At 32.3% G+C, this 144179-nt stretch overlaps 4 protein-coding genes across 13 annotated transcripts in view; 3 read left to right on the forward strand and 1 right to left on the reverse strand.

Annotated features, from left to right (window-relative positions):
- The first annotated feature begins 33323 nt into the window (after positions 1–33323).
- On the forward strand, positions 33324–66730 carry LOC139482853 (vezatin-like). The gene is made up of 13 exons (XM_071266896.1): positions 33324–33485; positions 34790–34915; positions 35696–35779; positions 37208–37353; positions 37862–38155; positions 38594–38743; positions 39190–39346; positions 39868–39940; positions 42624–42855; positions 43380–43564; positions 60235–60329; positions 61525–61605; positions 65580–66730. Exons 1-13 carry the CDS (start codon positions 33450–33452, stop codon positions 66573–66575), a joined length of 2655 nt encoding a protein of 884 aa, XP_071122997.1. The 5' UTR covers positions 33324–33449; the 3' UTR covers positions 66576–66730.
- A 3568-nt stretch (positions 66731–70298) lies between these two features.
- On the reverse strand, positions 70299–82266 carry LOC139482864 (centrosomal protein of 83 kDa-like). Of its 3 annotated transcripts, XM_071266906.1 has the most exons (13): positions 82150–82266; positions 81356–81544; positions 80160–80310; positions 79661–79885; positions 78908–79156; positions 78105–78351; positions 77483–77627; positions 76774–76923; positions 75737–76100; positions 74642–74742; positions 74024–74219; positions 73606–73641; positions 70299–71698 (listed from the first exon to the last, which is right to left on the reverse strand). In XM_071266906.1, the coding sequence occupies exons 2-12, from the start codon at positions 81535–81537 to the stop codon at positions 73630–73632; spliced, it is 2022 nt and encodes a 673-aa protein (XP_071123007.1). In that variant the 5' UTR covers positions 81538–81544; positions 82150–82266; the 3' UTR covers positions 70299–71698; positions 73606–73629. The 3 variants fall into 3 exon arrangements, with proteins under 3 accessions (XP_071123007.1, XP_071123001.1, XP_071123014.1); XM_071266900.1 differs by lacking the exon at positions 73606–73641; XM_071266913.1 differs by lacking the exons at positions 73606–73641; positions 74024–74219 and having other exon boundaries at positions 71539–71698.
- Positions 82267–86824: 4558 nt separating this feature from the next.
- Positions 86825–90719, forward strand: LOC139516313 (uncharacterized). The gene is made up of 5 exons (XM_071306392.1): positions 86825–86891; positions 87149–88197; positions 88696–88912; positions 89256–89512; positions 90483–90719. The coding sequence occupies exons 1-5, from the start codon at positions 86825–86827 to the stop codon at positions 90717–90719; spliced, it is 1827 nt and encodes a 608-aa protein (XP_071162493.1).
- A 3684-nt stretch (positions 90720–94403) lies between these two features.
- LOC139482890 (putative receptor-type tyrosine-protein phosphatase mosPTP-1) overlaps positions 94404–144179 on the forward strand; it is a 51320-nt gene continuing 1544 nt past the window's right edge. The window contains exons 1-29 of one of the 8 annotated variants that reach the window (XM_071266923.1): positions 94417–94493; positions 97452–97536; positions 108300–108647; positions 110712–110835; positions 111404–111585; positions 112064–112245; positions 112774–112888; positions 113489–113689; positions 113997–114092; positions 114645–114817; positions 115420–115579; positions 116298–116318; positions 117218–117283; positions 119700–119814; positions 120146–120252; positions 121098–121195; positions 121799–121892; positions 123556–123641; positions 125835–125969; positions 126492–126626; positions 127220–127368; positions 127561–127696; positions 130797–130943; positions 132209–132379; positions 132927–133058; positions 135024–135158; positions 136249–136394; positions 136968–137103; positions 138840–144179. The exon at positions 138840–144179 is cut by the window's right edge and continues 1544 nt beyond it. In XM_071266923.1, coding sequence (XP_071123024.1) covers positions 97485–97536; positions 108300–108647; positions 110712–110835; positions 111404–111585; positions 112064–112245; positions 112774–112888; positions 113489–113689; positions 113997–114092; positions 114645–114817; positions 115420–115579; positions 116298–116318; positions 117218–117283; positions 119700–119814; positions 120146–120252; positions 121098–121195; positions 121799–121892; positions 123556–123641; positions 125835–125969; positions 126492–126626; positions 127220–127368; positions 127561–127696; positions 130797–130943; positions 132209–132379; positions 132927–133058; positions 135024–135158; positions 136249–136394; positions 136968–137103; positions 138840–139070 — 3873 coding nt within the window. In that variant the 5' untranslated portion in view covers positions 94417–94493; positions 97452–97484 and the 3' untranslated portion in view covers positions 139071–144179. Of the gene's footprint in view, positions 94494–97451; positions 97537–108299; positions 108648–110711; positions 110836–111403; positions 111586–112063; positions 112246–112773; positions 112889–113488; positions 113690–113996; positions 114093–114644; positions 114818–115419; positions 115580–116297; positions 116319–117217; positions 117284–119699; positions 119815–120145; positions 120253–121097; positions 121196–121798; positions 121893–123555; positions 123642–125834; positions 125970–126491; positions 126627–127219; positions 127369–127560; positions 127697–130796; positions 130944–132208; positions 132380–132926; positions 133059–135023; positions 135159–136248; positions 136395–136967; positions 137104–138839 lie in introns of all 8 variants that reach the window. The other 7 variants (XM_071266930.1, XM_071266932.1, XM_071266937.1 and 4 more) reach the window with 7 other exon arrangements.

Here is a 144179-nt window from a genome sequence, read left to right on the forward strand (position 1 = left end):
AAGTAACTTAAAACTCATTATTTTAAGAAAGTGAAACGCTAAGACACTAATAATATCTTTAGAAGGTACCCATTATAAAGTTGAAAAGTTAGATATGGCTTCAAGTGGCCATGATAGCTCTAAATTGTCTTCTTTCAAAGATAGTCTTCTTGAACTACTGTTCCAATTAAAACCAAACTTGCAATATGTGACCCTTCGAATGTTCGCTACTTTGGTGCTAATTGAAATCCAAAACTGGCTGTCCAGAAAGTATGAATTCTTATTATAGACGGTACTTTCTAAGTGGTGCTTCTTTTGTCCTGTTTGTCCGAGTTTTTTGTTTTCGTACATTTCGATATACAGTTTTCTTTGTAATATATTATTGTAATCATTAATTTGTTATATCAAATTGTAAAAAGTAAATTAGCATGTCCCTAAAAGTCTTCTGTAATTTTGCTTTAATTTAGCAAATAAAATATGTTTAAACTAAACTACCACTGCTCACTTACTTATTATAGAATTTAAACTGTGGGGTCACCAAAGGTTCTTAACGCCTTTTAAAAATAAGAAAAAAATAATCGAAAAACTAATCAGGAATAACCTTTATATAAAAAAGAAGATGTGGTATGATTGCCAATGAGACAACTATCCACAAAAAACCAAAATGACACCGACATGAACAACTATAGGTCACCGTACGGTCTTCAACAATGAGCAAAGCCCATACCGCATAGTCAGCTATAAAAGGCCCCGATAAGACAATGTAAAACAATTCAAACGAGAAAACTAACGGCCTTATTTATGTAGAAAAATGAAAACAAATATGTAACACATAAACAAACGACAACCACTAAATTACAGGCTCCTGACTTGGGATAGGCACATACATAAATAATGTGGCGGGGTTAAACATGTTAGCGGGATCCCAACCCTCCCCCTAACCTGGGACAGTGGTATAACAGTACAACATAAGAACGAACTATAAAAACCAGTTGAAAAAGGATATAAATCAAAACATCGTGTTATTCCTGATTAATTTTTCGAATGACTTTATTTAGGTGTTGAGAACCTTTGGTGACCACACAGTTTAAGTGTCTTTAACATTACATCCCAGCTCCTTTGTTCTACCAGGGGTGATCTGAGCCGGATCACCCCTACCAGATCACCCCAGTTTGAGTGTCTTTGTTATGCATTTTCTGTAACATTTTGGCGGGAATGTCAAATCCACTATAAAACTTATAATTATTTATACGGAAAAGACTATCTATCAAAATTCACGTAGAAAAAATACAGTGTATATGCTGGGATTCGAACCTTTAGCATATCAAACCACGACACATACCACTACACCAGGATGACTGGTACGAACTAATGGTAGTTTGACATACTTAAAGGAAGCAAGATCTTTTTATAAGTGGGGCGAGTTGTCAGACCTTCATCCAGTTGGGTTTAAACCTTTTTTATAAGTGATTTTTTAGACTGATTGTTCAATTTGATTTTACACTTTTTCGGGTGCGAGTCGGTAAACAAGAGTGGGGCGATTTTTTTGTAAAGTGGCGATATAGTGTGGGCCGATTGGCAAGTGGGGCGAATTGACATTGTTTGATATCTACTCATCGTGTTTGGGGGTCATAAAGGGTATACATTATATAGTAATATGTAAAGTATATTGTAATGGTTGTGTGGCGTTCTAAACTAGATTTTATGAATTGTAAATGGTTTTTCGTCTAATCTAAAACAGCTGGGATGTAAAATAGTTATCCCACTCGGGGTGATCTTACACTGACACACCGCGTCCTTGTGGGATAACTATTAATGTATATAGTGAACAGTGGTCGTTATAGACAAACGTTCACATAATCTGTACCAGTCAATGAGATAATTTAGGTCGTCAATCAATGGCCACAGCCACACTGTTTTGAATATGAATCTAATATACTTTTTTCAAAGTTGCATGATTTTAGGGGGGGAACAACTTTTTTTTTGCTGTATATTAACTGTCTAAATTATTGACTTTTCATAAGAATTTGGTTCAAATATTCGCACCTAATGTCATTTAAAAAAGTTGAGTCAACGCATTTGTTTAAGTTAAATCAGTTTGAATAATACAAATCAGTCGAAACATGTTTAACCTACAAAATTCTTTAAGTACCTCAATTAGCGGCATTTTGTACAAGGTTATAGTTTTCTTTCTGATATTGTTTGACATCTCATCCATCTCTTATTTTTTTTTATTTGGTATTTACTTTGCGTCATAGATCGAATGTATTCGTTCAGTGTATGTTCACTCGGTTGTGTTAATATGTGGTTTGATTGAGTCAAACCATTTCATTTGATATTCTATGTTGTGTCCTTTTATGTTGTGATGTTTCAGTAAGGGTGAAGGTTGCTTCCTATTAAAATGTTTAAACCCTCGACATAATTCATAGACGGTTCCAGGGGGTGGGAGCTGAGGGGCCCGGGCCCCCCTTTCATTGGAAAAAAATTGGTTGATTATATAGGGAATCACTGAAGCGTGACTGGAGCGGGTCCTCCCTAAGGTGAGTCAGTGCCCCCTCCTTTACAAAAAGTTCTGGGTCCGCTATTTGTTAGCACATGTATCAAGTCGGGAACCTTTTCACCGGTTGTCGTTTGTTAATATGGTTCATAAATGTTTCTCGTTTCTCGTTGTCTTTTTGGTTTTTTTTTTTTTTTTTAAATAGATTAGACCTTTGGTTATCCTGTTTGATTGTTTTTACACTTGTCATTTTTGGAGTCTTTTTTAGTTTGCTGTTCGTTGTGAGCCAAGCCCAATGTTGAAGCCCGTATTTGAACCATAATACTTTAGTTTTGCAAATTATGACTTGGGTTGAGAGTTGTCTCATTGGCACTCATATTATAGACCACCATCCAACACTATAGATTCCATAAAAAGCTTAAACACTTCGCTTCACGGCTAATACATTCGAACAAACTACCAAACTTTGTACTCACTAGAGTTTTCAACATGGCAAATATAAAATTCAAAACAGAGGAATACAGCAACTCACAAGTAAGAAAATCAAACTATAAGTATAGGCATCAATGACAAGTTTATAGAAACAATTGATGAAAACGTTTATATAAGCAGCAGAAAAACCAACACCTCAACACGTCAAGATAACATATCAGACTTACTTAGACCTAGTAATACCAACTAACTCGCCAAGCATTGAAAAAAATATCAGCCCAAGATGGAATACACCTTATCGCTAATCCCGGCTGACCCGTCCGCTTGAACTTTTGACGTCAACAACAATCACTTTTCCATTGTTGCGTCAGATGTTTTGTTTTATGACGTCAAAATTTTACGGGAACCTGTGTGATTTCCAGCAATGGCGGACAAATAGCGATAAGGTGTATGAGTGAACATAGCAAAGTCACCACTGACATGTAAAGTAAAAACAAGCAGTATTTATAAAAAGGGCAATATGAATAGAATATTCAAACGTATTTGAAAAGAGTTGATCAGTTTCATGCAAAATTTAAAAAGAAACGAATACCATTTAAGAATTGTTGAGTGATTTTAAAGGCAATAATAATAAATATTCGAACTAAAATGAAAACAACCACATTGAATTTACTTTTGATCCACAGAAAGATTAAAACCAATATTAGAAAAAAAAAACACAGATTTTACAATATACAAAATCTGGTCATAATTAAGCTCTTATTAGTAAAAAACGGTAAAATCTAAACTGAAAGAATCACGTCAAAGCTATATTTCACAATTACTGAAAGTCGACGTAAAGGGACAAAGAGATTTGAAATATGTTGAATAAAAAAAGATACTGATGTGGAAAAGCATCACAATACGAAGGAGGCTCTGTCACTGACAATTGAATATCAGTGATGACGACTGCATCTTTAAGAAGACAGAAAAAAGATTGCAAGCACGGCTTCAGTCCAAAAAGCTGATAAGAATCTCAATTAGTAACAACAAATGAAGATATAACCAATAATCTGGACAACAAAGAACAATTAAGTTGGTATGTAAATATTAAACTTGAGCAAAGCGTTCGATGTAGTACCACACATGTGCTTTTTCAGAAGCGAGACCATTACGAGATAAAAGTCAAACTACTTGAGTGGATTAAGGCTAGGCTCACACAACGTCAAACGTGTGTAGTAGTTGAAAGTTAAACATTAAGAAACGCGTTTGTGAAATCAAAGAACAGTTCTAAGTGAATTGATGTCCCCTTTGTACATATAAAGGGTATTGGAGATGAAATAATGTTTTCATTGATGACATAAATGAGTGACATAAAGACCATACCAAAGTGCTAGTAGTTGACTTGGCATCAAATGCAAGATGAAACTTATTGCGTTAAAATGTTATGTATTAAGAATTTCCATTAAGAAAAAGTCTACAATTCATAATTACCATATGCACAGCCATATTTTGACAGATGCAGACCAAAACCTACATTTAGGAGCTATTAGATATAAGCAGTTATGGTATATATAAGTGCCAATGAGACAACTCTCCATTCAAGTCACAATGAGTAAAATGTAAACCATTATAATTCAAAACGGAGCTTCGGCTCACTCAGAACAGCAAGCTATAAAAGGCCACAATAATGACAAGTGTAAAACCATTCAAACAGAAAAACCAACGGTCTAATCTATATAAAAAACGAGAAAGGGGGTTTAGGCATTTCAACATCACTACATAGAAGGACACATTATAAAATATCAATTGAAATCGCCTAACTCAATCAAAAGACGTATTAAGATGATTATTAACAAAAACAAGTAAACATACACTTCACGATCTGTGACACAATGTGTATACAAAACTTATAAAAGAGAAAGGAAGTGAGATTTAAAACAAACCAGGAAAACAACTAAAACCTTGGACAAACTGCCGTTAAATGAAAGAACGTAAGCAAGTAAAAATACCAAATTTTGTTGTAAAGAGAACATGGAGTACGCAATACAATGTGCAAATTTATTTTTCTTCCCTCGACGGGATTCAAACTTATGCTACTGGGATATCGTGGCACCAAATCGCATTGCACTATGACCGACGCGCTAGACCACTCGACCACCTAGGCTATTAATAAAAAAAGAGCTTTTGGTGGCCGGGTGTTACCTTTCCTCGTCAGTTTTAATTTAGCGTCGTAACACAGTACATGATATATAAGGCATGAAGATGGAATTGTTACAGATCAGCTGAATTATCTATTGTAAAGGATCCTACAAATTAATGTTAGATGCAGTCACAGAAAACATTATATTATAAGTACGTCTGAACCAGTGACGACTCTACAACAGATTTATATATATATTTAATTTCTAATTATAGAACCAAATCATAGTTCCGAGAAATGGTCTTTTATGCAGCAGGGATGGTTTAAACCACAATCGTGACCTAGTTTAAAGTAATTATGTGAACAATTGTTAAAAAAATTAAGTAGAAACAAGGAAGTATGTTTACCTGAATGGTCACCGATATATTTTAAAGTCATATACACCACTTATAGTTTTGATAATGGATAATTTATGTAGGTATGAGAATATGCACGGCATTAAGAAAAAAACCTACTGGGAAATCTATGGAATGAAATGTTTTCCTTACAAAGGAAAGCGGAAATATTCCCCTTGTATTAATCAAATGTTTGATGGTGGCATAGTTTTGAAAAATGACGTGTTTGGACTTTCTATTAGACAGTTTGAACGAGAATTCAAAAACTGCCTAGAACGAAGAAGAAAAAATGAACAAACTATTATCAACATTCGATTTCCAGTTAAAACAAGCAATGAGTATATAGAATACTTGGAAACCTTTAACGGTAAGTTAAGAAAAAGAATTATCCGGTTATTTTTTCTCAATTTAAACAAAAACTATTATTCAATTGCATTTACTTTTATTTGGGACAAACGTTACTAGCGCCATTACCAGTGTTATATGAATAGCGGAACTTAAATAATGTTTGGGTAATGAGATCCTTTTTCATTAATTGTCTCTCTAAATAGATTACTAAAACTCTGTAGTTTCATGTGTGGTAAATGTTTTTTGTTTATAATGATGATGAACACATTGAACGCGTGTCAGATATGGTTTTTGTGTCATCTTATGTTTTTCTTGAATAAGCATTATCATATTAGTCGTAATAAAACTGTGGATAAAAGTTTGATGTATAGTCTCTTTTTTGTATTTAACTCAAATATAAGTTAGTTTTTAAACGACACATACATATTATATGCTTTTTAAAAACGGGATAGCATCTAAATTTTGTTGGTGATGTTGTTTGTAAAGTCGTAGATTCAGATAGGCATGGTAATCTTTTGAATCAACTTATACTTGAATGACTGTTTATGTCGTCTTTACAATAAATCGTTGGATGCGCAGTGGTTGGTACTCTCGTATGGCAACACATTGTTTATCCATAAGTTGTTATTGATTTTAAACTAGACTTCGAGTACACTTACATGTATATCGGTGTACTTTTGTTTTTATATTAGATATTGTGTTGTGTTTAGAGCAGATCTGTTGAGTCATTTGCCACTGACTTTTACTTTTTTTTTAATAACGTGCTGTTACACCACTGTCCTAGGTACTCCTAGGTAAAAGGGATCGTGGAGCACTTACAAATGTTTAACCCTCATACATTTGTATGTACCTGTACCAGGTCAGGTGTCTGTAAAAATGAAAACAACAGGTTATAAATTTCATTCGTCCGAAACGTTTTTCTGGATTAAACTTCATCAGGAATGCCAAAATCCGAATATTTGAAATTTTAGGATGACTAAAACAGAAACAGTTGAAGAGCTATATACTAAGTTTCTTTATACTTTCAAATTTTTTAAACAATTTAAGAAAGGTTTGAAATAAATCATGTCAGTACCGAAGCACTGACAACTAAGCTGTTGATATCCTCGGGAACTGATAGTCCACCAGCGATGTGATGTAAAATGCAAATACAAATTATAAATGTCATCCGTCCGAAGCACTTTTCTGGTCTAGCCTTCACCTGGAACGCTCAAAGCCGAATATTTGAAAGTCAAGCATTTTATAGCGGACTATACTGAACGAATTTTCTTATTGTTGATGGTCTTACGATATCGGAGACTGTAGTTTATTACTTTAATATCATATTTACTCTGGAGGAAAGTTGTCTTATGCATTTCATACCACATCTCTTCCTTTTTATAATTTAATGTGATCACCAAAATAATTTCCTTGTTAATACTTCAGTTTCACTATTACATTCAAACATTTTAAAAAGTGCACCGTTATCCTAGACTTTTATCCTGAAGATAAAATAAATTGTTTTCAAATACTACTCTTAACATATATATTAGTTTTTAACAAAAGTTTGGTAACGAAATACTTCAGATTATGAGAAAATCTAAACATTGTCTTCCTTAGTCATATTTTCAGCTATCACTGAAATAAATCCATCTGCATTTTACCAATCTGATTAATAAAGACAGTAATAGTATACTGCTGTTTAAAAGTCATAAATCGATTTAAAGAAAAAAAAAAATCCGTGTTACAAAAACTAAAACCGATCGCGAGCAGAAACACATTTCACTATGAGAGGATAACAACGGAACAACAGAAACACTGAAATGCAACATACACAAACGCCAACATATATATATCGTCGCTGGGCTTCTAAAATGTCGTATACGACATTTTTGGTTAAAAACACTTTTTGACACCAATGGTCTGGGCGGGAGGAAATCTTTGGTATAACAAAATAGCATACAGTTAGACCAATCAAAATGTGTGAAATAAGACATATTACAAAATTGCCAAAGTCAGTTGTTTGTAAAGTTTGCTTCCAAAATGTTGTATGAAAATTTGAAAATCGTTGTAGAATGGCTTTGGGAAAAAATAATTGTACATTTCTTTATTTCTGTGAAAATAATTTAAGCTCTTGGATAATACAGAAATGTCAAAGTTTTTATTGCACTGCTATTTACAAAAATGTTCAAGTTCACATACGACATTTTGGAAGCATGCATTTTGCCAAAATTTTCAAAGCCTGTTTGTGAGATATTTTTTTCTTGAAAAATTTGTAATTTACAACATTTTAGAAGCCCAGCGACGATATATATATATATATATACAACTCGTCTAAACATCAACCCAACAATGTTAGATCTGTAAATTTGCTTTCGCAAATTTTTGGTTCTTCCCTCGCCGGGATTCGAACCCATGCTACTGTGATATCGTGACACCAAATCGCCTGCACTGCAGCCGTCCCGCTAGACCACACGACCACCTGGGCTCTCAAAAAAGAGCTTTCGCTGGCCGTGTGTTACCTTTCCTCGTCAGTTTTAATCTAGCGGCGTACTACAGTACATGATATATAAGGCATGAAGATGTTATTGTTACAGATCAGCTAAATTATCTATAGTAAAGGATCCTACAAATTAATGTAATATACAGTCACAGAAAATAATTATATTTATAAGTACGTCTGAGTCAGTGACAACTCTACAACAGATGTATCCATCGGATCGCCATCAATGATGGTGATACATGGCTGTGTACATAATGTATATACAACTCGTCTAAACATCAACCCAACAATGTTAGATCTGTAAATTTGCTTTCGCAAATTTTTGGTTCTTCCCTCGCCGGGATTCGAACCCATGCTACTGTGATATCGTGACACCAAATCGCCTGCACTGCAGCCGTCCCGCTAGACCACACGACCACCTGGGCTCTCAAAAAAGAGCTTTCGCTGGCCCAGGTGGTCGTGTGGTCTAGTTCGGTTGAGTCGAACTAAATCTACGGTCCCAAGGTTAACAAAAGCATTCAAAATTCATTTTTTTTATCTCGAACTAATACACATATGTCAAAACATGACCTCCGGGATTTAAATGGATTGAAGAGTTAATCTGACATTACACGTGTAATTAAATTTCCGGTCATTGACCACTGTATTGATTTATGACATGCTATTTCCATGAGTGTTTACCTAAGATTACAAGGCCGTAGCTAGGCATCTTATTTTAGTGAGGCAAAATAATTGAGCCGAGCGAAGCGAGGCGAAAAATTTTTTTTGGAGGGTATGAAATGAATGGTGCAAAATCCTGCATTCTAGGCATTTTTAGAGAGTTTGATAATGTTTTGAATTTGGACACTTTTTATATAAATTTTTCATATTTTTAGACTTTTACTAACACCAAATTTTTAACAACTTTATTTCAATTTATATGTAAGATAATCATCTAAATATCACTGATTTGAGTCTGCTGCCAGAACATAGAACAAACATCGATTCAGTAGTCTAAGAGTTTGCCAAATTTTTCTATTGCCGGTTCAGTCAAATCGTTTCAGAATCATAATTTGGTCTGCTGATATCCTTATCGCGATGAACATGGAGCATGGCAAGACCGCACAATCTCTCGCCACTCATGCATGCTCTCTTCTAAGTTTTCAGTCGTTTCAGGGCAGTCTGTGTTTCTAAAGGTAGCACATTATCATCAACACAATGATCAATGTCTTCTTCCAATTCCTTCTCCATCAACAATTCGTAAGCAGCATCGGTAGTCACAGTTTTGTTTGCAAAAAAGAATTAAGCTTTCCTGTAAGCACCATCATACAGTCGCAGTTACAAAAAATTAAACTCGCTTTTATGCTGACAAAGAGTAGACAAACTAGGGATAGAATGAGATAAGGTACAGGTATATGATTATATCTATAGAGTAAGTATATCTGATATTGGTACAGGGGAAATTGGAATTGAGTTTTTTTACGTTTACATGTAGGTCCGTAATTTCCAATTATTCCTGGAAATAGCTTGGTGGTATTTTAGTTCCAGAATCTATAAATTTAGGGGTTAGGGGTTGGGGGTGTCCGATTCCGAAACCCTGAATATAAAGACACGAAATTCCGTAGTCCCAAATAAGTAAAGACAAAATCCTGTGTTAAAGGTTCTACCATTCCTCAATAATATCAAATAGGAATATGGGATATTCTTTCAATTTTTAAGGTTAAAGAAACATGGAAAAAAACTAATCCATGCATGTTTCATATTATTTATATTTTATTTATCTGTAAAGAGAAAGATTAAAGTTCGTGAAATGAATACGCAGACAGGACTGCCCCTTTGCGATGCCCAGTACTTGATTTGTCAAAAGTTGGTGAAACGGAGAAATGAATACGCAGACAAGACTGCCCTCTTCTGAAGACCAGTACTTGATTTGTCAGTCTACTTATCGTTTTTGGATCGTACTAATGAAGTTATATGCAATACTCATACTCTGTTCACAAAAATAGTTTACTAGAATTATTCCTTCTTTACCTTCAGTGTCGCTTTTCCTTTTTCTGCAAGGGCCTGTTTTTAATTAGAGATCCATGATGATTATCGTTACTAGGTTAATGTAATTGAGAAACATCACCCGTTGAGATGCTGAGTTATATCCAGGAAGAGTAGTTTCAAAGGAATGATGACAAGTTATAGAAATCAAGGTTGAGACAGAACAACAGATGACTATTATATTTATATTTATGTATAAAAAAAATTAATCAGTGTCGAAATTTTAGTGAGGCAATTGCCTCACTTGCCTCAATGGTAGCTACGGCCTTGGATTATCTTTTATAGAATTTTTATAAATAATTAGTGATACATTGTTAATGTTCATGAAAAAGTATTTAAAATGTTTACAGAACAATTAATTTGTGATTTACACTAATGAGCTTGGATGTGTATAAAGTGAGGATTATGGCTTCCGTTGATGATCACCTAAAAACTACTCAAACGGCGTCTTTGATCTTGTTATATCTTCTTTTGAAAAGAAAGAGTGAGATAAAACAAAATGAATAGAAATCAAAATTTTCTTAAATCTTTTGTATCCGAGAATAAACAATTTTGTCAGCTATAACCGACCTGAATAACGAAACTATCGATTGGAATTTACACTCTTGGAAAAGCCATAGGATTTTTTTCTAATTGAAACAATAATGTCATTATAATAATAAAAGACTGTGACATACAAATACATCGATCTGATTCTAGAATATCGATCCCCTTGCCATATTCACCCGGATTTATTTTAGCTTTACCAAGCTAAGCAAGAGTTGTGTCCCTTAGATTGTCGAACTTCCGGTGTTCGTTTGAGTCGAACTACGTGTATCTCGAAATATTTCTCTGGTCCGGCTGACTTCGACATAACGAGAGTCGACTGTATTTAGTTTGCTTAAATCATAGTATTTGATCGTATATGACTAGCCAACTAACAAGGAGTTTAGTTGTTTGTTCTGATTAAAATCCTGGCAAGTTTGATTAAGGACTCATTTGAATGTCTTTCTGTAATTGTGTATTTGTGTATTTTATATTTGTCACGTGATCCTATGCCAAGTTTCATACTTTTATTCTGAAATTAGCCTTATTACGATATTTCACCTTTATATTCTCAACCTGGACTTCCATTTTATTGTCCAACTTTTATCTTCAGTGTTCAGAATATCAGGTTGTTAGTTGCTAAGAAATTGTTCCGAGTAGGTTTTTATATTGCACGAGCTTGCACTAGTAAAACAGTTTATAGTCTTAAACGGTGATTTTGATCTTAAGAACATCTACAAAATATAACCGATGAATATCAAGTTAAGTCAATTGTCAGACTAATCGACTGCCTTCAGTTCAGTACTGTTCAGTCAATGTTGTTGGATTCAGTTCAGCACTGTTCCGTAAATGTTCAGTAATTTGCTGTTTAAATATACAGTTAAAACACTTAATTGCTTAACATAGACTAATTAAGAAATAATTCATGGGGGCTTGAATATATCGTGATTTTATCACGGGTTGACCCTTGATGACAAATATTTTACCCTGAGGATAGCGTCACCATTAACGCGTCACGAACCCCCTATGAAATTTACTACCCCACTACGGATCCATAGGGGTCACCACGGGACGGCGCTAAACAAATCACGACGTGATATTTTACCAGCGTTGCGATAAATTCATATTTTAACACGGGAGTGTACTCAAACCGTTTGAGGGACGTCATGTTAGAATCTCAGATATAAATGCTGCACAGAGATACCAGGCTACAATATACCATGAGGCAATTAAAATGAAGACTTAAAAATACGTGCTAGGAGGCAACTATATGTATATGACCATGCGGCATTCAACAAAAATCATACCCGTGACAAAGCGGGCTACAAAAAGGTCCAACGATGAAAAATGTGAAACACTTCAAGAGAGAAAACTAGCAGTCTAATTTATAACAAAACCAATTTCGAAAAACAAAAATGACAGACATGAACCAATCACAATAACTATACTTGAACTGCGCTTCATTCTAAAAATGTTCACACGGTCAACACTTTTACGTCCCTATGAAATGACATAAAAAATCATTCAATACTAATAATTACTGTTCTTTCGCTATGATCATGAGGACATGATTGCTATCAAGTTTTTATTTTTTTTAACTTAAATAAAATAATAACTGTGCACTTCAAGTTATTGTGGAAACGTGTGTCATCATGTATGTTCTAATTCGTGCAATTCATCTGAAATGAAGAATGACGCGAGATTGCTGCTAGCCAATCAAAATAACGTTTAATAATGAACCATACAGCTAATGTAATTATTTGCAGATGACCATTGTCTTTGTACAAAATTTAAGACTTGTGTGAATAAGATAAAATTGTTCTTATATATGACCACGGTCATCATAATGTAAAATCAATCTGAACCCAAACCATAATATGTTGAAAGAAATCCATTGTGTTGTCCCCTAATTTAATACTAGTTATCAGAATGTATTAATTCCTGTCAATATGGAAGTACATGAACAATAAAAGTATTACTAACCTTTGTGCAACCATATTTCACTTCTCTGGCAAAGATGGTGAAGGTAGACATATCGAAACAAGACAAATGACTCATGTTACTGACAACTCTGATAAGCTATTTATGTAACAGAGAAGCTTGTTTTGCTCTTCGAATTATCGCTTTACTGCCATTGGTGAAATCGACGAGACACAACAAACTCCCGGTATAGAGATTCCTCAAAACAAAATAAGAACAGTATATATGGTATAATTTAAACATGTCACTGTCCTAAACGGAAAGTAAAATAGCAAAAATACCGAACTCCAGGAAAAATTTAAAGCAGAAAATCTTTTATCAAATGGCAAAATCAAAAGCTCAAACATATCAAACTGTGATAGCCTCTTTATTTTCATCTTCGCTAGCCAAGGGTAACGATCCACTCCCGTTCTCTGAAGAGAACGGGAGTGGATCGTAACCCTTGGCTAGCGAAGATGCTTTATTTTGTTTATATTGTAATTGTAAAATAAGGATGTATAATTATGTTAATATTGAATAAAACTTTAAAACATGGAAACGGAAAACGAATGTCATATACCTACAATTCATATCTTTTAAAAAAGAGAATATCTCCACTCAATATAATAATTAAGCGTTTTTTCTGATTCGCAAAAGTCTTAAACATTTCTTTCTCAGCTTAATTATGAACACAAACACAATCCTAAGCACTGTCTTCCATCTAAACATGTTTTGAAATTAGAAACTGTAAAAAATGTAAAATCACAAAAATACTGAACTCCGAGGAAAATTCAAAACGGGGAGTCCCTTATCAAATGGCAAAATCAAATGACAAAACACATCAAACGAATGGACAACAACTGTCATATTCCTGACTTGGTACAGGCATTTTAAAATGTAGAAAATGGTGGATTGAACCTGGTTTTATAGCGCTAAAACTCTCACTTGTATTACAGTCGCATCAAATTCCATTATATTTACAACGATGCGTGGACAAAATAGACATAATAGGTAAAAGAGTCAAAATATGGGTACATCAGTCAACACTGTGTCACAATCTCAAAACAAACAAATATTTAACAAAAAAGCACAAAAAGCATCTATGAAATTTAAAAATCACATGCATTGTGAAGGTGCGCAATCAATAATTTTAGGATTTAAACACCATATACACAGTTAACATGCAGTAAGGTTATTAAGGAATGTATTTTGTATTTTGCAGACGTGTTTAAAAAAACGAATTTTATAGATGCAATGTCGATACCACCAATTTGATCGAAACGAAAACTCGGGTCGATCTAACCAATATTACTTGATTTCATTCTTCGGATATATAGAAAAGTATAACAAAAATACCAAACTCCCAGGCACATATAAAATATGAAAGTCTATAAAAACGGACAACATTAAACGATATCAATCAACAACATTGACCATATAACTTTTATCTTATAAGTGTGAAAAACAATTAAAAGTTTTGAAAGATATTTCAACAGTTCATTTTGATGTAAAGCTGTCGGCTATAAACATGTGATTTATTTCTATCTCTTCGCCTTTTAAACTCACACTAAGCTATTAAAAAAAAAATGCTAGTCAAAATATTCAAATAAATATCTTTGAATTTTAAAATAGTTATATTGTGAACTATTATACATTACTTTTAAAGTCCCTATATTGATGCTAAAATTTAAACTCGCGACTTTTTGTATATGTTACAGTAAATAGGTGAAATTAGGAATTACATGTAATTACTAAAATTTAGGAATTACAGGTAATTCCCGATGCACTTAGTTAATACAAGTAATTCCTGAAACGGCCCAGTTATTACCAGTAATTACTAATTTTAAACTGAATTTTTACACCTATTTACTGACTGCAAAAACAATGTTGTACTACGGTCAGATGATCAAAAGTTATGTTAATACTAACTAGAAGTGAGTTAGTACTCTTAAAATATTGAATGGTTGATTTGTATTAAAAATATCTTGAATAAATATGGACTTTCAAATATTTGGTTAAATCAGAGTCACTTTTTGACCAATTTCAGCAGACATGGAAATCAGAAATGGAAAATTCTCCCAACGCATTATGTTTTAACTTTTTAAAACAAACCTTGAGTTTGAAGAATATTTAGACTTATTACCTTATAAAGATAAGATAACGTTATGTAGGATAAGAACTGGAATGAACTGTTATGTGCATTAGCTTCGACATATAAAAAAAGATAAACGATATAGTAAAATTATAATTCACTGTTAGCAGCCAATCTGGTTCTTTTCTGTTAAATTAGCTGAGAAACAAGGTTGATGAGTTGTGCACTTGCGAGAGAATATTTGGACCTCATTGAATACGTATTCTTGTGACTCCTCCAATTCAACCCCTACCTGGAGATGGGTTATCGATGTATTAAGCTATTAAAATTGTAAAGGTTTTGCAGAACAAATAGTATCGTCTACTTTTGCTGATAATCGCAGGCTCAACAAAAAAGAGGAAAATTTATTAAAATTTTCCTCTTGACTAGTACTATAAGAAGCTTCTGTCAAAATCGGGTAAAAATCCAGGATGGCTTATAATATCTAAGTTTTAAAAACTTTAACTGCAGAGTGTATGTAATGTTAACTTGGAAAAACTAGTTCATTTATCATGTTTATAAGTAAAATAGGGAAAAAAAGGATTTTTTTTTACAAACTTTACTTTCGGATATTATCTTATATTCATAAACATTTAGCTTCTGTCCAAGTTTGGTAGAAATCCAGGATATTTGGAGAAAGTTATTTTAAAGTTTTAAACCACAGTGAATGATTGAGATTTAGTTTAACAAAATTATAAAAATTAATTTTGGATTGATATCATTGTCTTGCATGCATATATTTACGGAGTTTCAAGACCTATAAAACAACCATTTGCCAGTTTCAATTCACAAACACTAGAGTATGCACTTTTGATGTGCCTTATATTCCTACATCCTAAAGTAAGCTCCCTTAAAATCCCTACCCCTTTACTTTTTTTATTTGATATCTTGAATTATGTTTTTTAATTTTAAATCAAAAACACCAAGTTAGTAAATAGCTGTAAAAATGACAAAAAAAATCAGTAATTACCAGTAATCACTGAAACAACTATTAAATACATGTAATTACTAAATTGGCTAGTAATTACAGGTATTTACTGAAATGTTTAGTAATTACGTGTAATTCCTAATTTCACCTATTTACTGTAACATATATACACTGGATATTATGGTGGAGGATACTGTACGTTCATATTTTACAAACGATTTAATGTGTTTTATTGAACAGATACTTTTAATATAATTTATCGGTCTCAACCGAGTGCTCCTAAATAGAAAAGAATTCCTAAACAGAAGGGAATTACGAAAGAAGGAGAAGCTGGCTAAAAAAACTAAACCTTATATAACATGAAACGTATAGAGCCTGTAATTCAGTGGTTGTCATTTGTTTGTGTGTTACATATTTGTTTTTCGTTCATTTTTTTTTTACATAAATAAGGCCGTTAGTTTTCTCGTTTAAATTGTTTCACATTGTCTTATCGGGGCCTTTTATAGCTGACAATGCGGTATGGGCTTTGCTCATTGTTGAAGGCCGTACGGTGACCTATAGTTGTTAATGTCTGTGTCATTTTGGTCTTTTGTGGATAGTTGTCTCATTGGCAATCATACCACATCTTCTTTTTTTTTTATAGTATCTATAAAAACATAAATTGCAACTGCATTTAAAAAATATCGCGTAAACTAGTTCCGGACTGAACTTATTGATTCAAATTTATATTTAACACTACAGTGAAAGAAAGTCGATTTCATTGATTTCTATTTATATAACAAATGACAATAAGTTAAAATAACTACGTACTGAAAAGTCGCTACAAAAGCAAAATATAATATGAATAATAGTATATCATAAGCAAGCTGTTATGGTGTCAAATTCATTTTATTTTTATATAACTGAATATCATAGATATGGAGAGATATATTCCAAAAACAATCTGTATATTGGCTTTGTTCTTTGTCATCATATCCTGTCTCAAATTATATTATTCTGTGAATGTTGATAGCTTTAAACAGATTTTGAGAAAAAGTGAAAATGAATCTAGAGGAAAACTATTAAAATGTAGCTCTATTGACAATCTTTGTATTATCAAGTCATCGAAAAAAATTATGGAAAATCATATCTTAGGAGTTTTGGAGAATAATTTTGCACAACTAAGAGTTTTATCAAACCAAAATACGAAAAACGATTCAACCAGGCAGAGAAAAGACATCCCATGGTTAAGCAAAGTAGACTTGGAACAGATAACAAGGTCTTGGTTTACGTCGCCAATAGTTGTAATAAAATACAAATTGATATTCTTTTGGAACGAAAAAGCTGGGTGCACATACTGGAAAAAACTCCTTCAAGTTATACAAGGACTGAAAAATAATGAGGTGCACCATCCTGATTTTAATGGTCTTAGTTATCTTATCAATTACAAAGATAATGAAATAACAGATATGATGTTTGATGACTCATGGACGAAAGCAGTTTTTGTGAGGGAACCGAGAGAGAGAATATTGTCATGTTATCTAGAAAAAGGATTAAACAATGCTCATATGATGAATCATTGTGCACAAACAGTAAAATCATTTATAGAATTTTTAAATCTAACAAAGACCTGCAAAGACCCCCATTGGTTTTCGCAAGTAAGGGCTCCGAAGTATTTTTATAAGAATATGATGATTGGTAAAATGCCTGATATTTTAACCTTTACTGAAAAACTTTTAATAAAAATTGGAGCTTGGAATGAAAGTGTTAAAGATTGGATATATTCAGAAGACCGTAAAAATAAAACAAGGTATCATGCGAGAAAAGCCGAAGATCAGTTGTTTCAATATTACAATGATACCAAAATTCAAGATATAATTTTTGAAAAGTATGCAGATGATTATGACGTGTTTAACTTTGAAAAGAAATACTTTGTCTTTGACAAAAATATTCAAAAATAACTAGATGTTCAACAACATCATCTCTACAGAAACAAATTAAATATTCCAGTTTTGCATTTTATTATTCTTTTAGAAACATGAATGTTTGTATTGAATTTTAAATTCTGTGGCAACTTTACCATCTGTAAACACGAAATCACATAAAAAATATAACAGGATTTACGTTAATTTACATTTTGAATATATACTGGTAGTTTATTCTTTAGAGTCTAAGTGTAACAATAAGGGATTACTTATTGTAATCAAGAGAGGTAATATGCTGTCAACGGTTTATGATATCTTATGACATGCGCACGCCCGAGCATTCTTGTCTTCTGTTTTAATAAATTCACAAAGTATGTTCTTCTATTTCATGGATGATATCGAAACAATTGTATGAAGGAATACATTCACATCCTTAATGAGTGCCAATAATTTAATTTAGATATGGAGAACGGATTATTTTTTTCCAATGGAAAAATTCATAAGAAATATAGAGACTTGGTTTGTAAAAGATTATTTTCATGTTTCGTCCTTAATATGCATGTAGTATTTTTCATTGTAATCACAAATCAATTAATCATAAAATAAATGTTGAAATAAGATGAGATATTTTTGAAAACGTTTAGCATATGCCAACCCAAAGATTATCTACGTACCTTATGTTTGCAATGTTTCTGAAACCACGTCTTAAAATAAAATGTTCACTTCCGTTTAATTTAATCGGGAAAATAATAAAATGGAAATTCCATCAAAGGTTTATGTGTCAACAAAATCCCAAAGAGACAAATCTTAAAACTTTATAAAAATAAAAGAAAACAAAGAGCTTATTAAAACTAACAGAAATAGAATTTCAGTTTAAACAGTTTTAAAATCTACAAAGTTTAGAAAAAAAGTCCATCATATCGCTCTCTTAGTCAATACCATTGTCCTGTGGGCAGTCCATCATATCGCTCCCTTAGTCAATACCACTTTCCTGTAGGCAGTCAATCATATCGCTCCCTTAGACAATACCACTGTCCTTTGGGCAGTCCATCATATCGCTCCCTTAGTCAATACCACTTTCCTGTGGGTAGTCCATCATATCGCTCTCTCACTCAATACCACTGTCCTGTGAGCAGTCCATCATATCGCTCCTTTAGTCAATACCACTGTCCTGTGAGCAGTCCATCATATCGCTCTCCTAGTCACTACCACTGTCCTGTGGGCAGTCCATCATATCGCTCTCTTAGTCAATACCACTGCCCTGTGGGCAGTCCATCATATCACGATGACGACCAGTTTTTCAACTACTATTATTTATAAAAAAGAAGATATGGTATAATTGTCAATGAGACAACTCTCCACAAGAGACCAAAATGACACAGAAATCAACAACTACATGTAAAGGTCACCGTATGGCCTTCAACAATAAGCAAAGTCCATACCGCATAGTCAGCTATAAAAGGTCCCAAAATGACAATGTAAAACACCTTACGTAATTATTAGGATTAAGATGTTTGAATTTTATCACAACTTTATGTGTTACAATTTGTGGGCGCATTTTCAAGTCGTTCATCATTCTTATGGGAACCAACTGAGCTCCTGTCTCTGTCTTTATTGTTTATTTATATACAGTACACTTCATCATATGACAACCTTTTTTTTTTTTTAGATTTCGAAGGAAACAAACTTTAAAGCTAGCTGGTTAGGCATTCAATATCATGATCCGAAAAATAGAAGCAGGCTTTTAATGAATAATTCAAAAGATGATTATTTCGTTGATCGAATTTATCTAATCGAAATAACAAATAAAAAATATTACAAATTGAAACAGTTAGTATAATGTAAGGAAATGTGGTATGTGATAAGACACTCATACACATGAAACCATATATGTCGAGGATGCGGTAATAAGTAAACCAATACCATAAAGTAATTTATTAAAAAAAAAAAAACAGCATGACAATTGAGAAACCATTCAGAAGAGAAAGCCGACGGCTTTATTTATATGCTAAACAGCAACAAACAAAAAATCGAATACGAGAGAGCATACAGAACGTGTCGGGATTGATTTTAATCATTTTTATGAGATATCATCAGCATACGACTCATCAAATTAATACTAAGCATAAGCAGATATATCACGTGTCAAGTAAAAGATAGCTGATATATTTTTCCGTGAAGGGAAATATTCAGAAAATTGTGATTAAAACCGGTGTATTGTCTAAAATATTGATAACTTCTATGGATTATGTTTTACTTTGCGATATTTTTAAATGATGCAATAATCTCGGAATAAAAGAAAGAAAGGGAACAGTAGTGGAAGTGATTCGAATGGTTATCCGAATAAATACTACATTTAGTAGACTATGAACAAAGTGGCAGTATCTCAGTAAGTCAAACAAACAAAAAATCGAATACGAGAGAGCATACAGAATGTGTCGGGACATATTTGTGAAATATCAGCCTTCGACTAATATGGAGAGTAGCGTAACAATACAACATAGAGGATTGGGACATTTTTATAAAATATCAGCCTACGATTTGACATAGCGGCTCGGGACATACTTATGAAATAGCAGCCTACGATACAACATAGAGGATCGGGACATATTTGTGAAATATCAGCCTACGATACAACATAGAGGATCGGGACATATTTGTAAAATGTCAGCCTACGATACAACATAGAGGATCGGGACATATTTGTGAAATATCAACCTACGACTAAAGCTAGGTTCACACTGCCGATCAGATCGACTCGATGATCCCGATTGTACAAATTTCCACGACCAAGCTCAACCAAATTCTTGATCGGGCCTGTTTACGACTTCTACCAGACCGCCATCCGACTGTACACGACCTTACCGCGACCATTCACGACTCCTTAATAACTCCATCAGGACTCAATCTCGACAACAAAATGAATACTTATTCGATAATTCCGATCAATTCACGATCTTTACTCAACTAGCTAGACCAAATAAACTATTCACGAGCTCAGCCTGATCTCGACCAGACCAGATCGACCTGATCGTATATGGGTCGTAGGGATAATCGAGAATTGGTCGGGTATGCACAATTTTAGTATAAAAAGTCCGATTTTTTTTTATTCCACACCGCTTCGGAGTGGGCATTAAGTGTTACCCTTGTTCGTCCGTAGGTTCATGCGTACGTCCCAACAATATTAGTTTCCGTTTTCTAATTTTATTTTGGCTCAACCACATTTTGTGAAACACCTTATTATACACAATGCTTATTACAATAAAACACAGTTCAAATGCGCATTTAGGTGGCCGTTCTTGAGTAATGACCCTTTATAATGTTATATATGCTAGCTGTGGCATTATCAGTGTCCCATGGACAAATTCTCCGAATATTTTATATTCTATAGAAGGTCCGAGCAAAATCATACATTTAAAATATCTAGATAGAAATAAAGCAATTGGTTTTATTACATTAAATACCTCACCTTCATAAATTTAGATATCAGTCCACTCGCTGCATTATTCAACCGGAAACCAGTCAGAAAAAGAACCATGACCCCGTGACAACCTCTCCCACCTGACAAATGTCCGTCCTAAACCTTCATCATTTTTTCCGGTTCATCAACGCATGCTGCACGCATTTGTGGAGGAGGAAAAGGTTTATTTTTTGCAAACAAGTTGTTTATTTAATTTTAATTTTAATTGATATTTTTGTTTATATATAGTATATTTAGATAAATTTATCATCATTTTATCTGAATATTATGGATAAAATTCAAGCTTCGGCTACCCAAGAGGTAAGTGACAGTCAAATACATACTTCCAATAGTAATTCGTTGCCCCCTTGGCGTTCGACCACCATTCTGATGACTTTTTGGGATAGAAGTTTGCAATTTATTCCAGGCGTTTCAGGTGTTGGTATGGAACAGGACTCAGAACCTGTTCCTGTCAGGACTATGCCGTTCACTCCTGGTGCTAGTCAGTTGAGGCTATCTAGGCCTAGCAGGGTATCACATACCGTAACTAGGCCTGCAGAGATACCAACGTCTCCTGTGTCTTGCACGACAAGCAGGCAGGAGACTCTACCAGCTGGCATCAGGAGCGACCCCTTTTCTTGGACTAGGTGGCCCATGAATTTTGCCTACCCTCCCATGCCTATGGGTATGCCCAACTTGCCGCCTTATCCCCAGCCCTTTAATCCGTATTCGGCTCAATCAGTTTGGTCTGGCCAGGGTTTGGTGGTAGACCCTCTTCAGAGTCATCCTCTTTTAAGGATGAGATGAGGAGTCTTACCACCTCCATACACAAGATTCAAGCTACTGTTAATGCTAAGTTCTTGGAGTTTGGTAACAGGCTTGGTCTTATGGAGTCTAGGGGTCTGTCTCAGGATCCTGCACCGGACCCTCCCAGACCTCCTAGACAGTTGTTGGAAGATGATTCGGTGTCTTTGGTTCCTAGAAGTCAGGAAGGTAACTTTTTGGATGACCAAGGTGGTATTTCAGATGTTGATAGTGTAGTAAGCACAGAGGGAGATGCTTTCATTCCTAAGGAGCCTTTCTCAGGCAACTCGGATTGCCTTAGGAGTCTGGTCTACTCGATTCGCAGGGATATGTCAGATATGCCCATGTCGTCTCCATCTAGGGTTTCTTCTACTGCTTCGGATTTAATGGCTTGCTCAGGTATAGTCAAGCCAGAGTCTAAGGAGTATTATTCTTTCCCAGAGTCGGGGCACTTTACAACTGCTTTGTCTTTTGTAAACTCTTCTCTGGCTGAGAATCTTGCTAACACTAGCAAAACTGGTTGTAGTAAGTTCTCTGGTTTCGGACCTGCCTCTTACCCAGAGAGATGTAGATCTAAGGACTTTGAGATCCATGGATCTTCCTTGGGTATGTCGGCTCCTACTTGTGATAGGGCTTTTTCTAGTGTACTTGGTTCGAAACCTTTGGATGACTCTTATGTCAAGTCAGAGAATAATCTGAGGTGTTTGACTTTTGTTCTTGAGGCAGCTGAGCACTTTTTGTCAGCAGCTGGGTCTCTTTTAAAGGACAAAGGGGAGGAATTTTCAAACTTGAGGTCTATGCTGCTTCAGGTAGACAAGAGTCTTGGAATGTCTCAATTCCTTCTTCTTGGTACTGTGGCCAACTTTACTCTTGCTAAGAGACAGGAGATCCTTGATAAAAATCGACTGTCTCTGAAGCGCTTCAGCATAGACTTGTCAGTTCTCCTTTGTCTAAGGACAAGTTGTTCTCTGTTTCCTTAGAGCAGTTACAGGAGGAGGTGAATAAGGCCCCTCCTGTGGTCAAGGGGGATGTGAAGGTCACTGATTGGAAAAGATTTGTCAAGACTACTCAGGTCAACAATCCTTCTTCTCATCAACCCAAGGCTTCTACCTCTTCTTCTTCACAGCCTACGAAGAGACCAGCTTTTTCTTGTCGTAACTATTCTAGTGGGAAGAAAACTAAAAAGTTGTAAAGGGAAAGAAGCAGGGTAAGTGATGTGTTGTCCCCTCCGTTGAATCATTCCCCACTGGAAGATGAAAACTATACTTCTCCTCTTCGTCATCTTCCAGTGGGGGGCAGGCTGTCCCACTTTCTAGATCAATGGGCTCTGATAACTTCAGACAAGTGGGTACTTTGAATTTTACGGAGGGGATTGGAACTTCAGTTTCTGGAACAGCCTCCTCTTTCTCCTCCTGTCCTCCAATCTGTCAGTGACAAAGGATTCTCAAAAGAATCAGTTGTTACAAGATGAAGTGATCATTCTTATTCAGAAGGGTGTGTTGGAGGAGGTCAATCCTCCTTTTCGTCTAGGGTTTTATCCCCGATTGTTCTTGGTTCCCGTGAGACCAGTTCTAGATCTTTCTGTTCTCAATCAGTATCTAGTGGTCCCACATTCCAAAATGGAGACCAACAGGTCTATCAGGTAGACTGTTCATCTAGGAACTTGGACAACCTCTCTAGATTTGATGGATGCCTATTTTCACATCCCAATTTCTCACAAGTTTCATCATTTCCTGAGACTGGTTTGGGCAGACAAGGTTTACAGTTTAAAGGCTATGCCCTTTGGCCTGGCTATCGCACCCCTAGTTTTTACCAGGATTTTTCAGACGGTGGTGTCTTATCTTCATACTGAGGCAGTACTCATTCACTCCTACCTAGACGATTCTCTTATCAAGAATCATTGTCGATCTCTTTTGGAGGAAAACACCAATTTGTCTATCCTTTAACTCCAGAGACTGGGTTTTTTTCATTTCATGGGAAAAATCAGAGATAATTCCCAGTCAGAGTTTCAATTTCCTGGGAGAACGTTTTCGGCCAGATTTGGGTCTAGTGCTTCCTCTAGAAGAGAATGTAATCAAGGTACGTCAGTTAGTCGATACTCTGACTCAGTTTTCATCTGTCCCAGCTCGTCAATTGCTTCAGCTGGTGAGTTTCTTGATTTCGATCATGGACGTCATTCCACTAGGACGTCTACACATTCGTCCAATCCAGTAGTATCTGTCGGAGTTTTGGCACCCAATTTCTCAGTTGTGGGAGGCACCTGTTCCAATTCTTCCTCGGTTGTTACCTCATCTTCAATGGTGGCTTCAGGAAAAACATCTTCGGAAGGGAGTTTTGTTGGATCCTCAAGACCCCAGCCTAACTGTGTTCACAGATGCAAGTCTGATGGATTGGGGAGCTTTATCTGAAGGGCAGGATAGCATCAGACCTTTGGTCAGGTGCTCAGTTGGAGGAACACATCAATCTGCTAGAGATGAGAGCTGTGTTCCTTTCTCTCCGTCAGGTTCAGGCTGTGATTCAGGGTCAGTCACTACTGGTTGCCACTGACAACTCCACAGTAGTGGCTTATCTTCAGAATCAAGGGGTGGCCCATTCCTTTTCTTCATCTTTTTGAAGAAAAGGGTTATTCTCCTTCTACTATAAAGGGATATAGATCTGCCATAGCCAGAACAATATCACTTTCAGGAGGCTCTGATTTTGGTGACAATGAGTTTTTGTCTTTGTTGATAAAAAAAACATTTGCCTTAATAGACCTCGTCAAAGGCGTGTGGTTCCTTTTTGGGACTTAGGTTTAGTTTTGAAGGTTTTTCAATTCCCGCCTTTTGAACCTTTACATTCAGCCTCCTTGAAATTTTTATCTTATAAATGTTGTTTTCTTATAGCTTTGGCTACTGGTAGCAGAAGGAGTGAGATACATGCCTTGGCAATTTCTGAGTCTTGTCTCCGCTTTGCAGCTGATAAGTCTTCAGTTACTCTTCTCACTGATCCATCTGTTTGAGCAAAGAACCAGTTACCTGATAAAGGTTCTGGTTTTATTACTATTCCTGCGTTACCTCCCACAGCGGATAATCAGGTTTTGTGTCCAGTGAGAGCCTTGCTTGTTTACCTAGCTTCTTCAGCTAAATTAAGATCTGCTGGTTCTTCTAGGTTGTTCATTCCTATTAAAAAAAGAATTTCTGACATTTCTGCTAAAACCATTTCTACCTCGATTTGCAATACTGTTATTTTGGCTTATAAGTCTGCGTCTTTTGCAGTTTTAGTTAAACATCAAGTTAAAGCACACGAAATAAGAGCTTTAGCCTCTTCTTTGAACATTTTTAATTCCTCCTCTATGTCGAATATCATGTCAGCTGGTTTTTGGAGGTCTGATAGTGCCTTTTATAACCATTTTTTACGGTCCATGCCTCTTCATTGTGACAACACACAGGTTTCAGGTGGGAGAGGTTGTCACGGGGTCATGGTTCTTTTTCTTGCTGGTTTCCGGTTGACACTGCAGCGAGTGGACTGATATCTAAATTTATGAAGGTGAGTATTTAATTTACAAAACTAAATTTTAATACTAAAAATTGATATTTGTGAGCGAGATGGTAAGAGCTCAGAGAGACAGGTGAATAGCTGTAACGGAGCTTGAAGAGTGCATAGAAGACGAACAAGATGATGTAGACAGCAACGGGCGCCGAGAAATCTATGTTAGGAAGATCACTGTGTGGGCAGTATGAGAGACTAGCACTACTCAACAAAGAGGAACCAATGCTTATAAAAACTTCCTAATAGTGGACACTGATATGTTATGGTAGTTTTATTGCTGTTTTTTGGAATAGACACCACAAAATGAGATTTGTCACTGGATTAGTACTTATGTTTACCACCCCCTTTTCCTTGCTTTTTTACAAATAACGCATACTGCTTGTGTCATATATGTTCATAAGTATGTAATCAGTATTTTTTTTATAGATTTGATATCCAGTAGTTGAACGGTTAAAGATATTTATTTCGTTTTGCAGTCTGGTGATACCTTTTCTGAAACTGTTTACAACTTTACATATATCTATAAAAAGATCAAGGGTACATTTCTTTCGAACAAAAGGTGGGTTCCCAACCCAGAGTAAAAGTGTGTGTGTGTGGGGGGGGGTTCTAACTATATGCTCCCATTCAAATACATTGATCGTCCAAAAAAATGGGAAAATCCGGCGTTCCACAATTGCAGGATTTTCTTCCCTTCTGGAACACCTTAATTGATCCCTGGTTTTGTTGGGTTACGTTATGCTAAGTTTTTATGTTTCTATGTTATTGGGACTGCTGTTTGTCTTCTCGTCGGTTTTTGTTTTTCGCTATGGCTGTGTCGGTTTGTTTTTGACCTTTGAGTTTGATTGTGCCTTTGGTGTCTTTTGTGTCTCTTTTAAAATGTTACCTCTCTTTGCAAGAGTAAAGACACGTACAGTACATGAAGGAATATTTGTACAGTTAAAAATAATATTGCCAATGTATTTTTGCGGAAGCAGAGTTATGAGAGTTTATCATATCTGCACACACTTTCAGAGAATCGTGTAGCAGTCATATGTTCTCGTGTATAGCGGGTAGAGATCGAAGAGTGGTCGAATGTGATCGCGAAGGGATCGGGTATTGGTTGAGTTGGTCTGGAATAAAATAAATATAGAAGTCGCAGTGATCTGGAAGCGATCGGACATTAGTCGAGCAAAGGTCGAAATGATCGAGTACTGATCGGTAATTTTTTTGTATTTCGACCAAACTCGATCTTTTCCCGATCAATTCGACCGCTACTCGACGAATTCTCGATCCCTTCTCGAGTGACTTGCTTCTCGATCCTTACTCGAATGTTTTTGACATGTTAAAAACTCTCTGGTAGAAAGCCAGATCGATGACGAGCAAGGTAGACAATACCGAACATTCTTGTCGATTGAGTCAGACCAGTCTCCCGGTCACGTAATTTGTCTTGATCGGGCTTGATGAAGTTGATCTGATCGGCAGTGTGAACCTAGCTTAACATGGAGAGTAGTGTAATAACACAACATAGAGGATCTGCGTCATACCTTGATATTGACAGATGTAGAAGAGGGGCGAAAGATACCAGAGGAACAGTCCACTCATAAATCGAAAATAAACTGACAATGTAATGGCTAAAAATGAAAAAAAGACAAACAGACAAATAACAGTACACAAGAAACAACATAGAAAACTAAAGACTGAGCAACACGAGCCCCGCCAAAAACTGGGGTCGATCTCAGGTGCTCCGGAAGGGTACTAAGCAGATCCTGCCACACTATGGATGAGTGTTACGCTCTAAGTACGCAAAAGGTCTTACATAGGCTATGCCTGTTGCCCAATCCAATTCAATTTATTTGAATAAAATATTGTTTAAACTAAGTACGCAAAAAAAGAACCATATATTGCAAGAACGTTTAGTTTGTGACCTGTCGAGAGGCAGAATGTCTGCCACTGTCAAAACATAACCTTATTTTCAAGAGACTGTGCAAACTGAACGCCCCGCTTGTGTTTTTGTCAGATTATGTTTTATAAAGGGTAGCTCTTTACAAGAATGCTACTTATAAGGTAAGGTTTCGAAAGTGTTATGGACACTGCCATGACTTGTTCCTAACTGATAATCTTTGCTACATGTGACTCGCAGTATGTATCATCTGTTGAAGTCACACTACTTGTTAACTGCAGTCTTCCTCTTTTAGAAGTAATGTCTTTTTGTGAGTAGCAGTGGCCTACTTTTAGGACACACCAAATTAATTTCTAGTTCTTCTAACTCTTTCATTTGAAAAAGGGTAACTTTTTTGTTATTTTTGGTAAGCGAAAGAATGTTTCACTAGCGATTAATATTACTTTTTAAATATTTATAAAAAATCTATGAAAAGAATTGTAAGCAAGCAAGCGATTGTTAGAAAAGATCATAGATTCGGTGCTTGAGATTTTATAATTCACATATCCTAGTCTCTACCTTACCCTACTTTGTTTCCCAATTTGTTCTCTATCGCCCACTTCAATCTTTTCACACCCCTTCAAGTAAAAAATAGTTAACCTTTTGTAAATCCTTCATCTTCATGTAGTCTGATCAAATAAATACGATCCTGCAGAACATAACAAAATGCAACAGCTTCGACAAAGCACGCAGCCATGTTTAAGTCGAGTTATAATTGATACATTGTATGTTGTTTCAATAAACATACACTTTCAATTACCATTCTAATGATCCCGTACGATACTTCATATATATACACTTTACCAAGGATTTTTATAGTTAACTATACAAATATTGACTTTACAAACTTAACAAAAGGGATATTTCAACACATTTCACTAAATCCTTCCTTTGCAGTAGAATTTAATGACAATCAAATGTGTCTATATACAATTCGTCTAAATATCAGTCCAATAATGTCTGATCTGTAATTTGCGTAAGCAAATATTTTGTTCTTTCCTGACTGGGATTCGAACTCATCTAACATTACCAAATTGAATCTAAAATTGTTGGACTGTTATTTAGACAAATTATAAATACAGAATGTGTTTTTAGTCTTGTGATGAATTTAGTAGTGTCAACCCTGTGATTATGACCCGTATATATAGCAAAATCCTAAATACACCGTTAAACTTTGGTGGTGCGCCTGTCAGATACGGAACGTACAGATAAGATAATAGGTAACAGAATATACTGTTGGTATTGGTATCGGATTCGACCCGGAACTTGTTAATTATTGGCAACATTAATTATGTGGAAAACAAAAGGGTTTGGAGTGGTGTAATTTTCAATCTAAAACATTGTCCTATATTAGCTATATATAAAGTTGAATTCTTTGATTTGTCGTTTTTACCCGATGACGGCTGACATCGGGTAAAAACGACAAATCAAATAATTCAACTTTATATATAGCTAATATAGGACAATGGTGTAGATTAAAAATTACACCACTCCAAACCCTTTTGTTTTCCACATAATTAATGTTATTTTAGTAACTATAGATACAAGTCTGCCAGTAAATGTGCACCATGAGCCTTTTTGTAGCTGAAATGCGATATCGCTTTTACTCTTTTTGTTTTTTGACGTACGTGGACCTATATATTTTTTTTTAAATTTCTATGATATACGGTATCTGGCGGAGAGAAGTTTCATTTGTAATTATACTATAACTTCTTATTTTCGTATAGTTGTTAACATCTGAGCCTATAGCGGACAGTTGTCTCATTGGCAGTCATACCACATCTTTTATTTTTTACAATTAGCACTTAAAGAAAACAGATTGTTAGTAGAAATGCCAATCATATCCAAATATAACTCTTCATTAATATCTAAAGTAATTCCAAATCCATCATGTAATATGATACACTAAAATCTACATACTTTAATACAATAAAAAATAAGTAATAATTTTCCATTAATGTTTCTTTATTAATTTGACAATAAAAAAAAAAGTGAAAAAAAAACCAATGCAAATCTCCTCTTTGATAACAATTCATGCTTCGTGCAATCTAATCATTGTTATCAAAAACACAACAATGTTTAACACAGCAACAATTGAAGCTATTATATTGATAATTCTGTCTAAAGCTCTTGCTACGTCTCGCCATGCAATATTATCGTAGTTATTGCGAAGCGCTGCCGAGTCATCCTTATTGTCATTATTTTTCAAATCTCCTTTTGTTTGATTTATTTGGTCAACATTGCACATACATGCAAGAGATGGATGGCCTTCTGTGGATGTTTTTGACGAAGTCGTCGTTTTTGGGGAAATCTTGACTTTGCCATGGCAACGAAGAAACAATCTAGCAATGTTTTTGTATGCCACTGGAACGACTTTGTTGCCTTCATAATGATAGTACCCAAGTGTTTTTATTATTCCCAAAACAGTCAAACTACTATAAATGAGCTGAACAAACACAAATACATTAAACAAAGACACGGTGTCCGTAGATGGAAGTTTGTCCAAAACAGTTGTTAAGAAAACAATGTATGTTAACAGGAGACTAACACAGAAAGACAATCGCTCACCTGATGCTATTGGTATCAAGAATGATAAACTATTTACTGTACATATAATAATAGATGGGTAAACTAAATTAAGAACCAGAAAGTACGGTTTCCGAGTTAAATTTAAAACATAAATGATGTTCATGGAAATAGGACCAAATGAAATGTCATTATAAACTGAAGATGATAATTTCCATTCAGAATTTTCAATAGTGTAAATATTTAACATTGTAGTTAATGAAGTTCTCGGAATAACGGTGCTGTAGAAGTTGAGAGTAACGAACGAAAAATCGCATGTGTGTTTATCGAACGGATAATAGGTAATGTCCGTAGAACAACTTGTCTGCAGGACTGTTAGCAACGTTGTCTGGGCTGTTCCATTTTGCAAAAAGGATACAAATGCGGAATCACTATCAAACGAACTGCTGAACTGAAAGATTGAAGTTTGTTCCACCATATTTCGAATATAAATCTTTGGAACCCATACTTCATGTACATTTAGTTGTGTCTTAGTAATCTCACTGAATTCAGAATTATTCCATCTCGCACCAATTTGTTCATCGTCCCATGATAATGAAAATGTTCCAGCAAACGTCAAAATTCCGGTTAAAACATCAAAATCGATTACTGAGTTCAAGTAAAGATCAATATTTACTGTAACTGGTTCACTAAGATTGATTCTGGGGTGTAAACGTCTGGAGTAATTCGACAATAGATATTCATTCAAACGTTTCACGTCAGAATATAAAACAGCGTCAACAGGAATAACTATGAGCAGGATAAGCAGTGCTTTCATATTTCTTGTTCGACGACCCAACTGTCCAGATTTACATATATGGTTTTGTATATGGCAGATCGGAAAACCAATTCATTTATGAAATGAAAATAATAAATCACTTTGTAGAATGGATATCAACTGTAACGGGATAAACTAAAATCAATTTACAATTGTCTATCTTGTTAATCAAATATCTGAGCAGAAATACATTTTTTTTTAATTTTAAAAGCCCAGATTGATGTTTATCCCTACTATTGTTTTAATTCATATTATTGCTTATTCCCTACGGTCAACTTAGGAAAATTCTCAATAACGGAACAAATTTAAAGATAAATAATTAATTTGAAATTGAAAGAAATATAGCAAAATTTTGAAATATTAAAGGCTATTGATACAGTATAATAAACAAACATAATACGTTTGAAAGGCATGACACAGAGTATAGGTTTGTAGCTAAATGTAGAGAATTTGTATAAAACATTGATAAATACCCGATATTGCAGTTGAAGTAATTTTTCTTGAATAAGGCTTAAAACTGCGTCAGTCAGTATACATGTATGTGTAGCATTTAAAAAGAATAGGAGAAAGGGAAAACCTGTATAATAATGATGAAAATAATAATTTATATATGTTTGATAAATGCATGTGGATATTACTTTTTGTTGGAGGTCATACCGTAAACACGTTTCAAACATCAACAAATATTAAAAAAAGAAAATGTGGCATGATTGCCAATGAGACAACTCTTCACAAGAGATCAAAATGACACAGAAATTAACAACTATAGGTCACCGTACGGCCTTCAACAATAAGCAAAGCCCATATCGCATAGTCAGCTATAAAAGGTCCCGAAATGACAATGTAAAACAATTCAAACGAGAAAACTAACGGCCCTATTTATATAAAAAAAAATGAACGAAAAACAAATATGTAGCACATAAACAAATGACAACCACTGAATTACAGGCTCTCTGGTGGCTATTGGAGGTTGTCTCATGTACATTCATACGAATTCTTATTTTTATAAGATTTTGTAAATTATAAAGCAGTTGATTAATGTTTTAAATTCAATTACCACATATATATAACGTCTCGGTACCCAAATTGCACCGAATACCCAAATTGCCGACTTATTTTAAAAGTAAAAGTAGTAGCGGAAATCTTACATGTTTTCTTAGAGATGAAACAATTTGTATTTTTATCATTTGACATTATACACGTTTTTCAACATAAGTATTGAATATGCACAAAACGTTCACGGTATACATCAACATATGAAAACTGCAAAAGGCCAAATATACGGAAACATCGACATACGACGTCTACTAAAAGTTCATATTTTTAAAATTAACAAATAAAATATGTTACAAGCCTCAATTTCGTAAGAAATGAAAAGTACGCATAGATATATAAATATATAAAGAAATTACACAAATTATCCGTAATTCGAATTATAATCCTGGTACCTTTGATAACTATTTTAAGGCTGCGAATTTAAGCATTGATGCAATTTGGGTATTCCTTATTTCAGAATCATGAGTTGTTTGGAGGTCTAATCAAACCATTTTTTTTTATGATTCAGTATAAATTCAAAATTAAATTGGTGGAACCATAAAGTGGACAATGATAAATTCACAAAAAAATCAACAACATAGAATTGGAACTTTTGTCTGATTAATAAATAAACGTGGGTGAAAAAACTGTCAAAATTGTTGCAATTTGGGTACTCTCACGTTACACTTTTTTTTGTAAAATTCTAAGCTTTTAACTTGTATACATTATTGTTTTGGGGCCATCATAAGCCAGCTACTGTGTTCAGGATTATATTGCTGTGTTGAAGACCCATTGGTGGCTTAGGGATGTTTTCTGCTTTTTTTTCTCGGATTAATGTCATCTTAGTCTTTGACACATTTCTTATTTCCATTCTCAATTTTATTGCTCTATGATATAACTTTGTAATGATAGCTAATATATATAAAACATTCAAAAGGACAAGGTATGGGGTGGGTTAAAACAAGTTAGCGAAATCCCAATTCTCATCCTTACCGGCCTTGGACAGTGGTGTAGCAGTACAACATAAGAACGAACTACACATCAGAGATTACTCGATCGCAGTTATTGACAGCAATAAAAATTTATCGAAGAATGACGGAAGTTAGGGCAATATCAGTTTACATTGCCGATCTGACATCTGCATGTTACAGTCATCAAAAATTTTCAAAATACAACCAACATTATCCACCCATTGTGTATAGTATCCGATACGACCCTCAATTCAATATGTAACACGAAAAAATAAGTAAATTTCAGACAAACCATTCACAACTAGCATGTACGCAATACAAGATACAACTATTTCACATGAAAAAATAATTGTCATTTGTGGTATTCCATAACTGGAAGGATTTCCTTGCAATAGAAGAAGGAGAAGAAGATTATTTTAACAAATTTTGTATATTGAGTTTTTAACTTAATTCATCCTTGATCCTCCCTATTTCAATCTACTAGAACTGCATATTCACACCGCTAGCTAAAGTGTCCCTTCGAAGGAGGATTTTATTAGTAAATCGAAGTTAAATTGAAGTAGTGGTGTCGTTCCCCGTTACCTTTTTGTCCAAGGATTGCAAACCGTAGTTTTTCTTTTTTTTTTTCACATTGCAATAGTTGTTGTAGGTACGATCGCTGAAATGGACGAAGAATCAGACGAGGATGTTTATTTTGCGGTATTTTTAATTTACGGTGGTTTGTTTAGAAATCAGTGGTCCAAACACAAAATCAAATAATTTGCTATAAATAATATAAAAAAAAGTGGATATTTGCCTGTCCAAAATTGATGCATTGCCATGATCGCTATGTTGCTTTTGGAGCCAACTGACAGCCTTGGGTCCATATAAATCTGTCCTCAATTTGTATTTTCATTGGTAAAAATTTTGACAAAAATGTCCATTTTGATCGAAATTTTTACCAATGAGTAAAGTATTAATCATAATGCAAAGATGATTATGTAAAGAAACAAGTTAAAAGTGAGAGGTTATCTAAAAAAATGTGTCTTATTTTATAAGTTCATATACAATGTATAAAGGGGGGGGGCCTTTTTCGGGACGTCAGTATTGGGTGTTTTTAAGCTAAGGATTTCAGGATTGATCATTTCCGGATACAGGAATTCTTTTTTGAATTTCGGGACGTTGGGATTTAACTTTCTTTAAACTTCAGGACCTTGGGATTTCATGTTTTTAATCCTGGATTTCGGGATCGGGACCCGTCCAACCCCTCCTCATGTATGAGGCCAAACATAAAACAAATTTTGACAGATAGATATAAATAGGCTTTTTTTTTGCAAAGAGAAATTGAAATGTAAGATTTTTTTTTAGTAATCATGACTTTTATGAAGGTGGAGAAAGGTGGAGGGATCTGGCTAGGATGAAATTTGAAAAAAATCAGAATGAGCAACTTGGCAAATAAAACAGGCAGGATGACTATATATGTAAAAAAAAGTCAGGATAAACCATTAGAAATAAGGAAGGACTGAATGGAGTGAAAAATAAAAAAGTCAGGACAAAGATGTCAACTAAAAAAAGTGCAGGACAAAATTTATCATCTTTGCCCCATAAAAGTCAAATAGTAGCTCCCTTAAGGTGGTACCTAACACTACAGGGAGATAACTCTGTAAAATCAGCTAAACGTTTTAATTACGTTGTGTTGTTAAGGGAAAATTAAGCTTCTCAATGATCAAAATAAGTGTATGTCAAACTGCTATAAAACCAGTGTAATTTTTCTGATAAAACGGTTGGTTCAAAATTTTTGAAATTTTTATATTTTTGTAAAAGGGTCAAAGTAAATACTTTGTCAAAATTTTAAGAAAATTAAACGAGCCAAATTAATTTTAGTTAAAGTGTTGGGTACCACCTTAAAAATAAAGTTTTTGTGTTTGGTTGTTTGACCAATTTTTGTATAAGGTTTTAGGTTAGAGCATTGGTATCATGATGACACTACAAATTTTAAAGTAAGTACATTTTTTTTTATGTAGAATTCTCCATTGATGAAACATCTGGAAGAAGCTGGGATTGATATTAAGGATGAGACTGTTATTCAATCCAACAAACCAGATACTGTAAAAAAAGAAAATACTTCTAAGATTCATTTTAGCACACAAGTAAGTACATGTAAAATCATTGTAGTTTAAATCATATAACTTGTAATTCATTGATGACCTTCATTAGTTTTGCTAATATGGCTTAGGGTATTATTAATTCGAAGTGGTCAGCGGCTGATTCATGGGGTGTAGAGAACTCTAGTGTCATTAATAGCTAAGTTGACTGAATAAATAAGCAATGTTGCTGTCCACCTGATTGTCTTTTTCTGACTTTTATGTTGATAAGCGAGACATATTCTCTGTGTCAACAGTTTATTTATTTTTGTTTTAGGAAATAATAGCTCCTTTCTTTTAAAAAAATCCAGTATCATCACTTATTACAGGGTTTGACAGACGTAATTTAATTACAAAAATTATTTAGCAGTTATATACATGTAGACTGAAATAGATTGAAATTAAGTTATTCTTCATATGTTTTCATGTTAGTGACCACCGGAAACACAAAGAAGAAGTTTTAATAGATATAGGAAGATGTGGTATGAGTGCCAATGAGACAACTCTCCATCCAAGTCCAGTTTAGATGAAAAATTCCAGTTTTTGTCAATATTTCGATGGCATATTACTTGTAGATTAATTATTACCTATATAAAATTGAGAAAGGAAACGGGAATGTGTCAAAGCGACAACAACCCGACCATAGAGCAGACAACAGCCTATGTATATGTACATGTGTACATCAATGATAAAAGGTATGCTCAGAAGGATTTTAAAATTTTAAGAAAATGAAGGAAGACCAAGTGCAGACCTCTTTGTCTTATTTTGATATATTTTATATTTTAGTTGCAATGCTGGTTCTCTTACGTGTATTGTTTTATCATTAGTGTTTTGGGAATAAATATCTTAAAAGAAGAGAAAACTAACTTGGTAAGTTTTTTATCATTATTTGTAACATGTACTTAAGATCGTACCATATCAATGTTTTTATTGCTGTTCACATATTAGTTAAACATTTGAGAATTTATTATTGTAAACAAAAATATTTCTTTACAAAAAATAGAGATGAACTACTAAGTTTACTTTGCAGTTTAGCTCAAATGTGTCTGGGACATATATGTTCAAATCTATAAAACTTATTTCCCAGAAACATATGATGGTATTCTTTACTACTTATACATGAACATGTATGTAGTGATTGTTGATAACCTAATTGATTTCCGTTAATTGACCTAAATTTCAGTGAATTTGACCAAAATGTCATGCTTTAGTTTCTTTGATGCTATTATTTTCCTTATTTCTTGAGGAAATGACTTTTATATGTCAATGAATATCATTATCATGGTGACCTCTTTGTCATGTTTGATTTACATGCAGGTCAATATATACTTAAAAATGATATTCAATCTTGCAACATTTTTAGAATAGTATGATATGGAAAAAAGATATTTGATTTTGTTCAGTTCAATCATTTATGAAAGTGAAATAACAAAGTAATAATTCCCTTTTAGCAGCCAATTTTGTTCAATTTGGTCAAAATAAGAAAAGTCTTACTAAAGAAAAATATCTGATGAATAATTCACTTGATATCCACTTGAAAGTGAATAATTCAAATTCATTTGAATTGATATTCCTGTGACCTTCAATTTAACCCATTAGCTAGTGATTGGTTATGCATGTATAAGTCTAATCTGAGATTGCTCTGACTTCCAACAGCTGTTTTCAAATTCAACCTGGGGCCATGTTTATAACGGATAATATGACCGTCTGGAGTCTCCAGAGGTCATCTTAATCGTTAATTAGAGGGGGTGTAGTCTAAAATACACATGAAATTTTGATATATATATTATGGATTAAATATATTGTTGACTGTTTATTTCAGACTAATCTGCATTTGTATATATGTTTTAGTATGTTATAAATCAAATATGAGAATTTGAGTCAAATTGTCGAACATAAATTTTGATAGCTAATGCCCCTTTACTAGATACCCAGGGACTGCGTTGTGCATTGCCAATGTCGCAATTTGCGATTTTTTAATTTTTCTTGCGACATAATATGGCTGCTGGCAATGTTTCTGGCGCCAACATATTCCTATATGTAAAAATTTCCAATTCTTAACAATATCGATCTTGATTTAAATTGGTAGAAGTTAGAAAAATAAATTGTATGAAATTTTACCTGGCGACAAGTTAATGACTTTGGTATCATACCTGGCTGAAGTTTCTAAATTTATTTGTTTATTTCACCAATAATTTGAAGTCTTAATCTTTCATATGTTTTATGACTGAAGTATAAAAATAACAAAACTATTTAAGGAAAAGAAAGAAGTTAAAAATTGTTATCATTACATTTCAGGAGAATTTATACAAAGAAAAATTACTTTTGTTGGCTGTAAAGTCAAAAGCATTTGAACAAGATGACCAACAGTTTTTAGAAAATTTTAAAGAAAAATATGAAGAAAAGAAACAACCAAACATGGATCTTTTTATCAAATCAAAGATGTAAGTATGTAGAGATATTGTGAATTTTGAGATATGACTTTGCAGTTTTATTGCAGGGTTTTACAGGATAACCCGCTATGGTGGAAACATCTTTGTAATTATCCTTTTGAAAGTTGTGAACTTTATCCATTCCAAAAGTTTATTGCCTTGTGGTCACAGATGATAAAGAGTCAAATTCTCCCATGTGTTTTAAAGAGTAAACCTCGTTCAAACAGTTCTATTGCCCTGTCATCACATTTGATAAAGATTCAAATTCTCTCGTGTGTTTTAAAGGATAAACTTTGGTTAACATGGTTAAGGGAGATAACTATTCAAATCAGAAATACGATAGTAATAGTCAGTTTTCATGTGAAACAGAATTATAACATTCTATGTTACTTTGAAATGTATTTATGAAAAGGGTTTAATGAAACATACTACTGATTTTTTTTTTAAAGCTTTGTCCCTTAACCTAAATTTACTTCCTTAAAAGATAAATAAATGCATTTTTTTTTTATATATTTTACAGGTTAACAATGATTGCTTTGCCATGTCTGCTGGCCTATCTGTTTAGTAGAGTTGTCTACCCTGATCTTCCATGGAAGTACAAGACATTAACAGATTTTTCAGCCATTTGTTCTTTACTGTATATCATTGCTAATATAGTGAAATATTTTTTATTGATATATCAAAGATGGAAGCTTGAACATATGTATGATGTAGTAGTGAATTGTATTCAGACGGGTGAAACTATGGTGAAATACACTCAGAAATCACTCAGATTGATTCAGGAGTCAGAACTGGTTTCCAGGGGATTTACTTTGTAAGCGAAAACATTTTGTATCAGTAATATCTAACTAAACTTATTCCTTATCAAGCAACAGTAAAGCTAGCATAAATTTATGTTGGCTAACTTTTAAATCTATCTATTGTTACTTTAGATATTTAGTCCTTATACGAATTTATGCAACCTCAATTGCTATTTACAGCTCATGATGAAATTGTCTTAAAAACTAACAAATTATCATGGCCATGGGATCTTTTATAATTAACTGGTTTAAATGAATGATATGTACTCAGAAAAAGAAAATAAATCTGAATGAGACATACATTTGACAGATAGTTCCAATCTGACACTTACACAACCCAAAACCAACAACCCATTCAGATTCCTCATATTTGTTTTCTAGAATAATCATGACCTCAGTTTCCACTACTGCCATCCACCATCCCATCTTTATTTTATTTTTAATATTTATAGAGTGAGTCAAAAGAGTCCTTTATCTAGATTAGAACAAAATTCTTTACATCATACTCAAAGACAGTGCTCACAGCTAAGATCAGAATTGTTTCACTCTGCCAGAAATTGTTTCTTGGTTCTCAAGTCAGCAGCAACAAATCTTGTCACTAGGTAAGTGTCAAAGGAGTTTAGATAATCAGTAATGAATATCTCCAAATGTACACATGAATGCAACAGAAAAAAAACAATCCTGCAGATTTTTTTATTTTTGTTGAAATCATTTGTCAAGAACCATTTACAATTTTGAGGATAACTTATTTCTTTGTGTAATTATGTTGTTGTTATCAACATGATCAAATTGACTTAAAATTTGTATTTTGTTGAATCTTTCAATTTATGATTTCTTTCCATCAAGGGTTACCCATCAATATTGGATATCCAAATATATTAATGATACTATAGTAATACACTTACCAACAGTCTAGATAAGCTTCAAACAGCTTAAAAGAGAAGAATATAAAAAATACTCTGGACATTAAATTTTATGATTGTGCAAAATACCTGAATAGACTAATTTTGTGCCTGATTTTGTGATGACTATGTTTTTGTTCATACAGCTGCCCTTTAGATGCCAGCATAGATAATGTAATGAACTACTTATGTCATATACCTATAGAAGAGTTTGGTCAGTGTTTACAGATCACTGGTGATACAGACGAGTCTACAAAACAATTATATACTTTAACTGATGGTTTCTCTGTGGCATCACTTAAGGTAATATTAACTCTATGTTACCTGATTGATTTTCTTTGGCGTCAATCAAGGTTTTTAACGCTTGCACACTTTAACTGATTTTATGTGGCATTTCATCAAAGAAATTTATGTCAGAAATTCCTTAGGCATCAACAGAGTCAAAAAGTGTAAAAAGACATGATAAAGGAGAAAAGGGTTTTATATAGAACTCCTTAATGGTCCTCTCAGTGAATTTAAACAACTGTTTCTGTTCACCTTACTTATGGTTAGCATTATGCAATATTCAAACATTTAATCGTACTGAAGGAGATACCTAAGTTTCAAACGACTATCTTATTTTATAAACTTGAAGTTACAGACAAAATGTATCGTTTTAATCATGCTTATACTGGAATATTGTTTTAGTTGTCAAGTAAGATGGGGTCTTAAACAACATGGTAAAAATTTGCATGAGGAATAATTTATCTATGATAAAATAATTTCTTATAAATGACATTTTTTTTGTTTTGTTTTATTTAAATCATCTGTTTTATGTTTTACAGGGATTAAAGCATTTGTTCCATTTGCAACAATCTGAATTTCTGAGAAGACTAACACTGACCTTTATTGAGAGTGGTAAGATAGTTATTGTGTTGTTTGACAGTGTCTAAACAAGCGAAAAAAGAATCACTTGTGTCATCTGGTATTGTCTGCATTGTCCATGTCACACTTTATGTCCATCTGAATCTCATTAGAAATACCTGCATAGAATTCAACCAAACTTGCAAAGATTATTCTACAAGAAAATTTTACTGTGGATTCATTTATTTTTCGTGGTTACCATTTTTCGTGGACTGAGGAAATCTTGCAATTTTGTGGATATTTGATTTCGTGGTTTTGCTGAAGTCTGCATAGGACCTTAATATAAAAAAAATTTGTCATTCGTTGATTATTTATATTCCTGGTTCAACTGTATCCACGAAACCCACGAAAATTGGTATCCACAAAACCCACGAAAATTGGTATCCACAAATAATATTGAATCCACAGTATCAGAGTTACTATGGGGGTTTTGCATACCAACACACAGACCTCACAATTTCTGCTTGTACCCGTTTGTTTATCTGTAACACCTAGAAAAAGGCTTGATAGAATTCAACCAATCATGTACAGATACTTCTACAGGGCATGTAGTTGTGCTCTTGTTTTATCATTTTTAAATAAGAGATATGTTGGTACTTATCTCCAAAACATGGACTTAGCTTTTCTGCTTATACAGTATTATTCCCAGTATTTTTAAAAACACAGGTAGTACCCTTGGAATTTGGATTAGAAATAGGATTGTAACCTTTAAAATAAAGCACTTCTATTGTAGGACATTTTATATAAAATATATTTACCTAGCATCATGTTAACAAATGTTGCACCTTGGTATCATGATGCTTTAATGCCTCATTAAGTGCATTGTGATAATATTTGGTGACATAAAGAGGACACATATTTTCTTGAAGACTCACAAAATTTTTTAATTTGGCAATTACTAGAGAATGCAAAACAAGAGGCTGTCACAACGACAGCAAACCAGATTTATTAATATTTATTTGTGTCCTGGCAATATCACAAGAACCATTACTGATGAATGGTGAAAGTGAAAATCATCAATATCAAATTTGACCTCCATTTTGTCATCAGTATCAACATCTTAAAATTTGAAAAGCTTAGATTGAATGGTTCATGAGTAAATGCAACAACGTGAATTGAAACGCCATTTCACAATCTTTCAAGAACCATAACTCCTGAACGGTAAAAGTCAAAATCGTCATTATTGAACTTGACCTCTAATTTGCCATCAGTAACAACATATAAGAATTCAAAAGCTTTGGTTGAATGGTTCATGAGAAAATGCACGGACATGACTGGAAACACCATTTTTCAATCTTTCAAGAACCATAACTCCTGAACGGTAAAAGTCAAAATCGTCATTATTGAACTTGACCTCCATTTTGTCATCAGTAACAACATATTAAAATTTGGGAAGCTTAGATAGAACAGTTCATGCGTAAATGCACGGACACGACTGGAAACTCCATTTTTCAATCTTTCAAGAACCATAACTCCTGAACGGTAAAAGTCAAAATTGCCATTATTGAACTTGACCTTCATTTAGTAGCAACCCCATCACTGCAACGTTATCGATGGAAATACTGCAATTTTTCATGTGTAATCCACTTTTTTTGATTTTTTCTCGAAATCCATAAATAATTTATCAGACAACCCTAAGACTGTTAAAAACGTAATTAAAATATCTTTTCATTGATATATGTTTCACCTCTATAAACTTAATATTTCTTTTATTTCTATTGTGTTAAACTTTGGAATTGTGGTAGAAATCGGCGATTGTTGACAAACGTTTTCGTTCCGTCATTCCGTGATGTCTTGTTATTTTGATTTAGTTGTCAGTAACAACATATTAAAATTTTAAAAGATTTAGTTGAACAGTTCATGAGTTAATGCACGGACAACATTTGATTGCCGCCCGCCCGCCTGCCCGGCCGCCCGCCCGCCCGACCGACCGACCGACCGCCCGCCCGCCGTACATCCCCAAATCAATAACCGACATTTTTGTCACAAAAATCCGGTTAACAAAATGAGATAAAAAAGTAAAACATTTGTTTTCCAAAGTGTTGGTGGTACCTATATTTGACAATACTACACATTGCATATACATATTCAATATGGGAACAACTATAACATTAAGACATTGCAATAGGTTAAAACGACAAAACCATTCATCTTTTACTTTTGAAGAGTTATTGAAAGATTTCTTTTTTGGCAAACACTCAGCTGCTTTTCCAACAAATGATCTTAGATTGAGTAGAACCTAAAATATGTTTACATTTATCAAATACATCTAAAATATTTTTAAATGTAAAAATGTCTTTGGAATTTGATGTCATGCTTCTACCAGGTTACTTTATAATGTGTGATATATTTTTTCACCTGTCTTGCTCTACTTCCTTTTTGAAAGATATATATATAGAAATAAGAAGATGCCATCTTGTTACCAATGATACAACTATCCATCTACATGTAAGATCAAAATACAAGGATGTAAACAACTGCAAGGCACTTCAACAATGAGCAAATCATGCTGTGTAATAAGCTATTAAAGGCACAAGATGTGAAACAATTTAAAAAAGGAAACCAACAGTAGAATTTATAAAAAAATAATTGAAAAACAATTTTTGTATTTTGACTTTACCTGAATCTTAACTTTTCGGTAAACATGAATTTGAATTCTATTTTTTTTTTATTTCAGACACTTCCCTTTTAAACACAAGACCTGAAATAAGTAATATAATCAGTAATGTGACTAGTACACTACAAAACAATACTGATCAATTACAAAGATCATACAACATTCATTCTTGTTGTGCAATCAGCCAGGAAACCCAGTCTGTTAGAGCTCCAGCATCACAAACGTCTGCCACCAGTGATGTATACATAGCAGTACACAGTCTGGATCTTCATCTGCAGGCAGCTTTACTCAGGTTTGTCTGATAGTTTACCCTGCCCCTCTCCCTGCTAAATATTGCATTCACTTTGTCCATATGCCCTATAGTTTTACCATGGCAAATGGAATCATTTTAACACACTTTAGAATTATTGCATCTAAGCAAACTGAAATACCTAGAAAAAAGTTTTTGGAATTTTTTCTTCATTCCCATTAAAAAAATCCATATAATTAAAATAGTAACTTAGAATTCTTGGATTACTTATTCTGAGAATATTTTTTATTCAACAATATCAGAGATTACTGTATACATAATGTTGGTAGCTAATGGTTCAAAAATGTATCATACTTGTTTCAACATCTATTCCGTGCCATTTTTAAAAGCATTAATTTTTGAATTCACAGGTATTTATTTAAAAAGCATATAACAGTGAGGGTTGATTTTTTGTTGACAAAAGTCATTAACAAGGGAATTCAAAGAAAGAGGTGGTATATCAACAAAAGGCAACCCAACAACAAAAATACTCAAAAGCAATTATTTTTTTTATGTTGCTTTTTCAGGATAAGATCTTTATCGACCATAATGGAACATCAGTTAGAAAGAGCAGAAGATTCATCAAATGAATTTGACCAATCAGGTGACAGCTTATTACAACAGATCAAACAGGAACTACTGGCTTGCAAAGGATGCTGGGAAGAGGGGTTAAGCAGAGTTGAAAATTTATTAAAATCTAAAGAAGAACCTGGTAAGTTGTACAATATTGGGGGGAACATGCTGACTTTCACCTTATATTTGCATTGGTAATATTGATTCTCAAATCAAAAGAAAAGGAATCTATAATCTGCTTAATTTTGGGTAAATGAGCTTTTATTGGCTATTGAAGTCTTATATGAAAAGAAAAATTTGTGTTATGGGGCAAAATATTTTACACTGTATTGAAGGAAAAAAACAAGGAGTTCAAACATCTAACACAAATTCTTAAACCTCACCTAACTACATCCTTAAAAGTATTTAATTTTTATTGTCATCACTTGATTTCTGTTTTCAATTGTTTTCATCACCATTGAGTGTTTAAGAAAAAGTCCTTTTTAGCTCACCTGGCCCGAAGGGCCAAGTGAGCTTTTCTCATCACTTGGCGTCCGTCGTCCGGCGTCCGTCGTCTGTCGTCCGTCGTATGCTTCGTCGTCGTCGTCGTCGTCGTCCGTCGTTAGCTTTTACAAAAATCTTCTCCTCTGCAACTACTGGGCCAATTTTTACCAAACTTGGCCACAATCATTATTAGAGTATGTAGTTTAAAAATTGTGTCCGGTGACCCGGCCAACCAACCAAGATGGCCGCCATGGCTAAAAATAGAACATAGGGGTAAAATGCAGTTTTTGGCTTATAACTCAAAAACCAAAGCATTTAGAGCAAATCTGACATGGGGTAAAATTGTTAATCAGGTCAAGATCTATCTGCCCTGAAATTTTGAGATGAATCAGACAACCCGTTGATAGGTTGCTGCCCCTGAATTGGTAATTTTAAGGAAATTTTTAGACAAACCGAACAACCCATTGTTGGGTTGCTGCCACTTTTTATTTTTTAAAAAGATGTGCAGTTTGTGGTTATCATCTTTGATATTTATCAAGATAAAGATAAACTGTAAACAGCAAAAATGTCCAGATAGTAAGATCTATAATAAAGTTGAATGACCAAAATGGTCAATTGATCTCTTAAGCTCAGTTTAACCAATTTGTTCATTATATTTGTTAAAATTTAAAAAATCTTCTCCTCTGAACATACTGGGCCTTGTATTTCTAAACTGTAACTGAATGTTCCTTAGAGTAACTGGCTTATATAAAATTGTATCTGAAGCTTTGATTTATTAACATTGTCTTTTAAAATACAAATTTCAAGTAGTTTTGTAAAGACGCAATGTGAATACATTTACAATTTTCAGTAGCTTTAATGACAGCTTGTTATATATCTTCAATGATAACTATTTTCATGACTCGAAAAAAATCTAGATGTATAATGGGGAATCAATTTTGATGAAATTGAAATCTGCCACTTCGATTGAATATTTTTTTTTATAGGTAAACCAGATTTATATGCTTTCATTCATCAGTGTTTTGAACCATATGTTTAAGTTTATTACTTTTGAAAAATAATTGGTATTTATCAAAGAATATGTATTTTCAGTAACAGCCAACTTATTTCCAGCTGTTCTAACTTCTATTCAATTTTTGTGTATTAGATAATGGAAATTGATCTGTTTACAAAATAACATGGTGTGAACTTCATGTCATATGTGGGTCTCATTGGAGTCTAAGTATGTCACGGGATAGCCGTTTTCGTAAGCATGACACATGAAAGTGAAAATGGGAAATGAAGTCTAGCGGAACACGGGAAATTCCAAAAAAAAATAGAATTGCTTACGTACATAGTGTAAGAGGAATATGGAAATCTGACGAAACAGTAAGCGGGATCCAGAATCAGAACCCCCACCCAAGGAGACCCCCTCATATCGCATTTACTTCTTATGCTTGAATTGGTTGCATCTTTGGTTGTAATGACTTCTTTTCAGTATAGTTATTCCTGTGACAGATACTTATAGAAAAATATTTCAGTTGATTACATGTATTAACTTTTTTGCACTGATTACTGGTAAAAGATTATCACAATGTATTTTCCATTTGAGGATTCTAGATTAAGGATTTTAATTTAATTTATTATTTTAATTCTATTAATTATCATGTAATTCATTGAAAAGTCATTTTGTTTGATGCTTGAAAGAATTTGATAATACTTAGGGCACAGATATTTCAAATTTGTTTAATAATAACAGACACTCAGCAGAGAAGAAGTAGGATAGGATGGTAGTTAAAATAATTTTATTTTGAAAAAGATTTTATAAAGACAATAAAGAATTATTCTGGATTTTAATAGTACTTACTATTGCTGTTCACAAAATGTGTAAGGGTAGGCATACAGATTTAAATACGAAGGCAGGAAACAGAACTATATTTTGTTTTTGCCTTGGAGAAGTAACTGCATTTTTTTAGTTTTATAGAATTGTAAATGAGTTCATAAAATGTACTATTAAAATTAAACACCTTGTGATCTTATATTAACATGAGAATCTCACAGAGTAAACATTTTAAACAAATATATTTATTTGCAACAATTTATTGATTTCATGTAAAATAACTCCAGTATTTCTTATAATGTGGAAATTAAAAGAATGTCTCAGTATATAATTATTTGAGAATTATCTTCTGTATATTTAATAATAAATAATTAACATCCAGTGTACACGTCTATAGTTAAGGTGGTACCTAACACTACAGGGAGATAACTCTGTAAAGTCAGCTAAAGGTTTTAATTATGTTGTGTTGTAAAGGGAATATTAAGCTTCTCAGTGATCAAAATTGGTGTTTGTCAAACTGCTATAACCAGTGTAATTTTTCTGATAAAATGGTTGATTCAAAATTTTTGAAATTTTTATATTTTTGTTAAAGGGTCAAAGTAAATACTTTGTCAAAATTTTATGAAAATTAAACGAGCCAATTTAATTTTAGTGAAAGTGTTGGGTACCACCTTAATTTTCATGAGGTGGTGTCAACGTGTAATGTTCCATCCTATAGGGAAGACCACATGACTAAGATACTGTCAGACATGTTGAAATGTTCAATTTTATAAATCAAATTATTCAGTTGAGATCTTATCCAATCATAAGACTTCTACAATTTCTATTCTTCTCAGTTTTCTTCCAATATATTCTTCATCTATGTCATTGCCAGAACTTAAACTTTGTTTTAAAAATTTCTCTAAGATTTTGGCTCATTACTATATAGATAAAAAAGTTTGAGGCGCAGCCAATTATCATAGAAAGTTTTAAAATTTCGATAAGGATTTTCAGATTTTTCAAACTGAAGTCACTTTGTCCCCATATGATATTCAGTATATAATTCATTGGTTCACTGTAGGGTGTAGACCCTAGTACCATGATGGCTAAACGTTCAACCAATTCTACATCTTCATAACAGTCCAAATCTTTAAGAAAGTAATCTAACAGATCTTGTAACATGGATTTATTAAATCCATTGCAATATAAAATGATGGATTGTCTTAAAAACAGTTGTTTGTTATTATGAAGAGCTTTATCTGAATTCAGGATCTTCCCATATACATATGACAATACCTCTCTGTAATAGCTTGGCTTGATTTTGTCTCTCAGGGGATCCAAAAGAGTACACTTCTCTGTAATAGACATGAATTCATGTGTTAACTCTCTCCAGTATTGTGGTAAATCCATCAATCCAGTAACACATGATTCGTCACTTTCGATACTCATATTCTGTTGTATCTTTGCTTTCTCAACAAGTTTATAAGCGATGCCTGTCAGGCACGAGAAGGATTTTATCTCTACTTCTTTACCAACTCTGTACAAAGCCATATTATCCTTATCCACATCTGATCTGAAAGTGTGGAACAAGGAAGCATTTTAAGTAAAGTCGTGGAATTTCTGACAGCAGAAAAACAATCATCACACATACAATCAGTGTGCACGATTTCTTTTCAGATTTTGAAGCAGTAGCATGTCCACGAATATATTTTCTACGGCATAGTATTACTATAATGTAACATGTAGATGCTAGCATAGCCATTACTGCAATGGTTAAAATGATCGTGAAGAGGATAGGATAATATGTTAGTACATACTTTTGAATCGTTTCCTTGGGTTTCAACATCAAACAGGTGCCTTCGGGCCCCTCACTTAGACTGACAACCAGTATCCTAGGAATGTTTAAAACAAAGGAAAATATAAAGCACATGCCACACACTATCATTGATCCTATTACAGTCATCTTTGTCCTGCTCCATATTGGACATGCCACTGCAAGAAGTTTCTGTACTCCAAGGAACATGGTTAGCAATATAGATATGAGATGGAATGTATCTGCGAGATTGGTCAGGTAGTAATGTAACAGGCAGTAGGGAAACTGAAGATAAACAAGCTCTTTGGTTTCCACTATTGACATCGATGGCCCATATATATCTTTTAAGTCTGCTGTTCCAGGTATGCCGACCTGTTCATACTTTGTTGCAAACAAAGGCTCTAATCCATAAGTGCATAATGCTGTGAAGCCGTCTGCCAGAGCAAGTCCCTGCATGATAACTGTTGAAGGTGTTTTTATCTTCTTATCAAATAAAGCCACAAAAACAATAATGTTCATCACGATAGATAGGTATGCACTTGTTGGACCTGCCACCATGTTCATCCAAAATGGACTTCTAGCATATAGTGTGAACAACATTTTGATTAGAAGTTCCTGTTCTTTAGATTTTTAGCAAAATGACACAAGCTATATATACTCAACAAAGAAGTTGGTAAATAATTGATACATCTCCAATTAAGTTAATTAAAATTATACAAATATCAAAAAACTATTTCATAAATGTAAATTAAAGCATTTTGGGGATTTTTACATTTAAATAATTAATGTAATATTGAAGTGTAGCCAAAAATGCTGTGAATATTAAAAATAAAATGTGTTTCATCAAAGATGTTGGTAAATAATTGATACATCTCCAATTAATGTAATTAAAATTATACAAATATCAAAACACAAATTTTCCATTATAATTCTATGCTATTGATCATATTGGGTAGTTAGTGTGATCTGTGTTGTTTTTCATCCCATATGGGATTCAGTTCTGGAACCCATCTGATAAACCAAACACAACATATAGGTTCGTGATATAACATTCAGCATTAATAATTGGAGCAGGTGTACTCCATTTGATGAGTAAGAAAACATTAAGATCAAGTTATAAAAGATTAGTAGACCATATAATCATGACGTGGGGAAAGGCTTTTTTATTGCTTTGACACCTGCGTCATAAAATATTTACAGTAAAACCTGGCCAAACAGAATCCTGCTTAAAACGAAAAGTTCAGAAAACCTGTATAAACCAAACATTTTCTAACACACCGTCATATCAAATTGTATGCCGCATAATGCGTTGTGATCCTGATAAAACCGTAAATCAGCCAAAACCGAACAAAATCTTACGCCCCGAAGAGGTTCGGTTTAAACAGGTTTCGCTGTAATAGATTAATCCAAACATATCTCTTTTAGCCCCCCTCCTTTTAATGTTCCATGTAATCATGGTTCCATGTAATCATGGTTCCATGTAATCATGCGATCTCTCCTTGCAGGATACTTTAATTTGTTTTCAATGTTTATGTGTGAGTTTTTTACTTCTAAACAAAGAAGTCCCAACCAGGTCCTGAACCGTCTTGAGTTATTAATAGTTCAGAGGTTAGTGATGAAACCTTGGAAATATATTCAAGGCTTGAATTAATGACCAAAGAAAAGGTTTGGGCTTAGTAATCCACAGTTTAATTATTAATTTCTATTAGATGCAAACATATTCTCGCTGCATTGAAGACCTGTTGGTGACCTTCTGCTGTTGTCTGTTCTATGGTCGGGTTGTTGTCTCTTTGACACATTCGAATTATCATTCCCCATTTCCATTCTCAATTTTATATAATTGACAAAATATAGGCCAAATACAAATATCAGCAAAACTGTGGTACTTGAACTTGTGCATAATATTGACAGAGACAAAATATTATATTAATAGAATAAAAAGTTTTCAACAAAATGTACCAAAAGGGAATAGTTATACACATGACTTATAATAGTTGATTTCCATTTCTATCAGAGACCAGCTTACTAAATAATACCTGTTTATTTGTACATTGTTACATTGAATTAAATTTTATCAGCTTATTTTGACATTGTTATTTTATTTTGATGTATGGTACATGTACTACCTCCAATAGATCATTTACAGTAGTGTTCAATTCATGCAGAAATTGATTTTTGAAAGCTGCTAGTATTCAACCTGAGTATGTTATATGTTTCAAATGTATGTATAAGCAACCCAAGAAAAAAACTATGAGCTTCACCCACAGAATTATAATAATTAATCCTATTTTTTTTTATATATTGCTTGTGTACTTTGCCCACAGAACTAATTAACCCTAATTTTTTTTACATATTGTTTGTGTAAAATTTTCAAAAACCCGAATTCAATACTAATTTATTGTTTCATATTTCTATTAAATATTTATACTTAAAAAATAAATGTGAAATTCTTTTTCAAATAAATAAAACATTACTTGCGGCAAATATAATAAAAAAATAATAAAAATTGAACGCAAAAAGTGATTCATCACTTGCTTTAATTTTCAAATAAATTTTCAAAAACCCAAATGCAATACTTATTTATTGATTCATATTTCTATTAAATATTTATACTTACAAAATAAATGTGAAATTCTTTTTCAAATAAATAAAACATTACTGGCGGCAAATATAATAAAAACATAATAAAAGTTGAACGCAAAAAGTGATTCATCGCTTGCTCTAATTTTCAAATAAATTTTCAAAAACCCAAATTCAATACTAATTTATTGTTTCATATTTCTATTAAATATTTATACTTACAAAATAAATGTAAAATTCTTTTTCAAATAAATAAAACATTACTTTGTGTTCTATTTATTTGAAAAAGAATTTCACATTTATGTTGTAAGTATGAATATAATTTTTTTTTTAACAACATAATAATTTTATTCATCAAATATTGATTGTTACATAAACCATAAAGATTCCAACCTTTTCTTGACATACCCTGTTTCAATCCACTGACTACCCAGGGAATAATCAGCTGATTAAATTAATTGACATACATTTTGTTTACAAAACACTATAAATTATAATAACAATATTCATTGAAAAAAAAATTTGTATCAATTTTTTTCTGGCAATTTTGGCTATCTGAAAACTACAATAGATAGAGAGTAATCTAAATTATAAAATTTTCAGCAGGAGAAGATCTACTGAGGCCTAAATCATTATAGAAGTTAAAAGAAAGAAAATTTTTACCCATTTGTATACGAATGCAAAAAAAATTATTGCATCGTATAATGGTATCATGTTGTTGTGTTCTGCATCGTCGTTATCTGCAGACGCATGGTTTCCGGATAATAACTTTAGTATTAGTGAATAGAAATCAATAAAATTTTAACACAATGTTTATAACCACAAAAGGAAGGTTAGGATTGATTTTGGGGGTTATGGTCCCAATAGTTTTGGAATTAGGGGCAAAAAAGGGGGGCCAAAATAAGCATTTTTGTAGTTTTCAAACAATAACTTGTGTTTAAGTGTATAAATCTCTCTGAAATTTTACCACACATCTCCATACCATGAAGGGATAGTTAGTATTGATTTTGGGGGTTATGTTCCAAATAGTTTAGGCATAAGAGGCCAAAAAGTGGGCCCAAAATAAGCATACTTGTCAATAACTTGTGTTTAAGTGTATGAATCGCTCTGAAATTATACCACAAGTTTCCATATCACGGAGGGATAGTTAGTATTGATTTTGGGGGTTATGGTCCCAACAGTTTAGGAATAAGGGACCAAAAAAGGGGCCCAAAATAAGCATTTTTGTAGTTTTCAAAGAATAACTTGTGTTAAAGTGTATGAATCTCTCTGAAATTATACCACAAGTTTCAATTCCATGAAGGGATAGTTAGTATCGACTTGGGGGGGGGGGGGGGGGGTGTTATGGATCAAAATGTTTTGGAGTTAGGGGCAAAAAAGGAGAAAAACTAGGTTTTTCTGGACAATGGACAATTAAGACAATTTAAAAGCAGTGTAAGGGTCGAGGTAAGTCAAAAACATTTAACGTACAATGTTGGATATGTTCAGATTTACCGCCCTTACACTACCTGTTAATTATGTATAACAAAATGTCAGGTTTTGGACTAATTGCAAAAAAAGGGGGGTGGTAAAGTTTTCATTTTTTTTTTTCCAAATTTCTCAAATTCTAAATTTTTGAAAAGTTTGAAGAAGACAATATTGTGCAATAGATTTGTAAGATCTTGACATTTGTTTTGTGTAAGAAACCCATATAATGTCAAAAATTTGATCACAATTCAAATTCAGAGCTGTATCAATCTTGAACTTTTTGTCCATACTTGCCCCAACTGTTCATGGTTCGACTTCTGCGGTTGTATAAAGCTGCGCACTGCAGAACACCTGGTTATGTTTTAGTGGAAACTACTAAAGATATAGAGAAACTGAATACACTGAAATATTTAGTGAAATAGGACCTTCAAATATCAGGATAACCAAAATCATGATCAGTTGAGTTCTAGAATGAAATTCTGTACCAATTTTTTGTATTTTGCAGAAACTATACACTTATAGGCGGCCAAGCTTAGCGAAAGATAGTGCGACGTAATCAGTCAAACAAACTTTATTAGATTAACTCCTAAAGGAACGATCGTTTTCATTGGCCAATTCAAACCTTCGCCCTCACACCTGCGAAAATAGAACACGAATACTATAAGTTGAATGGACTGATCAGTATTCACGTACATAATTGTGTTCTTGATTATCCCATAGCAATTCTAGCTTTTCAATGATACATGTATGTGCATGTAAAATTCGTTGAATTTATAATTTTGTGCACTATTAAAATTTTAAACTTTAAAATCTTAGGGTTTCATATCGAAATATTTAATTCAACTTTCTCCTCTCAGTTGTTTCTGGATTAAGAGATCTACCATTTTATTTTGACGGGAGGGTGGACTTTGATGAAACAGTTAGTTCTTTTTTCTAAGTTGTATTCTCTGTCCTGTCTTTTTATTTTTAGTCTATTTGGTCCTGCCTTTTTAGTTAGTTTTTTTTTTACATAAATCGTTATTCGTCCTTTTTTGCCAAGTTGCTTATCCTGCCTTTTTATGTCTTTCGCATGTTTTAGGTATTCGACTAAGAATAGTGTGATTTTTTTTGTAATTCAGTTTACTTAATTTTGAGAAAAAATCCTGAAATTCTATGTAAATTCAGAACATGTAACCAACCATTCTTTGTTTAGAGAAAAATAGAGATGGCAAACTATGGCACAGTGGAAAGATATGTACTTTATAAATTCCAGCGATATACTTAATGAATTTTATAAGATAACTGTTTTGCTATTCTCGGTTGAAATTCTAACATAGATTATATATTTGTGAATATCTAAATAGTTACAGAGAAAACAATCAGTTTTTAAAAGCGTGTTTATTCATTAAATGTATTGATAAAAAGGTGGACCCCTTCTAGTACATGCATTCAGTCATACTTATTAATCATTTCTTAAGATTTCTTTTATCAGTTTATCTTACATGTATGATTTTGTATTTCATTTTCAATACGCATGCATACTTCACGTTACTTTGGCGGATAGTTTAACAATGTTATGCATATCACTTTCTTACGGTATTAAATTAAAGGAGAGGTTTTTAGCCAATTTAAATCGAAAACAGTATATTTATATTGTTCCTTATAAACTACGATAAGATTTTTTTTTTTTAGTTCCACACATATATTCAAAAGAAAAAATCTTCGCCGATGTAACATAACATTTCAATCCTTTTTACACCAAAATGCCTTCACTTAATTCATTTGAATTTCGTGGTGATCATGATACATTGCATACTACATCTTCATTCACATGCACAAATGATACGATTATTATTTTTGTTTTTGTTTCTATATTTCTGGGACAATTTGCTCCGTTTATGATACGTAAATTCTTAATGACCAAACGCTTAGCTACTGCGTAACTTTCTGTATCTTCGTTTTATAGCATGAAAACACTAAAAGATGAATATGCAACCCATTATAACTTTTTTATGTTTTTGTAATTATTGTAATGGATCAGCATTATGAGATCCTTATTATAAGTAACTACGACATTGAAAGAAATTAAAAGTGGTTACTTAATCATGTATAAAAGCGGCACATGTATTTTATGTTATCCTTATATGTTTCATAATGCGGTACATTATGTACACGATAATTATGTTGCTGCAGTATAATATTTCGACACAACAATTTGAAATTCACAAAACATTTATTTAATTCTTTTGACCAAAGATTTGTAAACTATACATTGTCAAATCCATGTTTTTACGTTTGTAGTAAGATAGTACATTCCATAGTCAGTCACCTGTGTCAATTCACGTGCAAACTACAAATGTTGTTGTATTTGAATCTTTCGGCCAATGAAATGAGACGTTACAAGTTTTTTGTATGTGATACGCCAGAATGTTATCAATGAACTATCAAACGCTAAAGTTGACTGCATTTCAGTGTAGAAGATAGAGAGAAACTGGCAATAGAAAAATTGATCTAGAGAACAAGATCTAAAAATAAGTCAACATGGCTGAAATTGTCAGTTTATTTCCCATAAATTATATTATATAATAACAGATGGAGAGAAACTATCAGCAACAAAAAATTATCAGCAGGACAAGATATAAAATTGTTACTCCACTCCTTATCAGAGTTATAATTATCCTTTAATGACAATTTATATGGATATCCTCTTTTATGGTTTACATGGAAACTATATTAGATAGAGAAAAACTGCCTGTTTAGTTTTTGTTATTGAATGATATTTTGCATTTAATCTTCAGTTGTGTATTGAACCAAATGTTAAAGTTTATTACTTTTCAAAAACAAGGGTGCACACGCTGAAATGTCTTGCCTTCTGTAAATTTACCAACCATTGATATTATGTTGATAGTCCTGAATATAAAGCTTTTCTACAACTATATCATAAACTTAACATTATCCAAGAAAATGAGGTCAAGGTCATATAAACCAAACGAGAAATACATGTACTCACTACAATCATTCAATACACTAAATATAGTTGACCTATTGCTTGACATGTACATCATAAAACATTTCCATACACATAATATAGTAGACCTGTTGCATATAGTATAAGAAAAAGAGACCAAAACATAAAAACTTAACTATAACCACTGAACCATGAAAATGAGGTCAAGGTCAGATTACACCTGCCAGTTGGACATATGTACCTTACAATCCTTCCATACACCAAATATACTGGACCTATTGCTTATAGCATCTGAGATATGGACTTGACCACCAAAACTTAACCTTGTTCACTGATCCATGAAATGAGGTTGAGGTCAAGTCAAAACTGTCTGACTGGCATGATGACCTTGCAAGGTATGCACATACCAAATATAGTTATCCTATTACTCATAATAAGAGAGAAATTAATATTACAAAAAATCTTTTAAAGTAGTCACTGAACCATGAAAATCAAAAGGGAGCTCATGTCAATAGATATAAACAACTGACCAAAGTTTCTTGCAAATTGGTGAAAACATTTTTGAATAATTGTCTGAAAACTGGAAAATCCCCCTTTTTTTAATGAATAAAACCCCATAACTCAGACATGTCCAACTGGCAGGTGTCATCTGACCTTGACCTCATTTTCATAGTTCAGTTCATTGGGTCTTCAACACATCGAGAAATCGTACACCTAGATGGATCCCAGAGCAGGCCCCGATACACAATGTTCATCAAGAATATGGACGCCATTCTATGCTCCTAAATATAAAGAAACCAAAATTAAAAAAAACATACAAGAGCAGCAAAGGCTAAAGGTTCCTGGTTTAGTTCAGACACAAAAATGTGGCAGGTTTAAACTGGTTTTATGCATGCCCATCATTTCCCCATCATCCCTACCCAATGTAGACATATATAATTTTAATGTACAAATGTACTTAATTTTGAATGTCACTGCCAGAGAATTAATTTTGCGGTCCCTAACGAATATTGCCGGGTTCTTCAGCTGCCCCAAAAAGCCCACTCGAAACGAAAATCTGCAGAAGGGACCCTGTCTTTTACATATATGTACTGTAATGTTTATTGGTCGCTAAGGTTACAGTTGAGTAGAATCTTAGTGTAGAAATGCATGGTTTACACTAGAGAAAGAGTAACGAAGATTTAGACGTTTGGCGGGAAAATTAGTGGCCGGGTCGAAAGTTATAGGGGTGATCGTAAGGGAATCTCTATGCTCCGTGAGGATAACATTTAGAGAACACCCCTATCAAGTAAATAGTGGTATCGACCCCGGGTATATAAGAGAGTGAGAAACAACACTCGGAGCTGTCGGTTGGCTGTCGATGAGCGTACGTTGGTTATATTAAGCGCTAGTAAGAGCCTTAATATTCAAAGGACACTTTGTACCGGGTACAAAGTAAACGTACAAGTTGAACGGATTGACAAGGCGGACTGTCCCACTCGGTGGACAGGCTGTACCAGCCCGCACTGTCTGGTAGTGACAGGTTGTCCCATTCGGAGGACAAGTTGTTCCAGCCCGCACTGTCTGGTAGTGACAGGTAGTCCCACTCGGAGGACAAGTTGTACCAGACCGCTCTGTCTTGTATTGACAGACTGTCCCATTCGGAGGACAAGCTGTACCAGCTATACTGTCTCTAAGTGACACATCGTCCCATCTTGAGGACAGGCTGGTTTATTGTATTATATTTGTATATATATAATTGTCCGTTGTTACTTTATTTCGACAAAGAGTCAGTGTGTATATTTTAGTTCAATGTGCATAATTTAGATAGTTGTAGTTTTTAACATTACCGTATTGTTTGTGGACAACTTGGATCCAAGTATTTACTGGAACGGATGTTTGAGATATAAACGCCTGGTTACACGTTACAGTACTATAGTTTGTTTGCTATCTTCCTTTACTTTTAATATGACGGTGCTAGCTATGAAATTTAATAATAATTAAACTGCAAGCCATCCGCTGTATTTCAAAAGGCTATCTGCATCTTCAGAAAATACTGTATGTAGTGATTATGTAAGCAATCCATTTAACTTTTACAAGAGACTTAGATGAAGTCCAAACAACATAACAAATAAACAATACTGTATATAATTCTATAAGCAATCATCATTCCAAAATGTTAAAAAGTTGCACCAAAAAATTTAAATAGATTCGTTTCCACATTTTTACGCAATTCGACTTTTGTAACTCGCAACTCGACTTTCTTAACTCGCGACTTGACTTTCGTAACTCGTAACTCGTAACTCGACTTTTTGTAACTCATAACTTAACTTTCTTAACTCGCAACTCAACTTTCTTAACTCGCAACCTGACTTTTGTTACTCGCAACTCGACTTTTGTAACTCGCAACTCAACTTTCTTAACTCGCAACTCGACTTTTGTAACTCGTAACTCGACTTTCTTAACTCGCAACTCGACTTTTGTAACTGGCAACTCGACTTTTGTAACTGGCAACTCGACTTTCTTAACTCGCAACTCGACTTTGTAACTCGCAACTCAACTTTCGTAACTCGCAACTCCACTTTTATAACTCGCAACTCAATACTTGACAAAAAGTGAATCTCGGTTAATGTAAGTCAGCTATACGGTGTGATGCGTTTTCAGATTCATCACTCGACAACTTCTGTTAACCGTCCAAGTATTTGGGCGGAGGTATCATCAATGAGCAGTAGCTCCCAGTTTCACTTGTTATTTTATCTTTATTTATTGTTAAGTATTTTATTGAAGAATAATTTTGTTTGATGCTTAAATGATAATACTAAGGTCACAGATATTTCAAATTTGTGTAATAATGACAGGCACAGATCAACAATTGTATGTAAGATGGGGTTCAAAAAAATTTTCTTGGCCACGCTAGGTGATAGTTTTTTAAACTGTTGGACAATTTTAGAGGAGCCCCAAACTGATCATCAGCTAAGTTTTTTTTAACGATTTTATGACAAAATGGGCATGTTAAAATTCGCTGTGTATTAATTTTTCGCTGATTGGTAAAGTATACTAGAAAAAATCGCAAATGAATAAAGATATAAAGAGAACTTAAGCTATTTAAAAAAACTGTATTGACTGCTTGTAGAGACACAAACAATAGGTATGAGGACTTATAAAAAAGAAGATGTGGTATGATTGCCAATGAGACAACTATCCACAAAAGACAAAATGACACAGACATTAACAACTATAGGTCACCGTACGACCTTCAACAATGAGCAAAGCCCATACCGCATAGTCAGCTATAAAAGGCCCCGATAAGACAATGTAAAACAATTCAAACGAGAAAACTAACTGCCTTATTTATGTAAAAAAATGAACGAAAAACAAATATGTAACACATAAACAAACGACAACCACTGAATTACAGGCTCCTGACTTGGGACAGGCACATACATAAATAATGTGGCGGGGTTAAACATGTTAGTGGGATCCCAACCCTCCCCTAACCTGGGACAGTGGTATAACAGTACAACATAAGAACGAACTATAAAAATCAGTTGAAAAAGGCTTAAGGTGGCTCGGGCGTATTCGAAGTTTCTATCAGAAGTGCCGTATTTTTGGTTATTTTATTCTTTAAAGAAAATGAATCAAATTGGTCGAAAAAAAATAGGGGGTCACGGACCATTTAAGCTCAAAATTTTACTTTTAAACAGGTATGTAAAAGGGACCACTTTTCAATGAAATGATAGGGGAAATAGAGGTGTTGACATATTTTTTTCGGAATATCAAAAAAACGTTCTATGACAATTGTTCCAAATCTGTGATATGAAAAGCTGGAATAAAGCTTCAAAGAATGAGCCAATAAAAAACATAGGTCACCGATAAGGAAAAAAAAATATTTTGCCTTACAACCCAAATTTTGGCGGGAAAATGGTAAAAATGGGTGAAATGTCATTTTGACCTTTTAAAAAATACCGATAATAACGAAAATATTCTATTTGTCACATAACTACAATGATTTAATATTTCTAATCAATCAAAATATGAAAAAAAATTACGACAAATACTTTTGTAATTCATGCGTGAAATTATGCGCAGTCGAATAGTCCCGAGCCACCTTAACTCATCAGATGGACAAAAATACAAGTGGACGTGGCTGGGTACTTATACATCCCGACACAACAAGACACGATGAACAGATCTGAGAGTACTCCCAGTTATCTGACAGCTAGTTCAAAGCCACTAACAACTAATAAAACAATCATGCATCTAAGACTAAACTATCAATCCGTACACATCCAACGTCCAATGGATTTAGTGTAAAGACGTCATAAACAGCCAGAGAAAAACATGACCTTGTGCAATGCCAAGTTACGGGTATCGACAGACTGCATGTTAAAGTGCTTCCATTTAAATTTTAACTATGGCTTTTAATGCCATCAAATTTTCATACAAAGGTGACATACCTATTTGTCAAAAACAGCATATTTTTAAGTCTTAGATGCAAGTAGTCTCAAATCTGTACTTTGTGTCTTTTTTGTTGTTAGGGGTATATAAATACCATGCTACAACTGGTCTTTGTTTTTGTGAGATGTTTTTCTTCTTATGAGTAATGCCCTATTCAACTGAGTTTTATAGTTTGTTCTTATTTTATGTGTATAACCCCACCACATTATTCATGACCCTGTTCAAAGTCAGGAGCCTACAGTTCATTTGTTGTTGTTGGTTCATGTCTGTCATATTTGTTTTTCGTAAATTGTTTTGTTATAGTTTAGGCCTTCAGTTTTCATAATTGAATTGTTTCATATTTTTCATGTCGGACCTTTTATAGCCGACTATACAGTATGTGTTTTTCTCAGTGTTAAAGGTCGTATGGTTGCCTATAATTGCTTACATCCACTTCATTTGAACTTTGGTGGATAGTTGTCTTATTGGCAATCAAACCACATCTCCTTATTTTTATATGTTTTATCAAAAACAGCTTATTTAAATATTTTGAGAGCACAGAATGTTAACATTTTTCACATTAACAAATCTTTGAATGATTATGCAGACTTAGCATATCAGTTTCCTTTTCTTTTATACAACTTTGTTGAACTTTAACTGAAAATCAAGAAAAAAAATGCATTATCAATTTTATTTACTGAAATATTACTGATTGAACCAGGAATATATATATTGACTTATACTGTTCCCAAATTGAACCTATTTTAACTTACAATCAATTTGAGTCTTGTGATCTTTTTTGTGTGTGATAATGGCTTAGGTTTGCTCTAATATTTTCCTTCGCCATCTGGGTTTGGAAACAGATGACGTTTTATAATTGATGAAAAAATATCTATTTGTTATTTTTTTCTAAAAATAATTCAGAGACATATAATAGATATTGAAAACATGCGGTTTTATGTCATCTATGTAATCTAGCATTTTGTATAAATGATAATAGAAACATGCTTGACTGAATAATATCATGTAAGTCAATGTAACATATGTCATTATATTACTGTCCTATTTCTTATTTATTTTATGTATAACTTTCTTTTCAATACTGTTACCGTAATTGAAATTTGCAACAGAAAGTAATTGAAAGATATTAAGTCTTTCATGCCATAAACCATAAATTTAAAGTGTTAACCAATTTTTATGCCATTATTTATTTTTTATTGCTTTTACTTATTTTTTATTTTTTTTCTAGATAAGATTAATTATAAAGTGATCTAGCGCAATAAAGAATTTATTTACTATTTTCAGTTCAGAAAGACAGTGTAAAGACTGAAACACTGAAGCCATTAGAACCAAAACCTCTTAAACAGTGTGGACTTGAGGATCCTGTTATAGAAGATGAGGTATTGGAAATGACTTGTAAATAAACTGTCAACAAGATGTCTATGCTGTAAGGCATTACATCCCCAGTGTGCTGTAAATGAGATATTATATTGTTTGTGTGTTACAATACATGTTATTGGGATACAATAGTCAAAATATGGTTACATTCATATCACTCTAAAAAATTGTCGTATCAAAATGATGGTATAGTGGTCAACTGCACAAGATGGCAAACATAACTAATTAGTGTGAGAGCTTTTTGTAAAACAGTCTTAGAAGAGTTGCTATATTGTGTGTCACCATATGTGTCATTGTGGTACGATGGTCAAAATATGGTTAAGGTCCCATAACTCTGGAAAATTGGTCAAATTAAAAGATGGCATTTAACCCTTTCCTCTATGGATTTTTTTTTTACGTACTTGATTCGCATAGGATTTTTTCAAAAAAAAAAATTATCAGGTTTAAAGTATCAATGCATTGCTAAAAAACAAATGTTTCATCAATGAAATTCCAGTCAGATATTCTCATAAATATCCATTTTATATTAGATACAAATTTTATCAAGTCTGATACAGATTTGTCATTAGGCAAGATGTTTCAACTGAGGCACTACACAGGCGTCAAAAGGGGTCATTATGGAGTAAAGGGTTAAATAAGGTTAACTTCACACATAGATGTTATTGTCACAATTTTTTTAAATGTTAAAAGGTGCATAACTCCTGAAAAAAATGGTTGAATCAGAATAGTGGTACAATATGGTCAATAACTCAGATGGCAAACAATTCTATCTGTTATGAGAGTTTCTGTAAAATATTCAGAGGAGTTGTGTTCACAAGGTGTGTCCTGTTACAATACTAAAAAAATGTGTTAATAATATATTTATAGATGCTTTGAATTGATAGGAGCATAATTTTAGGAAATGATGAAGATTTTAAAAGGAACATCTCATGTTTAGGGGCTACTTTAATTAAGTGTCTTATCTTTAAACCTTGTGTAATTTAAGTTGTACATGTATGTGGTAACAGAACTAAATTTTAGAATTGAAAATGTTACAGGTCACCCAGCTATTTTTCAAGCTACAGGTTAAGAAAAAATTGACACATTTTGCAATTTTTTGTTATATTTTCCATGAGTTGTATAAAATGCACTGCCTCAGATACTTAATCAGTTTTATAAAGTTCTCATATATAAATATAAAAATCTAATGTATTACAGGTGTTTGAAGCATACAATAATGAGGATGAGGAAGATATGATAGAGAATACTTGGGATGAATTCCTTAGTCCAGAAGAGAAGGTATAAACTTTATCATTTTTATTCAAAACTTCATCAATCAAAAGACTTATACACTGTAATAAACATAAGTTAAAGGGAAACTTCGCAAAAAAAGCAAAAATTGATACTATGTTTATTCTGTATAAAAATGCTCAAATTCATAGGTATTAAAGTTTTATTCTGCTAGATAAGAGATCACCATCGATTTTAAATTTAGTGTATCAATTCTCTCCGGTCGGCCATTTTGTCACCTTGTCCGATTTGCAGTCGCGATATGTCTAAGGACCAGAACTACAGTAACCCAATGTAGTCGTAATTGCGTGTCGATATCTCGTCAATCATACGGTTGTTTTATCCGACTAGTTAACTTGATACGGAAAATTTTCTTTTTTTTTTTAATAACCATGATCTGTTATTTTAAGACTGATAATATAGGAATTAGTGAAAAGGTCAAAATTTCAAATCATAAATAAGTCTTCCGTGAAACTTGAATTGTTTTCGGCAATCTAATTAGTTCATAATTCTTTTATGTAATAAACTTTATTCAAATAAATTAGGATCTTCGCTCCACTGATCACTCGCATGGCTAAAGGTATTACTCCCAAAGGTATTGTAGGGGTGTGAGGTGACACGTCCAGGTATTCAAGCGATTTCCTGTTGAGTTTGCAAATTCATGCATCGTTTCACTTCTTAGTGTATTGATAAGTGTACACGGCCGATAACTTATAACTTTCCATTTTGAACTATTAGGTGTATAATATACATCTCTATCTTGCGTGTCCGAAAGTGATATAATATATAGTCATTACTAAACATATACGCTTGTTTATGAATAACATTTCTGGTTAAAAGAAAATTACATTAAAAAATAGGGAAGGATGACATTAAATTCGTTGTCTTTTTTTATACATCGTTGGTCAAATAGCTAAAGTATTATATATAGTTACGGTGTGAGACGAAGAGTATTTTAAGAAGGACATATTCCCGATTATGTATAAATTTTGTTGATGTTTTTCACACTTGAAAAGCATATCTGTTCGTAATTTGTCGATTCCATTCCAATTAGATCCTTTAATTTCCTGTAAATTTTTTTAAACATTTTTCTTTTTAAATATCTGAAGTCTTCATGTGTTGTCAGATTTAAAATATTTTGATGAGCACATTAATTTCTAAATAGGTAATTAAAGATCACTTTGGATGGACTAAAATATATAATTGCAATTGTTAATGATCTGTTTGAAATATTTAAGGCTGCCGATCCTTATTTGAAATAGTACAATTTTTAGTTCATAAACTTGTGTTTAGAAGGCTATTTTTATTTATAAATTCTTCAATTAAAATAATTCAGTGTTTTATCGTTACTAAAGTAATCAAAAGTCATAATTCATTAAAAAGTGATCTTATGCAAAATATAAAAATATACAACAGCTATCCAGTTATTGTGCGATCTTATTATTCCCGTTAATTAATTTTAATTTTTTTTTTTACATTCATGTGTCTGAAATTTTGTCGGAGTCCCGTTTACAATTATGTTGTTCACACCTGAATGCCAGTGAACCGTGACGCCTAGATTTCACTGAATGAGGATCAAAGGATTAGAATTACATAATGCTAATCTTTTAATTACCTTGAGTTAACCTACGCATTCAACATTCTTTAGGTGTCACAAAACAATACACATTTTATTTCCACCGTACAAGCAAGTGAAAATGTTTGCTGTAATGAAGCAAAAACGTCAGAATACAAACATGTATTTTTAATACACTATTGATCATGTCAATTTCATATGTTTGTTTAAAGTATTTGTACAAAACAAATCATAAAAATGTTCTATGTATGAATTAATTTTATTATTAAAATTCGTTTTAAAATATCCACACGATCTAATTTTAAAAGTTGCATGGCTATCACTTATTTTTCGTTGGTTAATAGCTACACCAAAAGTCGTCGATGCGCTTTAAATCGTGTAATTAGATTGTTAACGAACAAGACTTAAATGAGATATTGTCACTCCCGGCATGCATCAAAGACTTAAACTACGTCACATAAGTCAGGAAGCTTCAAGAAATAAAATTAATAATTCCCAATTTTCTTCTTTATTAGATTTCATATCAAAATAAAACTTGGTGAATATGTTTTTTATGGTATTATGAACATAATAAGATGATAAGTGAAAAATCGCGAATTATCCCTTTAAGGAGGTAGACCTAGGTTAAGGGAAATAACTCTTGAAATCATCAGTACGTTTGTGTCAACCATTTTTAAGAATATATTCTAAGCTTCTAGGTTACATAGATTATTTTCAATATGTTTCAGGTAAATGCTTAAAATACATTGATGAACTTAACTTTTACAAACGCTTAACTGATTTAAAGAGTTATCTCCCTGAACCAAGGTCTACCACTTTAAGATAGTTAATAACTGCATAACCTCAAAATAAACTTAAAAAATGCATGAGTAAAAGAAATTAAAACTGGTTGTGTTCATTTTAATCTTTATTTAAAATTCTACTATGAAAATTGATTTTCATTAAAATGTTTATCTTATTAATCAGTATGAAAAATGACCAAATTAAACACTCTTCTAGCTTTTAAAATACATCAGATATTATTCTGAACCCACCTGATGATATATTAGTAATATCCATCAAGTATAAATGTTTTTACTAGATAGGAGATATTAAAGTTATCACACTTGTATACCTCCAGAACCTAAAGAGTTCTTTTTATTTGAAATATTTAAGGTGGTACATAACACTACAGGGAGATAACTCTGTGTAAAATCAACTGAACGTTTTAATCACGTTCTACAGTAAAGAAAATATGAAGCTTCTCAATTGTCAAAATGAGTGTTTGTCAAACTGCTATATATCCAACCAATTTTTATACGACCCCAAAAAATTTTTGGGATCGTATTATGGTATGATGTCGTCGTCTGCATCATCTGCATCGTCGTCCGAAGACACATTGGTTTCCGGATAATAACTTTAGTTTAAGTGAATAGATCTTCATGAAATTTTATCAGAAGGTTCAATACCACAAAAGGAAGGTTGGGATTGATTTTGGGGATGATGGTTCCAACCGATTAGAAATTAGGGGCCCAAAAGGGGCCTAAAACAAGCATTTTTCTAGTTTCAGGATAATAACTTGTGTAGAAGTATTTCAATTGCTCTGAAATCATAACACAATGTTTAAAACCACAAGTAGAAGGTTTGGATTCATTTTAGGGGTTATGGAGCCAACGTTTAGGAATTCAGGGCCAAAAAGGGGTCAAAACAAGCTTTTTTCTAGTTTCAAGACAATAACTTATGTGTAATTTTATGGATCTCTATGAAATTGTACCACAATGTACCATATAACAAAGGGAAGGCTGAGATTAAGTTTTGGGTTAGTTGCCCAAAATATGTAGGAATTAGAGGCCAAAAAAGGGCCAAAAAGAAGCATGTTTCTAGTTTCCAAACAATCATGACAATAACTTGTGTTTAAGTGTATTGATCTCTCTGAAATTGTACTACAAGTTTCAAAACTGCAATGGAAAGCATGGGATTGAGTTTAAGGGTTATTGCTCCAAGGGGGGTTCAAAAAGTTGGAGGGGGGGGGATTTTTTGTTTACCATTTTTTGAAGGGCTTCCTTTTTTCAAAGAAGTTTCAAGAAGAAATCTTTAATTGCACAGTATTGTGCAATAGATTTGTTAGATCTTTGACCACATTAATTTTGTGACAAAAACCTATATTATGTCAAAAATTTGATCACTATCCAAATTCAGACAGAATCAAGCTTGAATATTGTGACCAAATTTGCCCCGTATAAAGCTGCGCCCGACGGAGCACCTGGTTTCCTATTATGTGTCTGGTTTAATTTTTTTGAAATTTTGATAATTTATCAAAGGATCAAAGTAAAAATTTTGTAGAAATTTTATGAAAATAAATCAGCCGAAATCAGTTTTAGTCAACGTGTTAGTTACCACCATAAGCTTTATTGTTTTATATTTGTAGGCAAAGAAGAAGAGAGAAAAAGAAGAAGCATTAAGAGTTTTGACAGAATTAAAATCTGTGATATCCTTCAGAGCTCAGGATACTGCCAAGCGAGAACAGGCTGCTCTTCAAAAGTCAAAAGGAACCGAAAGTCACAATAATGTAGAAACTGATAAAGTTGAACATGCTTTACAGGAAACCAAACCAGATAATCAATACAAGGATTTAAATCAAAAAGAAAAATTAGAAGAGGAAGAAAATACATTTCCTGTCCAGGATTGTGACAAAACAAATGCTGAAAAATCAGTCACACCTGGTAGTAATAATGAAGAACATTTGAACTCTGAAATCACTGTTAATACATTTAATTCAATAAATACTGTTGACAGTCAAAGTCAGTATGAAAAGAATCAAAATTCTGAAAGTATTATTAGACCTAAAAAACAGAAATATGTTTATTGTCCTCCAGAAGATGAGATGAACAATAGTACAGAAACTATAACTGGCCCACAATTCATAGCACTTCCTGTTCTTGGGAGACAGGATGGTGTGGAAGATAGGTTAGAAAGATTATCAGGAGCTAATCTGTCATTCACTGCCATGTTAGCAGCACAAGCAGTGGCTCAGTCACAAAAGATTGGTTTAAATGTACAGACTTTTGGAGATGATGATGGTGATGAACTTATCTATGATGATGATTCGTTTGATGAAGAAGACAAAAGTGAGGATAGTCTAGATCATGATAATGATGATAATGATAGTCTTAATCATGATGACAGTGAAAATGATAGTCTCAAAGATAATCATCATCATGATCCTAATGTTAGTCTCAGAAAGGACAAAGTATTTAATGATAGTTTACAAACTGATTATGATAATGATAGCCTAAAAGGTGATCATGTTTGCAATGATGCTAATCATGATAAACATGATGATCATGATAGTGATGATAGTCTTGAACCAAATGATGTTGAGAAACATCAGTGTGGTGAGGATAGTAATCTCAAAAATGATTGATGATGACAGTTTTTGATTTAACCATGTGACATAGGTAGTGATCTCATTGATAATTTTTGATATTTGTGATTGTGTTACCATGGATACCTGTAACAATATTTGTCCAAAATATCATGATTTGTTGGGAGTGTGCAATAATAAATTATTAGATAAAAGTTTTATATGATTATTGTGGTACATGGCATTTAATCATTGATTAAAGAGTCATAAAAAATTTACTAGACAGGAAAATAAATTCATATAAAAAAGATGTGGTATGATTACTAAGGAGACACTTCTTCATAAAAGACAAAATGACACAGAAATAAACAAGTATAGGTCACTGTACTGCCTTCAACAATGATCAAGGCCTATACCACATAGTCAGCTATAAATGACAAATGTAAAACAATTCAAATGAGAAAACTAAAGGCCTAATGTTGACTGGGTTAAACATGTTAGCTGGCGTCCAACCCTCCCCTAATTTGGGACAGTTGTGTAACAGTACAACATAAGAACAAACTATAAAAATCAGATGTAAAAGTCTTAACGTATCCAGATGGATACAAATAGAAATACATCTATCAAAAACACAGTATGAAAAATAAAATTATAATTTCCTGTATGTCATCATTATCTTCAAAGTTTCAGGGAAATCTGTTGTGTTGTTTGAAAGGAGTTGCGATGACAAACTGTTGCAGTAGTATATTTCAGCCAATTTTTAAGATTAAAGGGGCATAACTCCTTGAAAGAAAATAAAATCATAATTTCCTTTTGATATGAACATCTTCATTGTATGTTCTTATTATCTAAAAAGTTTCAAGAAACACTATTGTGTGGTTTCAGAGGAGTTGTCAAGATCAGGATTGACAGATTGACTGAAGGATCGACTGATGGACTGACTGACATACTGACTGGCAGACTGAGGGGTCAAAAACTATATCCTAGGATCGTTTTGTTGGGTATAGATATATATGTCAATCATTTAGAGAAATCAAAGTACAAATAAATATGACCTATTTAAAGTCAAATGATAACATTCCTTGATTTTGGTTTGAGGTTAAATCTGGTTGAACCACTGTGGATTCTTTATTTTGTGTGTGTATCAGTTTTTAAGGGTTTCGTAAGTTTTGCCATTATGCATACAAACAAGAGTGCACCTGTTGAAATGTCTCGCCTTTTTCACTTATCATTGAGATTATGTTGATAGTCCTAGATATAAAGCTTTATTACAACTGTCACATAAACTCAACATTAACCAAGAAAACTAAACATTGATCAATGAACCATGAAAATGAGGTCAAGGTCAGATGAACCATGCCAGGCAGACATGTACAGATAACAATTCTTCCATACAACAAATATAGTTGACCTATTGCTTAAAAATTAAGAAAAACAGACCAAAACACAAATACTTAACACTTAACGATGAACCGTGAAAATGAGGTCAAGGTCAATTAAAACCTGCACGATTGACATATAGATCATAAAATATTTCCATACACCAAATAAAGTTGACCTATTGCATATAGTACTAGTATTAGAAAAATAGACCAAAACTCAAAAACTTAACTTTGACCACTGAACCATGAAAATGAGGTCAAGGTCAGATGACAACTGTCAGCTAGACATGTACACCTTACCATCATTCCATACACCAAATATAGTAGACCTTTTGTATATAGTATAAGAAAAACAGACCACAACACAAAAACTTAACTATAAACACTGAACCATGAAAATGAGGTCAAGGTCAGAGGACACCTGCCAGTTGGACATGTACACCTTACAGTCCTTCCATACACCGAATATACTAGTCCTGTTGCTTATAGTATCTGAGATATGGACTTGCGTAGCAACATATGGACGTTGTGTCAGGTTAGGCAATACATGATATACCATCATTCGAGATTACATAAGGCCTTAATGCTGAGACTAAAGTGTATATATTTGTCTGTATATATAAAAAACTGTCCTATTTCATATATTCTTTTTGTTGTCTGATATTTAGTTAATTGTACGTATTCATTGTATCTCAATTATGAAGAAATGAAGACATGAATGAATGAATGACTTGACCACCAAAACTTAACCTTGTTCACTGATCCATGAAATGAGGTCGAGATCAAGGGAAAACTGTGATGGGCATGAGGACCTTGCAAGGTATGCACATACCAATTATAGCTATCCTATTACTTATAATAAGAGAGAATTTAACATTACAAAAAAATCTTAACTTTTTTTCAAGTAGTCACTGAACCATGAAAATGAGGTCAAGGACATTGGACATGTGACTGATGGAAAGTTTGTAACATGAGGCATCTATATACAAAGTATGAAGCATCCAGGTCTTCCACCTTCTAAAATATAAAGCTTTTAAGCTAACACCACTGCCGCCGCATCCGGATCACTATCCCTATGTCAAGCTTGCAACAAAAATTGCAGGCTCCACAAAAATGTGTGCTTCATTGATAGTGGCCTATTTTGAATTCCACAAGTTGGTATCCCATGAAAAATAATGAAACTACAATTGGGACTTTCATTTTCAGCCAGAATGGACAAGAAACCGGTTTATTTAGGGTCCGGTTTAATCAGGTTTGACTGTACATCATTCCCTATGTAGTATGTAGTCCATTCATTTTGTATTGTTCAACATAATCAGAAATCAGATGAACTTCTGTTATTATATATTAGAGTAGGAGCAATGAAAATCTAGGTATAAATTTAATCTAAAAGAAAGATAAGAATCAGGGGCAACAAATGATTTTCTTATTGAGATACAAACACTGGCAATTACACAAGAATTTTTCAATCATTGGTTTTTCCATATTCATTCTCTACAAAGGAGGTAAGTTACATGGTCCCAAAGTTGTCCAAGGTTGCTTCACTTAACCAAGATGAACTCTTTACTGTTTGAACCATAGTGTATATAACTGTGTTTCTTGTCATCAGAACACTTAATTATTATGCAATAAAAAAACAATTAGCAAGATATTTCAAATAACAAATAGTCTTCATCAGTATGAACTGTCTGATATTTTGTGATCCATATCTGGTAAAGAATTCTGCTTGAAGCATTTCTAGGTGCCATCTTAAACTTGAAGAAACTTTTTGCTCCATGTTGAAGACATCTCTTACTGTCACCTTGAGATGAAGAACAGCACTAAATATATTTACTGACACATTTAGTATACAATTAACTAAAATTGACTTTGAGAATGGAAATTTGGAATGTGTCAAAGAGACAACAACCCGACCATAGAGCAGACAACAGCCAAAGGCCACCAATAGGTCATCAATGCAGCGAGAAACTCCCACACCCGGAGGCGTCCGGAGGCCCCTAAGCAAAAAAATTAAAACTAGGCTTTTTTAAAGCAGTTGCTTAACCACGAATTTGGTCAATGAATCAAGACTAAGGGTTCAGTATTAAATAATCTCTATGGATACTAATACAACACACCCATTACCATTGTAATATCATCATAATAGTAAATGAATCCTCTAAAACTGATATTAAACCAAACTATTAACAGAGGACAGATACTCTCCAAGGAAATGGAATTTGCCAATGTTAAAACAATTGCATACCACTTATTAACGGTCACAAACCATTTGTTGTTTCCTTAAATGACATAATCACAATCTTAAACATTCTGTTGAAGCAGATGCAGCCAAAAACAGCAGAAACTGATCTACTTTTTATACCTCAACTCAAAATATGGCAAAAGAGGGAAAAACACCATCTAATATTTATATTAGATATTTATTTGATATTTTATATACAAATATATAATTTAATAAGTTAATATATACAAATAATAAAAAAGCATATACAATTTAAAAATGCTGACTTAGAATGGACATAGAATTATTTTAAGGAATAGCACAACTGAGCACACAATGTGGATTAAAGATTTGAAAATATAATGAAATATGATGAAACTATACAAAAATATTTTTACTACAACAGGAATAATTTTATGAGTACAAGAATATTGGTAAGAGTACAACAGAGAAAGTGAGTGATACTTCTATCTTAAAATAAACATTATTTTCTGTTTTCTTGAAAATAATATGAGAGCCATCACAGTAAAAATACCCAATAATTTAGAGGCAGTTTCTATTTAACCCACAGATGTAATTTAATCAAGATTGTTGTATGCTAAAAATCAATTTCATGTAACTAATATAACATATATATTTCATGCAAAGTATGGACGGGGATGAGTTAACAATTAATCTAGTAATTTAAACACGGACAACCCTGATGAAGACAAACAGTAACTGAAAATCACATTAAAACAACAATAACAAGATAAAACTTGTGTACATGTACATGTATATGATTGTATATGTGTGACAACAAAAAATGTAAGAAATTAGCAATGAGGTAAAATAAGTACACAGGTAAATGTCACTATGTTGAGTATAACATACAACCTAAAGTAGTAAAATATCAAAAATATCACAGGTGAATACCAAGGTGTAGTATGATGGAAAAGTATTGACACAGTTACTAAGTATGCTTCGAAACATCATGAAATAAATCGTCATGCTTTATAAACTTTTTTAATTGCTATCAAACCATCAAGTTCATTACTTGTAAAAAAATACAACCATAGTACTAATCCAGTTTTTTAACAAAACACTATACTTTCGCAATTTAGCCCACAAACCCAAGTAGCTTTTACTGAAAGTCATAGCATATTCATGATGACATTACATAATTTTTATTTGCATTCTTGAAATAAAAACTCCAAAAATAGCCTGTTGAAAAATACAAGCTCAGTACATTATTGACTATCAGCTATTTTGAAGAAAATCTACCCCTGCCCAGCTTAATATAAAAATTGGTGAGTCTTTTTTAAAATGTAATTAGTACAACTGTCTATAAGCATGGTACTTTTCCATCATTCTATCGAAATTACGAATCAATAATTAGACATGTATCAGCTAGATTTATCAATGTCATTTTTCTCTTTGCTATTTTCTAATGTCCCATCATGATCGTCTAAACCAGGTAAAGATCCTTTAAAAGTACTATGAGCAATCTCCTGCAGTTCTTCAATTTGATGCTGTTGATTATTCTCCACCATTTCTAATCTTTGTTTTAGAATTCTCAAATCATCTTGGTGTTTTCGCTCCTGAAAAAGAAATAAGCAAATGTTTATTTATTACTTGTCGATCGAAGGTGCAAAATTGAAACACTTAGCTATATCTTTTGTAATATAAGGTCCCTTCACAGAATTAAATATAATTTTTTGTATTCATGTTTATAGTTTTGTGATTTTTTTCTTTGCTCAACCTGTGGAATGTCTGATGAATGAATGGAAGCTGGGTATACAGTTGCATTTTTTTCATGCAAGAATCCTTAAGATTATGGAAAAAAATTATCATAAGAAAACACAGTATGCATGTATATATCTCAGCTGTTTATCAAATTAATATGCTTTAAATGAAAATGAAGACAATCAAAGAACAATTTTTAAACAAGTGAAGAAAACATGGTTTCATTTTTAGAAGTGTCAGTGCCATGCATGACCTTTGAACAGAACATAACTTAATAAAAACATTTGTGTGACTGAAGTTCTGTCAGAATTACAGTTTATCAATTAAACAATACTTGCAAATTTATTTCTATAATATAATGTTACCGCTGTGAAAGTCATCTAGAAGTATTCAGAAGGGTAATAGCAAAGCAAAAGAAGGATTGAAATAGCTGTTTTATAACTATTGAAGTGCCCTTAGAAAGATAAGCCACCAACCCTCATTAGAAATAACAGGAATACTTAATTTCAAAATGTCATGTTAAGATAATGAAACTTACATTTAACTAAAGGTTGTTTAATGACCATAAAATGTAAATTTCATTACCTTTTAAGGAAATAGGCTGACACTGACTAGAATGACAGAAACTTAGTATAGCAAATCATCCCATTAATATTGTTAAACTGTTCCATACATGCAAATATATACCTTTCTGGAATTTTTTTAGATGAATGTATTGTCATTATCATCACGCCATGATAATAAAGAGCAAGAAAGACAAAATTGGCTTCTGTTATTTTATGTGTTTTTTCCAATAAGCTTTCCCAAAGTATTTTTAATACAGTACAGACAAGGTGATTCAGTTAAAAGTAAATTTTCATGAGTTTTTAACAGTGAATTCTTGTGACTGATGTTGCTTATTCTCTTGAAAAATCTCTTTGTATATTAAATAGGTATTAGGTTTTTAAATCAAATTATTATCTTCAATCAATCACATTGCTCAACTTCAATTGGTTTAAAGAATTACCATGTGTATACTGTTTGATAATTACTAATTAGATCTACATTTTAATTATAACATTTAATAAGCTCTTTGCTTGAGTTGTCATATCTTATATAATATGACAAAGCAATGCTTTTCTATATATAGATAATAAAAGCAGGATATTTAGTGAAAAAAATAACCAGGTGATAAAAAATTCAGTGGTAACAACATGCTATTATAAACAGACTGAGTTTCCTCTTGGACAGGTTTACATTTTCTTGAAAGCTACAGTATTTTCTAACTTGAATAAAATGATGAATGAATACATGTATTAATTGATGGATGGATGGATGATTGTGTAATAATCAAAAGATAATATTTCAACATTATCACCACCCCCCCCCCAAAAAAAAAATGTAAATAAAAAGTTTGTTTAAAAACAAAAACCATTTACAGGTAGTACATATCTCAATTTTAAACTCTAATACCCATTTGTTTTTAAAAATCTATTCTCTACCCAAAACTAATGATAATAAAAATACTGGTACAAATCAATAAACAGAAATGATATATAGGGTAATAACTACATCTCTTTTGTCTTAAGTAATTTTTAAGCCTTTTAACCAGAATAAAAATCTTGTGCACTATTTTCAATCCAAATCAATTCATCAGCGTACATATGGTTTTGTATTAACAAAAAAGTTGAAATACTACTGTTTTCGTCCATTCATAAAAAGTCCAAGAAAAATTCCCAGGAAAAGAAAGAACATTTAAATATATGTTAAGCAGCTATCCTACCTTGAAAAAGAGATGCTATACTATCTACTTTTTAAACTGTAAAAGTATATATATGATTTTTGAATTAAGTGTATATAATTTTACTTTTCAATGATCAAATTGTTTTTGATAAGTGTAAATGTTCAGTAAATCAGCACCCATTTAAAGTATTTATTCGTTTTATCCCTTTTAAATGCTAGACAATCAGGATTCTTCAATAAAATAACAAAGGTATGGAGTGGGAGTGAATCCTGCTTTAAGGGAGATAACTCGTGATACTTTTAGAATAAAGAAAAATCTGCATGAAACATGAGGGGACTTGAAAATCAACATCTTTTATATACTTTAATAAAAAAACACCTAGACCTTTCAGAATACATATTGATGAATGTAAACAAGTTGATTAAGTGGGTAGACAAATCCTTAACAACTCTCTCACCTCTTCAGAATAACTATAATTTGGTAAGAAGGTTGCATCATGTGTAACATTGAAGGAGGTAAACATCATGTCCCCAATAGGAATATTTGAAACAGTCCCGCCACCTATCAGACATTTCCTGTACTCTGCATGGCGCCTGTGTAAATCTTTCCATTGCTTTTTTAATTTGTTGTAATTCTCTTGAGGCACACATTTTCTGAAGAACAAAGAAACGTAAAATGTAAATGAAAACAGAAGTAATTGGCATTTCAATGAGGAAAAAACATCAAGTGACTTTTCATTTCCCCATACAGCTTCTATTGTCTTTTGGAACCCAAAATATTACCACACAATGGTAATACCATACATGAAATAATCAGCCATATAAAATTGGTACATTGTCCACACCACTTCTCTTGCCAAGGAAATTCAGAGGAAAAAAAGTGTTTCTTGTTGAAAATGTAAACAAACATTATGAAATAAGAAAGTTTTTCTCTTATTTCTTGTTTATAATACTTTTCAATTGACACCAATACCTGGAAATTTTATTTTGGAGTAAAAGACCTTGGAACAATAGAAGACAGAATTCATTAGGAAATCTTAAGAATAAAGAACTTTATTTGTTACTACGATTCTTACTCTAAGGCTTTCTTTTCCAGATCCAACTGCTCATATTTAGCTTCTGTCAGTTGCAGTTTATCTTTTAAATTTTCTACTACACGATGACTTTTACTGCGTAACTGAAACAAAAAGTTTACATGTTATTATAGTAATTAATTTCAATTGCATATATGAGAAAAAAACAACACTGTCAAATGTATAATAAATAAATATATACAAACTAAGGGACGACATCAAAAGATCGATGTAGGATAAAAAACTTAAATCAAATAGTTTGGGGGTGGGGGGTCAACATTGCTGCAAGTTTTGTTAATCTAAAATCGACTTTACATATATCCCTATTGGTCAACCAATTTTTCCCAAATTAAGTTAAGAGGGGGGTGTGGGGGTCAGTGAAAAAACTATGTGAATTAAGTTTTTTATCCTTCATTGAACTTTTGATGTCGTCCCTAATAAACCATACCATTATCAATCAAATATTATAGGGTTATTGCATGAATATTGGGGAATATTGTCCCGAGTAGAATTTTATATTGCATGAGCTTGGGAGTGCAATACATGTTTTACGAGGGACAATATTCACCAATATTCATGCAATAACCTTTTTATTGTACAGCAATATTGTATTTGAAAGTTAAAATTGGTTTAAACTAAGATTTTGTTGTTGATGACGTCATGAATTTTGAAGATTTATTGCACTATTGCAATATTGGAATTTATTGCACGCTGCTAACTTTTGGTTACTTTCTGTGGGAAATATTATATTGCTATGCAATAAAAAGTAATACTTTACACATGTATATACAGCTGTCATACTCAGACACGATCTAAATGCATAATTAAAGGGAAAGGTGAAAGATTTTGATATCCCTGTGAGGAGAAAAATTTAATGTTTTGTTTTAGGAATTACCTTCCTATTTATCTGAAACTGAAACATAAAAATTCTTTTTTTTAAATTTTGTTAATAAGTAAATTTAATAGATGCAAACAGAAAGAACATGCATGTTTGCCAAGAGTTTTCAACATAACAATATCAGCAACGTCTTTACCAAAAAAATCACAAATAAAATATGCCAAAAATTAAGAGAAACATTTAAACAGTCAATGAAATACCTTTTTGTAAAGTGTCAGAGCTTTTTGATACTTTTTCTGTACTTCGGATAATTTATCGTGAAGTTCTCGTACTCTGTTATCAAGCTCTGTCCTCTCGTCTGTATAAGATGATCGTTGCTGCGACAAAATTAAGTCATGATTGTCTTGTAATTTTCTAAGTTGATCTTTAGCCATCTTAGTTTCCTCTTTTAATAATTCTACTTGATTTCTAAGTCTGATATTATCATCAGTCATATCATGTTCATTGTTCAGGTATGAGCTGAGTTCAGTCTCTAACTTATTAATTTTATTTTTTAAATCTGAATTTTCACTTCTTTCTCTTTCCAACTGATCATTCAAAGATTGCTGATGACTAACTTTAGTCCTGTGATAAATAAAATATAGGAATATGAAATATGTGAAGTCATTGTAAACACAGGTCATTTTTGATTATATTCCAGGAGGCACAATCTTGTTTGTATATTTCTTTGGTTAAAACAATTGATATTTCAATAAGAATTCTTCAAAATCAGTTTTTACTGTATCTGATATCATTCCTAGATTAAATGTATGCAGCTGCTAGTCTTAATCCTTTAAATTATTTTAATAATTTTTCTAAGAGGATTTAGCATTGTATTTTTTTACATTTGATTTCCCAATAGCAGACACTTTTATAGTCCTTTTCTTTTTTGAGTATATTCTGAGGTGTTGTTTTTAACCGTACTATCTAAAAGTTTCACATGGAGTAACTTTACTTAACAAATCATTACACACCAGGGATTAAATAATTTAATAACAAACTAGATGTCATACTTTTAGTGTAGTTAATGCAAGGTATTTTTTCAGATCTAGAAGTTTTATAAATACAATTATTTTGTGTTGTAAAATTACTATCTCATTGACATATAAAAGTATAGATCTAGATGTAAAATGCTACCCTCCCCTTTTCTCCCTTAAAATATTGTTCAGTTTAAAACTTTGAATAAAAATTGAGGTGTTTTCAAGAAAATGGTCACATTTATAAATGTATTGTCTTGTGTCAATCTATATATACTAACTTTAATACTAAAACTTCTCTCTCAGCGACATTCTTAGCATCGTTAGCAGCACTTATCCTATCCTCCATTTTCTCTCTTTCTGCATGTCTATGTGCTTCTTCATCTATTTTCCTCCTATCATTTTCTTGTAATTTGGCCTCTAAGGCTAATCTAAATAAATAAATTGTGAAAAAGAAATTAGTAGGTAAACATTATTAGGATATCATGTTGTATCATATCAGCAGTGATTAACAATTTGACCTTTATGTTGGTGCCCGTTTGAATGCATAAAGAGCCATAATAAAATTCATCTTGCGCTCAGAGGTTAAATGTTAAAATCTATATGTGCAGTCAAATCATAACCCTTTTCTGATTCGATTGTGGTTTCTTTTAAGAAATAACTTATGTTTTAATGCTTTTAAAGCTTGCTATGATGTCTGTGAGTTCTTTCATGTAACATGTAAATGAATAGGAACCCTGTTTTGTACTAGACCAACACACTGAGTCAGATTTTGTATGGTGGTCCCCTGGTTGATTTCTCACTTTACCCAGTCACATTATTTTGACAGGGAGCAAACTAGTCATTTCTCTTGGTTTAATTTTTTGTGTGTCATTTCCATGACCACCAACATTCAAGATGAGCATGTTATTACAAGATCACAGAGACAATAAGGAGACATAAACAAAACAAAAAATCTCATTTTGCTGTTGTTAGATGATGTTTTCTTACTTTTCACTTTCCAATTTTGCATATTTGACAAATTCTTCCTCTCTTGATGCCTGTACTCTCCTTACTGCATCTCTTTCTTTGTCTTGTAAAGATCTTGATTGTTGGTCTGCAGTGTGTTTGTAAATTTCTATCTTAGTCTGCAGATCTGAGGAATATAAAAAATTGCCAAAAATTATTAACTAAAAAACTTGACAGTTGATATTATAAAGCCACAAAGAAAAATATATCTATTTAGATTTTCTGTTTGTATAATGAGTTAAAAGACTTCAAAAATTCATTACATACTTTTGTTAAGCTTTTGTTAAACTTGGGACTGTAAATTTGGTTGGAGTCAATGAAATTTCAACTCTTTCAATTTCAACTCATCAAAACGGCCAAATACTTATATTTATATGGAACAAAGTTCAGGATCACTAGAAAATTTCAACTTATCCAAAATTTGGAGACAACTGAGTTAAACACATTAAGAGTAAACTGAATTTATAAGCAACACCCAGTTTTTATACAAAAATAAAATTTGATATTGACACTCTCACATTCATTTTAATGGAATAATTCAAAAGAAATTGCAGAATTTAATATCTACTTATACAAGAATTATGATCATAACTGTAATACATACCTTCAATGATATTTGCTAATCTGTCTCGATCTCTTTCAAGTTCACCTCTCTGTTTCAACCCCTCCATCTTTTGATTTGTAAGTTCCACCTTATTTTTATGGATAGCCTCATCCACTTTATTTTTTAAAATGACATTGTCTTTTTCAAGTTCATGAATTCTTCCTGTCAATTTGTTATGTGTGTCACCTGTTAGTGCCAAGTCTCTTTGTAATTGTTCAACTTGTTTCTTCAATGACTCCCTCTCAGCCTGAAAGATGAATTAATTATAACTTGATGCATAGTGTCAAGGAAATAGATATAAAATGTCAATGAATTAAAGCATAATGTCCTAATATCATGATATGGTTGTAGGGAGACTATAAAAAACAGACGTCAAGCCGATGGGTATCATTTTTCAGTCTGTAATCTAGCTAATCAAGGTTAATTCAATTTTAAAAGAACTCTTCTTTACAGATCAAACCTTGCAATACATGTATAATAAGATGATTGTTCTTCATGTACGTCTGAAGCCTTTATGAATAATATATTTGGCAAAGTTCAAATTTGTTTGTAATTCAACTTCTATTCAGATTGTGTTGAATTCTGAAACAACTTATAATTCTCTATATACATGCATTATCAGAAACCATACCATAAACCCACACATTCATTTTTCAAATATTAACAACAGAATATCCTTATGAGTGGCTGATTCATTGACACTTATCTAGATTTAATTCCTCCTGATTTGTAAATACTAACAATTAAATTAAATACATTTTAAACAAAAGAAACTCTTTAAATAGTTTAATAACATTATATACCTCAAGAGATTTAACAGTGGCTACATGTTCAGTTATTTGTTTTTGCTGAACTCGAGTAATGCTATCCGTCTCAAATCCTTGTTTCTCTCTATGTGCTCTTATTTCCTCTAACTCTCCATTTAAAGTTTTTAATTTCATATAAAGCTGTGCATTTTCTCTCTGTACAATTCTAACACGCTCGGAGTCATCAATAGTTTCTTTCTTTATTTTTGAAACTGTTGCTTCTCTTTCTTTTCTTAAATTTGACACCTGAAAAATAATTCAATTATCATTTATAGAGAGCATACAATGGTAAATAGATTATATCTTGAACCTAGTCCACAAATATGAATCAAAATGCACAAGTCTGAAATATTCTAAATAATCAAGATAGCTAAATTCTTATACCATTTGTAAGTAGGTTAAGAGTAACGTTAGATCATTCTGTGACTTCCTATCGTACTGGCCGTTTTTAACCAATAACAAGGTTGTAGTGTACACTAATAAAAATATTACACAGACTGTATTAGATTCTCAAACAGCAAATTATATGTTTGTTATGACAGAAGGAACGTAAATGAAGTGGCTTTTTTCTATTTTTTTCTTTCAAAAATATAATATTTCTATTTACTTCTTTTCAATGATTACTTTCAAGTATATTAGGATTTAACAGTACCAAAACACAAATGCAGTGGTAAACAAATTTAACAGCTCCAGGCCCTTATAGACTATCAATGCATATATGTATGTGTATTTTAATTGGTAAAAATATACCTCAGCTTCATGTTTTAGTCTACATTCTTCTAAAATCCTCTGACATTCTATCCTTTCATGCTCATACTCTGATTTCAGAAAAGACAGTTCATATTTATATTTATTGCATCCTGTTCGTAATTCTTCTATTTCCTCTTCCTGTTTCATGTAACGTTCTTTGTAGGTTTTTTCCACTTCTTCAATTACTTGCATGCGAATGATCTCTAATCTCTGTGGAGTCACAACCTGTAACAAACGAATACAGTTAACATAGAGTTTTATCTTGTGATAAATAGTTTGATTTTGTGTGTAAATAAAAATTATTTACAATGCAATTTTAAAACTAAAATACTGCCCTGTATTGTCAATCACCACAATTACAATCTACAGGTTAACTGAAAGATTAGACTTGTAGATCTATGAAATTTTAAATTACACAAGGACATAAGTTAAGTTTCTGTACTGCTGTTTAAATTTTGAAAATGAAACAAACAATACTCCTCTCGAAAAATAAACATACTTTGCTCTTGGCCTCTTCAAATTCACCATGTAATTCAGCCACCTCTTTTTTGCCTTGTTCATACATAGATTTGTATTTTTCTTGTACAATCCTGCTTTCTTCGATAGTATGTTTAATTTCTTCCTCAAGTTTCCCATATTCATCCTGAAGTCTTTAAAAGAAGAAATATTATTTTCATGATTCAGATTTAAAAACAATAAAATATTATTTAATCAATCTAAAAGAGTGGTGCCTTTTACTCATATCAAAGTTCACTAGAACAAACCCGCAAAATCATATTTAGAGCTTGGTTGAAAGTATGTTAACTGTCGTAGGATGAATTTTTGTAAAAGTTTTCAGAAAAGGTATGTATCAAAAGACATAGGTACTTGGTGACAGGACAACCATTTTAAGCCCTCTCCTTTTTTTCCAACGTCCGTTATTTTTTTTGTTTTCTGTTAAATTCCATGATTTTCACGTTTCTGTATCATGTGTATATACCTCGCTATTCCCGGCTGCCCCAAGAATTTGTCCCGCTTGAACTATTGACGTCATACAACAATCACTTTTCCATTGCTGCATCAAAATTTTACCTGTGTGATGTCCAGTAATGGCACACAAATAGCGATAAGGTGCATACTATGAACATACACATATCATAAATAAAGTGTATTTTCTATTAACTATCAATCTCAAGTTTCTACTCAACGGCGATCACTACTATATATAGGAGTATAATCATAGTATATATATATGTAATTATGAAAATGATGTTTTAAAGATTAAAACCTGATGTCTTGTCTATGACATAAAAGCCAGTCTGATGACGGAACAATATCGGGACTCCTTTTTTTTGTTTTTCTCCCAACATAACCCAAACTGAATAATCATAAGAATAGATGACAAATGCCACTATGCATGGGACCTATAGGCTATAGGACACAGAGGCATGATTATTAATGTATTGCAGAAGGAAGAGAAGCGACACACAAAATGAGGTCTTCTTGTTTAATAGTATAGAAGCCAGTATTGATTGATTGATAGCTTTGTCTGAGTCAGAACGTTAGTCAGCAATCCATTTCTTATTTCTTTATGAAAAGTACATGCCAGTTTATATTGTAAGATTTTTTTCAAGTGTTTCAGAAACAAGGGTAAATATTAACATTTGTAGTTCATTTTCATTGACTATGAGTTATCTTAATATGAACAAGTATTACTTATGATGTTCTGTTTTTAGTTGTTCATAATGAGTTCTATGCATCTGACTTCGCATCCTTTCATCAGCCAACATTTTTTGCAGCTCTGTTTCTGTTGCAATCTGTGGTAACTGCTGAGCAAGTCCTGGATAGCTCCCCGAAAACTTGTCAGGACTCTGAAGAAAGCTGTTAGTTGTGGCCATTGTGATGCTGTAAAAGTAATTAAAAATCCAATTTCACATAATTACTTTTTTCCATTCATATACTTTCAAAGCAATAAAAACTGACAAAATGTTAATTGAGTTCATTCAAATCATCATCATCTTTCCATCGTTTCCACAGAATACAAAATTTCAATCAACATATCCAGCTTTAGATTTAATACACTATATTTCTTGCATGTTATACTCTGACATAAAGAGTCGCAACATTGACACTTTGTTTATTGACAAATTGCCTGCAAAGACAAAACACTTTAAAAGCATGCCCCCCTAAAACAGAAGGCTAAATCTAACCAGCCTTGCCAGCGTGTCAGTTTGTGTGTTCAAGTTATAGGAAGAACCATATGTTTACCACGAATACCTTCAAAAAGATCGTTTTAAATGTATCTTCAATATATTAATATAAACCTGGTTGATGATGTTGCACAGAAGGAGATTTCTGAAGAATTTTATTTATGCCGCAATTTCGTCTGGCAAGTTTAGACACATGCATTTAGTTCAACCAAAACCAACATTATCGTCCTGAGTACAATTGGCTGCTTATTCTAAAATATTTTATATGGTGGTATATTAAAAATATTTAAATACAGTTACCTATTACGTTCGCGGGGAGGTATAAGGGATCTGGAAATTACAATTATCACATATTTTTAGTTGATGTTCAAACTTGACAACAAATAATTCCGCATGCGCAATTTCTGTTTCCGGTTTGGGTAATTGCAGAGACATTATCGGAGAAACCTAATTATCCGTATTGTTTCACCTACACTAATTTAATTAATACTAATTAGGACAAACAGACACCTATGTGATTGTCAAAGTAACTAAATTGTAATTGATATGTTTTAACGTAAACATTCTTTTGTTTAATAGAACCCGTTTAATATTTAATTAACGAAAATTAGAATAATTTGGTTTTTTTTAAGTAACAGTAATATGAGAACATGCTGTGACCAATTATATAATATTCATGCATTAGCCAAAGGATCATGTCATAAATTTTATAAAATTGTGCATCAGTTGGTATAAAATATATATATTTATAAGGTCATATCTCGGGTCATATACTTAATTAATTTTCGATGTATTAATTACATTAAACTACGTTTTAGTTTAAAAAAAATTAGAAAAACAACTCTTACATATATATGGGACACAAACTAACAATTTTACTGAAAAATATACAACTTTTTTTAAATAGATTTTGTGTATTTCTTGGTGGCAATAAGGAAAATCAGGCATTAATCTTAAATTCAATCCAAAAAGATAAGCTTAGTCTAAGTTTTTGCCTGAATAAATACATGTTCTGATTTGTACAATGTAAAAATACAAGTTATAACATGTACAAAAGTACATTTTTTTTTACCTTGTAAATATTATACGATGTACAAAGTATTGCTTGAAAATGGTTTTAACTTGTACAAAATTTGAAAATAAAAATATGTTTCTATTTTTACGCCACATGCCATTAACCTCAATTATTATAACAAAATATCCTCTGCAATGGTGTTTTTCTTAAGAGCACAGAGTTTCAGAAATACTTTTATTGCTTCAAGTTGGCATAGCGCGTTTTCAAGTTATTGTATGTTTAATTCAGTCCACCATGGCCTACAACAGTGTGACTCTTCTCAATAATAGCATACATTTCCTAAACGGCCACAAAGTAGATAATTGGTTTCACTGAATTTGTTAAGAACAATGGAATGATACACCTCCCCCTCTTTTTGTAACATGCAAAACTGAAAGCAAGGCCTCCTATGTATACTCTATATAAAACCAGAGAGAAAAAACGGTTTTCAGGGGATCAAGCTTAAGTATAAATAGCTTTGGAATTATTGAATCTATATATGTGACCAGCCACGACATATCCAGGCTTATGAAGGTAGAATGTCATTGTGAGAAAAACGCCATTAACTATATATGTGACTAGCCACTTCCAGGCTTAGGAGGGTACATTGTCTAAAATTTACTTTTTGTATATTTATCTAGAATATTCCGAAACAAACTCTCTGTCATGTTATTATGACATATTTGTTGTAATAGCAATGAAACGAATCATTTCGAATATCTGTATGAATATGAGACTGTTCTATGACGGCTTGTATTTATTGAAGGCACTAATTTATAAAATACAAAATTATTGTATTTATTGGCTCTTAGTAATGTTCAATAGCGTATTTTAATAAAATTTCAGACTTAGATTTACAACAATACAAACAATTCTTAGCTCTATTTTAGAACATGTAATTTAAACTTGTTGAAATGAAGTTAGTTTAAAATTTGTCAAAGTAAGCTTTAAGAATTCCTTTTTTTTAATAAATTCGTCTTTTAATTTAGATTTATCGTGCATGTCTCTAAACATAGTATGCGACGCGTAACAGTTTATAAGTAGGTGTTCTCATATATGCATTTGATACGGTGCATTTATTATGTATATATTTCAGACTCCATTTATGAACGAAAATTTATAAAGCAGAGCATTTTTTTTTTGTTAGCTCTATTTTAGAACATGTAATTTAAACTTGTTGAAATGAAGTTAGTTTAAAATTTGTCAAAGTAAGCTTTAAGAATTCCTTTTTTTAATTTAGATTTATTATGCATGTCTCTATACTTAGTATTTACTTAGTATGCGACGCGTAACAGTTTATAAGTAGGTATTCTCTTATATGCAATTGATATGGTGCATTTGTTAGGGATATATTTCAGATTTCATTTATGAAAGGAAATCTATAGAACAGATTTTTTTTTTGTATCAATTTAAAATGAAGATTCAAATATTTTTCACTTCAAACGATAAACTTCTTCAAAACTTATATATGATGTATAGTTCGGCGTCAGCAAAAAAGAAGCCAAGGAAAGTGTTTATCTCTTCTTCACAAATACGTATTTCATTGAATTTCGATATTTATCATGTTAACTTTATAATTTTTCTAACAATGACGTTCTACCTCCATAAGCCAACAAATGTCACGGCGGGTCACATATTCGTTCAACATTTTTTACCTTAATCATAACTGATGAGTATGCAAATCTTATGCACCTTTTTTTCATAATTAAATAATTCATTGAATGAGTCAAATATCATTATATATGATGTTATACAGCGAGGTGACTGAAATTAATCAAACTACAAACATTAAATATTCTGCAATTTGGACAGAAATTTACCCTTTCATAAGAATCCAGAATTTTAAAAGGGTACTTTTAACAGACTGTATCAACATAGCACTCGTTATCCCATGTTTTTCTTTTGATTATCTTGTCTAGGGTTCCAGCTGTCAATATCTCACTCTGCTTCAGAAGGCCGTTCTTTCTTTGCCAGTAGTTTAAGCGGCATCTTTCGCCTGCTTAGCACTTCTTATCAAAATTTATATCCTCTTCTTTGAAAACAGGAAATTGTTTGCCAAGGAATTTTCCCCTCGTCATATCAAGGATTTCATTGTACAGTATATACTTGGCATCCACTTGCATAATAGAAACATATTTTCAAAATTGTGTACAAGTTAAACCCATTTAAAGCAATATTTTGTACATGTTATAACATGTACGAGGTGCTTTTGTACATGTTATAACTTGCATTTTTGCATTGTACAAATTATCACATGTACATTTTTTTGTACATGTTATAATCTGTACAAAATTACAACTTGTACTCGGCATATACACCAGTTCAGGAAACTAGTGAACTTTGGGATTTTTTGTTTTATCTTCCATACAAAAAAACGTTTTGTGAAACATTCTTGATGTAAAGCATTGTTTTTATCATATTCCAAATATTAATATACATTAATAGAATTAACTAGAATTTCTGTGTGGTATTACAAATAAAAAAAATTATAGAATATAGTATCCAATGAAAGGTTGGTGATTGTGGATTCGATGACAAATACAATTTAAAAAGGTATAGCTGGCTTTTCTTTGCCAAGGAAGGCTTTGAAAATTTAAAAGTAAAATAAATGAGGAATAGGAAGAAAATCTTCAAAAGATTCTAAAGGAGCTGTATTTTGTTCTTAAAAAAAAGTTTTTTGAATGTTAAAAAACGAATGTTGAATGTCGAAAGTTTAGAAAATAAACAAGATTTGAAAAAAAATGAAAACACAATGAATGTCGAATGTTGAAAACGAATGTTGTATGTTGAAATAACTTGACTAATGTTGAACGATAACATCTTATGTTGAAAAAAATCGGAACATCATTGAAAAAATATTTTTATTTTGAAATCAAATGTTGAACGTTGAAATCGATTGCTTAAAAAAATCCCCCCCCCCAAAAAAAAGATTATTTTTTTAACGTGGAGATCGAATGTTGAATGTTGAATACGAATGTTGCATGTTGGAAAACGAATGTTGAATGTAATGAAATCGAATGTTGAATGTAATGAAATCGAATGTCGAATTATTAAATCGAATGTTGAAAAGGCAAATTCAAATGTTTAATACTGAATGATGAATGTTGAAGATTGAATGTTGAATGTTGAATGTTGAATGTTGAAAGTTGAATGTTGAATGTTGAATGTGTTGAATGTTGAATGTTGAATGTTGAATGTTGAATGTTGAATGTTGAATATTGAATGTTGAATGTTGAATGTTGAATGTTGAATGTTGAATGTTGAAAGTTGAATGTTGAATGTTGAGCCCGTTTTCATGCAACCTTCAACTTAACCCTTAAGCTAGATATGGGTTACGAATAAGCGAGGAGTGTTCAGCCATTAAAAAGCAAAGAATTTAGAAACTGAAACAAAGGTGAATAATTTGGTCGACTGAATCGATCAACAAAAACCCATTCAAATACAGGTAAAGACTTGCGATGATTAACATATAATACCGTATGAAATCAAACAGACCTAGTAAAATCATAGGGCCAATTGCACATGCTGGCTATCTATTCATATCTATATTTATTTCAATATCGGGTTATATGACTCTCAACAGTCTTCGGAGGTCACCTCGAATGTAACTGAGTGGATGACGTCTACACTAGAATACACACAGAATAGGATTTAATCGAGTCTATGCATCGTAAGTGCGCTAGTGGTATATGCCACAGGGTAGTGATATGCGTCAAGTGTGGTTACAATTCATTGATTTGTTAACTACCGCTGGCTAGCATACTTGCTGTGTGAAAAGAAAGCCGAGTGTGTAAGTCTTTCCTGCCAGTACATAGCCTCTACACTTCCAAGACTCCTGCAGTGCCTCCCCTCGACAGTGCACGTAAACTGGGGTCTAGCACCTCAGGCTAAACTGATCTCGGATCAGCAAGGGCCCTAGAGATGCAGTGTGTAGGCCTACAGGTGTGTGGACATGCCATAGCACTCATCAACCTTGTCCTAGCTATGGGTAAATAGACGGTTAGATGAGAGTCGTAGCCCAGTAAGGCAACTCATCTAGGAGAAGGTAAACTTCGAAAACAAACCTGGATAGAATGGATTCATAAGCTCAGGACAGCAGCCCTTCTAGAGGATGGAAACATTGACTTCAAATTCCCTGGCTCTCCAGGTTGGAGTGTTGGGCATGGGGTTAACTCACCCATCCTGTAAAAACAACTACAGTTACAGAAACCACAACAAATGAAATTAGATTACCCTCTGTTATAGGTTCAACGGGGGACTCAAACCTCAGCGGAATGATTTCTCCTAGTGAAAGCCCTATTGTGGAAACTAGGAAAATGAATATGAGTCTTCTAGGACCTAAAGCACACATACATATAGGAGCCTGGAATGTTCGAACCATGTATGAAACATCAAAGACTGCACAGGTCATCAAGGAAATGGAGCACTACAGGTTAGACATTCTTGGTGTGAGCGAATGTCGTTGGACTGGCTCAGGAAAGACCAGAACAAATAGTGGAAACATCATCCCACACTCTGGAAACATTGACAAACATATTAATGGTGTAGCAATAATTATATGCAAAGAAAAGGCAAAATCATTACTAGAATGGGAACCAATCAGTGAAAGATTAGTAACAGCAAGATTTAACTCTGACTACTGTAAACTTTCTATCATACAGTGTTACGCACCAACAAATGATGCTGAAGATGAGACTAAGGATGATTTTTATGAACAGCTACAGACTGCCATTTCCAAAGTACCTCAACACGACATGCTGGTAATAATGGGAGACCTTAATGCTAAAGTAGGATCCGACAACACTGATGCTGAATATGTGATGGGCAGGCATGGTTGCGGGGTGAAAAATGAGAATGGTGAACGTGCTATCGATCTCTGTCTTTGCAATAAACTGGTGATAGGAGGGACCATCTTTCCACATAAAATCATCCATAAACTAACATGGAAATCACCTGATGGAAGAACAGTTAACCAGATTGACCACATATTGGTGAACAACAAGTGGCGTAGATCATTAAGAGATGTAAGAGTACTCAGGGGTGCAGATGTAAACAGCGATCACTATCTACTGAAAGCTACCATCAAACTAAAACTAAGAAAGGCACCTATTGAAAACCAGAACAGAAAGAGACTAGACACAGCAAGGTTGAAGTCACCAAACGTCAAGAAAGCTTTTTGCTTAGAATTGAAAAATCGGTTTAGTGTGCTAGATAACTCTGATGATGGAGAAGATAGTGTACAAGAGAAATGGGATAGCATCAAAGATATTTATGTAAAGACGGCAGAAAAGACAGTTGGTCACAAGACAAAAAAGAACAAAGATTGGTAAACATCGGAAACATGGCAAAAAATTTAAGAAAGAAAGACTATAAAACTAAAATCAGTAAATGCAAAATCCAAAAGGTTACAAGATCAACTGCAAGTAACATACAGAGCAAAAGACAAAGAGGTTAAAAGAAGTGCTAGAAAAGATAAAAGACAATATTAAGAGGACCTTGCAAAAGAAGCAGAAAAGGCAGCCATTCTCGGAGAGTTAAGTACAGTTTACAAAATCACCAAACAACTCTGTGGAACATCAAATGCACAGACAGCACACGTAAACGACAAAAATGGCAAAGCATTGAAAACAGAAAGGGAAAAAGCAGAAAGGTGGGTCCAACATTTTAAAGAGGTATTAAACTGCCCTGAGCCTGATTTCATAGCTACCCCTGAACCATCAGAAGATGATTTAAACATCAACTCAGAACCACCAACTATAGATGAAGTATGAAATGCCATTAAATCATTGAAGACGGGGAAGGCACCAGGCATTGATTCCATTCACGCAGAGATGTTAAATGCAGACTTAGAAACATCATCCAAAGTACTCCACAATCTTTTCCTTATCATCTGGGAAGAAGGGGACATTCCATCAGACTGGAGCAAAGGCCTGATTGTGAAATTACCAAAGAAAGGCAATCTACGCAACTGTGACAACCGGAGAGGGATTACATTACTTTCTGTCCCTAGTAAGGTCTTTTGCAAAATTCTTCTAAAAAGAATTGATAAAATTGTAGATGAAAAGCTTAGAAAAGAACAAGCATGCTTTAGAAGAGACAGAGGATGCATTGACCAAATTTTCACTCTGAGGAACATCATCGAGCAATGCATTTCAATGGAACACACCACTTTTCATTAATTGCATTGACTTCAAAAAGGCCTTTGACAGTATTCATAGAGAAACTCTTTGGAAAATTGTAAGATCATATGGAATTCCACCTAAGATATTGATGCTAATAAAAGCCTTCTACAACAGCTTTGAATGCAGTGTGACTGTCATCCTTGACAGCTCTATCTCAGACTAATTTGAAGTAAAATCTGGTGTAAGACAAGGATGTATTATGTCACCAATCCTATTTTTATTGGCCATTGACTGGATACAAAGAAATACAACATCAGACAAGAAAAGGGGTATCCAGTGGACCATGTTTAATCAGCTAGAAGACCTTGATTTTGCTGATGACATTGCCATATTACCAACAACAAGTGAACACCTCCAAGAGAGAACCAACATACTTACCAACTATGCAAAGCAAACTGGTCTGAATGTCAATGCCAAGAAGACCAAGGTAATGTCAATAAACACTAGAAATACAACACAAATAACAATCAATGATCTGCCAGTGGACAGTGTTGACGATTTCACCTACCTTAGAAGCATGATAAGCAAAGATAATGGAACAGGGAAGGATATAAAGGCAATAAAATTGAGAATGGAAATGGGGAATGTGCCAAAGAGACAACAACCCGACCATAGAAAAAAAACAACAGCAGAAGGTCACCAACAGGTCTTCAATGTAGCGAGAAATTCCCGCACCCGGAGGCGTCCTTCAACTGGCCCCTAAACAAATATATACTAGTTCAGTGATAATGAACGCCATACTAATTTCCAAATTTTACACAAGAAACTAAAATTAAAATAATACAAGACTAACAAAGGCCAGAGGCTCCTGACTTGGGACAGGCGCAAAAATGCGGCGGGGTTAAACATGTTTGTGAGATCTCAACCCTCCCCCTATACCTCTAGCCAATGTAGAAAAGTAAACGCATAACAATACACACATTAAAATTCAGTTCAAGAGAAGTCCGAGTCTGATGTCAGAAGATGTAACCAAAGAAAATAAACAAAATGACAATAATACATAAATATTAAATAACAACAGACTACTAGCAGTTAACTGACATGCCAGCTCCAGACTTCAATTAAACTGACTGAAAGATTATTATTTCATCATATGAACATCAGGCACAATCCTTCCCGTTAGGGGTTTAGTATCATACCATCATAACATATATGAGAAGAACATAACCCGTGTCAGACTATCTAAGGCACGCGCAACATTTGCTTGACTTCATACAATCTGGAAGTCTAACCAGTACAGTTTAAGGACCAAACTGCGAATTTACAACAGCAATGTAAAATCTGTCCTACTGTATGGTTCGGAAACTTGGCGTGTTTTAGTGAGTGACCTTCAAAAAGTAGATGCTTTCCATACTAGCTGCCTTAGAAAAATCAACAAAATAGTCTGGCCAAATAAGATCAGCAACAAGAGCCTTTTGAAGAAATGCAATGCTAAAAGTATAACAGCAGAAATCAAACAACGAAGATTTAGATGGTTAGGCCATGTACTGAGAATGCCACAACATCACACACTTAAAACAGCTTTATATTGGACACCACCAGGAAAAAGGAAACCAGGGAGGCCTAGAATCACCTGGCGAAGAACTGTAACAGCAGAATTAGAAGCAATGGGCTACACCTGGGGCCAAGCCTAGTACATGGCTAAGGACAGAGAGAAGTGGATGCAGTTTGTTGTGGCCTTATGTCCCACTTGGGATGAAGAGGATAAGTAAGTAAGTAATGCATCGTAAATTATTAATTTTAGAAATTTTATAATTCTTTAATAAATCAAATATGAGTATTTGGGTCAAATTGGTGAATACGAATTTGACAGATAATGGCCTCGTAAACCGGAACAAAATATTTGAATATTGAATTTATACTATTTTAAAACTAATTGATGCTCGTTTGTCTTGTTGGTTAGAAAACTAGTTTAATTAAGGTTTGCTGGAAGTTGTAGTTCAGTAACTGCTAGAAGTTCTTTGTTAATTTATACATTATTGTCTTTTTGCTAAGTTTCTTCTGATACCTATTCTGACATCGAAATCAGACTTCTTTTTTTAAATGAGTTTAACTGTGCGTAAGGCTGTGTTTTTTTGTTCTTTTCCTCAAGTTAGAGGTAAAGGGGAAGACTGAGAACTCACAATACATGTTTAACTCCACCGCATGTTGCGCCAGTCCCAAGTCAGGAGCTAGTCTCTGGCCTTTGCAGACGAAACGCGCGTCTGGCGTATATATAAAATTTTAATCCTGGTATCTATGATGAGTTTATTTGCAACCACTGGGTCTATGCTACTGCTGGTGGAGATTTATTTCCCAGAGGGTATCACCAGCCCAGTAGTCAGCACTTCTGTGTTGACTTCAGTTATCATTGATATGTTCTTAATTATAAATCCACCGTTGACGAACTTTGATTTTTTTTATATACTAAGGCTTCTCTACCTCAGGAATAGATTACCTTAGCTGTATTTGGAAAAAACTTTTAGGAATTTTCGGTCCTCAATGCTCTTTAACTTCGTACTTTATTTGGCCCTTTTAACATTTTTTGATTTGAGCGTCACTGATGAGTCTTTTGTAGACGAAACGCGCGTCTGGCGTATATATAAAATTTTAATCCTGGTATCTATGATAAGTTTATTTGCAACCACTGGGTCGATGCCACTGCTTGTGGAGATTTATTTCCCCGAGGGTAACACCAGCCCAGTAGTCATAACTTCTGTGTTAACTTCAGTTATCATTGATATGTTCTTAATTATAAATCAACCGTTGACAAAACTTTGAATTTTTTGAAATACTAAGGATTCTCTACCTCAGGAATAGATTACCTTAGCTGTATTTGGAAAAACTTTTAGGAATGTTCGGTCCTCAATGCTCTTCAACCTCGTACTTTATTTGGCCCTTTTAACATTTTTTTATTTGAGCGGCGTCACTGATGAGTCTTTTGCAGACGAAACGCGCGTCTGGCGTATATATAAAATTTTAATCCTGGTATCTATGATAAGTTTATTTGCTAGTCTTTAATGGATTTTTGTAATTTTAGTTCATTTATATGTTTTGGATTTTTCTCGTTGTGTTGAAGACCCATTGACGGCCTTATATATATAAGATGTTTTCTACTCTTTGGTCGGGTAGTTGTCTTTTTCACACTTTTTTTTATTTCAATTCTCAATTTTAAATAAAAAGTTATATAAACAAGGTAAAACTGTTTTAGTGGACTGAAAACAAAAATATGCATAGAAATGGACAAATTAGAATGAGGGCCCTCATGGGGTTTTTGATTATGTGATTACTTTGCCGTTTTTTTAATGATTATTTGATTATTAAGCCAAATATTTCATGATTATTTGATTACCTAGGACTGTATTTTTAGTTTATGATTATTTGATTACTAAAGATAAGCAAATATTTAATGATTATGTGATTATATTGGCAAAAAAATGGTGATTATGTGATTACTAGGACCCCCCCCATGAGGGGCCTCTAGAATATAGATGGTAAATGGATTTGAATTAACAAATAATGTTTGGTGTGCAGTAGAAAGATTTGTCACGGCAAGTTATTAATATATACTGGTATTAGAAAAAGGGGGGGGGGGTAAAACAATCTAATTAAGATAAAATCTCTGCACTTGCTTATTGTTTATGATTGGTCGCTGCGTCTAGGACGGGGATTTTTAATCTAAATTAGATTGGAAGTAAATATGAGTTATATATTTGCATGATCTATATCCCCTCACAGGGATGAGTAATAACAAAGTTTTTTTAACACAGATATTCTATATTTGTTAAAACAGGCGTAATTATGAAATATATCATACAGTATTCTTCGTTTGATAAAAAAAAGTCTTACAAATGAATTGCACTACTGTCTCAATCTGATCGGCTGTCTTGTCTGTTTTAGTGTCGGACGAATGCATTGTAAAGTAACAACGATATGTGATTAAAGATTTAAGATTTTTTTTAATAATACATTTTCATCATAAGTTATGGATAGACAATCTGTTGATACTTATGAATTCCCTCTCCCGATAAAAAGTAATAACTGGTGTACCTTCGTGAAGGAGCTTCAAAATGGACCCATTTTTAGAACCAACCACTAATGACCCCACTAATGTAGATATCGAGCACCTAACACTTAAAAACTGATTTACTTTCCACTGCAGATCAATAAATGTTTGGTTGACTATCCCTTGCGACATTTGAAAAGCATCTCTGTTTTCGGGAGATTTAAACATTTTTTTTCACTCTAGAAATGTCATCATTTTCTCTGGCAATGACCTCAGGAAATATGGATGTTCAAATTTCGATATGACCAGCGAAAAACATAGTACAACATAATCATTAATTCTTTAAAGAAACAAAAAAGAAACATCACTAACTCATATAATAATTAACATTTATGCTTTATAAACAGTATTACTGCAAACAAGTCGAGTGTCACGGTGAAATTGCTCTTGTAATCATAATCCATACTTTATTGTAGTGTTATAAAGTAGTCTCAGATTCTCTATATGTGAAAAAAAACCACTACTTGAGTTATCTCTCCTTAAATAGCTAATTGATTAGAACAAACACAAATATTAAGTATTTGATACATAAGTCTTTACAATGCAATACTTATAGGTCACTATTATTCATTAATTCAAATGATTAGTCTCACCCATAATTTTCTTATGTAGCATATCTTTCTCAAAATTGCAGATTTAAGCTAAGAACAATCTAGACCTATTGTGGACTGCTATTGTGCCATTCAAGATGGCGCCAGGTGGTACAAATGTATATCTAAAGAATCTACTGTATCATAGAATAATCATACATGTGCATGCATAGTTTTTATCTAATTTATATTATTTTCTTGTTAATATAGATAAGTTAAACTGAGAAGATGACACTGATGGGGGTCTCATTGGGGGGTCCCGATCCCGGATCCCGCTTACTGTTTTGTCAGATTCCCGTATCCCGCTTACACTATGTATGTAAGCAATTATCATTTTTTTGTCATTTCCCGGGTCCCGCAAGACCTCATTTCCCGTTTTCACGACACAATAATTTGACTTTCACGTGTCACGCTTACAAAAAATCGGCAATCCCGCGTCACGCTTAGACCCCAATGAGACCCACACTGATGACCGAGTGGCTAGCTGTGGCTGCGCCAATGCACAATAATTCTTCATTCAAGTCACAATGTGTAAAAAGTAAACATATATACTCTTATGTTTGAAACACGAATAGTTCAAAGAAAGATTTCAATATCTATGTTAAATATTCATCGAAAGTTAAACGAAATATTTTTAAGAGGAACACTAAAACCATATTTTCCCGCGGTTCAACTTTAAGGTCACATGACGAACAACCGGAAATGGATTGAAGATTAGTCAAAATGGCGAATAAATTTCTGTCGGAAATGTATTGGAATTTGATACTCTTACTGTGAGTAATTAGTAATTATTATCACCGAAAAAATACCACACTCAATATACATGACCATAAATGTATTTAAAGGTTATAATTTGGAGTATGAATAAGTCCATTTACAGACGATGTGGTGTTCTGAAATGTACCGCCACTCTTCTTACGAGCTTTTAATTTTTATGAATTTAGCTACCTCGACTCGATCTCGAAGGTGATTTTTACGTTTTTCTCTGAGTTACATAGTGTTATCGCATATATGGACAAATAAATCGACATCTTTTGTACAATTTCACAAAATATGAGGCATGTTTATACTCTAGGTGACAACAATGAAGGGTGCAGCGGAGACTCCATAAATTATTGATGGACCTCTAAATTATACAGTTTTTATAAGATTTTAGTTAAAGTTAGGGTATTGTTAAGTAAATAGGGTCACTAAAATTTTGTGATCATAGCAGGGATGAACATGTATAGTTAAACAAGCGCTGTGCATGTCTTAAAACATGTAAAACATAACTAAAATATAATATTGAATATAGAGTTGTTTAATGAATAAAATTACAAGCCAGCTTCATTGATGATAGACTAGTGTTCAATAAAATGCACAGTAGAGTTTTAAAAGAAATGCATGATGTATCGAAGAAGACTGACTAAATCAAAACTTTTTTTATGAACTGCGGAAAGGTGCCAAGAAGTTCCTGATCTTAATCATCTTTTAAAGCAGGTCCCTTCTAACACATGTAACATACATGTAACATACATGTCATATATGACTTTACAACCATGTCGTCTCTATTTTGATTTTTGTTGTTGTCTGTCTTGTACATACAGTTGTATTTACTCTATTGTTTATAAAAAAACTATTTTGGGTTGGATTACAATTCAGTTTCTTGCAAGTAATCCAATGTATGCCATGAAGCAGGGATTACACTGGTTCTCTCTAAAATACTACTTGTTTCAGAGCCAAAAATTGATACTGGCTCTAAGAATATGGAATTAATTGCAGTTATATAAGATAATAAGTTGAAGATATGTACAATTTGTGCCATGTTCTGATGTTGTTTAATGGTTTGTCTGATCAAAAATAAATTTGATGTTTTCTACTATATTTATCTATGAAAATAAAAAAATCTGTCTTGATCGCATGCTTTGGTAAGTGAGACAGAGTTCCAGATTAACAGTATAATCAAGTTCTCATTTTCATAAAAAAAATATGACAATCACCATGATCACTCCCTCCCTTTCACAGAAATTTGTACAAATTTCTAGATGCTCAACCTTCCGGACCTTCCATTTGAAAATTCTGTTGAAAGATATTGACTGATTGTTTAAGCTAAAGTTCAATACCCTGAGCTTTTTACATATTTAGTAATTAAAAATAAAATAATCTTTTTGTGAAACCATGGAAGCAATATTCATGATATTTAAAAGGAATAACGACTAATTAGCATGTATTAACAACCTGCAGAGTTTTGTTCTAAATTCATATGATTTTATCCAATTATAGTCTCAGCAGCAAGACCCCTTTGGTAGCTATCTGTGATACAGCGGTTGTAAAATGGCATCTGGAATTTCTTATCAGTCACATGATTTTATCGAGTCCGGTAATAATAAAGCACCTGTGTGAAATCCGAGGTTTATTAATAAGAAGGTGGCGCGGTAACATATAAAACCTCTACCTTCAGAAAGAAGTCGTATGATGTAAAAAAATTGAAAAACGGACGAGAATTGTTCAAACTACAACAGTTTAGGTTGGGAAAATTGTATTTAATTAAGCATATTTTTGCTTTTTACTGTTTGTTTTAAACTGTTCTAAAAGTATTTTCTGGTTAAAAGCGGATCCTGGGTAAAACAGTTAAATACCGATGAATCGATCAGGTTTCACATGATGTTTAACAAAATAATGTAGACAAATCTAGACATCTGTCTTACCGTTACCGCAAATTCATTTTTACACGAATTAGTTTATTTATCAAGAACTATAAATTAAAGGATAGAACCGTTTAGAATTGTGAATATTTTAACTGACTAATACACGAAAGACTTAGATTACTGGTATTTAATAAAAGGGGGTCCAAACGTATTTGTTGTACAATCATCTTCTAACTTACAGAAATGACCTTTAAACTGTCTGTAAATATTAAAATTGATAATGACCCAGCCTTGTTCTCCCATTTCATATGTGATAGCTGATGGTTTAAACTATTAAGATCGAACTAACCAGAAAAGGGAAAATTGGACTAAAATAAAAATTGAACGAATTCGGCAGCGTACATCAATGGAATGTAACAAATGGACTATTTGGGTTACTTTGCACGTATATACGACAAAAACTTGTCTGTTCATAATTCTCCGTGACCACAAAAAAATGACCGAAAAGTGTCAGTGAATTGATCGATCACATGCGAAGAATCAACTTCCATGCCAGAGATTAAACTAATTAACGAGTTATCGAAAGGTGGGCGGTAACGCAGATGAAACCTTTGAAGTGACGACGATGTTATTCCTTTCAATATTACTTCCATAATGAAACTAACAGCCACCAAATGTTGACAAAATTAACATGTATTCATATTTTCATTTATATTCAGCTCAATTGAATTGATATTGAGTATTCTTACTTTTTGATACTTGCTTTTTCTCTCCAGTACCTACAGAAATTTGGCTATGTACTGTAGTACATCAAATAAATTGATGATACATGCATGCATACATGTACATGTATGTAGCCACATATTTTATTCATCTAAAGTTTAAACTTTTTGTGACAATGTTTACAATTACAGTCTTAAGATTGAAAACAATATCCCATTTGACTGGTAGTTATACACTGCATATTTACATGTACAATGTACACATAAAATTTATAAAATGTTGTTATATGCTCATGTTTTTTTTTCTGTACTGAATTTTCATAAGGTTAATTTCTGTGCATATATAAATTGCATGATTTGCAATATTTCTATTTTATTACAGGTAAAAATGTGAGATGATGAGATCAGTACTAAAATGAAGAGACATTTGGTTTTCTTTCTCTGTATCCTGTGTCATGTATTTGGCAGTAAGTATTTATATACCTATTAATTGAAAACTTGCCAGTGAAACTAAAATGACAAAGCGATCATGACTTATCATTGATTAATCAGTATCTATCAGGGATAACCATGTGCACAGACTAATTTTCTAGGGTGTAGCTCATAAGATTATTCCAAATGTTAAAACTATATTTTTCTGAATATACTTTTTTGTAATAATCTATCTTACTTTTATTCATACTAGAACACACCCGCGAAATCGCGGGTATTCAGAGCGTAGTTTAAAGTATGTAAAGTGTTGTTGGAAGAATTTTGTAAAATATTGAATGACTGGAGAATTTCAGCAAAAGTATCATAAGTCATATAGGTTATTTGGGACAGGAAAATGCTTTTTTTTTTATCCCTCCTCCTTTATTTCCAAAATTCCAAATTTTTGGTTTTCTATCAATTTCAATATGAACATAGTTTTCATTTAGTATGTTATGAACATTTAAGTAAGGAGCCTGTAATTCAGTGGTTGCCGTTTGTTTATGTGTTACATATTTGTTTTTCGTTCACTTTTTGTACACAAATAAGGCCGCTAGTTTTCTGGTTTGAATTGTTTTACATTGTCAGTTCGAGGCCTTTTGAAGCTGAGTATGCGGTATGGGCTTTGCTCGTTGTTGAAGGTCGTACGGTGACCTATAGTTGTTAATTTCTGTGTCAAATTGGTCTCTTGTGGAGAGTTGTCTCAACATGGCAATCATACCACATCTTCTTTTTTTTGTAATCAATGAATTTTGTAAAAGATTTAACGACTGGAGAATTTCAGAAAAGGTATCAAAAGTTCACATGAATATTTTTAGCGCTTATCTGTATATTATGAACATTCATTAATTACTATATAAGTATAGTGTATTTACTTTCAATTCTAAGTTTACTAATCGATCCGTGGTGGTCATTGATATAATAGTATACAGACTCTCTCTATTTAATAAACTCTGTGACCTCTGTGTATTCTGAAAATACACTTTATTCTTTGTATATGTATGTTCAAAGTATACAGAAAAACGCAAACCGGAAGTCTAATCTGACTTAAAATTTTGTCCAAAGACGGGACAATATCCGGATGCCTTTTTTCTCGTTTTTCTCCCAAAATAACTCAATCTGAATAATCATATGAATGGATGACAAATGCGACTATGCAATGTACATATAGGACACAGAGGCGTGTTGATTAATTTATTGTGGAAAGGAGAGAAGCGACACCAAAAATGAGGTCTTCTCGTTTAATAGTATAGATAAAATGTATACATTTCATAATTTTATTAAAAAAAGAATTAAACTTATTTAATTTGAAGTCTTTTAGAATTATATACTGTTGAAAACTTATATTCCAAACATATCCCTGACCTCTAGGTGAATTTGAGGAAATCTAGAATGATTTTATAACTGGAAATCCAAGTGTGGTGCTAAAAATTAAATGCAGACAAAGGAGGGCTACCATCCTAAAATAGTCTGTGGTGATCTATGTTTGTATGTTACATGTACATAGCTGTTTTACAGAGAAAATTTTACCAAATTAATGTATTCGTCAGTAGATTGAAATATCGTTGAATTTTAAGTTGCTTTTGAAATTTACACAGATTAACTTGTATTTAGTAAGTACATGTATGGCTTAGATGCATGATTTTTTTTCTCTACATGAACCTGTCTAAACTGTGACAGTTGGGAGCTGTCTTCTCAGGTTTTACTTTGATTTTGAAAAGTATTGAATGAAAACGCTTACATGGCTTATCTGATTTTTTTGCCAGCATATATATACATGTACATGTAGATATACCATGTACATTTTTGTACAATTATATCCATTTGCTCACTTGTCTAATTTGTTGATAATAGCAAGATTCTAAGGCTAAAGGCTATGTTTACTTTACATAATATAACATCCTGAATTTTCTAAAATATGTGTCATATAATCAAATGATTGACATGTTTTAATTAGGATGATGGAAGGTTAATTAACCCCTTGATACATTATATTAACCTTAACATACAAGATTAAGACCTTCGGGAGTCAGTGTTTCCCACAAAGGAGTAGGTCCGGTAAGGACTCATTTTGGCTTCAAATTTCAGTTTCATCTGACGAAATATTTTGACCACTTTTTAAACACTTAAGTGTCTATTTTACTTGATTCAATTAGTTAATGTGAAAGATTTTAACTGATTTAGTCATTAAAAAAGATCCGATTCAAACTCAAATATGAAAAATCTACCAAATATGCTGAAAATTGTCACTTTACAGATGGTTTTTGTCAAAAATGGAAGTGGCCGCATCCGTGTTCATCCACAACCTTTATATATGTTATGCATTATCATAAAATACAGCTTACATTTCAATATTAAGGATGAACACGAATGCGGCCACTTTCGTTTTACACGGAAACCGTCTAAAATTTACCTAAAATGCTAGAATTTTGAAGATTTCAGTAATTTAGCATGATTTAATGGTGCTACAACCCGATATATGTGCATTGTATGGTCAAAAAACAGCCCATATTTATGTAGCAGAAGCATTCAACTGTCCAATAAATAACTAAAAGTTTACATTTTAACAATTTTGTAAAACTGTTATATTTTGGGGCCAAAAAGTGGCCTTACCGGACCTTCTCCTTTCATATACATGCTACATCTTGATAATCAGGAAATTTTGAATAACCATACAGTCTAAGTAAATCATATCATATAGGATCACAATTAAGTGATATACCTATAATGGTTTCCTTTTGTAAATTGTGACTTGGATGGAGAGTTAATTTAATTTAAACATATTTATTTATAGCTATAGTGGATTGGGAAACAAGTTTTGCAACTTATATTAATCCCTTTCCACTTTGCGGGTAAGAGTGCTGCCTTGTAGCAGCATTAGCCTACTCTTTTTCAAAATCTACAAGGGTGTCTTTAATGTGCAAGAGATATGGCTCTCTCTTAACACGGGTCAACCATTTATCGTCCCCTTCCGATGGACTATCATCGTTTCCTCAAGACCATACTCCCAATCATACCACATCTTCCTATATCTATACCTATGTTCATCATGGTTGTACCTGCATCACATTGATTCCAGAATTATTTTTTTTAGTAAATGAAATCTTAATAAGTTGGTAATTGTATATTTAAAAGTCCTGCAAGTATTTTTACTACACAAAGTTACAAACTAAACAGTTCAAAGGATAAACAGTCTGAACAGGGTAAAATTGATGACCATTCCAATGGTTCACCTTAGTGGAACATGTATGTTCATTAATGGTAGTGAGATGGTTCCAGGTCAAGCTCAGCACTGAAACTCTCCTGATACTTAAATTCTCTTGTACTGAATATGCATGAAATATTTGCCACTGGAAGTTAAAGCATACAGCAATCACTATCTTAAACTCCTACTGATCTTGCATCATTCAAAATGAAATCTGCCAGTGGCATGCTGATGTTATTGTGACTTGTACTTCTAGTTCTTAGATTTGTTATAATTATTGAAATTTCAAAAATAATAAACTTTGTTTCTAATAGCTTGAAATCAAAGATTATATCTGTCTCCTGTTTTCTTTATAAATTGCAAATCCATGTTTTTGTTTTACAGACCGACCGTGCAAGGGCTGTATAGCCAGTCAAGGTCGTTAAAAACTTCCATGTTTTTGTTTTACAGTATGATTTTTAATGTAGAACCTAGGATTATACAGTGACATATCCAGGGGAGGGGAGGGAGTTTTGGGAGTTTGAACCCCACCTTTTTTTTTTTTTAATGTTCAATGAATTGGAATGGAGACATCTGGTTGGAATCCCCTCTTAGTCCTGGGTTGAAAACCCCAAATTTTAAAAATGACTGGCATCTGCCGCTTTTACTTTCTTACATGAAGTTCATAATTATCCTTGCTGTGTAACAAGTTTGCATTTAATCAAACTGGTGTTATAGTGCAAAGTGTGGTTGATGATGTGAAAACAGATATTTCCTCTCTGACCAGCACTGTATCGAATTAATGTAGAACTGGACATATGGCAGGATAATTAGAATCTGATTCATACATTGTATGCAGCTCTGGAGGCTATTAATTAAATAGAATATAATCATGGCATTAATAGTTTTTATTTTGAAACCTGTTTAAAATTTCATTTGGACAGGTTTATAATAATCCTGCATTGAATGGCAAGCTTAAATTTAAAGCATTGGAATTTTAAAATATGATCATGAATAATTGTTTTTTTGATGATTTAAACTATCTTATTCAGGACATTTTAATTTGCAAAACTTGTACATTGTACTGTTAGATCTGAAAAATCAATCAGAAAAAAATGTTCTTGTTAAGATCATAAAAAAATAACTGATTATATGTCAGTTGAGTGCGTTGACATAGATATCGGAAAAACTAAATTAGGAAAAGAAATGTTCTAGTTAAGAAAATAAAAAAAGTAGAGATAACTGAAGCAATTGACAGAGATATCTATGAATATAGATTTTGCATGCTGAAGATTATAAACTACTTGCAATTGTATATGTACATTTGTATTTCTAAATTAAAACATTTGATTCTGTGTGGATTACAGAATCTACAATGTGCTTAAGATGATGGAGGGTCAGATGCTTCCAAATGGAGATATTGTAATGATGAAAAATTCTGTCTGAAAAAATATAATCTTAGACATAAGATATTGGTTTGATATATTTTGTCTGTCTCAGCAGTAGACTAAAGACTTTAATTCATTATTTCTCACTGTGTGTTACTGGAATATTATATTGTATAAGTAAAGTCGGTAATGGGTTATAATTCAATTACCAAAATTTATAGTCAGCCTGCAGAGACTAAGACATACATCACTGCATCAACCATGTTAAACATCCTATCTTTTACATAGTTTTATCAGTAATGTAGTATTTATAACAAAATTTGCATTGTCAATTGTTTCCTTGTTTTAACAAAAAGTGGTTGCATGTTAAGATTGTGTTTCATTGCTGGTGTCCACGTGTCTAGGTATGATCTTAAACACCCAATACTTGACTGGTCTTTATGAGTTTCATATTCCTACAGGATTCCTACGGAATATTTTCATTTGAAGAAGCCATGGAAAATCAATAGAGTTGAAATTGAGGACAAACCTATATAAAAGCTTTGTCTCCAAGAATTTTATTGCAATTACAACTTTAGATATTATATCTGTAAGGCTTAGGCTTTATTTTTTGTTTTCAATTCAAATTTAGATTCTATGAGAAATCAATAAATGAAATTGATAGTTTTGAGGGCAAAGATGAAATGCTAATTTTAAGATAGGATCAATATACTTCTAAAACAATTCAATTATCATCTTGTCTATTTAATTGAGATGTGGTGATTTTATGGCTCAATAATTTCTGTTTGGCACATTAAAAACCTAATTCTTTTTGATATTCTAATTTGAGTAATTAGGATAGTATTTCATTTTACTATAAAATGAAGGACATTCCTGAATAAAAAAATAATCAAGGGTTAAAAGAGAAGGGGGGGAGCACCTGAGACCACCCCCTTTTTTGGTGTGGTTCATTTGGAACAGTGTTTTGTCTTCTATGTGTGTCATGTGTACTGTTGTTTGTCTGTTGGGTTTTTTATTTTTAGCCATGGCGTTGTCAGTTTATTTTAGACTAATGAGTTTGAGTGTCCCTCTTGTATCTTTCGCCTCTATTTTAGATATCAAAAACTAGTTCATTCCTTCTTCATATGTCTGTTCCAAGTTAGAAACTTCGTCAGCAGTTTATTGGGTTAACTTTATATATCTTAAATTAAATGTTTTTATCTTTCAATGACTTTGATGTAGATTGCAGATCTTTGATAAACTCTGTCAAATTTATTCAGTACTGTTCGACAATCTGAGCAATTCAAAGCTAGACATATTCACACCCTATTACAGTCTATCACTCCCGCAGACACAATAGGTATTGTGTTTCTCATTGCCATTAAAACAAACGTTTTTGCTATTGTGTTAAGCCGATTTATATCTCTGCTTCTGATTGTCATTGCAAAACAATGGATTTTATAATTGTGTACAGCTGATTTTGATCTGTGTTACATATTACACCTGCCGTTGATAGTCTGTAATTAATAAGGTGCATTATGCATTTATGCATGTTTATGTAGGTATACACTTGTCTGCAGTTGTAGATTGTATGTTGACCTATAAATGTTCTTTGTTTCTTTTCGTGTTGTGTTGTGTGGTTGGCGTCACAATGATGTATTCCCCTCTTCTCCTTTTACTCATTAGTATAGATCTAAATCTTATTCACAGATATACAGCATTTAGGCTTTGGTCCAAGAGTAGCTTTCGAACTTACAAAGTTTAGTAATTTATATACCATACTGATTACTCTATTAACGTCTATTATTACTATGACAGAAACAATAGGATTTTTTACAGATAAAAAAGTGAGATTGCCATTAAAACAATTGTTTTTGCAACCCTGTACAGCAGATTTTTATCTGTGTTAACATTCCATAGCTGGTAATAGGGTCTGAATACTGGAGATAGGTCATGTGGGATGACTGGGATCTGAAAATATATCTTTATCTATATGTCCTTTTTACAACACCATAAAAGGTTGTATGTCCAATTGTCATGTTTTGATGTTTATCATGGTCATTTATGTTACCAGACCATTGTTTACAAGACATTTGTTCCCCAATACACTATCCTGCTATTGATGTAAAAGATTGTGGTCGTATTGTAAACATTGAAATGTACAGCTTTTCATGTGTGATCAGCTAATAATTAGCTTTTAACCATGTAAATTTCTCCCATATAAAGTATCTAATCTTGATGAAATAAGGGAAGGAAAAGTTGTTAGTGATGAATTATGACTCAGGCTATCTTTTGAACTTCAGTGATTAGGATTGGGGGTAATTATACGAAATTATTGATTACTCATCACTCATTAAATGTTCTATCAGTAAAACAGTCCATCTGAGAAATTGTCTGTTAGCTATAATAAAGTATAAATAGGTCACTGAGGCAAAAATTATGTCATACTGGTACTAGAAATTGTCTTGATAGCTATGGAAATTACAAATAGATCCATCTGAGAAATTGTCTGTTAGCTTAACTAAGCTATAATAAAGTAAAAATAGGTCACTGATGCAAATGCTATGTCATACTGGTACTAGAAATTGTCTTGATAGCTATGGAAATTACAAATAGATCCATCTGAGAAATTGTCTGTTAGCTAAAACTTAGCTATAATAAAGTATAAATAGGTCTCTGATGTGAAATGTCTAAAGTACTAGTATTCTCTGTGAAATTGCCTGTTATTGATGATAAAGATTATGAATATAAAGCCCATGTTTCCAAAATGTGCATAGTATGATACTAAGTATAACTTTTATGCTATAAAATTATGTAATTATCTTGTTAGCTATGAAAATTATAAATAGGTCACTGATGCATTAAAGTCTTAGTACTATAATACTCTGAGAATTTGTTGGGATAGCTATAAATACTTGTTGTGTAAATAGGTCACTGATACACAATTAAATATATTGCTTAGGGAGAATTGATTCATTATTCATGAGGGTTTAAACTTTTAAACAAAACAATTAAAAAGTATAAGATCATCATCCATGAGAGAAAATGAATTTTATTTCTTTTTTATTTGATTATTTTCTTTTTTCAAAGGAGATACATAATAAATAAGTCATAATTGCATCTCTGTAAATCTCCAGTTATTGAAATCTATTTATGTGACTGTGAGTTTTGTTTGTTCCTATTTAACATTATGGGCTTTTTGTAAGAAAAGAAGATATAAATTGTGATAGAATTTGATTGATCCATGATTTTATTCTTTGGATTTGGTTTTATGTATGTAATCATTTCATAATAAACGGGTGTCTATTAATTTTATCTGTCCATGTGTTCAGCTTTATTTCGGACACAGGATGTTGTTTAACAAAAATACTATGTAAATTAAATAATTCTTATGAAACTTTATACAACCGTTTTGATGGGAGTACATCATAATTGAAAGGAATTATAATGCTCCTATGATAAATTAAACAGGAATACAATGTTTGACCAAACTTTATCTGGTTTCCTGTCTGAATATTAAAATTGTTTCCAATTCAGTAAAAGAAGCTATGACTACCAGTATTCATGGAATTTTATGGTTAAATCTCTCTTCATTCATTCATGAATTTCTAAAAAAGAGATTAAAATGTAAAAAAAAAATCAAATATAGATTTTTGTTGACATTTTAGAAAGTTTACAAACCCTCTACAACTTTAACTTTTTAATTTTTTGTCATATCCCTATATATAACATTGTCAAAATTTGACATGAATATACATGTGAAAGAGGTAAAAATGCTTGTAAATGTGATGAATTGAAAGGGTTATTAACTCTATTTACTTTTTTTATATGTTTATGTATATAATAGATTCAGCCCCAATTCTGCATAGGTTATGATATTTATCCACTTGTAATAGTTACTGTATATATCATGATTAATGATGTGAAGTTGTAATATCTGTTTCTCTAATTATCTATAACGATTTAATGAAAAAGTTCAAGTGTAATATTCAGATTTGATATGATTTCACTTGTTAACATGTACAAAAAATTAGAAAAATGGTTTTCTTCATCAAAAAGACTTTTTTTTAGCAGATGAAAACAAAGATGATTATCTCCTTCACGTTTTGTGCCATAAACAATAAAGCTCTTGTGGATTTGCTTTTCCCTATCTTCATTATAACCAGTCCACCCATGTCTAGTGACGTATTGACTTTTTCGTGTACAAATGCATTACAGCTTTATATTATCAATGATTTCTACTTGATTTGTAAATCCAATGAAAAGAAATTACTCAATAGGGAGTGTAGGGCCCAGTAGTATTTGTTAATCCAACGATCAACAACAATGAATTACTCAAAAGGGAGGGCAGGGTCCAGGGCGACAAAATATATTTTCCCCTCCACACGCACTGGCGGTCAAAATAGAAGTTCCCCCTTTTACAGCGATTAAGGGGACAAAAAGAAGTTTTTCCTGTCTTGTGCCTTCGCCAAATGTGGAAAGGTTGAAAAGTCAAAATATGCAGTTTAAAAGTTATAATAGTTTGCTATTCTATACATGCATGCATCTGTCTGCAAGCCTATTATTTAGGCATAATAACTGAAATATAATATTTCCGTTGAGTCATGTCAGGGATCAGAATTTAAATGCATGTTTAAATAAGGATTACAATTGTATATTAATTATTTAAAGTCATTTCTAACTATAGTGGAACAATTTCATAGCCATATTTAATTTTTAAAATCTATAAATTATGATTAATTTGTGGTGAATTAACTTATGAGGTAATATTCTCAAAAGTTTCAAAATATGATAATGTTTCAATTACCGAGGGTTTAATTCCATTGACTGGTTAGGGGCGTCACGCTACTTAAGTAGGTTAAACATGCTCATAAATTCAAATAATCACATTTTAAAGTCTTTGATAAATAGCAAGTTTTGTTTGCTTAACCTTTAAAGATGGTAATGTTTAAAAAGCCATATTTATTATAAATAATATAGACCTTTAAATTTTGGTGTTTATTTTATACACTCTGAATTAAGCTTGTATTGAGAAGGGAAAAACTTAACTGGTATAATGTTTGTATGATACACATGTCAGAAAATCTGATTTGTTTAGCTAATAAATTAATCAGAGTTAGTAAATTCATCTGGCTTCAAAAGAGAATGATCAAGATGGATTTGTTTCTTGAAGATTATTTTCTGGTATCAGTGAAGTGAAGCATGTCCCCCTTTTGTAAGGCTTAATCAGCCAATTTAACTGTTTATACAAACCAGAGTGTTACTTTTCTATTTGAAGGATGATTTGATATTTATTTATTAGTTCTATACATGTTGAAGTGTTTGAAAATTAGATGCCTTGAAAAAAACTTTTTGTGTTTTTGAAATAATTTTCTCCCTCTTTTGCTCAAATATGTAAACATGTATTTAAAATAGCCAAAAAATAAAGTTAGACATGCCAAACTTGAAAGTATATTCTTTAGATGAGCTCTGGGGCTAGGCGATTTAATGTTTTTGGCACAGACGACAGATACATGTACATTGATACAAACAAATCTATATTTCATAAGTACATGTATAAGTTATTTCAGAGGAAAAGTAGAAATGTTATGCTGATCAATGATTTAAAATTTTAAATGCAACTTTTTATTTTTAACAAAACTTGTACATATTTTTATGATGCACTTATTTTGGTCACAAAAACACCTCAAAATTTTTCTGAATTTAAAGTACATAAAAAGAGGAAGCTTGAGACCTTAATGAGCATTTGGTGAACATTATAAATATTGTCATTGTTGGTAAAGTTGCCCAGACAGGAGTACATCAGGGTACAGTGTTGTTTTTTGCTCAATGTTATTTTTTGTTGACATGAACTTTTTATGCCCCACCTACGATAGTAGAGGGGCATTATGTTTTCTGGTCTGTGCGTCCGTCCGTTCGTCCGTTTGTCCGTCTGTCCCGCTTCAGGTTAAAGTTTTTGGTCGAGGTAGTTTTTGATGAAGTTGAAGTCCAATCGACTTCAAACTTGGTACACATGTTCCCTATGATATGATCTTTCTAATTTTAATGCCAAATTAGAGATTTTACCCCAATTTCACGGTCCACTGAACATAGAAAAATGATAGTGCGAGTGGGGCATTCGTGTACTGAGGACACATTCTTGTTTAAAAGCTGTTTTCAGATCTAGGTTGATAAGCATTTGTTAATATAAAACTTTTTTTTTTCATTCTAGGCAAGGCAGAGAAAGATGGGCAAGTTTTTGTGAAGGTAAAGACGGATGCCATTTTGCCCTGTGGTATAGATGTCCCAACAGACAACCAGACCTATGTGACATACACATGGACCGAGAGAGCGGTCTTCCTGTTAACTGCCAAGGAGGATGAAGGAAATATCACTATAACCTATGTTGTAGATCATTTAAAAGCCAAGTATATTCTAGATGCCAACTACAGTTTGATAATAAAGAATGTAGATCTTGATGATACCAAACAGTATACATGTTCTGTTGGGATATTTAGAGATCCAGAAACTAAAGATCTTATTCAGAAGTTTGAGAATGTTACAGAGCTTTATGTCCAAGGTAAATAAAGGAAGTTGATTCATATATTTTCTGCAATGTTTGCTAAACTGCAATGAGTTTGTTAGCTACAGGTAACACAGTCATCATGAAAAATTTGTCAAGATGCAAGCCCAAAAATCAGTCGGACATTAAAATGTATATGGCTTTTGAGGCCTCTATTCAGTGAAATATTGCTAGACTGAAAACAAACTTAGCTATACTGACCTGGGCCACAGGGTTGCATCATTTCAAAATTCTTTTGCTGGGAGAATACTGATGTACAAAATAAACCTCTACCATTTAATAGAAAGACGGATAGATATGTTTGATTAAGTTATAGCAAAGTCAGGTTTATACTTTCTTTTTTCAAAAAGTAGTCAAAAGGTGCAATCTTAATTTAGCAACACGGAAATTTTGAATATGAGTAGTTTTAAACAAATTGAAACTTTAGTAGCCCACTGTTAATTTTGCACTGAGACTCTTAAAAACTTGACCTAAATTGCTTGTAAAAAAAATAGCGCTAGAAGTGCATTTGACCCAATTTAAATAATGAATTTAAAATTTAAAAAGAAGTAGTTTTAAAATTTTTCTTATCAGTATATTTAACTGTGCTGTTGAAAAGCTAGTAAAGAAATATAAAATAAAAGGGATGGTTATCAAACTTCCTGTTTAAACATCTATTACAAATGTACGACACACCTGGTGGTTGGTTTAAGTTTCTATATAATACCAATATCAGGTGTTTGTAAATAGAATTTGCCTGATTTTACTACTATATTGCTTCTTGATGAAGAAGAGATTAAGCAGAGAATGATTTGAGATATAGATACCAAATCTATTTTTCTTGACAATTTTAGAAATTATGAATTGCAATCGAAGAAAATTGTCATATGAAGCAATTTTAATTTTATTGAGTGCTGTATTTTAAAAAATATTTGCATTAGTAAATTAATTTTTCTATCTTTTTCTTATTTTGCTATGAAATTTAAAGCCCATTTCCTGTTATATTTAATTCATTAAACCAACTGTGTGAAACCCTCATTGGTAGTCAAGTTTATTAAACACTCCTTCAGTAGTATTATGATTCATTTAAGGGATTTGACCACATACTCTAACTACTTATTTCATAATTGTAATACATTTGTACAAGTGCTTTTGCATGGATGATATTGCATAAATTGAATTATAATAGTTATTAGGACTAATGAGGGAAATGGGGGACTAGAAGAAATATTTTAAATCAATGAATAATCTTTAAAATGGCAGATTGAGAAATAGCTTAGTTTTTATTTCACTGTCATAAAATTTTACTAGGTACAAAATTTGCATTCCAAACACCAAATCCAAGATTTTGATTAATTGATTTCTGAGTCTTGAGTACAAAAATCAGGCTCAAAGGTTGTATGACCCCAAGGCCTTAATGTATGGAACACTTTTTTACTGTTTTCATTTTGAATTAAATTTTTTCCCACTTATAATAAATGTTTGAATCCCCTTGATCTGAAGTTTATCTATTCATAACTGCCGTCCTGAACATGCATGAAATATTTGCCACTGGACGTTAAGCAACCAACAATCAATCATTCACAACCTCCGTTCTAAAATAATGTACTATAAGATTCAACTTGCTTAGAATATTGCAGAAAAGTTTTTCTTACCCTCACGATTTCTGGTGTTTCATGACTTGAACTCAACAACTAGAAATAAGAAGATCTGGTATGAGAGCCAATGAGACAAATATCCATCGAAGTCACAATGTATTAAAAGTAAACCTTTACAGCCTTCAACACAGAGTCTTGGCTCACACAAAACAGCAAGCTATTAAGAGCCCAAAAAATTACTAGTGCAAAACATTTCAAACAGGAAAACAATTGGTCTCACCTATAAAAAAAAAACAGAATTGAGAAACACTTATGAGCCACATCCACAAACAACAACCACTGAACAACTGGTTCCTGACTAATCATGTATGATTTATAAGTTATTTGCCTTAATTTTACCATGACCATGGATTCAATGAGTTGAGGTTAATTTTTTTATAATTTCTTGAATTTTATAGATTTATGATTGTTTTTGTTACTTCAGATGTACCAAGTAAACCAGGGATGCCACAAATAGGGAGTTTAAAGTCACGCACAGTTTCTGTTTGGTGGTCAGCCAGTACAGAAGAAAACAATAGTCCAATAAGTAGTTACATGATACAAGTCAGGTTAGTATTATGTCACCAGTGGCCAAGCCAAAGATTTCAAAAGTTTTTAATACATTTTGGGTCTCGACTGCTTTGAAAGTTGCAGAAAGTTAGACATAGGGTTTGTTTTGTGATAGATCATTGATATTTATTATGAAGTCAGTACACATTAGTTCGATTCTCTGCCCCTAAATCATGGTCCAGTGATTTTAAATTAATTTGATTTTTAATGTTTAGTTTTCTGCATTTAACAGTTAGTTTGATCAGAACTACTTACAATACTGACAACAATATTTAATTTGGAAAATAAGATATGAAAATCAACCAGCTTTACCTTCAACATGTTTGCCAAGGGAAATAACTCAAAATACATCCTTTAGAAACCTATCTATTCAAACCATGTTAGTAGGTAAACATAAATCTTAAGCCCTTTTATATAGTAATTTTAATTGGTCAATCATCAGTGCTAACAGAAACTTGTTAAAAGTACCAAGCTGCTTTCATATAATTTATATAAATTATATGTTTGTCAGAATATAATTGTATTTCAATTGACTTGAATTATAGAATTTTATATATATATATTTAGGACAAATACAGAGAACTGGGTATTAGGCAATCAAGTGACAACAAACATACACAAGAAGAATATAACGACCAACATGAGCCTGCGACCTTATACCTCTTACAAACTAAGGATTGTAGCTGTCAATAGTATAGGAGAGAGCATGCCCAGTGAACCAAGCATGTTCTTTATTACTCCTTCTGAAGGTTAGTAAAACATGATGTATTAGAAGGCAAAGTTGTGATATGGCTAATAACTCATTGTGTATCCATTTTATTCAATTTTTTGGGAAAAACATTTGACCATTGATATGCTTTGTATATGCAAATTCTGAATTTAATTTTTACTGAAAAGCCATGAAAAAAAAAAAATACAAACATAGAAAATGTAGAAAGATTTGGTATTGAAACTCCCTTTTGTGATAAATTATTAAAAGAAATATACGAGGGACATGTTAGAGGGTGGAGGAAATATAGATTAAATTGAAATTCATCAAGTATTATGTTTTAATGTACAAAATAAAATAAATGGAATGTTACATTTTTAAAAAGCATTAATTTTTCATTATATAAATATATGCAGCTGTGGTGGACATTGGTACATTGTTCTTTTATAAACACTATTGTAATACAATCTTCTTTCCAGTCGGAATATTCTTGTAATGATTTTATTTTATACTTAAAGAACCAGAAGCCCCACCAAGTAACCTCTTGGCAACCAGTAACAACAGTTCTGTGATACATATAAAGTGGGATCATCCAGCAGCAGAGAAGATCAATGGAGAGTTAAAGGGGTACCAGGTCATGTATAGTGAAGCAAACAAAAAGGTCTTCAGTGTTATAACATTTGAAAGAACAGATAAAACTGTGAGTAATTAAAATTGCCTTATAAAAATTAAGTTTTGTGGGTGATTTTTATGCCAAAATAAATCGCTTGAAATGTCTTGTTAAGTGTCTTCAATAACTGAACAGACCTTTTCCAGATGAGTTATAATATGCATCATTAGACTTTCCAAATAAAATATTTCTTTTCTATATTTTAATTGCTGTTCTTCATCTTAAAGTCACTACAAAAACACCAACATAGAGCAAAGTTTTCATTGTAAGAGTAATTGACTTGTTCTCATCAATTGTGACTTATAGTATTTCTTGAAGTTTGGTGTCTGTGATGGTTTTATTTGTAAAACAAAATTAAGGGCTCCTGAACCCATCAAATCAATATCCTGCAAGGATCCTAACAATTATTTATTAGATCTTGGTAAAGCAAAGAGTTCATGGCAAATACTTCCATATTGCAAAAATGAAGTCTAGTATTAAAAGTCACACTTATAAAAAAGCCCTAACATTTAATTTAAAACACAAATTCAATCTCAAGTTTTGATTAATATTTTTTAGGAACTAGATATTCCAGGTGTGAAATCCTACACTGAATACCTGATCCAGGTTGCAGCAATAAATACTGAGGGACCTGGACCTGTTGCTAATGCTGCTGTAGTTACTGCTGAAGGAAGTAAGTACCAGTAGTTTTGTATTTAATCCAGACAGGAATTTAGTATTTAGAGTGTAGTATTTACTTCAGTCAGAAACGTATACCAATATGCTGCCATAGTTACTGCTGAAGGAAGTCTATTGTTACTGAAGAAAGTAACTGTTATCAGTTTTGTGAGAAGAATTCTTCAATAAATTAATGCATAAAGTTTGAATAGAAAAAGAAGATGTTGTATATCATCAATGACACAAATCATCAACAGATATATAGAGGGTAACAAATTTTCTTCTACAATAAGCAAGTATCTGTACAATATGTCAAACTCTAATCATCACTTTTCTAAACAGTTGTCAATAAACTAAACAGAAACTATTAAAAATCTCACATCAACAGATACAAAGTGTTAACGAAATACTTCTGACATTATTGCTGATTTCAAATTTATCTTTTGAGACATCAGATGATTGAATATAAAATCATAATCTTTGAAAAAGTTGTGGTTCATAATAATGTTAAAAGTTTGAATGGTATTGTTTTCATTTTACCGGAAAAATCATGCTGGTAGAATATAGGGATAGAAAAAAAATGCATACTAAAGTCATAATTTATTTTATATTTTAGAACCATCAAAACCAAGAATCACTCACATATCAAGAAATACCCCATCTACGGTGAAAGTCCATTGGGTAGAACCTAAGGTGATTAATGGGAGACTACAAAGTTATGAATTACAGTGGATTAACACTAATACTGGTGTTGTCAGGACTAAAGTTATAAATGGCGTACTGAGAAACAAAATTTCAGAAAATATCACTAACTTAGGTATGCTATGTTTAGATTAGAAGTGAAAGCTTAGTTGGAAGATTCATGTATATATAAGTATTGCTAATAGATTTGTTGTCAAAATATATTGTAAATTCAGAAGTGTTATTATGGCTAAAATGCAATAGGTTTTGTAAAATTTAAATTTGGCAATATTTTCTGTAATTGTTATAATTAAATCATCCACTTTTGTTCATTGTTCAACAATCTCCCAAAGTTTAACTTATTTCAATTATAAGGTTGGATTATCATTAGTAGAAGCTTAAGTTTTGTACCAAGTATGTTACAAAGAACTTTTTATTTTCAGATCCTTATACACAGTATGATGTAAGAGTAAGGGCTGTAACTGGTGGGGGTAAAGGTCAATTTAGTGATAGATATCCTGCAATGACAGATGTAACAGGTAAGGTCAAAGGTCAAGTACATTTTATAAATTCTGAAATTACAACAATGTTATCCATGTCATTTATTTGAATTACAAAATGCATTGAATATTTTTCTTTTCTTTCAATTTCTTATTGTGAATCAAATGAAACATTTCCATAGAGTCGTCTCTTCTTTGTCAAGATATCTTCTAGTAGATGAAAATACATGCATCAACTCTTGAACCTGAATGTGATGTTGTATTTATGCAATATTCTAAACCCCAACAAATTAAATATGATAAATGAATGCATGAAAGGATGAGGTTTCCATTTACTGTGGTTGCCTTATTTTTTGAGGATATAAATTTCGCAGTTTGAAAACAATTGGTATATTTGAGGCTATTTGATTACAAAGGGTTGCCAAATTTACACATTAGTCTATATTTTTTTTTAAATTCATTGAACATTTGATCAAATATTAGATATTCACTTATACCCATGAAATAAAAAAAAATTGGTATTTCACTAATAATTATAAATTCACAGTTAAAAGATGATATGATGATAGCTTACTGCTTAATCAATTTTAGCTCCAGGCGCACCTACGATTTTAAATGCTACAACAATAGGGACAGATTCAGTTTATCTACGATGGCTGCGTCCTAAAAAGTTCTATCGTGATGTGGAAGAATATTTAATAGAATTTATCGATCTCGACTCATATTTTACAAAGACTAAAAAGATTCCTGAGAAAGAATACGAGGTAAATTTTAAGATGTAATTTTCCCTTTCCTTTTGCAGTCCTTTCACTAGTTCATTCATTTGTCTAATATTTATTAGATAACATGGTTCAAACCTATCTTAACTATACTATAAGTTAACAAATGACTTTAAAAGTAAAAACAAGAAAATCGGGTATGACTGTCAATGAAACAAATTTTGTTCACCTGTAGACACAGATACTTAGAAAAGAAAGTAGTGTTTAAAATGTTTCTGAGAGGTAAATCCTCTCACCTAACCTTGGACTGTGTATATATAGCACAACACAAGAACTAACTATAAAAATATGGTTAAAAGGGCCTGTCTCATCAGAGTTGTACTAAGCACAAAAGCAACATTAAAAAAGACAAAATACAACGTACTGCTCTAATATTTTTTTGTGAAAAGAGAAGCAGTTTACACAAAAAAAAAAAATAAGTATCTAAATTCTAATCTTCTTTACTTATTATTTATTTCTGTTTTATCATTATTTGTAAGTTATACTTTGACCCTTGTTAAACTTTTATACATTGTGACTTGGACGGAGAGTTGCCTCATTGGCACTAAATACATCATCTTCTTATTTATATTATGTATATGTTTTAGGTTGTAAAATCCAATGATATGACATGGATTGAATCTGCTGTTAGTAACTTACCCTCTAATCGCCATTATTCAGTCCGGATCGCTGGACTTACTCAGAGTCTATTTAATGCTCATCAGTATCCTGGAAACTATTCTGCTAAAGAATTCTTCTATCTCCAAGGTGAATATTCATGATATATTTTCTTAATTGTATGTACTAACTCTTATGTATGGTGCACTTTGAGTGTTCTGCACATTTTTTCCTGTAATAATTTCGTGAAAAATCATATTCGATTGAGAAGAACTGAGCAAAATGTTGTGTTTGTTACTTGTATTGGATTTGATTTAATGCTAAAATAGGGTAGATATAAAAATAATTCTTTCAGATTTATTTGAAAAAAGTAAGCAAAAAGATGATAAAGTTAATTTACTCTCACCATATGATGTCATTTTATACTGTATACATCATGCTTTGTCATGAAATAAGGTTTGATTGGTGAAAGATTTCTACCTTCATTATAAGACATTATTGAAAGCTATCATTTTGCATTTGTCATAATATCATGGTGTAGGTAAGATTCAGTCAATAAAGCTTACAGCTGCATGGATTGGATGTATCTGATACCTTTTGAAGTAATTTTTTGACAAACTTAAAATTTGAAGATCAAAACATAAAAAGTTTGCATTAAATTTTGAAAATATTTTTGACCAAATTAACATTCAAATTTTGGCTTATACCTTTAAAGATATTTTTGACAAATTTATATTTTGGACATCAAAACATAAAACATTGGCTATTTAATCCAATATTAGATAACTATATATGTTTGTCCTCTGATCATTTATAACTCCACCTTCTGTGTGCAATGTACTAAGAGTGAACGCTTTTAAAATTGCAGGAGAATTGCTGACCACCAAAGGTGATTATCTTCCCTTTGTATTAACTGTGTGCATTCATCACTTGGTATAAACAAAGCATGCAATATATATATCAGTCTCAAGATAATATCTCCCACAAGTAGGCTATAAAGCACAATATTATTCACATACACATGTATTTACTAAAAGTGATATCTATTTTTAGACCAAATTTCTATTTTAGGCCAAATATCTATTTTAGATCAATTATCTATTTCTAGACCATATATCTATTTTTAGACCAAGGATGTATTTGTTTTTTTAGTGTATAGATATTTTGTATACACAATCAACCCTGCATTTAAAGGTCACCCTTCGGATTTGATTTAAATGACCTAATAAAAGATGTAGAATTGAGGCTTAAAATGTGAAGTTATCATTTCAGTTGGACTTGAGTGTATACATAGCAAAGTCTGCCATTTCTTGACATACTTTTTTATCAATCTAAACAGTAGCCGTGCAACTTTATATCTTGACACATGTGTATATATTGCTTGCAATGTAAATTAAATATTGTAAAATTGGTATCATGTCAAAAAAACAGCACCTATACTCAGTGTTGCAAAACTCTGTGCACCCAATCCTGTGTCAAAGGGGTAGAATTATTTACTTAATTTAGAAAAAAATGGGATATTCAGCATAATTGACTCATAGCATTCATGCAGATAATGTTTCATGCTTTCCATTTTTATAGAAATTAACCAAAACATATACATTTGCTTTTTGTGACAATTTCTTCAACTCACACTTAAAGTTGATTAATAACTGAATACAAAATGATAATTTGTTCATCAACTTGCTATTGGGATGAAAAATTGTTTCATGAAGATATTATTGGAGTAGCTATATTCATCATGTTTGTTACCAGTATTGACCTATATTTTGACCTTTCACTTCTCAGGTGGCAATGAGAGTAACACAACAGAACCAGATATACCCTCCAATCATTCGAATGTTATAATAGCAGGTGACCAAATGTTGTAAATGTGTATTGGTTTTACACCCCACATCTAGGTTACAAGCCACAGTTTTACATTCAAGAATCCATGTTGAAATCTCTGTAGAATATGTGGAGTATTTGTTTTTCTTTTTAAATTTCATTTATAGTGGAATGGTGCAGATTTAATTAGGGAATATAGAGATTTTTACTTCAAAATTGGTAAACACTTCTAGATTTTTGTAGGAAAATTATGATTTTAAGTTCTTTTAGAATATTACTAACTGCATTAGATCTTGATCGGTAAAACTGTGGCAGGGTTGCATGTTTTATACCAAATAGTAGCCAACTCACAAAAAAATGTTAAAACAACTTGTTTTTATTTTGCATTTATTTTTATGTTTATAAAATTTATGGCTGTGTAAATTTTAGATTTACTCAGTATGGCTTTTTTTTTGTTTCTTTTTGTTTTGATAGAGCATTTAGGAATACAGAATGTTTATAGATAACCTATGCATCAAACGCTACTAAATGAATGCAAAACTATGTTTTTTTTTTCTTATCTTACAAAATAAAAAAAACAATCATCTACAGAGATAATCTAGATGATGTTGCATTTGTGAAACTTTTTAATTTGCCCGACCTACGATAGGAGAGGTGCATTATGTTTTCTGGTCTGTCCCTCTGTTCATCTGTTCGTCTGTCCGTGCATCTTTTCGTCTGTCAGTTCCTCTGCCCTGCTTCAGGTTAAATTTTTGGTCAAGGTAGTTTTTGATGAAGTTGAAGTCCAATCAACTTGAAACTTGGTACACATGTTACCTATGATATGATCTTTCTAATTTTTAATGCCAAATTATAGATTTTACCCCATTTTCACAGTCCGCTTAACATAGAAAATTATAGTGCCGATGGGGCATCTGTATACTATGGACATATTATTGTTTTGATATGCCTGACAGCTATGATGCTGATGTTTGCTAGATAGGTGTATGATGGATTTTGCTTTTTTCGTATACATGCATTTTCGTATAAGTTAAAAAAATATTTTTTTCTTTGAAATTTGTTCCCTTGAACTTTTTTTTTGTAAACCTGCAGAACTGCCGCTGATTTTGGCACATAAGTGTATAATGAAAGTTCACAGATGTGTATTGTTCGTCAGATTTATGGAGAAATTAAATCCATTGAAAACTTCATTAAAAAAATGATTCTAATGATATTACTTTGATCATATAAATTCTATTTTTTTCAGACATCACTCATGGTATTTAAGTTTCTAAATATTGGTTGTATTTGTTTGGTTTTCATGATTTGTAATGTTTAACAGATCTGTTAACTTATTTTCATGAATGACAAGTTCAACTTGTTTGCATTGGTACTTGGAAATCTTGTTTAATATGCATGATTTTAATTTTTAAAGTTTGTTTTCATTTTAATGGTATTTTTTTTTTATCCTGGGCAAGGGAAATAATTAACATTGGAAATACAAAAGTAGAGTTTAACATTGTTAATTTTCATCGATAGTAAGGTAAACATTAAATGATATTTAAATAATATTGAAAGATGATTTTTCTCATGTACACTTTGAAGAAATGGAGCATTGATAAGAAAAGAATGAATATAAGCTGGTTTTACCTTGAAGAAATGGTGAAAATGTTTTAACATCTAAGGAAAAGTCCTTTAATTGCTGTTTTACAACCAATTCTGACCAGTTTGATGAATTTTCAGCTTAAGACCTTTGCAAAAAATTTATCATTGAAAACAGTTATACCATCTTAGGCTTAAATTTTGCCACAGAAATGATGTCACTGAAAATCTATAAACAAAATACTACACAAAATGTATTGATGTATTGAAGTCATTTTGTGACACTTAATTATAAGATGCAATGTATAAATTTTATATTATGATTCATATCATTTTTGCTTCATTTGCTTTCTATGTTCTCATCCAATGTGTGTGTTTGTTTTCTGTGTAGTTCATCAATTTCAGAAATGTGTAAAACGTACCTTTACAAAAATTAAGAAGATACAATTTTATACTGTTTATGCCCTGTGTGCATTTATCTGTACAGCTATATGTATAACTTGGAGTGAAGGTTCAGTTTAATGTATTTTGATTTAAAGTACGGACTGTACACATTGTGTGTTCTATGAGTACAGATTGTGTGTACTGTGTATACTTTTTTGTGTATTCTGCAGTACACACAATCTTATTTTACATAGCTGGCATATGTTATAATTCTTTTTCTTTTTATAAAGTCTCATAACTTTCTGAAAACATTTCTGGAATGATGAACTGAGTGTTGTTTTCGTAAACATCATATAATCATTTATATTTGTAAAATCATTGTAGTATGTAAAAATTAAAAAAAAATGTATGAAATATTATTGAAATTTTAGGATGATATTTTTGTATTATTTTATTTATCATATTATTCTATTTATAGATCCAAGAGCCATTCAAGCTGCTGAGCAGGACATCATGTCTGCTGGTATAGTGGCGGGAATTGTTTGTGGGATACTGGTAGTACTCCTGGCTTCACTTGTATTCATTGGTTGTAGGTAAGTCAAGAGTCATGTTTGGAAATTGATTTTGATGGAAAATGTAAGTTAAAATTTAGAAAAACTGGTAGCAGATTTTTTTCTATAATAATTCTTGACAAATTCACACCTCTCTTTTTCAATATTTTCAATTGAGAACTCAGTTTAAGTGCAGTATCTAAAGACGATATGATATATTTTACAGAAATATAAATTTTAAATTTTAAACTAAGTGATCTAAGCATTGACTTAATATCATGAAACCCTTCCCAACTCTACTGATATATTACTTTTACTTAGAGTTTGCGTTTATTACTAATGTTTTATCATTTTTTAACATTTTAAATTTCAGATCATTAACTTGCAGAAAATATTACCAGGCTGCTTACAATTACTTAGCTGTCCCAACCAACTCTAATCATTTTCCTTCAACTGTCATAACCATAGCAGAACCCTTTGGTAAGTCATATTTTTTAGTAAGGACTATTTCTTAGCAGGGGTTCAAATTTGGATAAATTAATGGTCCTTAACTATTTGCATTTTTATTAAAGTGATAGGTCCTCCGTAAGAGAGTCAATAGCCCTTTTTCATAGGTCCTCCTTAAGAGAGTCAATAGCCCTTTTTCATAGGTCCTCCGTAAGAGAGTCAATAGCCCTTTTTCATAGGTCCTCCTTAAGAGAGTCAATAGGCCTTTTTCATAGGTCCTCCGTAAGAGAGTCAATAGCCCTTTTTCATAGGTCCTCCGTAAGAGAGTCAATAGCCCTTTTTCATAGGTCCTCCGTAAGAGAGTCAATAGCCCTTTTTCATAGGTCCTCCATAAGAGAGTCAATAGCCCTTTTCATGAAAAATCTGTAACAAGAATGGAAGGTACTTTACTTTTGAAATTCAAATATGAAAAGTCCACATAGAAAGGTCCCTGTCAAACCTCAGACATATGCTTATTTGAATCCCTGCTTTTCGGTCATTATACTTAGAAGGAAAAATCAAATGTTGATGATGTGTCATCAAACTATTTTTATGCCCCCTCCAAAACAGAGGGAGCATTAAGTGTTACCCTAGTCTGTCTGTATGTCCATAAATAAGTATCTATTCTCAAATTTTAATTTGCCTGGACCAAATATTATAAAACTTATACACAATGCTTAATACCATAAAACAAAGATCAAGTTTTAATTTGGGTGGTGTCACTTTTATTTTTATTGAGTTATACCTTTTTATAACATTATAAAAGTAGGGGCATCATCTGACCCATACTGCATTTATTTTTGTACATGAAACATTGTTGTAATTTGTTTCTTTTTTAGTTGAGAAGACTTATCCTGAAGTAAAAGTAGAAGATTTTATTCAGCATGTAAAGATATTGCATGCTGACACAGATGATAAATTCTCACAAGAATATAGTGTAAGTCATAGTGAAAAAATCTCTTATTGATAAATGGGGGTTTACTGCATAGAGGACAATGTGAAAAAAAGATTAAGAATTAGGATTGGAGTGTTTTAAAAATATTAAAATGGAAAAAAAATCCAACAAAAATATGAATAGATAAATATGGTGTCAAGAAATGAAGAACCCAGAATCCAGACTGAAAGTGAAAGTAGGTCAAAATATGTCAAAAAGCAAAAGAATCAGATGCAAAGAAGAAAGAAAAAGTCTAAATATAATGATCCTGCAGTTTCTGAAATAAAAATGCAGGGATTTAAAATTGAGTATGGATGAGGTACAAGATTTTTGTTGTTCTGTTAGGATCTTTTATTATCATTTTACATCAAAGAAAAGTCTAATGGATCATTCAAAACATTCAGGGTGCTTGAATGGTTATGAATAATGCACAATATTTATTTAAGACTAGCATGGTGTCAGAGTTACTTGTACCTGTAGTTTCTATAAAATAAAAAAGGAAAAGATATGAATTAAATGATCTATGAATAGAAAATGTCTTCTATCAATATTTATGTGTCAATGTTTGTATGTCAACCAATTATAAGTACATTTGTTGTCTTTCAGGATGTAAACAAGAATACACGAACAGACCTCAAGGCAGATACATCTAATATGCATGAAAATAAGTCAAAGAATAGATATGTAAATATTACAGCATGTAAGTATGACTTTCCTACTATGTTTTTATGTATAATATTTTTAAATGTGAATAAATGTCTCCAAATACTACCAGGGCAAAAAGAGTCAATGTATTTACTGTAACTGACCTCAGATACTGGCCACACATGTTTTGTATGAACAAAAAAGCAAAACACAGCAGATTTAAAAAAAAAAAGAACAACCTTTTTTTAATGAACTAATTAAGGAATAAATAAACTCATCATAGATACCAGGACTAATTTTTATACGCCCGGGACGGGACGTATAATGGTATACCGTTGTCCGTCCGTCCGTCCGTCCGTCCGTCGTCCACACTTCGGACAATAACTCAAAAACGCTTTCACTAATTTCCATGAAACTTAAGTGAATTGTTTATATCTATTGACGTAAGCTCCCTTTCGTTTTTTTTTAATTTCAGATTTTAAGTTTTGGATTTACGGGGCTTTATTCATAAAAAAGGGGGGATTTTTAACACTTCGGACAATAACTTAAAAAGGCTTTCACCAATGTCCATGAAACTTTGGTGAATTGTTTATATCTATTGACGTAAGCTCCCTTTAGTTTTTTTTTAATTTCAGATTTTAAGTTTTGGATTTATGGGGCTTTATTCATAAAAAAAGGGGGATTTTCAACACTTCGGACAATAACTCAAAAAGGCTTTCACTAATGTCCATGAAACTTTGGTGAATTGTTTATATCTATTGATGTAAGCTCCCTTTCAATTTTTATAAATTTCAGATTTTAAGTTTTGGATTTATGGGGCTTTATTCATAAAAAAAGGGGGATTTTCAACACTTCGGACAATAACTCAAAAAGGCTTTCACTAATGTCCATGAAACTTTGGTGAATTGTTTATATCTATTGATGTAAGCTCCCTTTCAATTTTTATAAATTTCAGATTTTAAGTTTTGGATTTATGGGGCTTTATTCATAAAAAAAGGGGGATTTTTAACACTTCTGACAATAACAAAAAGGCTTTCACCAATGTCCATGAAACTTTGGTGAATTGTTTATATCTATTGATGTAAGCTCCCTTTCAATTTTTATAAATTTCAAATTTTAAGTTTTGGATTTATGGGGCTTTATTCATAAAAAAAGGGGATTTTTAACACTTCGGACAATAACTCAAAAAGGCTTTCACCAATGTCCTTGAAACTTTGGTGAATTGTTTATATCTTTTGATGTAAGCTCCCTTTCAGATTTTACATTTTCGTGTTATGAATTTTAATGCTTAAAAAAGGGGGGATTTTCCAATAAAAGACAAGTTAAAAGAGCAACGGGCGTATCATGCGCTAAAGCGCAGCCCTTTATTATATATACGCCAGACACACGTTTCGTCTACAAAAGACTCATCAGTGATGCTCGAATCCAAAAAAGTTTTTAAAAAAAAGGTGTCAAATAAAGTACGATGTTGAAGAGCATTGAGATCCAAAATCCTAAAAGTGTTGCCAAAATACAGCTAAGGTAATCTATGTCTGAGATAGAAAAGACTTAGTATTTCAAAAAATTCAAAATTTTGTAAACATAACAATATCAAGAAATTGTAATATAGCAATTGAACCATTGAGGAGAACACAGATAAGTGGAAGGAGAGTGATTTATTCCATGAAACTCAGATTTATTATTTGAATTTATAACTGATATAGTTATTTTTTTTACAGTTGATCATTCCAGGGTATATTTAGCTAAGCAGCCTCAAAGTGAAAAAATCCGTCAGTCTGATTACATAAATGCTAATTATGTTGATGTAAGTAAAATAGATAGAATGTTGGTTATTGATAAGCAATAAATCTGGTCATTGAAAACTGAATTAATTCACATAGTTTTGATTTCCAAATTTTCTCGTTTCAAGCCATTCTGTGAATATTGAAATGTGCAAAATAATGATAATTTATATAGCCTTTGTGTACACGTGCACAGAATGTTAAAAAAAGAGAGAAAAAAAAAACATCCTTAAGATGGTACCTGACACTACAGGGAGATAACTCTGTAAAGTCAGCTAAAGGTTTTAATTACGTTGTGTTGTAAAAGGAATGTTAAGCTTCTCAATGATCAAAATTGGTGTTTGTCAAATTGCTATATAACCAGTGTATTTTTTCTGACAAAACGGTTGGTTCAAAAAATTAAAATTTTTGTATTTTTATTCGAGTCTCAAAGTAAATACTTTGACAAAATTTTATGAAAATTAAACGAGCCAAATTAATTTTAGTGAAAGTGTACTACCTTAATCTATGTCTCAATAGGAAGTGAAGAAACGAAATGTCAGGACAAATTCAATGTTTTTAGTAATTCAATCCATTCACAATGGTGTTGTTTGTGGGATTTGTCACTAAATTATAAGTAAGGTCTATATTTCTATATTTTCATTTTTTGAAGAATTACTTAAACATTATGTGTTGAAATCAAAATTTTGTTTGTTAAACCTATGTTAATCGAAGATAAGTCACTTAATTTTACTGGAGGACTATTGCATCGGCTCCTTACAAGTGGTTTAGAAGCTCTAGCTCCAGTTGAATGAAAAGTAGTGAAAAACTTTATAATTTTACTTGTAAGCTTTTATAAGTACAGGAATAGGTTTTATAAATTTTAGACTGTGTACATTATAAATCAAGGTGAGATATGGCAATCGCTCCGTTTGAAATTCTGTGTTTTAGTGAAATATGAAATTAACTAATTGTAAAACTGCATGCATATTGATTGCTGTGAGTTGTTTCTTTCTTAAAATAATAGCTATTTCTGAAGAAGCGTCTTACCTATATAATGTAGATACAGTGAAAACTGTCTTAACCGAAACCTCTTTGGGACTAAACAATTTGTTTGGTTTTAGCAGATTTGTAGTTTAACCAGGTTTGCTGAACGTAAAATTTGATATGACTCGACTTTTGAACAAGTATGGTAAGGACAAGTTTTTGGTTTACACAAGATTTGGTTAAGACAGGTTTCACTGTAATTTGAATAGTTAGTGAGGAATACACTTTACTGTAAAATTGTTACAAGGATAATTATACCCCCGCTTTAAAAAAGGGGGGGTATACTGTTTTACCTCTGTCTGTCCTTCCGTCCGTCCGTCCATCAGTCCGTCCGTCCATCAGTCAGTCCGTCCCATGAAACTTTCGTCACATTTTTCTCAGGAACTACACATCCACCCTTTCTGTAATTTGGTATCAACATTTATATATGTCAGCCATACCGTGTGATGCGTTTTCAGATTCATCACTTGACAACTTCCTGTTTACCGAACACTTGTATGATTTTACACATGATAGCCAAGTTGAAAATTTTCGTCACATTTTTCTCAGGAACTACAATACAAGGATTTCTGAAATTTGGTTTCAGGGTTTATCTAAGTCAGCTATACCGTGTGATGCGTTTTCAGATTGATCACGCGACAACTTCCTGTTTACCGAACACTTGTATGATTTTACACATGATAGCCAAGTTGAAAGTTTTCGTCACATTTTTCTCAGGAACTACACATCCACCCTTTCTGTAATTTGGTATCAACATTTATATATGTCAGCCATACCGTGTGATGTGTTTTCAGATTCATCACTAGACAACTTCCTGTTTACCGAACACTTGTATGATTTTACACATGACAGCCAAGTTGAAAATTTCGTCACATTTTTCTCAGGAACTACAATACAAGGATTTCTGAAATTTGGTTTCAGGATTTATATAAGTCAGCTATACCGTGTGATGCGTTTTCAGATTCATCACTCGACAACTTCCTGTTTACCGAACGCTTGCATATTTTTACACTATTAATATTATCCACTTGCGGCGGGGGTATCATCAGTGAGCAGTAGCTCGCAGTTTCACTTGTTTCAAAAGTCAGATAAGTCTAAATTATCAATGAACTGTAAGATTGAAGGATATTCTTCTAATATTTTTATTAAATTTTGTCAATTTTTGTAAAGTTTAAACCTTTTAATTACAGGGATATCACAAATCCAAAGCTTATATAGCTACACAGGGACCAATGCCATCAACATTTGGGGATTTTTGGAGAATGGTCTGGGAACAGAAGTCTGTTGTCATAGTGATGATTACTAAACTGATGGAAAAAGGAAGGGTAAGTTGTTAGTCTTTTTTTTTTTAATTTCATTACTTTAATTTTTTAAATATTTCCATTTTCCCTAAACATTAAAAACTTACGTCATTGACTCATGACTATTTGCATTAAAAAAAAATTTTAAAAATCAAAATTTTCCATTCTGTGAAATGACAAAAAGTGAGGCCACATAAAATTTTTGCATTATTTTATTTTGCTAAATTATTACTAGCAATTGATTACATTCAAGTAGAAATGTAGAATTGAGGAAAATGAAACAAAATCTAAAAAATTTATATAGAATATAAAAAAATATTTTTTCAAAATATTTGTCAAGAAATTTTTAGAATTGAATAAGTTTAAAAGAGCAAAAAATTAATAAGGTATAGCTTTACCATCTGCCATGATAATTCTTTCCTTCACATGTAAATTTTCTTCTTGTTTATGAATACATGTACATATTTCAAATTGGAGTAAATAGTATAAAGAAAGCAACAGGTATTTTTATTAAAATATAACATTTATTGCTATTTTTGTTTTTAGAAAAAATGTGATAAATATTGGCCAGAAGAAGGTTTAGAACAGCATGGGAATATCGCTGTTAAACATCTGAACACGTTCTCTAGAGCTCATTATACTGTTAGAATGTTCTCACTCAAAGATACTAAAGCTAAAAAGGTAACTTGTGACAAAAATGCTTTATCGTATATTGTATCTTTTTTTTATGACCTAAAAATGCTCAAAGGGTTAATGTCCTTCAGAAGATTGTTAAAAATTTACCATGTTTTCGGTAAAAAGGTGTTCCTGGTTCACAGAAAAAAAAACATTAGATACATAGATTAAGATTGAGCTTTACAATCATTATTGGGTCATAATTTGAGATGGGTCTTGGTAATATCCTAGAGAAGTTGTGCATTGTCAAATTTAATGTGTAAATAAATATAGAAATGATTCCTAAGAAAATGTTGGCATCCTATCTTTTTAAAAGATATTGGGAATCACTAAAATATGCTAAATTGTAAAAACCACAAAAGGAACAATTGCAACTTTCTTTGAAAATTCAAAGATTTCAACTTATTGAAGAAATAATAAAATTTGAAAAATACATGAAAGAAAAACTTGAATTTTGTATTCACCCTCATTATGAAGGATTATTTAGATTAAACACTTACAATATACATAATTCAGTGATCACATTGGTATATATTTATATAAATTTGAAGTATACTTAATATCCAGATCAACTGATGAATATTAATTTTGAATTGTAGCAATCTTCAGAAAGAATAGTATACCAGTTCCACTATACAGAATGGCCAGATCATGGGGTACCAGATTTTACATTGCCTGTACTTAAATTTGTACAGAAATCAGCATTTGCTAATCCACCAGGGGCTGGACCCATTGTTGTACATTGCAGGTATGGACTTTGCCAGAACACATTTGTTTTACAATTTACTGAAAATTAAATTGATAATTTAAAAGAATTTTTTGAATTGGACAAATTCTATATACCAGTTTTAAGTATTATGACTTTAAAATTATTTATGTTTAAGTTTAAAAAAAAAAAGAAAAGAAAAAAATAATGTTAATGAAAATATTGTTTTGACAGTGCTGGTGTAGGAAGAACTGGTACCTACATCCTTATAGATGCTATGATAGAGCAGCTTAAAGACAAGGGTACCATAAATATACCACAGTTTTTACTGAAAATTAGACAACAGAGAAATTTCCTAGTCCAAACAGAGGTAAGATAAGATACACTCTTAGACGTTAACATTATGTCAACAGAAATTTTCTTTTATGTTGATATTTACGGGATCACTTATACTTTCCAGAAATAATTGACAAATAGCAATTAGATGTACTAGTTCAGTTGTTTCTGTAAATGAGCACTTTTCGGGTAACCTGACCTCCTGTCAGACACCTTCTTCCAGCTTGCTGATACTTTGAATTTTTCAATATGCTGAATAAACTTTAAATTTCACTTTACACTTTTTAAAAAAAAAGATCTGAGCAGAATGAAAGACAACATTTAATTTCACAGTAACTTTTGTAGACAATAATAAGTTGTATTAAGCCCTTTGCGTCCGTCGTCGTCGTCCGTCGTCGTCTGTCGTCTTTAACTTTTACAAAAATCTTCTCCTCTGAAACTGCTGGGCCAAATTAAACCAAACTTGGCCACAATCATCATTGGGGTATCTAGTTTAAAAAATGTGTGGCTTGACCTGGTCAACCAACAAAGATGGCCGCCACGGCTAAAAATAGAACATAGGGGGTAAAATGCAGTTTTTGGCTTATAACTCAAAAACCAAAGCATTTAGAGAAAATCTGACATAGGGTAAAATTGTTTATCAGGTCAAGATCTATCTTCCCTGAAATTTTCAGATGAATCAGACTACCCGTTGTTGGGTTGCTGCCCCTGAATATGTAATTTTAAGGAAATTTTGCTGTTTTTGGTTATTATCTTGAATATTATTATAGATAAAGATAAACTGTAAACAGCACTAATGTTCAGCAAAGCAAGATTTACAAATAAGTCAACATGACCGAAATGGTCAATTGACCCCTTTAGGAGTTATTGCCCTTTATAGTAAATTTTTAACCATTTTTCGTAAATCTTGGTCATCTTTTAGAAAAATCTTCTCCTCTGAAACTATTGGGCCAGATTAAACCAAACATGGCCACAATCATCATTGGGGTATCTAGTTTTAAAAATGTGTCCGGTGACCCGGTCAACCAACCAAGATGGCCGCCATGGCTAAAAATAGAACATGGGGGTAAAATGCGGTTTTTTGCTTATGACTCAAAAACCAAAGCATTTAGAGCAAATCTGATGGGGTAAAATTGTTCATCAGGTGAAAATGTATCTGCCCTGAAATTTTCAGATGAATCGGACAACCTGTTGTTGGGTTGCTGCCCCTGAATTGGTAATTTTAAGGAAATTTTACTGTTTTTGGTTATTATCTTGAATATTATTATAGATAGAGATAAACTGTAAACAGCAATAAAGTTCAGCAAAGTAAGATTTACAAATAAGTCAACATGACCAAAATGGTCAGTTGACCAATTTAGGAGTTATTGCCCTTTGTAGTCAATTTTAACCATTTTTCGTAAATCTTAGTAATCTTTTACAAAAATCTTCTCCTCTGAAACTACTGGGCCAAATTAATCCAGACTTGGCCACAATCATCATTAGGGTATCTAGTTTAAAAAATTGGTCCGGTGACCCAGCCAACTAACCAAGATGGCCGCCACGCCTAAAAATAGAACATAGGGGTAAAATGCAGTTTTTGGCTTATAACTCAAAAACCAAAGCATTTAGAGCAAATCTGACGTGAGTGAAAAATTTTATCAGGTTAAGATCTATCTTCCCTGAAATTTTCAAATGAATCAGACAACCTGTTGTTGGGTTGCTGCCCCTGAATTGGTAATTTTGTGACAAAAATGTCGGTTATTGATTTGGGGATGTACGGCGGGCGGGCGGGCGGGCGGTCGGGCAGTCGGGCGGGCGGGCGGCAATCAAATGTTGTCCGTGCATTAACTCATGAACCGTTCAACCAAAGCTTTTAAAATTTTAATATGTTATTACTGACAACTATTCGAAGGTCAAGTTCAATAATGGCGATTTTGACTTTTACCGTTCAGGAGTTATGGTTCTTGAAAGATTGAAAAATGGAGTTGTCCGTGCATTTACGCATGAACTGTTCTACCAAAGCTTCCCAAATTTTAATATGTTGTTACTTATGACAGAATGGAGGTCAAGTTCAATAATGACGAATTTGACTTTTACCGTTCAGGAGTTATGGTTCTTGAAAGATTGAAAAATGGAGTTTCCAATCGTGTCCGTGCATTTATGCATGAACTGTTCTACCAAAGCTTCCGAAATTTTAATATGCTGTTACTGATGACAAAATGGAGGTCAAGTTCAATAATGACGATTTTGACTTTTACCGTTCAGGAGTTATGGTTCTTGAAAGATTGAAAAATGGTGTTTCCCGTCGTGTCCGTGCATTTTCTCATGAACCATTTAACCAAAGCTTTTGAAATTTTAATATGTTGTTACGGATGACAAAATAGAGGTCAAGTTCAATAATGACGATTTTGACTTTTACCGTTCAGGAGTTATGGTTCTTGAAAGATCGTAAAATGGCGTTTCCATTCAGGTTGTTGCATTTACTCATGAACCATTCAATCTAAGCTTTTCAAATTTTAATATGTTGATACTGATGACAAAATGGAGGTCAAATTTGATATTGACGATTTTCACTTTCACCATTCATCAGTAATGGTTCTTGTGATATTGCCAGGACACAAATAAATGTTAATAAATCCGGTTTGCTGTCGTTGTGACAGCCTCTTGTTGGTTATTATCTTGAATATTATTATAGATAGAGATAAACTGTAAACAGCAATAATGTACAGCAAAGTAAGACCTAAAAAGAAGTCAACATGACCAAAATGGTCAATTGACCCCTAAGGAGTTATTGCCCTTTATATAGTCATTTTTTTTTAACAATTTTCACAAAATTTATAAAATTTTACTAACATTTTCCACTGTAACTACTGGGTCAAGTTCATTATAGATAGAGATAATTGTAAGCAGCAAGAATGTTCAGTAAAGTAAGATCTACAAACACATCACCATCACCAAACCACAATTTTGTCTTGAATCCATCTGTGTCCTTTGTTTAGTATTCACATAGACCAAGGTGAGCGACACAGGCTCTTTAGAGCCTCTAGTTTTCCATTTCTGTCAAATACCTACCTGTTTTCCAATACATTGAAATGTGCGTTGGGTTAAGCTGAGCACATCAAGGCATTAATTCTTATATATTCATGTTTTAGGAACAGTACATGTTAATTCATGATGCGTTGGTGGAATATTTACTTAGCCACGATACAGAAGTCAGGAATGGCGAAATCAACAAATATATACAGAACCTTACAACAATTCAGGAGGATAAGTCTTCATTACTCCAGAAACAGTTTGAGGTATATAGATATAAATTTATGCGGGTAGATTTTGAAGAAAATTTGAAATTGGTTTAATTTGCTATCATATTTTTTTTGATAAATTTAAAATCAAGGAGTGACTTTGTGATATCTCATCTAGACACAAATATTTCTTATCTTAAATAATTAAGGATAGATTATAACCTGCCCTTTTCAAAATTGGCCCTAGTATCATCCTGAGATTCCCATATAGGCCTCAGGCTTGAGCCGAGGGTAAATATGGGTTGAGGGATGAAACCCGGGCCAATATGGAAAAGACATGTTATAATCTATTTATCACATATTTAAGTTCTGCAGAAAAGAGAAAAGCAGTTCAATTATAACAATTTAATGAAACATAACAGGTAAAATCTTCAAAATTTTATCACAAAAGTGTTATCAATACTTGTAAAGGACGCAATAACGTTACATCCTTTGGAATTAAGGCACAAAAAAACAATAACCTCTTTTTGTCCCCTGGCAGTTTTGTGGTTATTACATGTGCAAAACCCAACATATTTGTAACATATTACCCAACATATTTGTAACAAATATGTGATAAGTAATTTTTATGCCCCTTTTATGGGCATTATGTTTATGGTCTCTGCATCCGTTCTTCTTCAAGGTTAAAGTTTTTAGTCGAGGTAGTTTTTGATAAAGTTGAAGTCTAATCAACTTGAAACTTAGTACACTTGTTCCCTATGATATGATCTTTCTAATTTTAATGACAAATTAGAGATTTACCCCCATTTCCACGGTCAACTTAACATAGAAAATGATAGTGCTGATAGGGCATCCCTGTACTTGGGACACATTCTTGTAATACACGGATGTATCATTAGTCAGCTTAAGTTCTGCAAGCATTACAATAAAAATTACAGAAATTGCAAATTTCGTGGATGGTAGTTCTGTTATAGGTTTGGTCAACTTGAACAAAGTGCATATTCTATTTAAGTCATCTTTACATTCTTATATATACCAAAAATCTTTTAAATATCTACAGACATTAAGAAAAAAAACATGGGTAATTCTATATTTCCCAACCACTTAGTATTTTGGGATTATTAGGTACAATCAACCAACTATAACAAAATGAAAATATGCTTGATTGTAAAGAGCAAATCAAGGAAATGTTTTGAGAAGTATTCTATTTTAGCTTGAATAAAATAGAAAAGTTGAATGTATTTGATTATGATGTTATATCAACCAAACTATTTCCTTTCTATATTTACTCTTTTACATTTATCTATAAATATATATTTTAGCTTCTGGTTGCTTATTGTCCCAAAGAAATAGATAAATATCCAGCCTTGGAAGAATATAATGTGCCAAAGAATCGAAGAGAAGAACTTGTTCCCATGACAACCAAGAGAGTCCAAATTCCCACTAAACCAGGGATACCAGGATCTGATTATATTAATGCAACATTTCTGCAGGTAAAGAGTTTTTAAAAAGTTATCTCCCCTCTCTCAAGTATATAGTGGTCATATAATAGGTGCTCTTTTTGGGTCGTTTTATTTGAATCAAAAGAGTGTCAAGTAATTTACTTTTCTATGCAAATCTGTTTTTCCTTTAGTTTAGATGATCTAGTACAATGTGGGGTTAATAATAATTATTACAGTAACATGTTCTTGTCCTGAATTTGCATCTGATTTGCCAGCAAAATATATATATCTATCTATCATCAGTTACTTTTCTATGAGAATTTTCTTTCTGTTAAGTTAAAGGGTTTTTAAGTTTTATTTTCAGCATTGTAGTTTTACCATGTTGGAATTATGTCACTTTGTAAATTTAAGAACATAAGGATACTAGATCTGTAAATTATTGTTATGTGTGTAGTTATCAAATGATTTGATTTTTTATTGGTTACAGACAAATATCTTAAGTAAATCAACTCTCTGTTGTGGAATAAAAGATATAACTGTTGGTGCATTATTTCAAAAGAATGAATTGCTTAACAGACAACTGTTTCATTAATTTCAGGGATATACAAAAACCAATGAGTTTATTTTAACACAACATCCAATGGAATCTACAATAGAGGATTTCTGGAGAATGGTCTGGGACAAAAATAGTTCTGTTATAGTGCTGTTGTCTGATATAGTGGACGACGAGGTAAGAATTCTGGAGAATGATCTGGGACAAAAATAGTTCTGTTATAGTGCTGTTGTCTGATATAGTGGACGATGAGGTAAGATTTCTGGAGAATGGTCTGGGACAAAAATAGTTCTGTTATAGTACTGTTGTCTGATATAGTGGACGATGAGGTAAGATTTCTGGAGAATGGTCTGGGACAAAAATAGTTCTGTTATAGTGCTGTTGTCTGATATAGTGGACGATGAGGTAAGATTTCTGGAGAATGGTCTGGGACAAAAATAGTTCTGTTATAGTGCAGTTGTCTGATATAGTGGACGATGAGGTAAGATTTCTGGAGAATGGTCTGGGACAAAAATAGTTCTGTTATAGTGCTGTTGTCTGATATAGTGGACGATGAGGTAAGATTTCTGGAGAATGGTCTGGGACAAAAATAGTTCTGTTATAGTGCTGTTGTCTGATATAGTGGACGATGAGGTAAGATTTTCCATGGTGATGGTGGTATAAAAAGTTTCTTGTATAGCATAAATATGTTAATTATTTTCATTGTCGTTTTTTGAGTATGAGAGTTTATTCATATAATCCAAGGTCCTGTAAAACCAAAAGAATTGAAATTTCTGTTATTTGTTGTTTCTCTTCTTAATGATGCTACATTGGGGAAATATAGTGTGAAGAAGTGAGCTTGGAAGTTATACGTCAGGGTAAAGTGACAGGTCATAACATGCATTGCTATTTTGAGAGCTAGCATGTAATATGTATTATTGGCTCTATGTACAGTTTAGTATTAAGCAGGTTATTACTTAAATTTACATGTTATTATTGGGAATTTAAATGTTATATTTGTCATTGGATCAGGGCTTCCAAAAAATATTTGAGCCAGACAGACATTTTGTATTTGATCCCGATTTTAATCCCTTAGGATTAAGTCACAAAAACAATTATGGTAATCAGATAGCCATCCCAATGATTGACATTAGATTAAAGAAAAACAATATTAAACTTTACTATAATATGAAGTTGATGTTCTGATGTATACTGTTAACTTGGCAGTGCATCATTCAAAGTGTGCACATCAGCTTGTTCATATCTGCCATAGACTCTTTATTTTGGCAAAATAACATTGTTAAAAATTTTACTATGGTTTTTAAAATCACATTTCATTAGACCAGATGTTGACTTGACAATGGTTAAACATGGACCCAAAACGGATACGTAAAATTTTTAGCATTTTTGAAGAAATGTAGGATGCATATTTAAATTTCCTACCTGCGCAAATGTGCACACGTGTTCTAGTTCACACAACGTAGTTCTGACAATTTTTCATTTAAAAACCTTTTACAAATTTTCATCAAATCATATTTAAAACGTATTTCTTATTATTTTAAACTTTTGAACTTAATCAAATAGATACAAACCAATGAAACTAATTAGCCTTGATTAAAATTATAAAGCATTGAAGTAGGGGTTGTATTGATAGTAATTAATCAACATGTCACTTTTATGACCGGAAATGTGTGGCTGTTAAAGGCAAAAGTTGGGTCAAAAAGATTTTGAATTATGTTAAAATGACTGTCTCTTAAGAAAGCCTTGAAAACAAAAATGTAGATGACCGTTTCATGCTTTGCCCAGCCGAACTTTTACCAGACATTATACAATTGTCTGGAATATATGAACGCTTTGGAAGCCTTTCATTGGATAGACAGAATAAAAAAGATATTTGCCTGCTCATTACTTCCCTGATATACTAAAAATCTGCCTCATAGACCATTTTCAGTTCATCATGGGGGCAAAGTATATGGTGATACTCTTTTTTTGTGTCAGTTACTTTCCTGCTTCAAATTTTTGTTTTACATATGTAATTTTATTGTAAACAAAAGGCAGAAATTTAATGCACATTATTATACCTAAATCTGAATTTACTGACAAGTGGTATTCAATTTAATTGTTGAATTATAATCATCTCTAAATTGTGCAATTCTTTTATAGCAGGAATTTATCAAGTTCTGGCCAGAAGAAGATAATCCACTACAAGTAGATACAGGAATATTTAAGTTAACATGTCGTGAAGAAGAAACAGGTTACATGTATACAACCAGAGATTTCTTATTGGAATCTACACAGGTAATTTGACCTTGATTTCTGTACAGTCACCTAAAATATGTGTTAGCTTCAGACAAAATGCTATTGTAAATCTTACGTTAAATGGTTTATATGGTGGTAAAATCAAGAGTACCAGTATCACTGGACTAGTATATATTTGTTTAGGGGCCAGCTGGGGGACGCCTCCGGGTGCGGGGGTTTCTCGCTACATTGAAGACCTGTTGGTGATCCTCTGTTGTTGTTTTTTATTTGGTCGGGTTGTTGTCTCTTTGACACATTCCCCATTTCCTTTCTCAATTTTATTTAAGATGTAAAGATTGAAATAGATTTGGACTTACTCAAAATTCAGTTCTTTGTTTTTGCTAAGATAAAAGAACGAATTCAATTTATTAAGAATTGAATGCTTCTTTTTGTAAATTTATTGGGTTGTAAAAGTGTGACCGAAGTACATTTTGTATGAAGCGTGGAAGCTTTTACAACCCTATAAAATTACAAAAAGAAGCATTCAATACTTATAATTACATTTTTTAGCTATGATCATGAAAACACGAATTTTATATATTTTTTTATTTAATTCACCTGTGCACTTTATTGTTGGACCACGTGTTATCATGAAGGAAAAGTTGTATTGAGCAATGCAACTTCTTACGGAATAACACGTGAAGTGCAGTTAGCCAATCAGAATAAAGTATTATAATGAAACATACATCTAATGTAATTATTACATGATAAATTTCAATGTTGTTGGCATATCCCTCTTATTGTGATTACCTACCTGCCAACATAATTGAAGAAATTCTTTTTATATACAAGTGAAGGATTTTAAGTTTTGAGCAAAATGATTTTATAATAATATTTATAATTGATCTGATACAAAACTATATTGATATAGATTCCTGTTGTAAATATCATTGTTGTCAATTAATTCAAGAAATCAACTTTGAAATATACATAAGAATATACACAAGATGCAGCACTCACTGATTTGAATTCAACATTTTTTTTCTATCAGTTCTTGTACCATGTATTAAAGCTTCTATAAAGAGCAGATTTTGAGAAAACATGATAGTAAATATATTTGCCTAGATTTAATGATAAAATGTATTTGTAGGACGACTATGTTCTTATGACTAAAATGATATCCTGTTCCAACTGGCCAAGAGATGACCAGCCATTATGTAAAGCCTTTGATCTTATCGACACTATTAGAGATATTCATAGACTGAACGATATTGGACCTGTCATTGTCGTAGATAGGTAAGATTGTAATTTCAGAAAGAGATAGATCTCTAACTTGATGTAAAATTGTGAAAAGTTAGACTTGAATTTTCTTTAGAAAAGAGAAAATTAAGGCACAATTTAGTATAACTCAGTTGAAGATTACGATTACTAAAAAAACAAGTAGTAAATATGGATAAAAGGCCATATGGGTATGGTTTGATTAGATAGCAATCCAAACAAAATTAACAATGAAAACCAGAAAAGGCATCTAGAGATTTTCACATGGTCCTTAAATATATGTTTTAATAGATAATGACAGTTTTAAGTCTGTTTATATAACCATAAATTTCAGCTAAAGGATTTTTTTCAAGGAAAGAGCTACATGCTTTTGATTTTGTGTGTGGAAAGCTAGTGTATCTCTCCATGAATTTAACACCCAATCATACTGAAGGACATGTAATTGTTACAACTTTTACTGTATTACCTGTACTAAGGTGGTATTGAATGATCCTCATTCAGATCTTAATTAAATGAAAGTATAGGACTCCATTGCATTTCAATTTATGAATATGAAATAAAGTTAGCTGTCAAGTTTTATTGTATTTTTAGATATGGAGGTGTTACTGGATGTAAATTCTGTGCTCTGTGGTCCTCATTGGATCAGTTACAACATGATAAAACAATAGATATTTATCACTTATGTAAACTTTACCACAAGAAGAGAGCAGGAATCATTGGATCAGTGGTAAGATATCTCAGTTGCTGGAAATTCATGTATTTACTGTGCCTAACCCATCACCTTTGGGGTATTATAATACCTACAGTGTTACCTGGATAAAAAATTGTCAACACAATTTGTCCATTTAAATTATACAATAGGTATTGTGAGAGCTATAATCAACAGGTGGTCATTTAACTACCTGTAGATTTACCTGGTTGTTTAAATTGACAGAGTTAATTTAAATGACTGATAGCTAGCTTGCTTTCCTCATGTCCAATGTCCTGAATGGACTATTCTATTTAGGTCTGGAACATTTTACATTTAATACACAATTTGTTCTTACTAATAAAGATAATTATTGTAAAATTTTTGTTTTGCTAACAATCACAAATAAATCGTTGCTGGTAAATCCCACTTTCATAATGAAGAATAAAGCACTGAAACTTCTATTCACTAAGCCATTTGTACTTTTTTTGATATATTGAAAATAATTTTTTCACAGTAATTCCAATTGAAGAAGATCCTGAATATTAAATGAAACTTAGCATCACTACTATTCCATTTCAGGAATCATATTAAATATAACATGAAAATATATCCCATTAGAAAACACCAAGCCACACATAATTCATCTTGTAGAATAATTCACAATTAGATGGGCTATCCAAAAAAATCCATTTCACAAACACTTTAATTCCATATCAGGAATCAGAAACTTAAAATATATCCCACATTAAAACACCATGAAGCAAACATATTTCTCCATTTTTTATAAACTAAATTCACTGCTTGAATTTCCATCTTCACTGTAAAGAGACACAAAAAGAAATGGCTTAAAATGTCCCATCTCTAAATAGAATAGTCTATTCAGGACATTGGTCATGATACATGAGGAAAGCAAGCTAGCTATCAGTCATTTAAATTTTACCTTTTAGTGATTTTTTTTCACTGGGATGTTAAATGACCACCTGTTGATGAGCTCTCACAATACCTATCATACAATTTAAATGGACAAGTTGTGTTGACACTTTTTTATCCAGGTAACACTGTAGGTATTATAATACCCCAAAGGTGATCGGTTAGGCACAGTAAAAAAAATAAAATTTGGGATTGACAAAAAAATCGTGTTTTCAGGATATTTGATTTTCTTGGCTTTGCCTGAAAACTTGTACTTTGTTGACACATTTAAATTCATGGTTTACTCATACCAAAAAATCAACGAAAAAAATAAAGAACCATAGTAACATTATAACAAGAATGTTCTTGTAATAACAAGTCATCAATGTTAGGAATACAAATAATGGTAGACAAAATTCTTACAGTTCTTGAGGGTTGAAGTATAGTTTGTTTTGTATGACATTGGTGAATTGGTAACTTGTTTTTTACCTTATTTATTTTTAAAAGGAGATAGCCCCATTTAATTCCCTCCCTTTCTACATGATAGAAATTACTTAATCTGGAGCAGTACTGCTATACTAAAACAGGAGAAAACATTAAAAAAAAAAAGCTCCAGGAAGAAAATGTCAGCTGTAAGTTATACAAGGTGTTTCAAATAGCTAAGCAAACTATTTTTTAATGTTGTATATGCTGTTATGCTCCATTCATTTTGCAAATGATAAATCATCTTAAGTATAAAGTTAACTCATCATAGATACTTGAATGTATATTTACATTTATTTCTAAACTGATAATGTTATTTGTGGTTTGAACATGAAAATTGATTATTTTTTTTTATTATGATTGATATTTTTTTCCAACAGGGTGATTACTTATTCCTGTATAGTGCTGTAGATAGTTATTGTAATGACCAAAATGAAAAAGACTCGGCTTTAATGTCAAATCATTTGATTTTACGATCGTCAAAAAAGAATGGAACTATGCCCCGAAGTCCGTCAGTACAGAATAAAGTTCCGCGGAGTCCATCCTTACCAAATAATCACCATTCTAGTAAAGCAGAAACAAATTCTAGTAAAGCAGAAACAAATGTGTGACACATGCTAAAAACCCGAAAACCATAAAATCTTCTCGCTATATTATGTGTTCATAGGATGTACTCAGTGACTAGAAATTTAAACAAATTGAACAATCAAGTGCTTTTATTAGAGTCAGATTATGTATCCAAGTGCAGTATTTAGGATTTTTTTTCTGACTATATCATATATAAGTCGGTAGTATTGACTAGTATGCATTAATATCATAAAATAGAGTATGAAAGACATATATAAACTCTTAACATATGCACCCTTCAGTGTAAGCTGTGAATATATTACCTCAGCTCACGTAAATATGTGTCAACAGGTAACTGTCATTCTACAAAATATGCTTTGTATTATTTTTTTTTTATTTGGGCGATCTCATCATTAGCAACATCTTATTTTATTTTAATCACTAAAGGATAGTTGTGTTTTTAAATATTACACGTACGAGTTTCTTTTTTTGAGAAATTTCACATATCATTTCTTGCAACCATGAAATCAGTTTTATTTTGTTAAAACCACTTTGAAACTGCTGACTTTATTAAAACAATTCTAACCAGACCCCTTTATATCTGTCCATTCTTTCTTCAATAGAACATCTAAAGATGTAATGATGATCATCCTCAATTTTGTTTACAATTGGTCCCATGTTTAAATACCTCGGTCAGGCAGAATGCCTTGATGAAGTGACATTCCAGTTTAATGATACAGACTAACAAGTATTATTCACATAGAAGCATGTGTTTAATTTATATATAATTTGTAACAGGATAGTTTTCAAACTAGGATTGAAAAAAAATAATATCTTTTTTACTGTGTTAGTGAACAAAACTCAATTAGCTTTGAAATATGTGTTTGCAAGATGTTTTTAAATTTCATAGATAAACAAATTGAAAACATATATCATGTCATTTTAGAAGAACCTATTTTGGGGGCATTTTAAACAGGTTGTCATACAAACATGTGATATTTCTTTTATTTTACAACTTTTACACCAATAAAGCATTCAATGTTTTATGTTGTGTAATTCTTTGTTGTCTTTTTTGTATTTGTTTTATCTTGTTATTCTGTATTTTATATATACAATTATTGTTTTCGTGCATGTGTATTGTGTATTTGATACTCAGTTTTATTATGTAAATATGTATGATTATGATCTTATTTATAAATACTCATTGAAGAGTTCATTTCACCTGATTTGTGTATATTATATATATATGTAGATATTAGAAGATAAAAGTAGATTTTTGTTTCCCAACATATTTTAGCATTAAAAATGATGGCGGAAATTTTGAATCATGGCTTTAAAATTGTGTAATGGTATCAGGTTTTTTAGGGGTTTTTCTTTTGAAAAAAATAGGTTGGATAAGTTTTTGACAAAAGATTTAAGAAATAATTTTATATCATTATGTTATGTTGTTGGTGGAGAGAAAAAATGGCCGTGATCATTGTGAAACATGCCTTCCAACTTCTTTTTTATTTTAATAAAATATTCCATCATATTTTTTATAATCCTGACGATAATTTGATGTAAAATAGTTTTTCCTTCAACTTTCACAGAAATATTTGTAATATTTGTAAAAATATACATCAATCTAAACAAAACTTGAGTGGCGTCTGCTATTCTGAACTGGTAGGAGTTTTAGATTTTGTCCTTTTTATATTCAAGGCTGAAACAGAAGGTTTAAACACAGATTGAATTTTTCAATTTTATTACACTTGGTCAACAGTCAATGTATGCATATTTAACAACCTAATTATTTTAATAAATGGCCAGTTTCAAATTATTATTTATAAAGTGATGCCAATATACTGACTCATAGATGATTGTAATCCAAACAATAAACAGAAAAAAATGTTCATTTAATTATAGACTTGCACAGAAGATTATCCACTATTTGTAGTGATCATTTCATCATTATTGCTATGCACTGTAAATTCAAAATTATTTTGACATTTTGATTCATGCCAAAAAATGTAATATGAAAGTCCTGTTACTGTAATAAAATTTACATAAATAATGTTGGAAGTGCAGTGCCTGAAAAAAACCCACTTACTTAACATTATTTTTATTATGTATCAGAATAAACTATGAAAATATGTATAACATTTGTAGCGGCTAACAGAACAAAATTGACATTTGAAATATCTAGATTTTGCTAGAAGAAAATCAATAGAGAGCACATTTGTTTGTTACGGCAATGATGAAGAAACCAAATTACATCTATGTTGTAATTTTTATTAATCAGATTCACACTTTGAATAATTTTTTTGTAATTTGAAATCATAAATGGATTTACATATTTCTGAATTTATAGTTAATGTTTAAATTAACATGTGCTTTTGTATAATTTGAGCAGCTAACATCAATGTGTCTTGCCATAAACAGTTGTACATACATCGCCTGTGTTTTTGTACATTTGTATATTTTTCTTACACCAAGTCATTAAGGTGCTAGCTTTTGAACGTATTCACTTATAAATAACGTAGCTTTGGACAAAATACACAGTAGTTTTCCATTCATTTAGGTGAGCATATTTCTTACAAATGTGAAAATGAATGTATTATATGATTTCTAATTTGGAAACTTATGCATGGTATTTTTTTATTTATATCATAAATACCACGGTCGTTTGTTGTTATAGTGTAGAAGCGGTCTAAATATCAACAAAATAATGTGTAATGTAGAAACATAGGATTAGGCATATTACCTTAGATTTCCAAAATGGCAAGGATTTTAAGTGAAGGGTTTTTCATTTTTGTTTTGGGAACAAAATTACAGAATTAAAATCATGCACATAAAATGAATAAATAATGCTTTGAACATACTCAATGGCAAACTTGGTATTCATTAAATTTCAAAGCTAGGAACTGAAATAAAGTCTCTAGTACAAGTATTTTTAGATAAGTTTTCCCTTAAAACAGTTTATGTTGCTCAACACTACTCTAATGAACAAAAGGTCATTCTAATTCACTCAAAACATATTTAATTTATGAACAGAACATATGTAATTAGGGGGAAAAAAGCGAAAATAATAGGTTTACTGAATTTCATTTTGCAATTATCCAAAAGCGATTTCCCAGTAAAACCTTGGACAGAAAGTTATGTTGTTTATTTGTTTTATTTAGTTATATTTAATTTGATAAGTTATAAGCAAATCTTACAAAAAATCTTTGGTTTCACTGTTGAACTTCAATTTCAACCTGACAGTTGTCATTCCTTTAGTTTATTGCCATATAGTGATTTATTTGTTTTGACAATCATTGTTTTATGTTAGAACCCAGAGTATGTATTGGTTCAGTTTTAAACATTTTTATATCATTTTACAAGAATGGCATAGTTCATACACATGTAGAGGTTGGTACAAGATTCCATATTCTGTTAATTTTACTAAATAGGTTGTTCTGTTTCAATGTAGGTGCTTTTAAATCATATCAGATGTATAAAAGTCTTATCATAGCATTGCTTGAAATGTTGGTTTTCCATTCCAGGATAATATTATTCCACAAAAAACTTCTCCATGCTTGATAATTTAGGTGTTCAGCTCATATTCCTACAGTCACATTTGCTTAAAAACTGATCCATTTTAATAATTTTTCATGAAATTCAAATAAAAATATGCTAAAATATGAAAACTTTGTGTATTGCTATTACTTCAAAATAACTCTCTTTAATTAGCTCATTCGATATTTATAAATCACTAGGAAACCATATGTCAAAAATTCAGAATGGTAAATTATAAGAAGTCCTTTTCTTTCCATTGAATCAGTGGCAGATCCCGAGAGGGGGTTCCTTGGTTGAAACCCCCTTTTGTTTGGACAATCAATGCATTTGAATGGGGACATATGGTTGGAACCCCTCCTTTATCCTGGGTTGGGAACCCCCTTTTAAAAATGGCTGAATCTCCCTGTGAATGTCTACAATTTTGAAAAAAATATGCGAAGATGTTATTCTTTTTATGCCCACCTACGATAGTAGAGGGGCATTATGTTTTCTGGTCTGTGCCTCTGTTCGTTCATCTGTGCCTCCATTCGTCCCGCTTCAGGGTAAAGTTTTTGGTCAAGGTAGTTTTTGATGAAGTTGAAGTCCAATCAATTTGAAACTTTGTTCACATGTTCCCCATGATATGATCTTTCTAATTTTAATGCCAAATTATAGTTTTGAACCCAATTTTATGGTCCACTGAACATGGAAAATGATAGTGCGAAGTTCAGGTTAAAGTTTTTGGTCAAGGTAGTTTTTGATGGAAGTTAAAGTCACATCAACTTGAAACTTAATACACATGGTCCCTATGATATGATCTTTCTAATTTTTTATTCCAAATTAAAGTTTTGACCCAAATTTCATGGTCCACTGAACATGGAAAATTATAGTGCGAGTGGGGCATCCGTGTACTATGGACACATTCTTGTTTAACCTTTTATGTACCTATTGTTATATTTTGTTTTGTTTAAGGGTATACAATTTAAGTCTTAATTTTACAGGCATGATTAAGTTTTTTAAGTCATAGAGAACCACCAACCTTCAGTAATAAAATTGACAATCCTAGTCAATTGATATTACGATCAAGGACACCTGCTGCGTGTGGGATTCAAATTGACAACCTCAGTGTTGACAGGCTAGTGTTCAGTTCTATATGATGGAGAATGAGATAATAATTGCATGTCTGTCTGATAAAAGGGAAGAACTCTTCTTCAAGGATATTAATTTAACTGGAACCATAAAATTTATAATAAATGTATAACTACAAAACAGTGACAATAAACAGTATAAAAATCATATTCCTTCAAACATAGGTTTTCCAAGAAGATGTAGTTTAAATTATCAAACTTCCATGACAGTTTCAAATATATAAAGGAAATTTTTGTAGAAGTGTACGTGTAGATGTTTTTTCTGGGTACAAATTTCATTAGCATAGACAAATCTTGTGTTGTGGCAGAAGGTGTAATATGTGAAATGATTTTTATAGTTGCAGTATTTCATTTTACCTAAGTAAAATTGCTTTATACCATTGTGTCCTCAGCATTGGAAAAATCTTGCTTAAAATGTAGTTTGATCTAGAACGATTTGGGTAATGTAAAAGATATTTTTGCCACTTTTATAGGTCTATATACTATTGTACA

This window comes from Mytilus edulis, chromosome 1 (assembly GCF_963676685.1).
Source record: "Mytilus edulis chromosome 1, xbMytEdul2.2, whole genome shotgun sequence".
Taxonomy (NCBI): domain Eukaryota; kingdom Metazoa; phylum Mollusca; class Bivalvia; order Mytilida; family Mytilidae; genus Mytilus; species Mytilus edulis.

Excerpts from the sequence above, each read along its gene's own strand:
- LOC139482853 (XM_071266896.1), top strand. The coding sequence starts at position 33,450 with ATGGACGAAGAATCAGACGAGGATGTTTATTTTGCG. Across the intron at positions 35,780-37,207 it reads AAGAAGAGAAAACTAACTTG|GAGAATTTATACAAAGAAAA; the intron begins GTAAGTTTTTTA and ends ATTACATTTCAG. Across the intron at positions 39,347-39,867 it reads TCTCTGTGGCATCACTTAAG|GGATTAAAGCATTTGTTCCA; the intron begins GTAATATTAACT and ends TATGTTTTACAG.
- LOC139482864 (XM_071266900.1), bottom strand. The coding sequence starts at position 81,537 with ATGGCCACAACTAACAGCTTTCTTCAGAGTCCTGACAAGTTTTCGGGG. Across the intron at positions 74,743-75,736 it reads CTCTGACACTTTACAAAAAG|TTACGCAGTAAAAGTCATCG; the intron begins GTATTTCATTGA and ends TTTTTGTTTCAG. Across the intron at positions 74,220-74,641 it reads CTGGAAAAGAAAGCCTTAGA|AAAATGTGTGCCTCAAGAGA; the intron begins GTAAGAATCGTA and ends TTTGTTCTTCAG.
- LOC139516313 (XM_071306392.1), top strand. The coding sequence starts at position 86,825 with ATGCAGTGTGTAGGCCTACAGGTGTGTGGACATGCCATAGCACTCATC. Across the intron at positions 88,198-88,695 it reads TAAAGACGGCAGAAAAGACA|ACGGGGAAGGCACCAGGCAT; the intron begins GTTGGTCACAAG and ends AAATCATTGAAG. Across the intron at positions 89,513-90,482 it reads TCAATGCCAAGAAGACCAAG|ATCAGCAACAAGAGCCTTTT; the intron begins GTAATGTCAATA and ends TGGCCAAATAAG.